This window comes from Peromyscus californicus, unplaced genomic scaffold, assembly GCF_007827085.1.
Source record: "Peromyscus californicus insignis strain IS unplaced genomic scaffold, ASM782708v3 Scaffold_1__1_contigs__length_55948999, whole genome shotgun sequence".
Classification (NCBI taxonomy): Eukaryota; Metazoa; Chordata; class Mammalia; order Rodentia; family Cricetidae; genus Peromyscus; species Peromyscus californicus.
Window position 1 is genome coordinate 37723 of NW_026294492.1, and position 144179 is coordinate 181901.

General features: G+C 39.1%; 3 protein-coding genes across 4 annotated transcripts; 1 reads left to right on the top strand and 2 right to left on the bottom strand.

Moving 5' to 3' along the window:
- Window positions 1-40848: 40848 nt before the first annotated feature.
- Sh3yl1 (SH3 and SYLF domain containing 1) lies at window positions 40849-85325 on the bottom strand. The gene is made up of 10 exons (XM_052745711.1): window positions 84893-85325; window positions 72626-72736; window positions 71571-71684; window positions 67036-67100; window positions 60394-60506; window positions 59504-59632; window positions 57770-57932; window positions 56474-56552; window positions 43100-43156; window positions 40849-42187 (listed from the first exon to the last, which is right to left on the bottom strand). Coding segments are annotated over exons 1-10 (1023 nt in total). The 5' UTR covers window positions 84894-85325; the 3' UTR covers window positions 40849-41996.
- Window positions 85326-85521: 196 nt separating this feature from the next.
- Acp1 (acid phosphatase 1) lies at window positions 85522-100407 on the top strand. Of its 2 annotated transcripts, none has more exons than XM_052745712.1 (6): window positions 85522-85650; window positions 92267-92340; window positions 92426-92539; window positions 98032-98093; window positions 99283-99388; window positions 99527-100407. In XM_052745712.1, exons 1-6 carry the CDS (start codon window positions 85608-85610, stop codon window positions 99602-99604), a joined length of 477 nt encoding a protein of 158 aa, XP_052601672.1. In that variant the 5' UTR covers window positions 85522-85607; the 3' UTR covers window positions 99605-100407. The 2 variants fall into 2 exon arrangements, with proteins under 2 accessions (XP_052601672.1, XP_052601673.1); XM_052745713.1 differs by lacking the exon at window positions 92426-92539 and adding an exon at window positions 92578-92691.
- Window positions 100408-101509: 1102 nt separating this feature from the next.
- Alkal2 (ALK and LTK ligand 2) lies at window positions 101510-111392 on the bottom strand. Its single transcript, XM_052745714.1, has 5 exons — window positions 110570-111392; window positions 108551-108604; window positions 108390-108470; window positions 105424-105489; window positions 101510-102090 (listed from the first exon to the last, which is right to left on the bottom strand). Exons 1-4 carry the CDS (start codon window positions 110820-110822, stop codon window positions 105425-105427), a joined length of 453 nt encoding a protein of 150 aa, XP_052601674.1. The 5' UTR covers window positions 110823-111392; the 3' UTR covers window positions 101510-102090; window position 105424.
- Between the last annotated feature and the right edge of the window lie 32787 nt (window positions 111393-144179).

Consider the following 144179-nt stretch of genomic DNA (forward strand, 5'->3'; position numbering starts at 1 on the left):
TATGTTGGCTTTTCATTGCTTTCCCCCTGCTTTACTGGGACCCTGTGAGAAAGGAGTTTTATTTTCTAAAGTCTTTGTTCTTTGTAAATAAAATAAAATAAAAAAACTTGTTGTCTTCCCTCCCCACCTTCCTTAAAGCCCCTAGTGACCACTTTTACCATTTCCCACTTTAAGAACTCTTCCTTTTAAATTGAAATGTTTAGACAGATATTTTCTATTAAATTTAGATTATATGGGAATGGATTGCTGGATTTCTCTCCTGCTCTGACTCCATTTATACTGGAATCATTGATCCACTTTAACAGAGAGCTTGGATGCTCTAAAACTAACCCTATGGACTGCAACTTTATAGATGCCAATGACACCACTTTAATCCTTCGCTTGAAAAGAGCTAAACAAAGAAAATTTAGTCCCCCAAAGAAGCAAGCATTACTTTGTCCACACACAGATCTGGAGTGTTTATGGCTCATGTTTGGTCTTCTGGCATTAGGCAAGTGCTCCTGAGTTCCAGTTCTGCCATTTGATCTTCAGCCCTCTCCTCAGTTTCTTTTTCTTTCTCCTTCCCCCTCCCTCCATTTTCCTTTTTCTTTCTTTCTCTCTTTCTCTCTCTCTCTCTCTTTCTTTCTTTCTTTCTTTCTTTCTTTCTTTCTTTCTTTCTTTCTTTCTTTTGAGACAGAGTATCTCAAACTGCTCTCAAATTCACTATGTAGGCAAAGATGAACATCTGATCCTCCTGCCTCCACACAGTTTATTTAATGCCAGGGATGGAACCTAGGGCTATTTGTATGATAGGCAAGCATCCTATCAATGTAGATAGATCCCTAGCCCCTGTTCTTCCTCCTCAATTTTATGTTTGAGATACAAAGATAATACTATCACCCATGTAATGGGGTTTCCAAGAGGATGAGAATTCCTGGTTTTGTGTGTACCAGATGAGTTCTACCCATTGAATGAGCAATGCCTTTGTATTGATTTTGGTGTTTTGCCAAAAACCTTGGCGAGTAAACAAAAATAGGCAACTGAAAACTTACATACACTTACATACAATGTAAGATCATATCTCATTTAGTATTAAAAGTAAAGTGTCCCAAGAAATTAAACTATCAAATTCATGTTTGCCATGTAGGTTGTTCTTGCACACTGTAGGAAATATTAAAGAAAAACTGCTTATCTTGTTTAATCTGTGTTTGGGCCTATGGGTAGCTCTTGCTACTTCTCATCAATTATTAATGGTTCAAATAAATATTGGGCAATGAGACAAAAGAGAAATAAATTGATGAGCATAATTCTCCCATAGTCGTCATTTGTTTTCTGTTAGCACAGTTTGTAGTACAAACTGGAAATCTGTATACTCACCATAGCTGCTCTGTATACTCATCATAGCTGCATATTGTTTAATTTTCTTAGCAAGGCATTTGCCTTATGCTGACATTTTTATGGTCTTATATAGTCAGTGATCTTAACCATCTGGCTCTAATTTTGAGAACACCCCTGAGCTTTGTGCTTGGTTACATGATCGGTTATATGTCATTTTAAGTTTTGTTTTCTTTGCTTTTGATGAACACTCATAGAAGGATAGTATAAACTTTTCACAGTGAAGGTTACTTATGAGTTGACAAAAACCAAAGTCAGCTGTGCCAAGATAAAACACTGGCAGGAATTCTTATAATTCTGGAAAAGGGTAGAGGCAATGTTTTTTGAAAGTTGGTTCTACACAAATGTGAATAGCACACACTTTAAGGTAATGACCTACAGACTAATGTCTAACTTACCTAAATGTTAAGATTTCCCATTTTAATTCATCTTGACTTTAGGATTAGTTTGGAATTTTTAGGAAAGAAGCAAAATTTATCATTTTTATTATTCCCTGAAAGCAAATCTAATATGCTACAAAAACCCTCACCACCTAGTACACTGGGCCCAATCATTTTTCATTTCTATGTTAAACACCCAGCAGGGCTAAACATTAAAAATATAAAAATAAGAGACAATTAAAATCAATTTCTCGCAGGGCGGTGGTGGCGCACGCCTTTAATCCCAGCACTCGGGAGGCAGAGGCAAGCGGATCTCTGTGAGTTCGAGGCCAGCCTGGGCTACCAAGTGAGTCCCAGGAAAGGTGCAAAGCTACACAGAGAAACCTTGTCTCGAAAAACCAAAAAAAAAAAAAAAAATCAATTTCTCTAATTATAAACATTTTCAAATTGTTAACTGTTATAGTTTATAGGGATATAGGGATAAAACATCTATGTAATTTTAAAAGATTTTCAACTTGTGTTTAATAAATAGCATTTTGTTAAGCATAGGACTATGATGTATTTATGAGATAGTATTGTTCAAAGAGATATTGCCTTATAATTCAAGAATAAATATAAAATTTAGTTGATGCTAACATTTTGGAAAATTCTAGTTTTGTTTTAAAAACATGTCCATAGTATAGTGTTGAGTCAAATAAACATATATAAAACATCATGTCATTTCATTTTCAGCCTATTCACAAAATTTGGAACAAGTATTTTGGGATATGGGAGTGCATAGGCACATAATGGTACTTTGTGTATTTTTATATTTTATGAGATATTTTATTCTTAAAATAGGAGAATCAAATTCATTCCCAGTTTGGAAACCTCAAGTGCTGAGTATTTATAATTAAGGCCACTACACATCTGCTTTGTGCTCAACATGAATGTCCTCTGGATCCTCCAGTGCCGTGTTCACCTGCTTATTACTTTTTATAAATCAACACACAATCTTAATTCCCCTGAGTGAAATATCACATATTTTATATAAATTAATCTAATTTGGCCCAATAACTATTTTAAGCTAACCATCATATTTTCATCTTGATGAAGTGCAAGCAATTAGAGTTTATGTCTACTCCTGAGGTAGAAAGAACAAAATCAATCCAAGATGTTATTTTAGATAAATGAGATATCATGTACACTAAACAGAATAAAAATGTTAAAGTACACCACATCAATGGCAATTAATATTCTACTTACTGAATTATTACTGGATGCCAGATAGTTAAAGGACCTGAACAGATGATGTCTGAATAAAAATGGCTTACTTTTTGTTCTTAGCCAGTTTTAGCGAGATCTAACTGGATAGAAAAAGATTATGACTACTCAGTACTATCTGATCCAGAGTTTGCTTAACTAAGAACTTATAAGAAAGAAAGAAATAAACCAATACCTAATGTAAAGAGATTTATTCAACATAATAAATGCAATATACAGCAAGCTCAACTCCAGCATCTTGATACATGAAGAACATCTCAAAGCGTTTCCACTAATATCAGGAACATGACAAGGATGTCCACTCTCCCAACTTCTGTTCAATATAATATTTGAAATTTTAGCTAACATGGTAACACAAATGAAGGAGATAAAGGCGATACAAATAAGAAAGGAAGAAATCAAAGTGTGCTCATTTGCATCTGATATGATTTTATACATTAAAGACAGTTTTTAATTGAAAGAAAAATGTGTCTTGTTGTCTGTGATAGCTACTACCTGGAAGATATATCTATTTTCCTTTTATTCTTTATTCTTCATCCACTACAAAGTTTGCTTTTACTGATTTTTAGTTAATGACATTAATCACTTAGCACTAAAAATAAAGAGAAAAGGAGATTTTTGTTAAACAGTTGCTCAAATGTGCAACAATGGAATGAGAGAAAACTTCATGTGAGAGTTTCTTAGGCCATCCTCTCTGAACAGAGAGACTGGAATGTGGTTAAGTCACATGAATGGTCTAGAATTCCTTGAGTGAAGAGTTTTGGGGGAAGTATTTACTAAAACGTGAGATCAACTCAAAAGAATGTGTGGGTGTAAGTGGTACGAGGCTGACTTAGCTAACCACTAGCATCTCTGGATGGTACAACACTTTTCATGTTGGTGAGAAAAAAGTTTATTCCTGTATGGCCTTCTGATACCATAGAGTTCTTCAATAAATAATGAATTTCAATGTTGTGTAATTTTTAGTTAGCATTCATAGTCTTATGTTCTCCTTATTTTCAAAATATCTAATGTCAAGATTTTAATGTGGTCTCAGAGCAAGTCTTCCCTGAAGACAAACCTGTTAAAACTCACTGCTCAGCAAAGCTGACTTGGAACTACATATTTTTTTTTTCAATTAAAAATAGATGCTTTTTCATATACAGTATATTCTGATCATGGTTTCTCCTCCCTCATATCCTCCCAGGTCCTCCTTACCTCTCCACCCATCCAACTTCAAATATTCTTTTTATCCCTCTTTAGAAAATAGACAAAAAATTAAAAACAAAGAAAAAAGCATAAGAAACACACACACCTTAAAAACACAGATTTAGAAACCGTAATATAGAAGCAAAAGACCAGTAAGATAAAAAATGCCCAAACAAAACAATATGAGACAAAAACAATTTACAGAAATACTATTGTGTTTGTTTTGTGTTGGCCATCTATAGTTTGGCACGGGACCTACTCTTAAGTGTAGTTTATATATCTAGTGAGAAATATATTTATTGGAAACAAATACATTTTCCTTTTCAAGCAGTAGTCAATTAGAAATAGCTTTTTTGGTTAGGAATGGGAGATTGTGTTCACTTCCCCCTCTCAGCAATGGGACTCCATCTGGCTTGGACCTGTGCAGGCCCTGTGCATGCTGCCATAGTTTCTGTGAATTCATCTGTATGTCAGTCCTGTTGTGTTGTGATACCTTGTTATTATTCATCCCCTCTGGATCTTACAATCTTACTGCCTCCTCTTCTGCATAATTTCCTGGGCCCTGAGGAGAGGGGTTTGATGAAGACATTATGTTTGGGACTTAGAGTTCCAAAGTCTCTCACTCTCTGCACAGTGTCCTGTTGTGGGTCTATGTATTTGTTCTCTTCTACTGTGGGAGGATTGCTTCTCTGATGGCTGAATGAGACACTGGTCTATGGCTAGAAGTATATGTAATTATGAGTCATTTATTGCTATGTTTCTTTTTAGCAGAGCAATAGAATTTGGTTTTTCTTTAGGCCTGTGGCCTGTCTAATCTTCGATTCTTGGCCATCCGAGCAGTATCAGACATAGAACACCTGAGCTAACTTTAGGAAGAATGTGGAGACCAAAATCATGTGAGACCTGGAGGAAACTGCCATCGTATTGTTTGATGATAGTGTGTGACTTCTGGGTGGCCAGAGGTGCTCCTGATGGCTACAGTAAATGAGTGTTCTGTTCTAAATCTTAGTATCCAAAGTTTTGGAATTCCTGAATATCTAGGATCCAGTAAATGATATCACTTTTATTTCCTGGCAATCTAGGGGCTCTGAAAAACACAAAAGATATCTGGATCCTGCCATTTGTGGCCCCCTTCCCAGGCTCTGAAAAAAGGAAGCAGGGATAAACCATGAATGAGAAATTATTTTAGGAACTAACACCAGTGGCTTCCAATGGCCAAGATTGTTGCAATTGGTTCTAATAGAAACAGAATTACTACTAAAATAAGATTACTATTCTTGCACTTTATCCTTTGCAGTTCAATGCATGAAGTCCCAAGAATGCAGGGTTTCAGAACACAGAACTGATAGTAGGCCAAATAAACAGTACGATGATCTGGGTGGTTTCTTGGCCATATTCTGCCATCATGTGGCCAGATATGAAATTTTCTCTGAGTAACTACATTTTTTAACAAAAGTAGCATTCTAGTACCCCTACTCTAAGAAGATCTGGCTGTGTGCAGCGGGTGCCACATATCACCATTAACACTGAGAAAGGATCATAGCTTCTAACATGTATATCTGTGAAATGTACTTGTGACTGAGAGTACCTGAATACATTAAAACACTTGCCAAATTAGATAGACATATATGAAAGTGGAACCAATATCTTTTTGGACTCACCATAAGCACTTCACTAGAAAGAAGATGAAAACATACAGTCACAAAACTATGCCTTTATTCAAGGTTCTTCTCATTGAAGCATTTTGGCAAAATCTCTGGCTTCTTTCCCCACTGTTTTGAAGAGGGCTGTCACCTACATGCCAATTTCCCACTTGTCCCTCAGATCAATCCACAGCTGTGTGCCTTGTTCACTACCCTGGGCTTGACCTCTGACATGTAGCTGAAACTTGGGAGACTAAATAGGTGCCTAAGACAGAACCCTATAGCCATTCCCTACTCCTAATGAGGTGAGGTGTTAGACCCACACCAGGTAGTGAGGGTAAAGTCCTGACAACTCTACAGGTTTCTGCTGTTGTATTGACAGCTTATTGCTTCGTGATAACCACTTGAAACCACAGTTGAAGATATCCTGGTTGTTGCTGGAGAGCTTCTCTCCAGGTCCCACGAAGCCCCGCAGTCTCACAACCCATGTAAAAAATAATCACTCAGACGCTTATATTACTTATAAACTGTATGGCCGTGGCAGGCTTTTTGCTAACTGTTCTTATATCTTAAATTAACCCATTTCTATAAATCTATACCTTGCCACGTGGCTCGCCATTTTACATGCTGCTTGTCCTGGCAGTGGCTGGCAGTGTCTCTCCCTCCTTCTTCCTGTTCCCTCAATTCTCCTCTCTCCTTGTCCCGCCTATACTTCCTGCCTGGTCACTGGTCAATCAGTGTTTTATTTATATAGAGCGATATCCACAGCACTTCCCCTTTTCTTCTTTTTTTAAAAAGGAAGGTTTTAACTTTAACATAGTAAAATTACATATAACAAAACAATTATTGAGCAAGAATGACAGTTACAATATTAAAGAAGATATCCTATCTATCTTATATTTGTGAGTTTAAGGTTTTATATCTAACTTATTTTTTATTATAACTGAGGAAATTACAACTATCTAGTCTTCAACCACATCAAAGACCTCAGAAGGATATAATATTACCTGATAAATGGGAGAAGGATGTAAGCAACTTTCGAGAGTCTTGCAGGGTAGACAGAGACAGCTGACAGCCTGGACAGTCACTTAATGTTCCTTTGTAAAGTTGGGACATCTGTCTTCAGCTCACAGGGCTAGAGTCTCTCCATCATTTTTTTTTAGTGTCCTGTAGAATGTCTGGCAGTTTTCTCTGTGAAGCAGGAACCTGAAGGACCATCTTGTCAAGTAAAGTTCAGTGGTCATCCTTCCATGGGTCTTGCATGTCCAGTCGATCAAGCAGTCCAGGCAAGAACAGTTTCTTGCCCGAATGGCTATCTTTGCCAAGGTGAAGATAAACTCTATATGGAGTGTCTTCGATGCCCATCCTCCTCTCTGAAGTAAATACAGTGCTGCCAGGAGCAGACATGTCTCACTGTCCAGAACGTCTAAATTTTTAAAACATTTTAAATGCCATATTCTGTAGGTCTTTGAAGTGTTTGAAGACTACCTATCTAAAATATATCTATGTATACCTAGGAGACTTAACTAACATGGCTACAAATGTGATTATCACAGATGACTAATTATTAATCTATTTTTTAATTATCCATTACAATTTAAATGAGTTACATAAACATAATACCTCAAACAAGAATAGAAATATATATACAGTATAACAAAATTAAGTTTAAACTTGTATTGATAAACTAAAATCCATAGCAATATAAAACGCCAAATGTAGATGTAACCAACTGTCTTATTAAATAAGAAACACAGAACCAGTGCAAAGAAGAAAGCCAAGAGATCAGAGCTAAGAGCCTTACCGGTCTGCTGCAGCTAGCCTCTTCAGCCAAGAGAGACCTACTTCTTGAGTGTTTGTCTTTATATAGATTTTCTGTTCTGCCTTCTCATTGGTTGTAAACCCAACCACATGACCACCTCATCACTGCCTGTCTGTACAGACCTCCAGATCTTCTATGGTTGGTATTGAGATTAAAGGCGTGTGTCTCCAATGCTGGCTGTATCCTTGAACACACAGAGATCTACCTAGCTCTGCCTACGAAGTGCTGAGATTAAAGGCATGCACCACGAACACCTAGCTCTGCTATGGCTTGCTATTAGCTCTGACCCCCAGGCAACTTTATCTACTAACATACAAATAAAATCACATTTCAGTACAAATAAAATATCACCATACCTGGTTCCTAGAGAAAGCAGAGAGGTAGTTAGCCAACAATGTACTGAATGGCTGCTCAGACTTGCAACACCCACAGTCCCCTTCCCTTTGCAAAGCCCCTTTTAGACACCCCAAACAAAAAAACAAACAAAGGCAACAGAAACATATCCCTGGGACTCCTACTGATGGGTAGCTCTGGTGACTATTGATTCAATCATAGCACCTTCAAATCAATACTAAGACCTCCTGAGTCTGTTGACCAGACTCTACCACCCTCAATGAGAACATTTCAGTCTCCCTCCTACCACCTTTCTCAGAGTTCCCATTGCCTACCCTCTTCCTGGAGAGTCAGTGAGGCACATGGGCAATGGTCCACTTTACTTCAATTTCACCATTCCTGGTATCCTGGGTTATAAACTTGTGCCTATCTGGACTCTGATTGGTAGATATACACTCATTCTTGCTTTGTTTTGTTTTGTTTTTCAAGACAGGTATTTTTTTATTTGTTTGTTTGTTTTTTTTGTGTGTGTAGTCCTGGCTGGCTGTAGACCAGGCTTGAACTCACAGAGATCTAACTGCCTCTGCCTCTGAAGTGCTGGGACTATAGGTTCTATGTCACCACTGTCTTGGCTCACTCTTGCTTGTGAAGTTTCTGGGGATAGGATTCCACTGGTAACCAATCACTGTACACATTGTTAATGACTGCAAGCTATCACACTTTCTTATCCTGATGCAGTCCTCAACTTCTGCTGGAGAGGGTTTTGTCTACACTCCACCCTCCATGTCCCTTTTCCTGCTATTTTTCTCTCCTTCTTAGGCCTAGCACTAGTGATCATAAATCCCTATGCTAAGGACAAAAACCTGCAGTAGAGAGAGAAAGCAGGAAGCAATTTATTTTGATTAACACTACTAACTACATAATTTACTAATAGGTAAGTATGGGATATGGAAATTCTGGTAAAATAAAATCCCTATGGTCTATAAATCTGCTGTTGTCCTCAGTGTTTTGACTTTCCAAAAACATTTAACAAATAGGACTTGGGGATTGTAGGAAGTTCTTCCATTGCTGTAATGGGATTTAGTAGTCATAGTAATTGACTAACAAATGAAGTAAGTCCAATTTTGACTTGTACAAGGAAGGACATTGAACTGATTTTTCTCATGATATAGGCATAGAAAATTTATGCAATTGACTGTGTTTGCTGACTTGAAAATCCTCATCGTACCAACACAACCAAAAGGAATGATGAAATTTTCATGCATTTTAAAACAAGTGGTCTATTTTTAAATTTTAACATACTGTTCCCATAAATATGACCGATGATGTTGTACATCACAGTAAACATTTGAAAAGAGTTAAATATTGAGAGATTCAGGCCTCAGGAGAAGTACAACCACAGCAAAAAGGCCTGAGCAGGATGCCCCCCACTCCCAACTGCCTCTGACCTTTGCCCTAGTTACAAAGAGAGCCAGACACCTTCCCCCATAGTGAAGGGGCAATCAGAAGTGGACAGGCACCTCCAGGTGCTGAGACTAAAATGTTATAATTCCCTAGACCAAGAGAGCCCATCAGCTCAGTCTGAATACCACTAGCCAGGGCTTGAGCCAATCCCAGGTCTGTAACTTGACAGTCTTGGAATCCCCCAAGGTCCCCTTATCTAGCCACTATAAACACTCTCACCCATGCTGCTTGAGGTGTTTCCTGCTCTCTTTGTTCTTTGCGTTGAATTTGGTCTCTTGGTTGTTTTGGGGGTGTAGACTTTGGGCACAGCATTTGGGGGCTGGACCAGAATCCGCAAGCCCACCATGACCACCCTCCACTGAGTCTTCAGGCACTAGCAACAATGAACAGTGCAGAAGGCAAAAAGCTTAGGTTGGTGATCTCTAGCAAGATCTCAGGAAATTTTAGTTACATGTTACTAAGTATGTTCCATGTTTTGTGATGTAAAATGTAACAGTCTTATATTCCATCCCTGCTGATGTTGATATCATAAGGTATAGCTCTCAAGAAAAGTTTCCTAATGGTCCCAGTATCAGAAATCCTTCTGGAGTGCAACACCTCAAAATCTCAGAATGAAAATTTAGTTTTTAGTTCAGAGACCAAACAATGGAATGTTTTCCAGCTTTAATGTTTTGTGATGTACCAGCATAAATGTAGAAGTTGAAGATGCAATTGCAGCATGTCTAGGTCTCCTTAAGCAGTTTTCTGATACTAACAAAGCCTAAAATACAATACCATCAAGTTCTGCTGGGATCTATCCCCAGGAGTGAAAAGATCCCAGCAGAGGATATAAGGAGTTGGTGAGGGAAGGAAGTGGTTGGTAGAATCTTGCAGCCTGACTAACTAGCAGCCAGAGTGCTCCTTTATTTGTACAGAATTTAGTAAGCAGGGATACATTCGTGATGTTCCAAAACATAGATCATATCATTTTTGGTTTTGGACATGTGTTTCACTTTCCTTTTGCTCATCTTTTAGTCATCATTAATAAACTATGACAGAACTGAGTTATCATTTCCAATTATTTTCCCTCAAGTTTTGGCATCATTAATAAACAGAGTTATCATTCTTACTCATTAACCCAAAACCCAATTTTTAAGAATCTAGAGGCAAGTGACAGCCTGTTCTCAGGCTGCTAGCTCTGGTTGCTTCAAGGATGCTAGACCAAAACAAAATCTTCAAGCCACCCTGGGCATTTTGCCATGTCCCAATAATGTATTATTAACTCTTAATGGTCAGAGTGCCACAGAAAAATCCTCAGGCCAAAGCTGCTGCAGCTATTATTCAAATTCTGGCATAATACAATGTTCACATTTATATCTTTATAAAATTTATTTATAAGTCTAATCCTGGCACCCTGTTGTTCCTTGGTCATATGACATCACAGTGGCTCTGTATGTGCTAACTTTTCTAAGAAAGGGAGGTCCTAATATCTCATTCTTTTATCATCTTTCCATTCCATACTTTGCTTGTCAATATGTCTCTATGTAGGGCAGAGTTGTATACCACGTGATTGTCTGAGTGTATAGTGGGAAGAGGCTTGTAATCTTATCTGTGGCCAACTCCTCTAGTCCACTGAATCTTGTTGACCTTTTAAAGTTTACTTTGTTTTGATTATTTTGTTCCTGTGTAAGTACAGGGACAGACGTTTCAAGAATGTCTCATAGCCTTATGCAGAGACCTCTGGTTCCTTTATGTGTTACAACCTCCAAGGCATAAGGAAGACCTTCAAGTAGATAAGGATATCTCCCTAAAAGCAGGGGAATATTATGTTCAGGACTGTCCTAGGGAAGCTTAGAAGCAGCATTCCTGGGAGAAGGCATAAATGATTCAGAAGAAATTTTCTATCAATCTAATATTCCCAAATTGTACAAATATTAAAAGTGCCCCAAGTGTGCAGCAGGTAGAGATGAAAACCAAAGGTGGCATGGCATCCATCATGCGGCTCAGCTTTGCTGGATCTTTGTCGAGCAGCTGTGCTGGGTTTATGACTTCTGCCATTCTATTCAGATACGGCTGTGTCAAAATTCTGAGTGTGTCATGCAGGAGAACCCTCATGACCCTGGTGTGAAATGGTTGTTCAGTTGTAACACCAGAAGCATTATTCATGGTGGGGCGGGGAAGGTAAAATTGGAGTTTCTTAAAATTAGTAACTGTTTTTCAAAAGGTAGTAATAAGAGAATGAAAATAAGATATAGACTGTGAGAAAATATTTTGTAGGTATATCATATATGCTGTTCTAGACAGGGTTACTATTGCTATGACAAAACACCTTGACCAAAAGCAAGATGGGGAGGAAAGGGTTGATTTGGCTTACCCTGCCACATCACTGTCCGTCATTGAAGGAAGTTAGAACAGAAACACAAACAGGCCAGAAACCTGGAGGGAAGAGCTGATGTAGAGGCTATGGAGGGGTGCTCCTTACTGTCTTGCTCTTTATGGCTTGCTCAGCTTGCTTTCATACACAACCAGGACCACTATCCACAGTAGGCTGTGCCCTCCTATCAATCACTAATTAAGAAAATGCCCTACAGTATTGCCTACAGTCCAAACTTATGGAGGCATGACTTTAGCTTGTGTCAAGTTGACATAAAACTAGCCATCTCAAAGCCGGGCGGTGGTGGCGCACGCCTTTAATCCCAGCACTCGGGAGGCAGAGCCAGGCGGATCTCTGTGAGTTCGAGGCCAGCCTGGGCTACCAAGTGAGTCCCAGGAAAGGCGCAAAGCTACACAGAGAAACCCTGTCTCGAAAAAACAAAAAAAAAAAACAACAACAACAAAAAAAAACTAGCCATCTCAGATGCGTATAGAATAAAATAAAAATACAATGAATGAAAGAATTAATAAAATGTTTTAAATAGAGAAAGAAAAGGGAGACCATGTGCCACACAGCCACCTCCAATGTTCTGAGAGAGGAGCTTCTGTGACCTTCAGGACTTTTTCAGATCCAAATATGCCCAGTAATTATGACATTATTATCTATTAACATCATGGTACTATTGTGTCCACGTCTCGAGACTCCCAAGCAAGACCACCACAGAGCCGATATCTGATGCACAACACACTGGGGTTTATTGATAACAAGCAAGCTGGGGCTTGGTCCTCGTCCAACATCCAACATGCAGGTGGAGGAGGATGGCCCTGAGCTCTCAGGGTGAGAGGGTTTTAAAGGGAAAAACCACAGGCAGGGTGGTACAAGCATCATATGATTGGGTGAGAGTGTATAACCTTTGAATTTACTGGTTGGGGAGTACAGTTATCATTTTGGGCAGGCCTGGACAAGTCCCAGGCTTTGTCCTTGATCTGCCATGGAGGCTGGCTGGCCTTGAACATTCACATTAACCCATGCATGTAGTTCTAAGTTGGTGAGGGGTCCCAGACAGTAAACAACTGACAGAACAGTCAGAGTACGTGCAGAAAGGGAGCTACTGCAAAGACTATGTCTTTTCTTCACAGCCCTTCCAGAAACTACTTGCTTAAGTCTCAGGAAACTGAAATGGGGAGGCCTGATCTCTGAGAAAAGACTGAGCAGCCTGTTATGGCATCTGCTTCGTCCTTTCAGTATAACTGATGATTATAGACGCTATTAAAAACTCACCACTAACAAGCCAATACATTTTTAGAGATAAGAGGAAGTTCATTACATTAAGGGCTCAAAAAATATATTCAAGAGTGGAAAAAGACCACAGGCATCCATATGTAACATCTGTATGGAAACTGCCTCAAATCATTTTGTAAACTCCTAGCTCAATAACCTCAGAGGTGTGCAGCATGGCTAAATTATTAATTTTCTGATTTGAGTCTGAGTGCAAGCTTGCCCAAGAAGCAGCTTGGAATTCTGCCAGCAGAGGGTGCCAGGAGACTGTTGGGGAAACATGGGAATAGCAAGATATGTGGGATCTTGTGAACTCTAATTCTTCAGATAAAATATAGTAAATGATCTATACTTTTTTTAGTATGAAAAAATAACATAAAATAGCATAACATGTTTGGAACAAGCAGAAGCTAATTTTTCTTTCATCACTATAGAAAACCCAGAGTTCAGGTGCCTTAACATGCTTAGATGGGACTGCTTTGGCCCAGTCATTAGTGTTTACTTAGCAAGTTCAAGGTCCTAGCTCCATCCTCAGAACAGTAATAATAATGATGATTGTTGTGATAATGGTAATAGTATTGTGATAGTCAAATGATCCCAAAAGTTTGGAATACTATTTCTTTTTAAACTCTTAACCTTGTGACTCTACTTTTAGTTTTAAAGCAAACAAACCACCACCATCACAACAACATATTTGTGAATCTAAGGTTTTATATCTAACTTATCTTTTATCATAACTAAGGAAATTATAACTATCTAGTCTTCAACTACATCAAAGACCTTAGAAGGATATAATACTACCTGAGAAATGGGAGAAGGGTGTAAGCAACTTTCAGGAGTCTTGCAAGAGTAGACAGACACCTGACAGCCTGGACAGTCATCCAAAGTTCCTCTGTAAAGTTGGGGCATCTGTCTTCAGTCCACAGGCCTAGAGTCTCTCAGTCACTTCTCTCTGTGTCCTGTAGAATGTCTGGCAGTTTCATCTTTGAAGCAGGAACCTGAAGGACCATTTTGCCAAGCAAAGTTCAGTGGTCACCTTCCTATGGGTCCTGCATGTCCAGTCAATACATCATTTTGTCAAGTAGTCCAGGCAAGAACAGTTTCTTGCCCAAATGGCTATTTTTGCCAAGAAGAAGATAAACTTCATATAGAGTGTCTTTGATGCCCATCCTCCTCTCTGAAGTAAATTGGTGCTGCCAGGAGTAGACATGTCTCACTGTCCAGAAAGTCTAAATTTTTTTTTTTCGAGACAGGGTTTCTCTGTGTAGCTTTGTGCCTTTCCTGGGTCTCACTCTGTAGACCAGGCTGGCCTTGAACTCACAAAGATCCGCCTGCCTCTGCCTCCCAAGTGCTGGGATTAAAGGCGTGTGCCACCACCGCCCGTTGAAAGTCTAAATTTTTAAAACATTTTAAATGCCATATTCTGTAGATCTTTGAAGTGTTTGAAGATTACCTACCTAATTGAATTATATCTATGTATACCTAGAAAACTTAACATGACTATGTTTGACTATCATAGAAGACTAATTATTAATCTGTATTTTTTAACTATCCATTACATTCTAAATGAGTTACTTAAACATAATACCTCAAATGAGAGTAGAAATATATACAGTATAACAGAATTAAGTTTAAACTTGTATCAATAAACTAAAATCCATAGCAATATAAAACATTTCTAAACAGGTTGTTGTTCTTTAAAAGTAGGTTCATTAATCTACCCTTTTATCCTATCATATCTATACTACCTTTTCTTCTTTAGAAAGAGATTGCATTTATAATCAACCTGCTTTAAATACAAATATTGGTTTTCCTCTGTCCCACACCAGAGGGCTCTTCTGTTATGGGACAGAAGAATCTCTCAACCTTTTGTTTTAGCACGATGCTTGGGTTTAGAGAAGGAGTGAGCCAATTCCATCTCCAAAGCCAGCTTGGTATAATTGGGAATTCGGGCATAAGCTTCCCATACTACTTCCTGCTGGATGAGGGTGCTGTATTTTTTTTTTTTTTCTGAGACAAGGTTTCTCTGTGTAGCTTTGCGCCTTTCCTGGAACTTGCTTTGGAGACCAGGCTGGTCTCGAACTCACAGAGATCCACCTGCCTCTGCCTCCAGAGTGCCGAGATTAAAGGTGTGTGCCACCACCGCCCAGCTGAGGGTGCTGTATTCTTATGGGGACACAAAGAAAATTCAAGCCAGTTGCCTTGAAACCATTCTGGATGTTGGATCATCTGGGCCATGGTGTCATTGGAGACCTTTCAGGAGGTCTTGGCTGGTCAAACCTGATATATTTTAATCTGGAACAAACCCATGGTCTCTTGCTTTCTGGGGGAAACAAAAGCAGAGCCTCCTTTCCAAAGCAACATATCCTTAGATCCAAATTTTGAAGTCAAGGTACCTTTAAAATATACATATTGGTTTAACTGAGCAACCTTTACAATCAAATGTCTTTCTGCAGTTAAAAATCCCAAAGAAACACAATCCAGATTCTCTGTGTGATATCCATCTTTACATGGTTTATTTTTTATATTACTTTTACTCTCTCTTTAAAGACTTTACTTTTTAAAACTATTTCTTTATATAACTGTATATATTACTTTTTTCTCTCTTCCAAGCCTATGTACATTTTTCCACACATTGTAAACCATTTAGAGGTTTATCCCATCTGAATCTGTCTTATTGTGAATCTATTGCTTTAAACTGCAGCATTCTCTGCCCACCTCAGCTTCCCAGCATGGCAGTGGTATGTTTACTGCCAGCTCTGGGTCTGGAAGCCATGTGTACCATCAACTCTCAGAAGCAGTGTGTAGCAGGAATCTTAAAATGTCTTATTAATAAAAATCAAACCTGAGCCAGGTATTAGGGTGAACTGGAAGATCAGAGAACCAGAACAAGCCACAGAGAACCAGAACCTCACCTCGCCGGATCCTCAGCTGGTCTTGTTTCCTCAGACTGGAGGCCTCTGAGTCCTCATCCAGAATGGCTCTCAGCTGAACTACTGCTCAAAAGCCTGAATGCTTAACCAGGCCAAATGCTTTCTTGTAATACAATGGTCTTGGCAATTCTTCTCTGAACAAATAGCAGTAAATTCTTTGTCCCAGGTAGCAGCATCACTGCAGTCACCAACACGATGAGAAGTAGCCAGCAACTCGGAGCAGCTGCCGCTGCCTCCATGGTCCCACCACCGTTTGTGGCTAGGTCCCGGCTGAAGCTTGTCCTTAGTAAGCCTCCTAGGCTTCCCTCAAACTCAGGAACCTCCTGCCTCTGCCTCCTTCAGCAAATCCAACCAGTGTGCTTCACCACAACTGGCTGAGGGTAGCTCAGGTCTGAGCAGGGGCCCACAAGGCCATAGGCAAGCAGTTTTTTCATGAATTTGTACCACAAACATTGGGCACCAGATGTTGCATGAATCTTAGAGGGTCTTATTAATAAAACAAACCCAAGGTCTATGCTTCTATCAAAGCAGCATGTAGTCCAGAAACCTCTTTTTTTTTTTTTTTTTTTTTTTTTTTTTTTTTTTTTTTTAGTAGCAAAAGCTATATCCACCATGCACCATGTTGCACAACTTGCAGAAACCTCTGTGTAACTGGGCGGGAATGTGCCATGGTGTAGCTTCAGTCTGCATGACAAAAACCTGCCATAGAGTAGCTCAAGCCTGCATGTTGCAGCATCTCAGCACCCACATGATACATGAAGCAGGAACCTGTTTTTGGCTGCGTTTAGAATTGCTTATTAAGCATTCCCAGGTTTCAGGTGGAAACTTGTGCCATTGGGCGCCATTTGTAGCTGAAGTTTTCCTGTATCCCACCTGACCTATGGTCAGGACAAATCTTTCTCACCCGCCAATCCTGCAGCTGCTTGGACCCAAGTAAACTCATAAAGGCTTATATTAATTAATTAATTAATTAATTAATTAAAACTGCTCGGTCATTAGCTCAGGCTAACTATTGACTAGCTCTTACACTTAAATTAACCCATAATTCTTATCTATGTTTAGCCATGTGGTTTGGTACCTTTTCTCAGTTCTGCCTTCACATGTTGCTTCCTCTGTGTCTGTCTGGTGACTCCTTACTCTTCCCAGAATTCTCTTCTCTCTTTGTCCCGCCTATACTTCCTGCCTGGCTACTGGCCAATCAGCACTTTATTTATTAACCAATCAGAGCAATACATTCATGGCATACAGAGCAATATCCACAGCAACACTCAAACAAAAGACCAAAGTAGAGAAGCAGATAAAATTATATAATAAAAACTAACACACTAGACACATGAGAAACAAATAAGCATTATATCATTATTCACTTAGTAGTATTGTCTGAGGTTTCAACCTTACAAATATATCACTTTGATGTGTTTCTAATTATTAGGATGAACTATGTATATTTACATACTCAAATATCAGTTATTTGCATGTTCAACATATTATTTTAGTGAAAGTAAAACAGAGTTGATTCAAAACCTGGCCAGCAACCAAGGAAGAAGAAAGGAATGGAAGATTTTATAAGAACATAATAATGGAAGATACAACATTTTACTGAAGTTCGAAGTTTACAAAACACAATCATTAACTAAGAATCTGGAGATGGAGCTTTGGGAAAGACTCAAGACAGAGGCAATGGAAAAAGAGCAGAGCAAAAGATGATATATAAACAGAAATAAAAGAAGAACAAGTTAAATACAAAGCCACATGTTGATGGGGTTAGAAACTGCAAGAATTAATGGAATTATAGAATATCACGTGAAGAGACTCTAAAGCTGACCAAGGGAATGTCCATGACACCAATTCCAAGAAGGATAAACTTGAAATCTTCTAGATGTAAGCAATCAAACCCAGTCTTGGAAGCAGCAACCCAGGAATCTATACAAATGTCCATGCCAAGAGCCTGAAATTAATACACACATGAAGACATAGGTAGGAAAGAGTTTTTCTTTTGTTAAATGTTTCTGGGGACTAAATAAGTAATTTTTCACCTGAATGCACACATGGACACATGCTCATGTACACAGCCACACATTCACACATGCACATCATTGCACATGTATTCACACACACAAGTGATGGACAAACAGGCGACCTGCAGGCTGGAGGAATGTGGAATATGGGATGATCATGGGCTCTGGCACCTCTTCTCACCTGAGGTTGACCATGTGCTACTGAATCTGCTCAGTCACCTTAGAGTGAAATGACACTTTGGACACATGTACAAATGATTTATTTTTATTTTTATCTATTTATCTATCTATTTATTTATTTGTTTATTTATTTATTTTATCCTTCCAGGAAATAAGAGGACAACTGTTTGGCAAAAAGAATGTGCATGTTGTGCATAGATAGAGCAGGTGCCTGAAAGGAGCTCTCATGTATTCTGATTCCCACAACAAATGAACATACATGTGGGGATTAAGACCACTGAAAACCAGAAAATACAACTGAGGCATAGCTCCTCTTAATGTGCATTTACTGTGTCTGGAGAAGCCTAATATTAGAATCCTCCTTTGAAAAGATCAAGGAAACACAAATTACCTCCCCCAGCTGGTTTATGCAGCCTCATGTAAATTTCCATAAAGTCCTCACTCCCTCCTCCTTTCCTGTCTTCTTTGATGAAGCAGTAGTTTCCTCCTGCAGAGAGGCAGCATGGAGTTCTCTTGCAGTATCACTTTGTCTAACTCTGAGTAGGACTTTTCTTGATGGTCTCTTCTACCTCCCAAATATGTGGATTCTTCCTTCTCATGGCCAATACTAAAGCCTCAAGAGGCAAAGCTCTGGGCCAGAGGCTATCGGATAAAGCTCCTATTTTTGTAGGTCTCATGATTGCCAGTATGTTGTCCCATATGATGGCTACAAGAACTGTGATCTGACTTTTAGCCAGTTGCCTAATCACTCAAAATGTCAGGAGCTCTTCTGTCTTTCAAATTATCATTTTTGGAAATGTATAAAAATAAAAGAAGTTGAAACACTATGGCACCTGCTGAGAAAGAACTCTGCAGAATCCTTGTACATTGTGGTACATGGGGTCACTAATATTGATGCTTTAAATACAAACTCCTTTGTAGCTAATGCTTTCACAAGAATAGGAACATATGGTTGCAACCCTACCTGGAAAGACTGTCAATATAAACTCTTGTGTCCTCAGCTGTGTGTGTCCCTCTTTGGAGAAAGTATAAGTTACATGGGGGAAAGGTTTAAGCCCTTTCTGCATGGTCTGAATTTGGGGAGGGAGAAGGTTCCAAGGACAAATGAGAGACACACCAGTCAGTACCTGAAAGCTGTAGAAATCCCAGTACCAGGTATGGGGTTTGCTACTGTGAGATACCATGACCTTGACTTTATCAACACTTTACACTAAGCAGATCTCACCCAACACAGTTCATACTGTTTCTAAATTTCTGTTTCTGGAGTTCTTTGAGAAAACAAACAGGGACAAGGAACTTGCCTGCAGGCATGACCACCCAGAAGGCTAGTCCTACAAATCCCTGTGTCACCTCCACTCTCTTAAAACTGTGTTTAGATTTTATAGATTTTGTTATGTGAACATTATGTACTAAAAGGTTTTAATTAAAGATTTTTTTAATGTTGAGTGAAGTGTTCCCTAGCTTGATCTGTAACATATACACATACAAAATTAAATTTGTCATATAATTTATTTTCTTTAAAAACAAACCTCTTTTACAAATTGCCCATGCAACTTTTATTTAGAATTTAGGGTCATTTGTAGCTTAATGTCATGCAAATAAAATTCCCCAAAATGCTAAGGTCGTTGTTTGGAGTTTTGCACCCTGACAAGCTAAATCTTGTCAGCTAACTATTGGACAAACAAAGCCTCTGGCCTGAAAGCTTAGGGGCTTGCTGGAATACAGCTCACTGAGCCATAAGCTCCCAACAGCATAGCTAGGAACATAGACACCCCTTTCACCTTGGCATTATGTCTGACAAAAGCATAAATTTCTGTTGTAAAGAAAGTTGCAAAAAGATTGTCTTGGTGGAGTCTTTGAAACAGGAAGGAAACCTGTAGAGAACCGTATTCTCAGAACTGAAAGTTTCAAATGGATATGTATCCCAGGCTTGCTCTGGATATCAATCTTCAGATCCTCTTGTCTCAGCTTTCTGAATTATAGGTGTTGAAACCACACACATCCAGTTGTAAAAGAAACTATTGTGTCGTTTTTATCTGATTTCCCAAATAACCTGGATGGCAGCTCTTCTGAAGGGGATGAATGAACATTATAATTAAGTCATTCACCAATAGAAATGTGACTTGAGAGGCTAGAAAGATTGCTCAGTGCTTAAGAACAGATTCTGCTCTTGCAGAGGACCTACATTCAGTTTCCAGCACCACTTTGGGTGACTCACAATCACCTATAACTCCAGTACCAGCAGGTCTAATGCTCCCTTCTTCTGCATTCCACAGGTATCTGTACAGATGTGTGTGTATGTGTGTGTGTGTGTGTGTGTGTGTGTGTGTGTGTGTGTGTGTGTGTGTGTGTGTATGCACATTTAAAAATAAAAAGCTTAAAAAGAAATGTGTCTTGATCATAAATACTTGAAAGTGTTATCTGTTTTTTCTCTTTTTATAATCTAAAACTCACATTATCAGTTTTGAGAGGATGTCCTGTGCCATGTTTTGGGGTTTCTAATGCTGTAAAGAGACACCATGACCACTGTACCTCTTATAAAGGAAAAACATTTAGCTGGGGTGGCTTGCTTACAGTTCAGAGGTTTAGTCCATTGTTTTTATGGTGGAAAGCAAGGCAGCATGCAGGCAAACTTGGTCCTGGAGAACTAGCTGAGAGTTCTATGTCTTGACTTGCAGGCTACAGAAAGAGGTCTGAGACACTGGGCATGACTTGAGCATATATGAGACCTCAAAGCCCACCCCTACAGTGACACACTTCCTCCAACAAGACCACACCTACTCCAACAAGGCTACACCTCCTAATAGTGCCACTCCCTATGGGCCATTTTCTTTCAAACCACCACAGGCCCTAAAATGGTTCCTTAGTTACTTACTGGTTATTTAGAGTAACTATTATTATAAATAATATAATATAATAATATAATATAATAACTGAGCCTATAAGGTGCTAATGAGTTCCCACTCCTGAAAGGTCTTCTTTCTAGAGAGGAAGCTGTACTTGGGCTCACTTATAGTAAATGTAACACAGCAAGAGTGGTTGTCTTTCAAAGTGAGGTCGCAAACTGTCTGTTCTTGTTCCTGTCTGCTTATTTAATAGAGGCAGCTGTCTTGTTGCCCCCAGAGGAGCCTTTAAGGTGTCAATCTTCAGACACTGGGTCCTGCCTCCAGCCAGGTTATGGAGCCTTGAAAGTCTTTTCAGAAAAAAGCCCTGGAAACAGTTCAATAGCAGTTTTGTCTTGAGGTCAAAGCACCCAGCTGAGCTCTACTCAGGTTTCCAAAGTCAGAGACTTTGTTCCAACTGACTAAGCCTCAGAGTAATTTTCTGTCTCATTAGGAGAAAATACATACTATTCCTTGGGTTCTTATTTTTAAAGACTGTCCACTTAGTACCAAGGGGAGAAGTGACCTGTGTTTTCAATAGATTCATTAATGATTCATGGGGAAATAATATGCACACACATAAGGATATATAGAGACAATGAAAAGTTTAAACAACTGGTAGAAAGGAGGAGTTCTCTGAGCAAGTATTTAAATTTACATCTTGATTAAGGGTTATAAGGTCAAGGAAAAGGACAAATTTAAAGGGGAATGATTAAAGCTGGTAAAATTGAGATTACTAAATATACATAAACCAAGAAAAGGATAAAAACAAAGGAACTTTTTTTTTCTTGATTAAATGTGACCATGTGACCACATGTAGGGTTTGGAACAGGCCTAAGATGCAAGGTTGAAAAATGCTCTGCCGTCATTTATTCCTGTGTAGTAATATCCATCAAGGGATGTGCTTGACTTAAACAAAAAAGATAAATCATATAAGACTAAAGCAATGAACAAAATTCTTTTATTAAATACATCTAACAGTTTTAGTTTGAAAAAATCTGAAAGATCCCTCAGGCTTGATGGGATATGAGGGTGTGGCCAGTGCACTTACTTCCTCCTGTGAGCAAAATGTTGAGCAACCTCAGCCCTACACACTGCCACAGTGTCTTCCTTATCCATGGTCTCATCCTCAATTTCCACCATCTACAGATCTACAATGTTTGATATAAAAATGCACCGGTAGTGAACAGACATTTTCTTTGTTACCATTCCCTAAATGCACAGGAACTGTTTACATCATACTAGGTATAATAAAGAATACTGAGATTAAATTATTTGGGAAGATGTATACAGCTCTGTGTAAAGGCTTCTATATCCCACCAGGGACTGGTATACCTGAGGGCTTTGAAATCTATGGGATAGCTAGTACCCTGGAGGTGCTGGAGATGACTGCATTTCAAAAAGGAGTGCTATTCTGTGATTTTTTGGATACATGTCATGTGGCAAATTTTTATTCCTACTGTTGTTGAACAAATTTGCACATCTTGTTAAAGAAACAAGTTGGAAACATATGTGTAAAACTATTTATACAGCTTTGACTTAATGTCTCAGAAACTTCCTTTGTCAAACAGTGCTTTGAAGAAGACATAAGCACAGAGATGCAGATGACAATGACCCACATTAAAAAGGCAAGATGGCATACAGGTACAACCTGACATGATTTAGTCATGGAGAGGAATACTATTTGAAGCATGAAATAACACTGCAATTCAAAAAGGAATATATGTAGATGGTAAGACAGTGTGGCTTAGCAGGCTCTGGTCTACTGTTTCCAGAAAAGGGTATGTGAGCTAGAAGGTGGTTGGTCTAGCTGCAGACAGCACATCTGTGGTTAGCAAAGAAACCAGAGAACTGAGCTAAAGGCAATCCAAGTTTGGTTGTAATTGTAATGTAAGGCAAGTAAAAAGAATATGGCTTGTTTTGCATAGTAGTAACACTAAACTAGAAAGAAGGAACATTTATTGAATGCTTAGAATGTGGATTTTCCCACGCATCATTTTATTGTGTGTTTTATGTCTCATAATCTGCAATGGAACCTAAGCATTTGCTAAGTCAGACATATCGTGGTACCTGGTTGCTATCCTTGTGTAGGCAATTTAATTCTCAAATCCAAGATGAAGGTTTTTCCACTGGGCTACACCAAGGCCTCTAGCTATTTGAACACTCTCAGCCTTTCTCCATTCTTACCAAGCAGCATAAAACTTCATGTATAGAGTAGGAGGAGACTTGAGAAACATTTTCTAATTGTCAGTCATTATGCTGTCCCTTGACTCAGTGGGTTCCTCCTGCGCTCTAGTGAAGTTTGAGGTCTTCTTTTCTTGGTTCCTGGGAAGGTAGCTATAAAATTTGCCTTTCTGGGGAGTGGGCATAGACCCTGTTAACTGAGATATGCTTATGTGTATTTTCTTGAGCCAGTGTGTCCTGTGTGACCCTTGTGTATATCTTGTTCTCCACTATTTTGAGAACTGTGCTGAAGCACCCACCCCTCCTGGGGCTCTCTGCCCAATGTTTAGATTCCACAGAGCTCTGTGAAGAATTTGGATCCATGATGAGTACACTGATGCTCAAGACCGCCAGCCACTCCTTCAGCCTTCTCACCTTCCAAGCCTCAGGACAACTATATATAGGCCATATAACCAAGGCTCTGTAGCATGGATCTTAAAGGTACTTATTAATAAAATCAAACCTGAGGCCAGTTATTGGGGTGAATGCTGGAAGATCAGAGAAGCAGAACAGGCCACAGCTGTTAGACCCCAAAATCTTGGGTCTCAAGTGGGCGCCCCAAGAAACCAGACTCTGGTCCAGTTGATGCACTAGCAAGAGGTGTTTATTGATGCGGCTGTACAGTCGGGCAAACTCTGCTCCAAAGAGCAAAAGTCACATCTTACTGTAGCCACATGGGTGCTTTTAAAGGAAAAACCTACAAAAGCCATAAAATTACAATTCCCATACAATTTCGTTTTACAAGATCATGGTCTGATCACAGAGTGGGTTCTTCCTGAAACCTCAAGGGGGGTATCAGGGAGGCAGTGGAGTTTACACAAAGGTCACAGTGGTCCTTCCTGGAACACTTGCAACTATCCCAGTCACAGTTGAGCACATCTCTTAACAGAAATCTTTTTACATTGTTACATTGTTACAGGGGTGGTTGAATAATGATTGAGTCAGCTTGTCCTTGGAACTAGATTTTTAGTTTCTTATTTCCTGGGACTTGAGGGTGTAAGTCTGAAGGGTTAGGATCTTTCACAGCCACCTAACCTTGCCAGTTTCTCAGCTGATCCTGTTTCCTCAGACTGGAAGCCTCTGAGTCCTTATCCAAATGAATCTCAGCTGAACTGCTTCTCAAAAGCCTGAATGCTTAACCAGCCTAGTTCCTGGTTTTCATGCCTTATATACCTCTCCACTTTCTGCCCTCACTTCCTGGGATTAAAGGTTCACTTCTTGGGATTAAAGGCGTGAGTCACCATGCCTGGCTGTTTCCAATGTGGCCTTGAACTCACAAAGATCCAGATGGATTTCTGCCTCTGGAATACTAGGATTAAAGGCGTGAGTGCCACCATTTTCTAGCCTCTGTATCTAGTGGCTGTTCTGTTCTCTGACCCCAGATAAGTTTACTAGGGTGCACAATATTTTGGGGGACACACCACCACCACAAAGTTCTGTTATTCAGAATTATACATTCTTCTTGGAGACTATTTCTCTTCCCAGAACATCTGACTTCTAATGTTTTCTAGCTGTGGGAGATTCAAAGAAAGAGAGATGTTTATTTTAGATTTTTTTTAAACCCTCTAATTTTACATGGTCTTGGCCCTTCTCCTATATGTACAGACATTTTCTCCATAATACCCATGAGCTGAAGGGAAAAGTTGATTTGAAAAAAAAATCTGGAAGTCTGGAAGATACTTTGTTTCTTTCTAGCTGATAGCCTCTGTTACAGAAAGCAAGATAGAAATGATTTCTATTGACCATCCCAGTGGATGTTTGCATAGGCTGCATTGGTGTAGGGAGAGAAGGAAGGACTTAGTGGACAGCACATGTCAGAGCCTGTTCCTGTCATGTTATAGCATCAGGAGGTTACTCATGGGTAAGAAGATAAGCTAACAACAGGAGCAAATGGAAAGAGAAACCAAGTCCTATTGATAGGAACATGGTAAAGGCGTGAACAGCATCCATAACCTGTGTTTCCACTCCATGTACTAATACATGTTCCTATACTGAATGTACAGATATTGTATAGAACTTTAAAGATAATGTGGTGTAAAGATATTAATGTTAAAATAACTCAGAATAATTTTATTTATCTTATTAACATTCTCTGCCTTATGAAAACATTTCTATATATTCCCACATATCTCTTTATTCTGCATTCATATCTATGTTTTCCCTTATTTAATCAATATTTAGAAAAATATAACAAGATATTTATTTTACTTCTGTTTCATGTATTTTAGTACATTGCCATATAATTAGTATTTCATTTACTATTATGCAATATAATAAAGTGTGACTATACATGACTTAAATTCATATCTATTATTAGATATTTGACTTATTGTTGTTGTTACTGAAATAAACAGCTTTTATTGCTTTTCTTCTTAGGTTACTTTCTTGTGGTAAATTTCCATGGGTCCATGGCACAGTTTCTCCTAAGCCCTAGGCTGACCTGGCTGCCTTACAAGATTCTCTCTCATCATTGCAGAGCTACCTGGTGCCAGCGTGTGGTGTTGGACATCCTTCCCTGTGGAGTCCCCTTGGTTCTCTTATGATGACCCCTCTACTTTCACCTTACTCCGAGGGCTGTTGTCAGGACAGATTGGTATCTATACCATATTCTAGAGATCTCTGCCCTTGCATGATACCAGACACAAGGATATTTACCAGCTCTCATTTTATTATGTCCTGTTTTCCCACAACCCTCCTATTCAACTCATTGTACAACCAAGGCCAGGACCTGGGTCTTTCTTCTTATCTGTCTCAAAGCTATCAATTCTGTGTGTGTATCTTTTCAAAATCCACTTCCCTGGGCTATTTATCAAGGTCTTGGGACAAATATGACCATATCAGAACATTTCAGCAACTCCCCATTTAGGAAATGCATAGCACCAGAAGAGATTTCCATAGCTGAGGTCAAACATTCAGTCATCATTCCTTCTGTTCAGTGTTTTGTGACAGTGAATTTCCACAGTACTCAGTCTGATCTTTTCCCCACTGTCAATTTTCTTTATATATCCTCCTGCCTTCCCATCACAGGAGTGCATTGGATCTTCACTTTCCCATCAGAAATAGTGTAAGGGTTGAAATCTGGATTTTGGTCAATAAGATGGTACTCAACTCAGACCCATTGCCAAAATCATTCCCAAGGATGGTTTGCATCTGTTTCTGCCTTTGCATACTTAACACTGCTGACTAAGGGTTTGTTAGTCACAGAGATCTTGGGTTTAGGAAGACTCTAGGAATGATTTCCTAGTCTCTTTCCCCAGAATTCAGACAGATAGGTAGTCTGAAGAGACTTGCTTTCATCTCTGGTAAGGTCAATATCCTCTACTGGACTGGGTAGATGGTCTAGCAGGTAAGAATGCTTGTTGAATACATATGAGAACCTGAATTCAAATCACCACCATCCATGTAAAAATCTGAATATGGCTGCACAAGAGGACTTTAACCTCAACACTGGTGAGACACAAGTAGCTGGGGGCTTGCTGGCAATCAGCCTAGCTCCAGGTTCAGTGAAAGACCATACCTCAAGGGAATACAATAGAGAGTGAGGTAACTGTCACCTGATGTTCTTTCCTGGCCTACACATGTGCACAGGTGGGTACATCCCATACATGTATGCATATACTACACACATACACAAATCTTTCTGAGGGCACAGATTTATAAAAGCCATTTTATTTCCTGCCAGGAACCCTGAGGCCACAGAGAAGAGACAGTGCCCTCAGATAGTACAATGCCTTTTCTTTTCTCAATATCCTTCTACTTATATAGTTAACAAACTCTAAAATGCTTTTATTTTCATTATTTCTTTACCACCTCCCATTTCTGTTTGTTGGGGCTCAAGTCAAGGATCTCATATGCTAAGTGTAGCCCAGCCCTGTTTCTGGAATCTTGGTACACTCTGGGCAACAAGGCTGCATAGGCCACGGTGGACATACCCCAGAAGGAGCAGCCTGGTCATAATTATTGTTAAGGACACAGTTGTGATTCTTGACCAGCCTGTTGTCCAGACATGTAAAGGAAGACTTTTTTTTTTGAAAGATTTCTTTTGGTAAGGGGAGGGACATTGTGGCTTTCTAGTATCTTAATATCAGGCAAGAAATTGTGCTTCTGGTACCTGGAATGGCCCAGGCATAAAAACACAAGTAAGGTGTAGGTGAGTAGGAGACCAGCTAGATGGTAGACAGATAAAGAGTTATCTTGAGGGACCTAAGTGGGGACACTCTTAGAAAGTGAGTGAAGGCCCCACTCCAAGGCTGTGGGAACCAAACTGCAAGGACTGGAGGAGAGAAAGGAAGAGATGAGCTGACAGTTTCATAAGCTGAGTCAGTGGAGTCAAAGCAGGTCAGAGGCTCACAGTCCAAGGATGAGCACGGGAGTATCTAGTCATTGGTGTGACAGGACATTCATGAGCCTTAGGAACCAAGTGAGGAAGACGTTTCTTGTAACAGAGGAGATAGAGAGGGGCTTTGTGACTCTTCCAGGCTTGAGAGCTAGGACAAGTTCAGTTCTGCTAATGGCCAATATACCTTGCTTGCTTGCATATCTATCTATCTATCTATCTATCTATCTATCTATCTATCTATCTATCTATCTATCATCTATCTATGTATCTATCTATCTCTCTATCATCTATCTATCTATAGTATGTGCGTAAGTAAGTATGTGGTGTAAATATGTGCATGTGTTCACATGTGTGAGCATACATATATACCCATGTGTGTTTACACATACATGTGTACGTGTGTAGAGGTTCTTAGTTTATGCCAGGTGTCTTCCTTGATTGGTTCCCTCTCCCCACATCTTATACATCGAGACATGGTCTCTTGCTGAACCTGGAATTTGCCTATTCCAGCTTGTCTGCTCAGCCAGCTTGCTCAGGGGCTCCATGTCTCTGTCTCCTGGAATTATAAGCAGGCCATATTGCTCAGCTTCTTTCTTCCTTCCTTTCTTCCTTCCTTCTTTCTTTCTTTCTTTCTTTCTTTCTTTCTTTCTTTCTTTCTTTCTTTCTTTCTTTCTTTTTTTCCTTTCTTTCTTTCTTTTTTCTGAGACAGGGTTTCTCTGTGTAGCCCTGGCTGTCCTGGAGCTTGCTCTGTAGACCAGGCTGGCCTCAAACTAGAGATCCACCTGCCACTGCTACCCAAGTGCTGGGATTAAAGACATGCACCAACCTGCCTGACTCAGCTTATTATCTTAAACAACTCAGGTCTACTTGCCCAAGGATAACACAACCCAAGTAGTCTGTGCCCTCCCATATCAAGGATTAATTAAGAAAATGCCCCCACAGACATGCCCACAGGCCAATCTGATAGAGAAAATTCCTTAACTGAGGGTCCCTCATCCCAAGTGACTCCAGTTTGTGTCAAGTTGACAAAGTCTAATCATACATGATATCAGTATCAATAAAATAAAACATGGTATAAAATTTTGCATAAAGAAAACTCTTGCTGTACCAAGTACCAGGGATATGTCAAATATTTCACATGTATTTTCTCTGCTGCTCTCTATGCACACAATTTCACACAGTTTCTATCAGGTTGTAATAGAGTTCATGTGGTGCACTATGAGAGTTCTAAACATTTGTCATAAGTCGTTTCCTGTGTTGCTCTACCACTGCATATACCACTGCAGACAACCATAGTTTCTGTATATTTCAGAGTTTTTAAAACACTGCTAAACATGTTAACATGTGAAATAAAAGACTGTTGTACCTTGATGGGGGACAGAAATTCTGTGTGGTTAAGTGTAGCATGAATCTTAAAAGTTCTTACTAATAAAATCAAACCTGAGGCCAGGTATTGGGGTGAACACTGGAAGATCAGAGAGCTAGAACAAGCCACAGCTACCTCACCTCGCTGGATCCTCAGCTGGTCTTGCTTCCTCAGACTGGATGCCTCTGAGTCCTCATCCAGAATGGGTCTCAGTTGAATTGCTGCTCAAAAGCCTGAATGCTTAACCAGGCCAAATGCTTAAGCAGCCAAATGCTTAACCAGGCCAAATGCTTCTAGTTTCTGGTCCTCACGCCTTATATACCTTTCTGCTTTCTACCACCACTCCCTGGGATTAAAGGCTTGCTTTCTGGGATTAAAGACATGATGAGTCACCATGCCTGTCTGTATCCTTGAACACATGGATTTCTGCCTCTGGAATGCTAGGATTAAAGACGTGTGCTACCACTGCCTATCCTTTATGTTTAATATTGTGGCTGTTCTGTTTCTGACCCAAGATAAGTTTATTAGCATGCACAATATTTGGGGAAATACAATACCACAGTTAAGGGAGTTCATGCTGTCACCCTCGTGGGCAATAGTTGCTGATTTTTCTGTTTCATATACTTTGATATTAATTAAAAATATTAAAATCTATTCATCTTATCATGAGTCTTGAACTTCTTCTGTGGCCACAAACTCTTGATGTTCAAGTCAGCCCCATGAAGCAGTGCTCCTGAATTCACCCCAATCCCTGTATTTCCACGGTGTAAAGTTTACTTTGAACTTATTCTTTACCATATTGTGTTGCTTTCAGGTAACACATGCAATTAAGGATGTAAACTCAGGTGAACTCTGCTTTTTTGTAAGAATGAGTCACAGCAGAACACCCAGGGTCATTATGTGGGAGGAATATGACACAATCATTTTAGAATAACTGGGGGAAAGTATAAAGCACTGGGGCAATTTTATGTTGCCAACCAACCAATCATTTCTGAGTTCTCAAAAAGGCACCCAGATACATTTCTGTCATCTTGATGCACTAATTTGGCTCTCAACTTCTTTGCATGAATGCAAGCTAGAGACTTACTTCTCCTGGGTCGAGTAGTGTGAACTCATTTAGTGAATAGCGTGGCATCTCTAGGGAAGCAAGGTATACTTAGATACCCTTTTTATCGCTAAAATATCACATTCTTGCAGAGATAGAAAGGATGAGAGAATGTATTTCTGCAATGCCTCAGTGAAGGGCAGAAATAACAATGGAGAGACTTCAAGGAGCACTGACAGAAATCAGATGAAATTCAGTCGTATTTCTTAGTACATGACATCACAGAATTCCAAATGCTTCATCTCACATCATCTTTCTAAGCTCAGAAAAGGGACAACATGTGAGTAGCTTGTTTCACATCAATACTATCTGATACAGTTCCACTTGGTTCCTCAGTAATTCTTACACCTGCACAAGAACATGATGTTTGCCTTTTTCATATTCTGCAGTGTTTACAGAACCTTGAATGACATTTAACATATAGTAGCTACTCAACACTTTTTTGATTGAATGCATAGATAATAGAATAGTCATTTAACCTAATAAATTCTAGAATTAAACTCTTAAAGTTTAGTGGTCTCACTAAATATATGGATATAGCATTTTAGCACAGGTATTAAAAGACTTTCATTTGTCAACTTGGCATTTATTCAGTAAAATGGCACTTGGGTACTTATGACCTTTCAGTTAGCATGCCAAGCCCTGAGAATACAAGGACACAGCTTACCTCTCAGGAAGCTAGGCAGCCCCAGTTGCAAGTCAGCAGGCAAGACTCCTGCAGGCAGACCTGACCACACCCCCCATTGGACCCTGTAATCTACAAGCTCCACTCCATCCCCCAAACCCACCCATTCACCGAGACTGCAGCTGCTCCCCAAGACACAGACTCTGCCAGCTCTGACTGGACCAAGAGGTGAGTGACTGTTCTCTCAGCTGGTCACCCCAGCCTCTAGGCCCTAGGCCCAGAGGCACAACCCATGTCCCCTACCCTCACCCATTGCAGGCCCAGTTGCAGGCCAGCAGGTAGCTAGAGTTTTCCTGCCTGGCCCACAGTCAGGACAAATCTCTCTCACCTGCCAGTCCCACAGCCGCTCAGACCCAACCAAGTAAACACAGAGACTTATATTGGCTACAAACTGTATGGCCGTGGCAGGCTTCTTGCTAATTGTTCTTATATCTTAAACTAATCCATTTCTATAAATCTGTACCTTGCCACGTGGCTCGTGGCTTACCGGCATCTTCACATGCTGTTTGTCATGATGGCGGCTAGTAGTGTCTCTCTGACTCAGCCTTCCACTTCCCAGAATTCTCTTCTCTGCTTGTCCCACCTATCCTTCCTGCCTGGCTACTGGCCAATCAGTGTTTTATTTACTAACCAATCAGAGCAACATATTTGACATACAGAACACCCACAGCACTTCCCCTTTTCTTTTTTTTCAAAAAGGAAGGTTTTAATCTTAACCTAGTAAAATTACATATAATTTGGGAATTTGGGCATAGCTTCTCTTACTACTTCCTGCTGGAGGGGGGCGCTGTATCTTATGGGGACACAAAGAAAATTTTAGGATTATGGAATAGTCCATGAGGCTGTATTGTCTGAGCCAGTTGCCTTCAAACCATTTTGGATGTTGGATCATCTGGGCCATGGTGTCATCGGAGACCTTTCAGGGGGTCTTGGCTGGTCAAACCTGATGTATCTTAATCTGGAACAAATCCATAGCCTTTGGCTTTCTGTGGGAACAAAAGCAGAGTCTCCTTTCCAAAGCAAATTATCCTTATATCCAAATTTTGAAGTCAAGGTACCTTTAAAATATACATTTTGGCATAACTCAACAGCTTTTACAATCAAATGTTTTTCTGCAGTTAAAAATCCCAAAGACAACACAATCCAGATTCTCTGTGTAATATTCATCTTTACGTGGCTTATTTTTTATATTAATTTTACTGTCTCTTTAAAGACTTTATTTTTTAAAACTATGTGTTTGTTTATATAACTGTATATATCACCTTTTTTGTCTCTTTCAAGCCTACGTATATTTTACACACATTGTAAACGATTACATCTGAATCTGTCTTATTGTGAACCTACTGCTTTAAACTGCAGCAGCTGTGGCTGCTGGCTCTGCCCACCTCAGCTTCCCAACATGACAGTGATAGTTTACCGCCAGCTCTGGGAGCTATCGTTGGTATATGCTTTTATCCAAGCAGAAACCTCTTTTTTTGTTTTGTACTAGCAAAGGCTAAATCCACCATGCAGGTTAATGTGCTACTTGCAGAGGCCTCATTCCTGCCATACTGCAGGTCGAGCGCGCACCCACCAGTAGCTCAAACCGGCAGCTGCCGCTCATTTGAGAGAGACAATTAGGTAGCTGTTTTCAGCTCCGTTTTAGAATCTTTTCTCAGGTTTTTAGGTGGAAACTCTTGCCACCACGTTGGACGCTGGCAGTGTCTCTCTGACTCAGCCTTCCACTTCCCAGAATTCTCTTCTCTGCTTGTCCCACCTATCCTTCCTGCCTGGCTACTGGCCAATCAGTGTTTTATTTACTAACCAATCAGAGCAACATATTTGACATACAGAACACCCACAGCACCAGCAGGCAAGATTTCTGCAGGCAGGCCTGATTGACTCTCAGGAAGCTCATTGCTGCTGCTGCTGCTGCTGCTGCTGCTGCTGCTGCTGCTGGTGGTAAAACACACAGACAGGACTAGGAACAGAACATATGGTATTCATTTAGATAAAGGTCTACTGCAGCAGAGCAGCTCTAAAGGGCAAAGTTTGTGGTCAGAGACTGACATGAGAACCAAAGGTATCCAGAGATCACTGAGATGTCAGGCCCTAAACAAAGAGTCCGGTAGGATGCTCTGTGTCAAATGATGTAGACATCTAGCATTTCCACTCTAGAAAGTTATAAACATGGATAGTGTTGGCTTTGCTTTTAGTTGGAGCCTTAGCTATCAGCTATGTTTGGAAACAGGCAGTAAAGGCAGGAAGATGGCTTATTACCTACTGCAGCAGAGCAGCTCTAAAGGGCAAAGTTTGTGGTCAGAGACTGACATGAGAACCAAAGGTATCCAGAGATCACTGAGATGTCAGGCCCTAAACAAAGAGTCCTGTAGGATGCTCTGTGTCAAATGATGTAGACATCTAGCATTTCCACTCTAGAAAGTTATAAACATGGATAGTGTTGGCTTTGCTTTTAGTTGGAGCCTTAGCTATTAGCTATGTTTGGAAACAGGCAGTAAAGGCAGGAAGATGGCTTATTACCTACCTCCTCAGAGGTTTATAACTTTTCCAAATAGTGCCACCAGCTAGGCACCAAGTGTTTAAATGCAAAAGCCTATGGAGGGCATTTCATGTTCAAACCACAACACAGATGAATTCTGGGATCTAGGCTGTCAGAATTTCTGATCATGAAGTAGTGTGTACACACTATGGCTTTGTCCACCCAGAGAAAAAGGCCACTTAAGATGGATTTCTTTTTATTTATAGCTTGTATCAAAGTGTGGAGGGCTGTCCAGGGAGAAACATTCAACACTGACACACACAAGTATAAAAATTGCAAAGAACCCTCTAAGAGTGTAGCCAAATATACCTCCTTACAGTCTCCTTCCTTCCTTCCTTCCTTCCTTCCTTCCTTCCTTCCTTCCTTCCTTCCTTCCTTCCTTCCTTCCTCTTTCTACCCTGTTGAGCTTGTTGGTCCCCAATAGAATTTATGTTGAAGACAGCCTATTTTCACACTGTGGTATTTGGAACATTCTTACACAATATAAATAAACATATAAAAATATGTAGAAGAGTTACACACCACAATGGCAGTTGGCCTAGCCAACTAAAGATTAACCTGGCATTGGCATGAAACCCAGGGCCTCAAGATGCCAACTGGATGCAGGTTGGATACTGTTTAATGGTACTAGCTGAGTATCTTGAGAGGTCACCAGTGAAGGTCTTCAAGGAGTACAAGTGGGAATCCTGAGGGAGATACTGACTAGGAAACTTGGGAAAATACACTTGGCTGCCTTGGAGGGTATTATGAGTAGCTTGGGAGAGCACTAGTCAGTACCTCTGAAAGGTAATGGTCAGAATTCTTAAAAGAGTATTGGTCAGAGGTCTCAGGAAAGTACTATTGGATACCATGGAAGAGTACTGGCTAGAAACTTACCAGGGCATTACTGGTCAGTGGCTCTGATAGGATGCTAGTCAGGTAATTTTTGACTGCTTATCAATGCCAAATTGTTGACAAAATTGACTGATAGCCAGTCAGGCTAGCATTAAGGACTCTGTGGAAGTTTGAATTAGAATGCTCCACAAAGGCTCATATATTTGAATGCTTGGGTCTCAGCTAGTAGAACAGTTTTAGAAGAATTAGGAGGTGTGAACTTGATGAGGTAGGCATGGCCTTGTAGGAGGAGGAGTGCCATTAGGCGTGGGCTTTGAGGTCACCCCAGCCGTGTTTCAGTCTCTCTCTCTCTCTCTGTCTGAAGTCAGGATGTAAAGTTCTCAACTATTGTTCCAGCAGCATACCTGCCATGCTCCCTGCTATGATGATGATGATCTAGCTCTCTTAAACTGTAAGCAAGCCCTCAATTAAATGTTTTCTTTCATAAGAGTAGCCTTGGTCATACTGTCCCTTCACAGCAGTAGAACAGGCTATTTTTTCCTTATGAGATTCTTTTTTTTAATTAAAATATAATTATATTATATCCTTCCATTTTGTTTCCTTCCTCCTGTTCCTCCATGACCCCATCCCCCACCCCAAACTCCTCAAATTCCTGGCATCCTCGTCTTTGTTATATAGGTGTATATAAATACATAAACATAACCTGATGAATCCATTCAGTGTTGCTTGCATGTACACATTTTTTCAGGGATGATCACTTTGTATTGGATAATGGATTAAGGGGCTCCTCCCTGGAAGAAGACTACTCCTGCTCTTGGCATCTGTAGGGTGAAATTCTTCAATCTGTGTATTTAACTCATTTTCAGTTAAACTTCTGAAGACCTAGAGAATTTTACCTACAATGCTTATTTACTATTGTGCTGGTCTGTTGGTCTAACAGTGCTGTATTTGCCCGATTCTTTTTATACTAAACCAACTTGAACCCTCTCTTAGGAGGAGCTACCATGTGTTCTATTATTTATTTGTCATTGCGCAGCAATGGGCGTCTCTTCCATGTTACAATAGGGTATTTTCATTGTTTTCTCATACTGGCATGGTGAGTTCACTTTCTGTCTTTAAATATCTTTCATATTTATCATCTGTTTACTTGTACAAAATAATTTCTTCAGACCTCAGACTGACATGAAATTAAGGTAGACACCAAGTTTTAATCCTAGGTATCATAGCTTTCACTTATAAATGTCACATTTAGAAATGACCAATTTTAAACATGCTTTTCTTTTTTATGGTTTATGACATTTTTATCATAATCATTTTGCAAGTTATTCAACTTAAATTACCCTTATTCAACTCAACTAGAAGCATGAAAAAAATTGAAAAAAAATTAAGTGTAGAAGTAAGAAAGGGAATTTGGAGGGAGGATGGAAGAAAGGGAGGGAATTTGCTTTATCAGGGGAATGCTTGACATCTGGTAGAATTTTCATCATTTCAGAAGGATTTTCTTTCAAGAGTGTGTCTGGGAAGGTTATGAGTAATAACCCAGTGGTACAAAGACAATAGGATCAAAGATAGGCACCTCTTGAAGACTCCCTGAAAAGTGAGCCTGTGAGTAACACAGCAGGCTTCCCCTTATCTTTCCACTGCAAGTCCAATGTTGTTCAAATGTTGCATTTGGCATGAGATCCCTGGACAGAAAATAATGCTCATAGGGTGTCTTAGTTAGTGTTTCTATTGCTGTGAAGAGACATCACAACCATGGCAACACTTAAAAATGAGAAACATTTAATTGGGGTGGCTTACATTTTCAGAGGTTTTATATCATCTGGTAAGACATGGTGGCATGCAGGCAGACATGGTGCTGGAGAAGTAGCTGAGTGTCCTACATCTTGGCTTGCAGGCAACAGGAAGTGGCCTCTGTAGATGTAACCGTTTTATTAAATAAGAAACACAGAGCCTGTATACAGAGATGCTGTAGCTGGAGTTTTCCTGCCTGGCCCACAGTCAGGACAAATCTCTGTCACCCGCCAGTCCCACAGCCACTCAGATCCAACCAAGTAAACACAGAGACTTATATTGCTTACAAACTGTATGGCCATGGCAGGCTTCTTGCTAACTGTTCTTAACTTAAATTAATCCATTTCTATAAATCTATACCTTGCCACGTGGCTTGTGGTTTACCGGCATCTTCACATGCTGCTTGTCATGGCGGCGGCTGGCAGTGTCTCCTACTCAGCCTTCCACTTCCCAGAATTCTCCTCTCTGTTAGTCCTGCCTATACTTCCTGCCTGGCCACTGACCAATCAGTGTTTTATTTATACAGAACGATATCCACAGCAATAAAAGCCAAGAGGTCAGAGCAATAGCTAAGAGCTAAAAACCTTACCCTTCACTGTCGCTGTTGTCCTACCTCTCCGAAAGAGACCTATTTCCTGTGTGTTTGTGCTTTTTATTGACTTTCTATTCTGCCTTCTCATTGGTTGCAAACCCAACCACATGACCTCCTTGTCACTGCCCGTCTGTACAGACCTCCAAGTCTTCTATGGTTGGTATTGAGATTAAAGGCATTTGTCTCCATGCTGGCTGTATCCTTGAACACACAGAGATCTGCCTAGCTCTGCCTCCCAAGAGCTGGGATTAAAGGCGTGCGCCACCAACACCCAGCTCTGCTATGGCTTGCTATTAGCTCTGACCCCCAGGCAACTTTATTTATTAACATACAAATAAAATCACATTTCAGTACAAATAAAATATCACCATAGGCTTCAGTGTCACACAGAGGGAAGCTTGAACAAAAGAGACCTCAAAAACTGTCCCCACAGTGACACACTTCCTCCAATAAAGCCATACCTACTCCAACAAGGCCAAACTTCCTAATAGTGCTACTCGCTTTGGAGGTCATTTTCTTTCAAACAACCACATAGGGTGCCTTAGTTTCTTTTTTATTGCTATGATTAAGACATTATGACTGAAAGCAACTTGGGAAGAAAAGGGTTTATTTTAGCTTACAGCCTATATCATGAAGGGAAGTAGGGACAGGAACTCAAAGCAGGAACCTAGAAGCAGGAACTGAAGCAGAGATCATGAAAGAATGCTATTTACTGGCTTACTCCCCATTGCTGGCTCAGCCTACTTGCTTATACCATCTAAGACCACCTGCCCTGTGGTAACACAACACACAGTGGTAGGCTGGGTCCTCCCGCATCAATCATTAATCAAGAAAATACCTCTAGATTGTTGCCTACAGGCCAATCTGATGGGGGTATTTTCTCAGCTGAGGTTTCCTCTTTCCAAATGACTCTAGTTTGTGTCAAGTGGCCAAAAACTAAACCAAAACAAACTGCAAAATAAAACTAATCAGAACACAGGGTCTCCAACTCACCTTTTATCTTGTTCTTATTTTACTAACAGTTCTACTTTCTGTGTGCCATTTTGAGCATTACAGCTAACAATATGACCTCTTCTGAAGGGGAAACTCTAAGACATTTTCCAGACTACTAGGCTTTAGGGTCTGAAGCCAGGTCCTTTCCTTTAGAAACCCAAAGTCATCTTGTAGATCAGGCTCCATTCTAGTGACAGCTGTCCTGCCTGACACTTTTACATGAGACCACCAGTAGGTGTTTATGTTCTGCACTGAAAAGCAGTTATTTAGATAGGCCTCCATGGCAGGGCTGGCTCTGCATAGACCAAGAGGAATGCCTGTAGGATATGTAATTGATGACACACAGGTGACCATAGGAGCTCAGCCCTGGGTCCTGAGCCTGGTCTCTGCTTCTACTTGGGTCTTCTGTGAGAAGGGGCAGCATCTTAGAGGATAAGGTTAGTACCATTTCTACGGAGCTTTAACACCCTTCTAAACAGCAACAACCTTCTAAACAGCTTGCAGACCTAATAAAGGATCTCTGTGTCTCCTTAGTATGGCAGATTCATGGCCTGTAGGTTGACAGAGATATATTCAGCTGCTGTGGTTCTCTGGTTCTCTGGCCTTTGACAGCATGTATGCCCTCAGTAGTAAGGCAGTGGGCACCACACTGCCCACTACCAGTGCTCCTAGGACAGTGACTCTGCCTCCTTCCACCCCTCTCCCAGGATCACAGCAGTAAAAATAGAACTAGATTTGTTCACTAGGGCTTGACAAATAGATTTATAAGTTTAAATAACTTTTCTTCTTATTATTATATATTAACAAATATACATTTACAGCTAATATCTCCTGTACAGACTGGGCAGATGCAGCCCTGTTATCAGTTTGAATGTATGGTTTCCTTTTAAATATATACTTTTAAAGTGTAATTAAATGATATATTTACACTGTTTCACTCTCTGACTTTTTTATTTCAGTAATATAGAATATCTTTGCAAATTATTAATTCATCCCCAAATTTAACAGCTATGCTTTGGTGTGTATATCACTGAGCCAATGATTGTACCAATCTCACTGAGTTGATTTAATAACCAGGTTCCTAAGGGAGCTCCCAGAGCTACTGATCTGAGCTTAGGGGAGTCTGTCTGGATTGCATTCATCAGCTAATCCTTAGCAGAAATAGGTTTATTTCCAGACTGTCTAATCTAAAGTCAACAGTTTTCAAACATAATATAAGCTATTTTAAATTTTATTGTTGTAAACAGCTGGGAAATGAATACCTTTTGGCACTAAAATGAATAGTCTATACAATTCCTAATGTTTTAGACCAATTAGAGTTCTTTCAGACTTTTCAAGTACCAAGCACAAAAGCCAAACAAGTTTTCATGAGATTACAGCAAAAGCTTTCAAAATTGCATAGTTCCACTCACCGATTCTGCCAGCAGGATGTAGCCTAAGAATTTATTCCTTCCTATGAGTATAAGCATGGAAGTTGGCCCCAGACTCTACCTGCCTAAGAGCATCTGCCAGTGCTAACTCAGGTGATTGCCCACTGGCGCTCTGCTTGGGATGCTCATGGTGACTAAGGGAATTGCTGAGTACCCACATCAAGGCACTGTTCATTGCCTCATGTATTCAGAACTATGAGCCTACATGGACATCTTTTTCCCACATAAGAATTTTTTTCTTCTGTTCCTGTTTCTGACAGGAGCTGTGCACAGGTATAGCTCTGCTCCCTCATAACAAATCCTCTCTCTGTTTTTAATCATAAACTACATAGCAAATGTTTCCAGATTCTAGTATTGACTTCAGATCTTTCCACTTCATTACAGACCCACAACTCTACTTGGATGTGTCTGGTGGGATCCCTAAATTAATATGGTAAAAAAAGGATAACCACATCTTCCTTTTGCCTCTTTTCTATCTTTACTAAGCCTACCCCACTTCTCCCATGTGATTACTCTACTATGGAGCACACATCTTATTTGCTGGGCAAATCCTGCTTTCTCTACTTCCAACTGCTCATGATCACAGCCAGCTTATTGATGACCTTTCTTTACCCTGCAAACCATTCCATTAACAATACAAACCTCTAAAACATCTAACTGGGCCATGTTCACAGCCTTTGTTTCTCATTGCCCATCCACAGTTCTAGGACAACAAGGGTATTCCCCTGTCATAGATACACAGAATGAAAACCTCTTCCATGGGTCTCTGCAATCCTAGGTGCAACAAGCCTTCTTTTTGCCTTCACGACCTGTGAAGGTACAATACTCATTGTTTCTTCTGCTTATAAAATCTTTTTGTACATCCAATGCAATCTAATTTTACCTAAAGATTCTTTCTAAACATCTATTTTAGTTGAAAAGTAGAATTGATATCTTTATCATGTGTGAGAAATGTTTTGGACTATGTAAACATTGTGGAGTAATTAAATCTACTTAGAGTATATATTACTTCACCTCCCCATCATAGGGGAGAAAATATTTAAAATCTACTGTCTTAGCAATTTCAAGAACAGGACACATCATCACCAAATACAGTCATCACATTGTACAAGAAATCTGAATTATCTATGGAGTTTTCTCAGTCCTGTGTCTTTATGCCACATACTCCATGGATGGGTCTCCCTAGCCACCTTTGATGGAGCCAAATCCTGCTTCTATGTGCTACCAATAATATTCTTTATAGTATTTCATATATAAATATATATTTAATATATAAAAAGAATATAAACAATATTCTTTATAGTATTTATCAGTGTCTAAACTACTGCAGCTTCTTAGTTTTAATTTAGGAATTTATTGTTCTTCCTCTTCATTAGGTTAGCCTCATTCAATTTTTCTTCAACAAAACAGGTGTTCTGAAAATACCTGTGGACCAACCCTCAAGTTTATCTGTCCATATTTTCACTTGACCTGTTAGAGAGAGTACAAACATCCCTGTAGCTTTGAGACACTGCTCCCCAGACAACACAAAGCTTCTGGGATCTGAGTCTCCCAGATAGGGCTCAGCAGATGGGACAGTTGTCTGATACTCTACACTTTGAGGGGTTGAGCAGGTATCTGAAAGGAAAGCACTCAAGAGAATGAACTCTAGGAGGAAGATGGGTCTGGCAGAATTAGTGTTGGAAGGCATCCTGAACTGTGCTGTCTCTGTGCCACCTGAACACATAAGAAATGCAAAACAAGGCTTCTTCACATTTAATCTTAGTTATATGCAGTCCAAGTGGTAACTAGAAAAGGCACGGTTCTTTGTCATGTAAGGAAATGCAACACTAGTTGCTGGTGTTTAATGATTTATTTACATGATCAACACTGTTTTAAGCATTTTATGCAATCATCAGAGGTGGAGAAACTAAGGCATAGAGGTTGGATAAATTGTTTAAGATCAGTCATTAAAGTTGGTCTGAGGTTTACAAATTAACCAAAAAATGTAAGTTCTGGTACAGGGCAAGTGTTTCCTGTATTATGCAAAATGATTTGATTGTGCTTACTTTAGAGGAGAAAAGGAAGTGATCCATTTTCTGCCAGCCATACAATGTCATGATGATACTCATTCTCAAAAGACAAGTTAACAAGGGAGAAATAAAGGAAATATATTTGATTATCATCTTATGGGACATCTTTTAAGGGAGCTCCAGACTGATTTACACTTGGGTTCCATGGTGGAGGCCACTACCTGATATTCCCTGCCTGATGCCTAGTGTGGATCTTAGGACTCACCAGGCAAAGCACATCATAGAATTTCTTCATGGTTAGTTCCAAGATGGAAAGGTGGAGGCATAGGGGAAGACTCCTATTTCTAGGCATGGAGATTTGCTTTAAGAAAAAGAGGTTCTAGATTCTAAGATTTATTGGGAACAGAAATTCTATTTTCTATGGTTTGTCTTGGGAGAGAATGGATAGCAAAACACAGCAGGGTGGGAGACAAACAGAGCCTTTTTTCCTGAAGGCTCTGAGGCCCCTCTACTCTGTGGGAACCTTCTATTCTTTATGTTCACGAGCTCATTTAATCACCTAAACTTTGTTAAATGAAAAGAACAAAACTCTACCCTACCCAGATGTTCAGAGGTTGACCCATGTTCATATAAAAGTGAGCAGTGCTCCCCGGACATGCTTTGTTTACACTAAAACTGTGGTAATAAGCAGTCAGATTATTCAAGGGTCAGTGGGGTCTGATAAGCACAAAAGAAACATGACCATAAAAATTGTTGATGACAACTGTAGAATAGTTTATGAGATTAAGTTAATACAAAGTGTTTAGTAACATGTTAATTTAACCATTTATTTATATGCAGAGAAAAATCTTTTCCAACTGGATAAAATACTTGCAGAGCAAGGATGTGTTTAAATAGATTAATGTAAATAAATGAATCCTGTCTGTGCAGAAATATTTTTGTGTAATTATCAAATAACAAACTAGCATGAACTTTAATTCATAGTTACATAGTTGGCTGGAAAAATTCCAGTTTGCCCTCGAAGTTTTCCTTCCCACCAATCAAAATGTGAATCCGTCTTTGATATAACTGTGATTCTGTCTCCGGCTTGAAAATTCAAATCACCTGGCTGTTGCCCTTCAAAAGAGTACAGTGCTGTCACTTCTATTGGCTGATTCAAACTACCTAAAACAAGAAAATATAATTGGATTGTAAATTATTTTAGGAAAGAAGTTGAAGTATGGGTTGTTAAGATAGAAACTGATTGATTAGCTTTTAATTTTTGGTTTCCTAAAGGGTGTCAGAACCCACACTGCTCAATCCCTGCAATGTTCACATCATTAAACTTAGAATTTTCTCCTTTCAAAAGATGAAAGACTAAGACAGATTCCCAGGATCCATATGGTAGAAGGAGAGAACTGACTCCTAGAAGTTGGCTTTTGGCCTCCACAAATGCCTTGTGTGTGGATACTGCCTTACAACAGGACCAGTGCCATAGGATCACAGTGGGAAGCATGGAAACCCAGAACAGCAGAAATCTAGTTTCTAGAAAACCTAGAAAGACATTTAAAATATTTTTATCTATATGACAATATTTAAAATTTTGATTACCCGATTTTTTGACAATATTCTTTAAACTTACACAAAATGGCTAATTTTTCAATAGTTTATAAATCCAGTAACACATAATTTGAAGACTTTAATTGTAAAAGTTTAGGACATTAAATTAATGGCGCTTTAATCTTTGGCCTTAATGTGTGTTCAATTCACTTTTTAAAGTGCTTAATTCTTTCAAGAAAAATTTCTAAGGAATATTTAAGTAAAATAAGTTGAGAAATATTTTTACTAGAAAACCATGGGCTGGCAATGGTAATGCTTGCTCCTGCATAGTATCCATTGGTCTCTCAAAGCCTATCAGAGAACAAAAGCATACCATTTGTCACTAAAGAATATTTACAATTAAACTTACTTTTTAAAAATCCCATGAATAGAGTCCTGAACACTTTCCTAGATATTTTCATAACCTATAAATTACCTGGAAATTTTGTGATTGTAGGGTGGTTATAAATCATTTTTAAACAATAGCTTGTTACTTACCAGTTTTCTCATGATAGCTAGAAAGCTCAGGATATAGCTTATATTCATTTCCATTACCTGTTAAAATAAAAATAAAATAGGGGAAGATTTAAAAGCTTATTACAGTATATAAAACACACAAAACATCAAATCCTCACCCTGCTAAAGGTTTACACTATTGGGCCAGGCTATAAACTGAGAGATGCCTAAATACCCTACAAAGACTATGTACAAGGCAAAAGTAGCTGAAGTGCCTGATACTGCTCCATGCACAGTTCCAGAAGCAACCACAGAACAATTTAGCAAGCAAGGTTGCAGCCCCACATAGGGATCTCTAAACATTCATTCTTGTTTAACCCTTAAGATAATTTCAGACATCATGTAGATGAGCCACTGTATAGCTTCTCATAGATATCTGAAGTTCAGGATGAATTTAAATAGTCATACGGGACATGCTTATAACACATTATAAATACCAATTATTTAAATTAAATAATCTGCTTTTGAATTAGAGACTATAAACCACACTGATCTGAATCCTACTATGGCCAATTAAAGAAAATCAACAGGCCTTTCCTAGTAGAAAGACTGTACAGCACCCACTTTCAACCTTTAAACAATATTTCCATGCTCTCAGCTGGGCTGGCCCTGAGGAATCCCTCCATAAACAGAGATCAGGAAATGCTGTCTCAAAATCACTTCTCTCCACATGAATATAAAGATATAGAAAAGGAAGGTGATATAGATATCCCAGGAGACCCTACTTGAAGAAACTGAATAGAAATAATTGTGGGTAGATTACCATATATTAGATAAACATATGCCAACTAAGATTTCCTCAACTCTGAAATGGAAATGGGAACCATAACTCTACTGTACCAGGAAAGAAATCTAAATGAAAAGACAAAAGAAACTAAAAATTTTACTGACATGAAATAACATCTCTATAAATAGAAAGCACAGCAAGGAGAGATTATGAAACAGTGAAAATTAATATACAGATAAGACAATAGGTGAAAATCCAAATGTTATAGAGTGAATAAAGGTATTTAACATTGTTTTGACTTACATATTGATAAAGGAAGAGAGAATCAATAATCAAAAATGATCTCAAAGTATTTGAAAAACAGTATCCCTAAATTAGACATTAACACTATCACAAGAAACTTCAAGGAACTGAATACAGTATTTCAACACAAGGTAGGAAGACCTTCTTGGTCATGATTTAAAAAATATGAATCTATAAAAAGTAGGGGGCTGTGGTGATATTTTGCTTGTGCTCTAACAAATAAAGCTTGCCTGGAGATCAGAGTGAGGGCAGAGCTAGCCACTAGTTAACGATATAGGCCAGGCAGTAATGGCACACATCTTTAATCCCAGCACTTGTGAGGAGGAAACAGGAGGTGATATGGCTCGGTGGAGAGAGGAAGTGATAAGGTGAGGCGGAGACTGGAGCTAAGCCCCTTTCAGCTGAGTAGTTGGTGAGGTAAGAAGTGACTTTGGCTGCTCTGCTTCTCTGACCTATCAGCTTTCATCCTAACATCTGACTCCAGGTTTGTATTATTAAGACCAATTAGAATTTGTACTACAGATGACAAACATATTTCACATAACAATTAAAACTTTTATGTGGTAAGTAAAATACATGAACATATACCCAGGATAAATGTTGAATATACCAAACCCAAATGACAAAGCATTTAGAATACAAATATTTTCACAATTTAAGCAATAAATACACCATAGAAAAAACCCTGACCAATAAAATGAATTTTTCATTAAAAAAGTAAATCTAAAACTCCAAAAAATATATGAAGAAATTTAAATTCACTAACATATAGGGTTGAACATGATCCTGTTAACAAGGAAAGACAATTATCCTTGCCTGAGAAACACTTCAAAATGTTCTAACACAAACACAAGTGAGGTATGCAAGAGCTGTGACAGACAGTGGGAGAATGTTAGGGGGTGTATTATATGCTTGGGAACATATGTGGTTGAAGGTATTCATTGTGGAGAACTTTTGAGGTGGTAAATGAAGATGATAATGTTTGTGATAAGGAATGTCAGGAAGCAATATGAGTGACGAACCCGAGCTAAAAATAAAAGAAAATGGAATTGGAACATAAAAGTGGGACTAGGGACAAGCCTGCTGTGCTCATGAAAACATGGCTATTTATTCTATTCCTTCTTCTACTGATAGTAGTTGCATTTTAACATGTAATATTGGTTTTCCAAAACTGAAAATTCTTGAAGGGCAAAATTCAAGGTACAGACACCTTTTTGTTCCATTCTATGAAATATTACCCATTGTAGTATACATTTAATATAATCCATTTGCTAATAAACTATATACATGAAAAATACAATTCTAATATTTAAGTGTCATTAAAAAGTGATGACAGAGCCGGGCATTGGTGGTGCACACCTTTAATTCCAGCACTCAGGAGGTGGAGGCAGGCGGATTTCTGTGAGTTCTAGGCCAGCCTGGTCTACAGAGAAACCCTGTCTTGAAAAAAACCAAAAAACCAAAAAAAAAAAAAAAAAAACCAAAAACCAGTGATGACAGACTGTCCTAGTTCACCTTCTACTACTGTGATAAACAATATTACCAAATGAAACTTAGGAAGGAAAGGTGTATTTGGCTTACATGTCCTGGTCACACTCAATCATTAAGGGAAAGTCAGGTCAGGAAGTAGACGGAAACGTCAACAGGAACTATGGAGGAAAACTGCTAACTTGCTTGCTTGCTCTTAGGAACATGTTCAACGGCCAACTACCTTTCTTATACCTCCCAGGATGACCTTTCCAGGAGTGAGACTGCCCATAATGGTCTGGGTTCTACCACATCAATCATCAATCAAGAACAAAACAAAACAAACAAACTAAAAACCCTCATAGTCATGCCTCAGGCCAATTCCTCAATTAAGATTCCCTCTTCCCAGATATGTCTAGGTTTATGTCAAATTGACCAAACCTAACCAACATAAAGACCCTGTCTGCTGGCACTATTTCCAGCCCTACCTCCTGCCATATAGTTCCTGAACAACCTTTCTCTGGTGAATTTCCTCAGTTCTAAAAGCCCACCACACCATTTGTATATTTTCAGGCCTAGCTCTGGTCTCCCAGTTCCTGTACCAGTCCAGCCTGAGGTAGGCTGGAATGGCACATCAGACATACAACCAATGAAAGAAGTCCACATGACCAGGTCACAATGTAAAAAACCCTCAATTAATATAAAAGGCCAGTACAGTATCCTATGCCCCGCTAAACCCACTAGTCCCATAGAAATGTTCTCTAATAAGAACTACTTAGATGAATGGGAATAGGAAGAGGCAGGGTGCTGGGGAGGCTCTCAGGAATCCACAAGGTTGACCCCACCTTGGTCTGCTGGCAGTGGTCCAGAGGGTGCCTGGACCGGTCTACTCTGGTGACCAGCCTAGCAAATAACCTAACTGTCATCATAGAGCCTCTGTCCAGTGACAGATGGCGTCAGATACAGAGATCCATGGCTAGGCACCAGGCTGAGTTCTGGGAATCCAATTGATGAGAGAGAGGAGAGATACTGCAGGCAAGGGACATCGAGATCATGATGGGAGGATGTGCAGAGATGACAGACCACACTAGTGGAAACCCATGAACTATGGACTGGTGGCTGTGGAGCCCCCATGGGACTGGACTAGGCCTTCTGGACATGGAAGATGGTTGTTTGGCTTAAACTGTTTGGGGGGTACCCAGGCAGAGGGATCGGGATCTGTCCCTGGCGCATGGGCAGGCTTCTGGGAACCCAATGCCTGTGGTGTGACACCTTGCACAGCCTTGGTGCAGTGGGAAGGGGCTTGGACCTGCCTAGGCTCCGTGAGCTAGGCTCTGCTGACTCCCCTTGGGAGACCTCGATTTGGGGGATGTAGGGATGCGGGGTGGCTTGGGAAAGAGGGCTGGGGGGGGTGGGAGGATGGAGCAGGGTGGTCTGTGTATAGCATGAGGAGTGAGTAGAAAATTTCTTAATAAAGAAAAAAAAAAGAAAAATAAATAAATTGCTGTGGGATGGTCTGTATGTCAAATGTGTTGCTGATTGGTCAATAAATAAATCACTGATTGGCCCGTGGCCAGGCAGGAAGTATAGGCGGGACAAGGAGGAGAATAGAGCTGGGAAGTGGAAGGCTGAGGCAGGGAGACACTGCCAGCCACCATCAGGACAAGGAAGATGTAAAGTACCGGTAAGCCACAAGCCACGTGGCAAGGTATAGATTAATAGAAATGGATTAATTTAAGCTGTAAGAACAGTTAGCAAAAAGCCTGCCACGGCCATACAGTTTGAAACCAATATAAGTCTCTGTGTTTATTTGGTAGGGTCTGAGTGGTTGTGGGACTGGCGGGTGGCAGAGATTTATCCTGACTGTGGGCCAGACAGGAAAACTCTAACAACAATAAATAAATAGGAAAAAAAAAGAACTACTTAGATGAACCATAGGACACACAAATTTGCCTGCTTCCTTATAGAACTAAGGACCAACAGCCCAGGGATAGCACCACCCACCATAGGCTGGGCCCTCCCCTCCACTGGTCAATAATTGAGAAAATGTCTTACAGCTGGATCTTATCAAAGCATTTCCTCAACTGAGGCTCCTTCTTATGATGATTCCAGCTTGCTCTAAGTTGACACACAAAACCAGCCAGTACACACCAGGAACATTAAGTAGACAGGGCCAGAAAAGAAATGTCCCACAGTGTATTATAGCTAAACACGTATACAGAGCAAAAAAAGGGTACTGAAAGCTGCAAGAGACCAACCTGAGTCATATAAACAGGAAAACCCATCAGAGTAACAGCCAATTTTTCAACGGAAACTTTAAAAGTCAGAACTTAGAGCAATATACTTTAGGATCTAAAAGACAATGGATCCCTATCTAGACTATTATACCCAGGAAAACTATCTACCACACTTCAAAGGAGAAAGAAAATCATTCCATGATATAAACAGACTAAAAGAATTAATGTCCACCAAACCAGTGTGACAGGGAATATTGGAAGCAATATTTTGTAGTGAAGAGAAGAATAAGTATAGCCATGACACTATAGAAAGAAAACAAATGAAACTAAAATTACTGAAATACAAAATAGAACTCAGAACACACACAAGGAAAATCAGAAACAATAAAATGACAGCAATCAATACACACCTTTCAACAGTAACTTTAAACACTAATGGCCTCAACTTCCCAATCAAAAGACATAGGTTAGTTGAACAGATTAAGAAAGAAAACCCATTAGTCTCTTGTGTATAAGAAACTCATCTCACCTTCAAGGATAGGCACTATCTTAAAGGGAAAGGATGAAAAAAGAATGCCAATCAAATGGGGCCAGGAAGCAAGTAGGGGTCACTATCTTAATATCTGACAAAACAGACCCCAAACAAATGAATCAGAAGAAATAAAGAAGGACACTTCATTCTAATCTGGGCATAATTAACTCAGAAGACATTACCAACTATATATATATATATATATATATATATCTGACATATCCAGTTTCATAAAGATTAACTTCAACTCATTAATAGTAGGTGATTTTAATACTCATCTTCATAAAAAAAAAAAACAGGCCATCTGGACAAATGATACACAGAGTAACATCAGAACTAAATGACATCATTTATCAAATGGACTTAACAGAGATCTACAGAATATTCAATCCAAACACCAAAGAATATACTTTCTATTTAGCAGCATATGAAAGCTTCTCTAAAGTAGACAGTTATTGGGACATAAAACAAATCTTAAATTCAAAAAAATGGAAATAACTCCCTGTATCCTATCTGATCACAAGGCAGTACACAAACTCATGAAAATTAAACTACACATTACTGATAAATGCAGTCAAAAAAGAAAACAAAGAAGTTTTAAAAATCCTAGAACTAAATAAAAATGAAAATATGACACAACAAAGCCTCCAGGACTTAAAAGCTGTCCTAAGCTTATGAACTGCAACAATGATTAGCGTGGCAAGATACACGTCTTGGTGGTAACTAGCAGCTGTTAATTGGACTTAAGACCTACTAAAAAAGAGGGGATTCATGCCTGGTGTTGTAAACCCAGTGGCTTGAATACCTGCGGCTTGTGAGGTTATAGATCTCAGAGGAGAACCTACTACTGTCACTTTAGTATATGAGTATAATCCCTAACTGTATTCTAAATACTTCTCTTTATACCCACAGATAAGTGTACTTCTCACCCACTTTGGAAGACCATAATAGATATCCATAATTTGTCAAAATTCAGAGAAAAACTAACTATGGAATGCTTAGAGCTTATTGATATATTTACAACACATCTCCTACACCTAAGGCTCAGAGAGCACTGTGGAAGGAGTGGAAAGAGTGTAAGGGCCAGAAGACCATGATATCTGCTGCAAGATTGTGTTTTCTAGATATGACAGGGAAGCCATATACACACAATCTCAATTAATATGGCTGTTTAAGCAAGACTAGAAAAATGATAATCCCAGTAGAAATGCCAATATGGATGGGGGTAAATAACATGGGGCCCCACCTCTATCTGAATGAAGAGCTACAGACAATTAGTGAATGCTGAAGGAGAATTAATATTCCACAGAGATAAAAGCCTAAGTCAGACACAGCAGCTTGTATTTCCATATTTATTTGTATATATAACAATAATAATGGAAGATTACGAGCTCATCAATTTGAAAGGTAGTGGAGGACAGGAGGAAATGAAGAGGGGGTAATTATGTGATTATATTTTAATTAACATTTTAAGACAATAAATAATAAAGATAATAAAAAATAAAAGCAGTCCTAAGAGTAAGATTTATAGCTCTAAGCACCTACATTAAAGTGTCAGGAAAAATACAAATAGACGACTTAAATGATTCAACTCAAGAATTTGGAAAAGCGAGAATAAATCAAACCCAAACACAACAGAGGACAAGGAATATTAAAAGCTAGAGCATAAGCCAGATGGTGGTGGCTCACTTCTTTAATCCCAGCACTTGGAGGGCAGAGGCAGGTAGATCTCTGAGTACAAGATCAGCTTGGTCTACAAAGTGAGTTCCAGGACAGATGGGGCTACACAGAGAAACCCTGTCTCAAAAAACCAAACCAAACCAAATAAACAAACAAAAAGTAAAACCAGAGCATAAATTAATGAAACAGAAACAAATAATATAATACAAAGAATCAATAAATCTAAGATCTGGTTTCTTGAGAAGATAAATATGATTAACAAATCCTAGGCCCAATTAATCAAAAGAAAGAGATAACCCAAATTAATAGAATCAGAGATGTACAGTGAAATACTACCATATAGACATCAGAGAAATTCAGATTATAAGGAAATAGTTTAAAAATCCATAGTCCATTAAGTTAGAAAAATTTAAAAATGGACAAATTTCTAGGTTCATCCAAACCACTTAAATTAAACCAAGAAGAGATCAACAGCCTAAACAAACACATAGCCAAAAGAGGAGATCAAAAAATTAATGAAAAGTCTTTTGGCTTTAAAAAAAAAAAAAAAATTCCAGGACAGATGGAGTCACAGCAGAAGTCTATCAGACTTTCAAAGAAGATCTACAACCAATACTCTTTAAATTGTTCAAAACAATAGAAACAGAGGAGTACTTCCAAACTCCTTCTACAAATCAAGAATTACTATAATGCTCAAACTAAATAAAAATACAGCACCAAAGAAGATGATAGACCAATATCCCTGATGAACATAGACACAAAAATCCTCAACAAAATAATTACAAAACAATTACAGGATTATATAAAACAAGATCATCCATAATAATTAAGTTGGCTTTACCTCTGAGATGCAGGAATAGTTCAATATATTTAAGTTAATAAAAGTAATAAATCACACAAATGAACTTAAAGACAAAAATCACACTATCATTTCAAAAATAGGACCTTGACAAAAAAACAACATGCCTTCATAATGAAAATCCTAAATATAGTAGGCCAGGAGGGTACACACCTGAACCTAATCAAGGTTATATATGAAAAACCCATATCCAACATCATCCAAATGTAGAAAAACTTGAAGTAACCTCATTAAAATTAGGAATGAGACAGGTCTGTCCACTATCCCCACACCTTTTCAAAATAGCAATCGGAACCTAGCTAGAGCAGTAAGACAACAGAAGGAAATTAAAGGGATTCCAATGGAAAAATAAGTCAAATTATCCACATTTATAGATGATTTGATACTATACATTAGGAGATTCCCAAAATTCCATCAGAAAATTTCTAGAAATGATCAACACTTTTCAACAAACTGACAAGATAAAAAAATCAACTAACAAAAATCAGTATTCTTTTTAGATACTAGTAACAAACATCCTGAGGAGATAATTTAAACGCTCCTATTCACAATAGCCTCAAAAAACACACACACACACACACACACACACACACACACACACACACACACACACACCAAAAAAGAAGGAAAGAAAAGAAAAAGAGTGTAGAGAGATGGCTCAGTGGTTAAGAAAACTGCCAGCTATTCCAGAGGACCTAAATTTGATTCCCAGTATCCATAAGGCAGCTCACAACTGCCTGTTAACTCTAGGCCCAGGGATCTAACACTCTCTTCTGGCCTCCATGTGTACCTACACATATTGTACACACACATACATGCAAACAAAACACCAATACATAAGAAAAGATGAAAATAATTAAAATAGCTAAGAATAAACCTAACCAAGAAGGTAAAAGACCTCCTACAACAAAAACTTTAAGTCTCTAAGGAAAGAGATAGATGAAAACATTAAGAGCTGGGAAGACCTCTGCACTTATGGATTGGTAGAATTAATACTGATTTTAAAAAAAGACCACTCTATCAAAAGCAAATTAGAGATTCAATGCAATCAAAATCCCCATTACATTCTTCACAGAAATAGAAAAAAAAGTCCTCAAGTTCATACAGAGCAACAAAAGATCCTAGATAGTCAAAGTAATCTTGATCAAAAGAATGGAGGAATAACCACACCAGATTTCAAGCTATATTACAGAGATATAGTGATAAAAACAGCATGGCACCAGTGTAAAAACCAACATCTAAATAGAAGACCCAAATGTGTGTGTACATGATTATGGTTATCTAATATTTGACAAAGATGCCAAAAATACACACTGGAAAAAAAGACACTTTCTTCTACAAATACTGTGGTGAAAACTGAATGTCCACATGTAGAAGAATGCAATTAGGCTAGTATCTATCATACTGCACAAAAATGAGCTTCAGATGCATCAAAGACCTCAATGTGAAACTTGAAATGCTGAAACCGATAGAAGAAAACATAAGCAGAATGTATAAGATATATGAGTAAGAAAGGATTTCTTGACTAGTACTACTTTTTACCCAGAAATTAAGGTCATCAACTGAAAAATAGGACCTCATGAAACTATTCGAGTATCTGTACGGCAAAGGAAACGATCATGAGACAGTCTACAGAGCAGAGAGAACCTTTATTAGCTAAACATCCTATAGATGATTAATATCCAGAATATGTAAAGACTCAAAAAACAAAGAATAAAAGTAACAAACCACCAAATTAAAACATGGACTAAGGATCAGAGCAAAAAGTTCTCAAAAGAAGAAAAAAATGGCCAAGAAATATCTTTAAGTGTTCAACATACTTAATAATTACAAAAATGCAAATTAAAACTATTTTTGATATTTCATCTTACCCAGGACAGAATGGCCAAGATCAAGAAAACAATTGACAACAAAGGCTAGAGAAGGTGTGGAAAAGGGAAACCCGTTCACTGTTGTAGAACTGCAAACTGATAGAGCCACTATGGAAATCAGTGTGGAGACTTCTTAAAAGCTAAAGTAGATCTAGCATACAACCCAGCTATACTACTCTTTGGCATATGTCCAGAAAGAAGTGAAATCACGAAATTTGCAAACAGATGGAACTAGAAAATATTACACTGAATGAGGCAACCCATACCTAGAAAGACAACATGGTTCTCCTTATTTGTGAATCCTGGAGAGACCTGCCTTTAAACCAGGAGAGTAAAAAAGGAACTATGGGGTGCAGGAGAGCGCTCTACAGAGTGAGATAGTAGGACATGGGTATTATGAAGGGGGACATGGGAAAATGGGGTTGGGGAGAGAAGGGAATACAGAGAAAGGACAGGAGGGAGGTTACATAAAACTAAGGATATTTGACTAAGCCATAGGGAAACACTATTTTACGTTTGCATACATCTACACATAAATATTTTATACACACATAAATACATATTTACAGTTTAAATGAAGTTATGACACTTGGGGTGAAAATGATCTCTCCAAGAACCATCCACAGACTTGTTAATGACATCCCAATGCTGGGTATGGGAATCCTCACTTCCAAGGGCCTCCAATAACATTATGTTACAGGCTATTTGCCCTTTGCTGTCTCCTAGAACTTAAAAGTAAGACCTTACTGCTGAAAACACCACACTTTGGACACAGGACTTGGAGGAACTGAGCTGGAATCGACTTGGTAACTTCTTCCCTGAGGAATACCTGAGGAATATTGGCCAAAGGAGAAAAGCAAGCCCTACCTATCTGTAAAGTCTATGGCCTAAAACAATGACCACCCTGGTAAGATATTCCCTGTGGCGCAACAGTGGCACTTATTGCTACTGGTAACTAACAGTCATCAAATCGGACTTAAGCCTTGCTTAAGGGAATTCATGCCTGATACTAGAAACTGAGTCAACAACCCATAGCTAATGAGGTCATAGACCTTACAGAAGAACCTACTATGGCCATTTTCCTAAGCCAGTATAATTTTGAACTGCATTCTAAATACTTATATCCATAGATAAGTATAGTTCTTGTTACTCATCAAGGCTTCTTTTTGCAGATGGAAACCATTACAGAGATAGTCACTACTGGTCAAAATGCAGACAACTGACTGTTGGGTACTCAATCCTAGTTGATATATCTACAATGCACAGGGAACATCATAGAATAAGGGCTAGAAAGATTCTATAATCTCTCTATTATAGAATTCATATATATTCATTATGGGAAGGATGGAAGGGATGCAAACACTGTACATATACACAAACAAAACTAATAAAAATGAAAGAGGAAGAAAGATTATAAATTTGAAAAGGAGTTGGAAAAACACAGGAGGAATTAGAGGTGAGAAAAAGGGGTGGAATGATGTAAAGACAGTATTTGTATGTGAAAGCCTTAAAAAACTTTTTAAATTAAAAGAGCCGGGCGGTGGTGGCGCACGCCTTTAATCCCAGCACTCGGGAGGCAGAGCCAGGCGGATCTCTGTGAGTTCGAGGCCAGCCTGGGCTACCAAGTGAGTTCCAGGAAAGGCGCAAAGCTACACAGAGAAACCCTGTCTCGAAAAACCAAAAAAAAAAAAAAAAAAAAAAAACAAAAACAAAAAAAAAAACAACAAAACTTTTTAAATTAAAAGATATTATGACAAGAGGAAACCTGAGTGTTTATAAAACTTAATTTCATGCTGCAAGAAAAATATAAAATAGCAATTCAGCTGATTATGACAAAGCTATACCTGGAAGAGTTAAGAACCCTTCCAGAGGATGAAGCCAAGTCTTAAGGAGTCATGGTGATATTAGCTTTTGAATATTAGCTGTTTCTTGCTATGAATTTCTCGTATGCTATGGTAGCTTTTCTATCATTCATTGGGCACAATTTCCCCTACACAATTAAAGTATTTGTATAACTTTCTGCAACTGTGCTACAATAGACACAGTTAAAATCCCTAATTTCAGGCCTTTCTGTAATTATTGTAATTAGCAGAATCTGGCCAGGACCATCCCTGGAAGGATGGATGAAAGTATCTTATCTGAGATATCTCACAGACTCTCTAAGAACACACTTAAGCATCCAAGCTATCTGTTTGAGATGGCCTGGCAGATGCGTTAATTAACTAATTAAGCTTAACCTTCACCTTTCCAAAGTCTTATCTCTAGTTTTAGATCTACCTTTAACAATTAACTCAGAACTAAAGGGTTTCTACTTATGGGTACATTCAGGCTATGACTAGGCTATTCAGGGTACCTAGCCACCGAGTGCACTCCCCCGCCCTGCCAGAAAACAACAGGAGCTGAGATAGCTTGGACAGATAAAGGGACCGAAGGAAAAAAGAGGGCAGTTTTATTTTTCACCCATGACTTATAGGTTCTATAGGTTCTTAACATTTCAACTAACCACTTCTAAGAATATAGTTTGAGCACATAAATTCCCTTTGCTTAGATATTAACCAAATTTAGCCCCCATTAGTCACTTCCCTTTTGGGTTACAAATGATAGCTGACAATTACTGCTCTTTTGTGTGGGTCGTATTGCCCCTCCTTTTGACACGGAGGGAATTCAAGTCTGGTGACTTTGCCTTAGCCAGAGCGTTGCTATTGCATGGATATATAACTGTAAACCTCAGAGATTTAACTAGACCGGAGGAATAGAAGAGAAAACTAGAAGAACGAGATGGGAGGTGAGGAAGAACAAGATGAGAAAGAAGGAGATGGGAGAGGAGCTAAGATTACGGTAAAGAACTAGATGGATGGGAACCTAGATGGGGCAGAACAAAGAGGAAGGAATTAAGATAGCACATAAAGATAACAGCAAAAATTGTAGAGAGAAACCAGGCAAGAAAGGATCTAAATAATAGAGCAGAATAGAAGCTGTGTAGAGAGAGAATGGACTCAAAGAATAAAGTGAATGGACTGAAGAGTTTCATGTACATAGATTTATTAGAGTATCCCTCAGATTAATCTGCTGCTGGTAGCGTCTCTTCTGGAATTCTGGAAGAAGGCTATGGAGAGGCTGGACCCCAATTGCTTTTGTTAATTCCACCTTGTTTAAAAAACACTTCTTGGAGACCTGTGTGCCTAGGAAAATACAGCAAAATAATTTGAATTTTTAAAGATTATTTTTATTTTATCTATATGAATGTTTTGCCTGTGTGTATGTGAACTACACATGTGCATTGTCCACAAAGACCTGAAGAGGGTGTCCAATCCCATTGAACTAGAGGTACAGACGTTTTTGAGCTGCTTTGTGGTTGCTAGGAATGGAAACGGGGTCTGCTGCAAGAGCACTGAGTGTTATTGACTGCTGAGTTATTTCTCAAGCCCTATATGACATATAAATCTCATTGTAGATTTAAAAAAAGTCTTATGAATGAGAGAAGTCTTCACAAATTACAACAGTGGAAAATTATATATGAAAGCCTATATTATGGCTTAGAAAAAGCTGAACATTTATTTTTCTCTTAAATGCTCATAGTTCTTCTATTTGATATTGAAATATAACAATATTATCTGTTTTCTTAATATTTAATGAGTACTTAAATATTGTTACATTTACATTGCAGTAGAAGCACTTACTCTGGGAGCTAGCACTCAGCTGGCCAGGTGCTCGGGATTGCTGTGGTCTTGATGATGGTTTTGGAGGTAATTCTTTAGCCTGTGAGATACAAGAATAAATATACAAAAATTTTAAAAAATCTTCTTTTACTTATGAGACTAGGATGATTTTACCTCTAATTTTTTTTTTTTTTTGGTTTTTCGAGACAGGGTTTCTCTGTGTAGTTTTGGTGCCTGTCCTGGATCTCGCTCTGTAGACCAGGCTGGCCTCGAACTCACAGAGATCTGCCTGGCTCTGCCTCCCTAGGGCTGGGATTAAAGGCGTGTGCCACCACTGCCCAGCTGTTTTTGTTTTTGTTTTTTTAATATAATTTTTTTTTATTAAAAAAAAGATTTTCTTTCCTTTTACATTCTAACCTGTTTATTGAACAGGTTTCATCCTCTGCATTTATTATCTAGGCTCCCAGAAACTGGTATGTATGGTGCAGGACTGGATGTGAGACTATGCTGTGGGTTGATCTAGTACACTCTTGCACTTAGACCCTCCCCTGACATCTGTGTGTGATCTAGTACACTCCTGCACTTAGCCCCTCCCCTCTGACATCTGTGTGTGATCTAGTACACTCCTGCACTTAGCCCCTCCCCTGACATCTGTGTGTGATCTAGTACACTCCTGCACTTAGCCCCTCTTCTCTGACATCTGTGTGTGATCTAGTACACTCCTGCACCTACCCTCTCCCCTCTGACATCTGTGTGTGGTCTAGTACACTCCTGCAATTAGCCCCTCCCCTCTGACATCTGTGTGTGATCTAGTACACTCCTGCACTTACCCCCTCCCCTCTGACATCTGTGTGTGATCTAGTACATTCCTGCACTTAGCCCCTCCCCTCTGACATCTGTGTGTGATCTAGTACACTCCTGCACTTACCCCCTCCCCTCTGACATCTACGTGTGGTCTGCAGGGGGCTGCAAGTCCAGTGATATGGTCACAGGGAACAGTCAGCAGAGAAAAGCAGTGATAACTTAAACTCTACTTCAATTTCACTCTGTACAACAGAGTTCAATTAGAGACCAAAGGAAGAAAGGCACAGCTAGTATTGATTCTCTAACATTACCAGATTTCATCTTATGAGACATAAAATTATAGAAGGCAAACTATTCTTAAAATATGTACAATGTCAAAACTGTAGGACATTTTTGAGGACTTTACATAAATGAATCATAAAAGAAGCTCAGTATATCAACGGGAACTTGCTATCAGAGATAGTATGTCCTAAGACAGTTCACTGAGAAAAACAGGAAGTCTTTCCATAGTACCTTCCTCTGCTCCCGTGCTACTTTCCTCAAATTGATGCGCTGTCCTTCACTTTCATACTTTTCAGTAAAGGAATCAAGAATTTCATAAAGATCTTCTGCTTGGGCAGGTCGTGGAACATCTCCAAATAAAATGTCATAAGCTCGAATGTCCTGACAGTAAAATCTAGTAAGCACAAAATTAGGAACACTTCAATAACATATACAGATGTACTTTGGAGGTAAATATAGCACATTCACATATATGTGTAACCACTCTTATGAAATACATCAGATACCACAAGACTTAACCTCATGTCTATTCTTAGATTCACCCCAAGTTCACTTTCTAAATCAATGAACATAAATATTGATATGTACTTTTCTTCATACAAAAAGCATGTCAATATACACACAGACACATTTATATAGAAATACATAAACATACAAAGTACACATATTTTTTGTAAGTGTTACCTTTATGTTTTTTCTACAAAATAATTACTATATATGGCTATGTGATTTAAAATGTTTATCAAAATTAAAATTTATCTTTCAAGTTTGAAAGACTTGCAGTTCTTTAAGGGACTATTTATTGTAGATTACCTAAGATTTAGCTGAGCTTTAGGGAGAAGACTGCCAAACACCTAAAATTATGAGTTTCTAAAAGCATTCTCAAATTCATGAAACCATAAATGGACAGACACATCACTCTTGCTTCTTTGGATGAAGACTTTTGAAAACCTTAATTTTCTTCATTCAGACTAGTTCTGTTATATGCAAGATAGCAGCATAATATTATACTCTTGGAAAAATTGGTGTAAACATTCACTCCCTTCAGTGGAATGTCTGTCCTACTGGTAGGGCCCTGTGGGTCACCAAGACATTGGCTCCCTTGGGCTAGTGATTCTGATATCTGTCGGTTTGATTTCTAAGACCCACTTGAGAAAAAAACAAAACTATCCAGACACAAAATTAAAGAAGCTCTGAGATAGCAACAAATATTTTAAAGATCAAATTGGGTTTTGAATCAAAATTGGTATCTATTTTATATGGAAGAATACAAATCCAGTGTGGTGACAGGAAATCTTCCACTGTGAGGCACTTCTAATTAATCCACAGATTATTTGCTGTGCTCACTACAATGTACGATAATGTCATATTGTCACCTAGTTGAATGTTGTCTGGTCATCAACTTATGGTTGTGCTTATTATAATGCTAAGCAAAAAAAAATTTACAATTAATACATGTCATATTATAATCTTATTTAGCAAAAGAAGATTAAGGAAGAAGAGGGGGTAGTTGAAAGTATTAGTAAGAAAACTGTAACATGTTTTATTTTTTTCTAAGTTTTATTTTCACAAGCATATACTACTTTTTAACTTATTTTATTATATTTTATGTCTTTTGTCTGTGTGTATCTATGTGCACCACATGATTACCTGGTGCTCTAAAGGTAAGAAGAAGGAGTTTTATCCCTTGGAACTGGAATTACGGTTGGTGGTTATGAATCAGCATGTGGGTGCTGGGAACAAACCTAGGTCCTCTGTAAGAGCAACGAGTGCCCTTAACTGCTGTGACATCTCCCCAGTTCCAAGCAATACCAATTTCATCTTAAAAGTTTTAAATATAGATCCTGCTGCATTTAAATGATTATATGTGTACTTGTAAACTCCTAAATGATGACAAATTTTGAAGTATTATCTTCTCATCACACATTTTAAAAAATCAATCAAAGTCACACTGCATGAACTTACTTCCGATTAGTTTCTTTCCTTTCAATCAAACAGCTTCCTTCCAGGGAAATGCCAGCAAAGAGGCCCCTGGATTTGCAGTAAGTGAAGACAGCTGCAGAGCTCCTCAGGGACACGTTTCCTTCCAGGTTCCTACAAAAGATGGCAGAACCAGAATGACTGCTCATCACTTGGCCACAAGGCCTGTCTTCCTAGGCCATGTTTTTCTTTGGCTAAGCTAGAGTTTTAATGTGGCTTGAAGAGAAGGCAGCTGTCGGGAGAAGATATCGCATGGAACTGCTGTAGAAGGGCTGGTGGGCCTGGTGGGAATGCACTAGAGAGAGACTTGAGAGCTAGCCCTCTCAACCAGAGGAACATATCCCAAGAGTGCTAAGAGTATGGATTCTTCTTACACAGAACATTTTCAGATGGTTTACTGTTTAATTTATATAAATAAGCATTTCTAATTCTCTAGCATGATTACTAACCCAAGAATAGTTTCATTAACAGGTGAGGAAAATAAAATTACACTGTTATAAACACTCCTCAAAAGATCCAACCATTTCACATTCTAATTATTGAATTTGAGAAAAACCTTTTTTAAAAAATTCTAGAACACCGATGCCCTTTATCAGTTAATAAAAACTGACTACACTTAGCTTCATCAAAACTAGTGTAAATTTTATGTCAATTCAATGTGCATATGAAAAACTTTATTTTTTTCTCATGTGTTCTGGGCTCAGAGTTTATTTTACTCACTGTTTTCTTTTTCTTCTTTCTTTTTATAATTTCTTGTTTAAGAGACCTTTAATCATATGGCAATTGTAGAAATTACATTTGTTCATTTCAATTCACATTTCTTCATAATACAAAAAACTTTTTAAGTCTTTATAGTTTGGTATGTGTTTACTCACCTGCCAAGGGGCCCAACTGCTACAGTAAAATTCCCTCCAAGTGTCAAGTTTCCGCCCTTTGCAAAGGCTTCTACTGCTCTGTCATAATTCAGAATTATCACCAAATCCGATACCTGAAATGTAGAAACCCACTCATTTATAAACAGCCATACTGCCTGATGTAGTGGTGTATATCTTTAATCCTTGCACTTGGGAGGAATAGGCAGGTCTATCTCTGTGTGTTCAAGGCCATCCTGGTCTACATATCAAATTCCAGGCTGCTAGCAAGTCTACTGTCTCAACAAACAAACAAGAGTACCCCCCCACCAATAAAACAGCCACACCTAAATATTGCATAAAATACATGTTGATTTAAATTCAGCTATACCACATATAATGCAAACTTTCAATGTAGATAGCCAGATATGGACGGTGATACCATTATTTTGAATAGATAAGGCCAGCAGCCAGCCTTATACAGATAATTATCTCAAATATTTGTGCGCCATTCAGCCCCTTTATACCTCCTGACAACAGGTAATACAGCTGGTACATCATCAGCTGTACTACCTGCAAACTGTCACATTGATAACCAGAAAAGATCAAATAGGTGAGGACAAAATGTGCTCTGATCTCAAAATAAACTACAAAATATAGTCTCATAGAATGTAGAGCTGGGACGTCACGTCAGGCTTCATCTTGAGATGACTTCTATCCTAACTCCGTGAATGGCTGTACACTTACCACTCAAACACTGCACATTGAGTATTTGCAATGTGTTAGTTGGCTTCCATTAGCAATGTCTAAGGCAGTGACTTATTACTTTCTAAATAATAATAAAAACTAGAATAATATTTAAGTGACTGGTTAGGCCAATACAACATAAAGTTTGTTTTTCAAATTCATAAAGGCCATAGGAAGTCCAAAGTTAGACAAGAAAAAGAGCAGCACCTATCATGTGAGAAGCATCATTGGCGACCACAGTGCTGACCCCCACTTTTCCCTCCTCCTTAGGGGAGGCATATTGATTTGTTACCCTGAAGTCTTAGGACAGAACCCACCTCGCTCAACTGTCATGAGGATCAGATACACACATCATCTGTATCTGTAAAATTGAAGACATAATGACAGGTGCTAAGAAATTGGTCTCAAAGTGGAGACTATTTGGGTATGAACTCCACTAATTCTCAAACGTTGTGTGACCTTGGGGAAATGATGTTGATAGATGCTCAAGCCATCCTCTACTGTCTGAGGAAAAGGAATTATTTGTAAGGCCTATATAGCCACATAATAGTGAAACACAAAGGTCAAGCAGATCCTAAAAGATGCCTTAATTTGGATAGTTCTTTATATTTTTTAAATGTTTTCTAATTAATGTTTCATTTGATATACAGAAAAATCTTGTCATCAAAAACATCCATGATATAAGCAGGTTCTTGATATATGCAGAAAAATCTTCTCAACTCTTGCCAACTGTTAGGTCCAAAATTCCCCACCCCACCCCCAAATAAGGGGAACATTGTACTAAACAGGAGGACTTTGGCCAAGTAAACAGAATGACTATAGCCTAAAGGTGGGGTTTGGTCAAGAAATATCATAAAATCACACTGTGCAACAAACCTCACACAAGAGATTCATTGGGAAAGACACAAGAGAAAAAAGCAGCAGGGGACTGAGCAGAAGACAGGCTTATATAGAGTTTCTTGGGGGAAGGGTTTTCCAGGGTGGAGATGTCCAGAATGGAGTTGGTGGGATTTCAAGTCCTTATTTTGGGGCAAGCTGAGGGATTGGTAGGTTTTCAAAGTCAGGGATTGGTGAATTTTCAAGGTCAGGGATTGTGGATTTTCAAGGTCAGGGATTGGTGAGTTTTGGTGGCTTTTCAAACAGAGAAGTAAGTGTGGACTTTTTACCCTACACTTACAACAGCTCAGAATAGTTAAGTAAGGCAAAGAAGCTCTGAGAGGCCACTTAGGAACAAGGTCAATCTTCTAATTTTCCATCTGCTCTGTATTTGGTTTCTTTGAAGTAAGATGATGCTGTGTTCTTTTTGTGATGCCACTGGTGAAACAGTCAATAACCTGTTTCTATATTTCTATAGCTGAAAATGAAAAGCAGAAAAGTCTTCCTGATGAAGGCTGGGCAGTGAAGCAACACTGAGACAATATAAGATAGCACTGAGAATCTGATATAAGTTTGAATGTTTTGTATAAAAATTTAATTTAAAAAGTACAAGTTTTTCAATTAAATAAATCATTAAACATAAGAGCTAAAAAAATTGATAGTCCCAACAGTAAAATTTGAGGGAAATATTCTGAGATGTCCTTTCTCTGAGCTATTATGGAGAAATCACTTGGGATCTGTGTCACTTCCTGTGGTTGCTAAGGAGGTCTTCCCATAATCTCAAGTCTGACTTGGGGTAACACTTGACAGTTGGCAGCTAACAATCAGTCCCACCTCTCAGCACTGATAAGAAGCCTGGGGTACCCCCCTTTTGGCTCCTGTGGATCATTGAAACATTCCTTCCTGCAGGAAGCTCCTTAAGCAGAAGGTAAACAACTCAAAATAGCTTCAGAAAGTCCCTGAAACTGACTAGATTCATTAGGTTCCTTCCTGACAGAGTAAGTAATAAAAGCTTAAAGTCCATCTCAGATGGAAAGAGGCTTGGCATCAAAGAAGATGCTTGGAGGAGAAAAGCTGCTTTGATGGCTAAAGTTATGTTTTAAGTTTTAATTATGGTGCATAAGAGATCTATAAATAAAAAAAAATGCCTCTAACCTATAAACCCCACTTGCCCAAAAACAGATAACTTCCTGGAATGCTGGGAGTTGTTCATGTAAGAAAACAAGCCATTGTATCACTTTACTGCACAGGATGTGCTTGATCACATGTGGGCGGGAGGTACACAGACAGGAAGAGAAAGGTGGGAGGTACATAGCCTTGTGGGTTTTGCCTTTATATGCCTCTGTTTAATGTAATTTGGGGCCATTCTCTGGGAATTTCAGGTATGGACCTGGCTAGTGTCTACCTTCCTAGCCAGTATTTAATAAAGCCTGCTTCAAATTTGGCTCAAAAAAAAAAATTGTGGTAGTGGTCATATTCTCAACTGGTGGGATTAACACTGCAAAGAAGACACTGAGATCAGCTTCCTAGAAAAAGCTAAAATCAGAAGAGCTGTCTTAAAGAAGTTTAGACCAACTGAGGCACTTGGAAAGGGAACCCTCCAATCTGTTGAGCTGTCTACAGGCTGCAGTGTGCTGCAGGTTTGCAGCTTTGTGAGCTGGCATCCATGCTGGGGTGGACTTTGGTGATATGGCTGTTTTTGAGTCATTTCTACTCCTGTAATAACCCCTTACCCATATTCCTGTAAGTAACCCCAATAAAACTCCATTGGTTCACCAAGTTGGACTTTGGTGGTATCTGTACTTTGGTCTGTTGTGGGTTCCCTATCTGGAGTGAGTAGATGTATATTTCATCTTCCCAGGAAAAGTTGTCACACAATACTCCATATTCATACTTCACATAAGCCAGGCTATCTTTTCTCTCCATTCTCCCTCACCCCGAACCCCTGCTCCCTTGGCTCTGTCTGGAAGTTATGTAACTTCCCTGTTGGTCTTGTTATTATAGGGGTTCATATATCTCTCATACCTAATTCTGAGGCATGGCTCCTCTCACCACACAAATCAGATATAGGGATTATTTCACATCTTCCAGTCCCCACTCAGAAGCTCTGTTTGAGGGTTTGAAGACTAAACTCTCATCTCTGACAATAAAGGCTCAGTAATACTCCCTCTGTAAGAGTCTGAGTTGGTTGGTGCCCCCTCACCTACCAAATTCTAGGGATAGAAATTCAGTAGTCCACTGTGAGCTCTGTCAGATTATTCTAAGATAGGCTAAAAGCAGTGTCATTTTCAGTGCTTTGCACTTTGCTGTAATTTTCCTATAAAGATAATGTTGAATGTATTTAACACAATTCATGGCGTTATTATCTCCTTACACTACTGACTTTCAAAGCTGTACTTCTTAGAACAGTCAGAATGCCCATTAGGAAAACAGTGGGCGGGAATGTTGTCATCTTTGAATAAATGTATGAATGAATGAGCTGTTTTTTTTTTTTTTTTTTCCCTGATCTTTCCATGGACATTTCCAAGACTGCTTCTTCTGAGATAAGGTATTTTCCCTTCTTGAGAGTCTTTTGCCCTATGCCTGTGGTCTGCCTTTGTTACTGCCCTACCTGGATAATCTTATCGTTTCAATTATAAAGACACATCAAACTAAGGAAAAAGAACAACCTGATGACACTATTCCTAAATTCCTTCAGATGTCTGGGTTTCATGGTTTTCTATTTAATGTTTTAACAGGTACTGTAAGTTTTAAAAGGGCCAAAGGAAAAAATATATTAGAGGTTTGACTGGCAAAGGAACCACTATCCCCAAGCCTCATAGAATCATTCATTATATTATCCTGAAACTTGAAGTCTTTGTAAATGGGAGAATACTTACTAAGGTTTCAGGTTGTCTGTCCCCATCTGCAGACAAACACAAACTGGTTATGGATATGTATGTAAATGGGTTCAGTCTTATAAAGAAATAAATGTCTTTTGGGTATGAATAATACTGACAAATTGTCATATGCTGTTTTAGCTCACTGAAAAGCTGGTTCTGGAGATAGATTTGGCTCACTCACTTCAGACCCAAGCATGTTTGCCTCAAAATTTCCTCCAAAGACTTTGTTCTGGATCAGGTTGGCCCCTTGACTCTTTGACAGGGAGAACAGAACAGCCCAAGAAAAAGACATTGTGTACTCGAGAATAGCTAAGAGATAAACTATTTGTAGATTGAGGTTACTATAATTTATCTCAAGGCATAAAGGTGCCTATGATAATGGGATGCTCATACATGGAAAGGATAAAAGGAACTCTCTTCTAAAATCTTTCAAAAATAACTTCAGCATCACAGTCAGCTAAATTCTCTTGCATGCTATAAAATTAATTTAACCTACATGCTGTATAAATCATAAAAATCATCTTACATTTTTGCTAAGGTTTACTTGGAAACTTAAAAGGCCTAATGGTTTATCAGTATGTACACAGGCAATATTAATTTATTACATTATTCTTGTAATAAATAAATCTATAATGCCTCAATCTTCTTTTATTAAAACGATATTGTGTAATGTCTTCTGAGCTGAACAACTGCCTGCTTAAAATAATCACAGCTAGGCTTTTTTAAATGTTCATATTGCTTCAGGAAAGGAGAAGATAGACGTCACTGGACCCTCACATTAGTATCACATTAGGTTAATCCTGCTAGTTGATTGGTATAGAGTCTGCATCCCAGTTCAACTGGCCATGCCTTTTACCCTGGACTTCAATTCTCCTCCTAACAAAGCTAACTGCAAGAAGGACTTCCCCACTCACAGCAAGAGGAATCAGGCTTTCCATTTCCCAGCTTAGAATTCCTGGGGAACCTTTAATTATTTTGTTGTCTATATTTTAGGGCCTCTGTTTCAAAATTATTTTAAAAAAAGCACTAAAAATACTAAAAATAGTACTTAACATGAAATAAGTAACTAGATAATAATTCAAAACCACATTTAAAAAATTAATAATTATCTTTCCTGCATATTAATAAAATAAATTCCAAAACTAATTTTATACCACCATGAATATAAGCTTTATGATCCAAACTTCATAAATGGTAAAAATTTTAAAAGAAAAAAATTATAGCTTATATCATTCCAAGAGCTTTTTATGCATACATCAGTCTTTTTGATCATCAATATGAGCTCAAGGGAAGGCCATTTCATCCCTATGTTATAGATGAAGAAAACAGCATCCATAAAGGAAAAGTGGCCTTAAACATCACACAGCAAGAGGGTACTCTAGCCAGAATGTGAGCCAGCACCACCCTCCCCAATAGTGTAGTCCAACCACTAACCCATGTTGCTTTTGAAAATATACAGTAAAGTATTTTAATAAAATGTTTGTTTAATATCTTTATGTTTCATTACATTTTTTCAAGACCATTAAAATGGAAAAAAAATCCCCAATCTCCAAAGTATGATCTTGGAACTCTCCTTTTTGGTCTTAGTCTTTTGAAATTTAAGCTACTTGTTATTACTTAATCTCTCAATATGTTCAAAACAAATGGCACTTGACCTGATGCTCAAAGAAGGCTCATATGGAGTTGTAGTGATAAGAGGGCATAGGGTCTATAGAAAGGTTAAGAGACTGTAAAAAAGCATTGGGAGTTGTGGAAAGAGAAGGGAATTGTTGAAATGAGCAGATAGAGCTAAAGGAAGAGGGCTGGGGACATTGGACTAGAAGTCTAGGTAGCATATCTACAGAAAGGAAACTACCAGAAGGCACTGAAGGCCAGAGCTGCTGGGAATACCACTTCCAAGATTCCAAAATGGATTCTACTGTACACAACGCAGATGAAATATTGAGGAACATTACTGAAATGCTTTGTGTTTATGTTGTCTTGAAATTAGACAACAGTTAATATATAAGGCTGAGAGAAGAGACAAGGAGAGGAGAGAGAGAAGGAAACAATTCTCACAGGTATAAGAAAGCAAAGCAAGGGCACTAAGAAGTCTTAGTTCTATCATGCCAGTTTGGGGTAACTTTAGGGACTGTGGCAATGGCATAGGCAGTCCACTTACCTCTATTCCTATTTCAAATCCTCCACCAAGCCCAGCTATCCCAATGGCTGAAGGTGCAGACCATTCTGATAAAAACAAACAAAAACATTGTAACCTATAAAATGTCTTTCATATGAAGAAAATAATATTTTTTTCAAAAGACTCATGTATCTTATACTTTAAAATATTTTAAAAGTTAAAGGTTTTTTTTAAAGACATTAAATATTAACCAAGAGTGTCATACTCACAAATTCATGTGACCCATGCTCTCCCTAATAGCTCATATAAACTAAACTATGATCTTATTATCCACTTAATATATACAATATCTGATAATTTCAACTATCTATCTATCTATCTATCTATCTATCTATCTATCTATCTATCTACCTACCTACCTACCTATCTATCTACATATATATATATATTGGTTTTCCAAGGCAAGGTTTTTCTGTGTAGCTTTGTGCCTTTCCTAGAATTCACTCTAGCCCAGGCTGGCCTCGAACTCACAGAGATCCGCCTGCCTCTGCCTCCTGAGTGCTGGGATTAAAGGCGTGCACCACCATTGTCCAGCTAACTATCAATATTTTTAAAACTTAGCTGCCTAGGTTTGGGCTGATAGACCCCAGACTCAGGGCACTACCCTCTCAGGTGGGTGCCCCAGAAACCCAGATTCCAGACCAGTTGATGCAATCAGCAAGAGGCTTTATTTGATCGTTTGTGCAAATGGGCCCTCTGCACTATTCAGTGAGAGGAGCCCCAAACAATAATTGCAGGCATCTTTTAAAGGCAAAAACCACAAAATTAGCATAGCATTTGGGGCAATACATAATTGGCTAGTTTAAAGATCAGCACCGGGGAGGGGGAGTACAGCTATGGGGACTTTCCATGGGGGCTGCTTTTCTTCCTAGAATAGCCACAGGATGTTCTGCTAGACCCAGATAATGTCACAAGATTATTCTGCTGAGGCTACAGGATATCACAAGAATATTTCTGCTGAGGCTAACAGTTTGGGGGCCTGGGACTGGTATTCATTCCTCTTCCTAATGTTCTGCTGAGGCTAAGGGTTTGGGGGCCTGGGACTGGTACTCATTCCTCTTTCTCATGTTTAACTCTTTCTGGGCCACAATTGTATCACAGACATAATAGATCAAGATTCAAGCCGGGTGGTGGTGGTGGCGGTGGCGGCGGCGGCGGGCGGCGGCGGCGGCGGCGGCGCACGCCTTTAATCCCAGCACTCGGGAGGCAGAGCCAGGTGGATCTCTGTGAGTTCGAGGCCAGCCTGGGCTACCAAGTGAGTTCCAGGAAAAGGCGCAAAGCTACACAGAGAAACCCTGTCTCGAAAAACCAAAAAAAAAAAAAAAAAAAAAAGATTCAAGAGTCTGTTTCAATCACTAACAGAGATGGGTAACATAATTCTAATTTGTTGCCATCACAAATAGTTTTGGCTCTTTTGTGCAAAAGAAGTTTCCTTTATAATTGTAAACTAAGCACAATAATTCTATTTGGAATTTTAGGATTGATGTGTACTTACTTTTTCTGCATAGAAACAAATCTAGAAAAACTATTTTTAGCTTGGTATTGAGAGTCTTTATCTATAAATGATACTTCTATGCTGACCTTCCTTTGCTAGGGAACACATGCTAGACAACTGTTACTGATGGATACATCTAGAATTAACCTGCCAGTCTTGGAAGAGTTTTGATTACAGGATTCAGTGCCTGAAACTCCCAAAGCTGCTTTTCACTCCTATGCTAAGAAATGCCTACTTGCTGGCAGCCAGTAGACATGTCAGAGGAACAGCAGATGGCAATTGAAGTTCGAGATGTCAGTCCACCAAGAAGAAAAGCTCTGAGGGATCAATCTCATTTAGGCAGATCCAGGAGACTACAGACTCTCAAAATATCTTTTGCTTCTGTTGTATCTGTACATGCTTTTCTCTGGTATCTGATATGATGTACATATATGTGGGGGAGTCCCCTACTACCGGTATTGTAGTGTGTTTATGTCATGAAAACACCCCAATCTACTGGGCATTTATATCTGTGGATTGTCAAGAAAGATGATTCCTCCTTAAGCTGTATAATTTTAATAAATAAAAATGAATATACGGATATGCTACACAGTTGGTCTATGAGTTCCCCCTAGAAGCTGATTCTGATCACAGCTTAAATTAATGATTAACTGGGAACCAGAATGACTCAAATTCCTTTAATTTTATGGTTGAGTACCACTAGCTGATACAAAGCTTCAAAATAGCTTTAGATTAGATCAGATGCCTTGCTCATGGTTTTTAGGATAAACATTCCCAATCTTTAGTTCACAAGGACACACAGCTGTACTGCCTGGCAAGGTTGTAAATACAAAAACAGCCCAATTATTGCTATCTGGCAAATGATTAATTCCTTGCACCCATTCCTAACCTCAATTTGTGAAAATAAAGTCTGACTAGTCAAGGCTACAGAAAATAATTTGACTCTTTAGCCCCAAATGAAGGCTGCAGATATTCTTGGATAATCAAAAGTTACACAAAGGGCAGAAAATACACTTTGAGTTTTAGGCGTTTTGGTCATAGTATCTGGAAAGTGCCAACTGAGCTCATATTAAAAGATATATATGGTAACCTAGCTTGAATCAGATAAGCTGCTACACCCTTAGCTCTCTTTGTCTGAAAACCCAGCTCTCACCAGGAATCTCAGAGACCTAAAGAGAATTGACATTTATGATTCCTGATTACAGAGTATTAGCTAAAAATGTCTATATAGTCATGAGTTAGTTGAACTGCCTTTCCATTGCCTGGAAATAACTAAGGCATCAGGGCAAAAGTGGCCATTACACTCCAAGCATAGGTTATAAACACACAATCTTCTCATTCTCCGGGCTTTTCAATAGTTTAGGTTTATGATTCCTTTGAAATTCCTTATACGATTACCTCTCAAGATAGATAATAAAGTAAATGATTCTTTATAATTACAATTTACAGCCTGTCAATTAAAAGAGTTGGCTGAGAAAATATGCTCCTTATTTGCTCATGACAGGCTACTTTGATATATTTATATTGCATGAGAGTTGTCAGGATGTCTGTTTTTAGTCATGTCTTTATCTAGGAATGCAACTTTTTATGACTCTTAATATTGCCTGAAAGATTTTGTTGGGGTATATATATCAATGTGAAAGAGAGAATGAGAGAAAGAATAAAGAATGAAATGATCAAGAGACTGAGTGTCTTTTTTTCCCTAACCTCTCAGATAAAAAGTTGTAGTTTACACCAACCCCGGGGATTTCTTCCAAAACCTGTGCTGCCTTAGGGCTTCAATTCCTACCCTCCATGCCTGTTCTCTGGGATCAGGAACTTCCCTTGCCTTATTTGGGAAGCCTTTTTCCCCCCAGCAGGCTTATAGCTGCTGTTCTGGAAGATGGGGGAAAGAAACTTAAGTTTCTGAAAATAATAGAAAAATGTAGTGTGGTTGAGAACAGGGGTGGAGAGGTTGGTAGAGACAGACCCTCACCTTTAAGCTACAAGTTGTCAGCAGACAGCAGACAAATCTGCAGAGCATTCCTGTGGAGACTAGCCCTTCTCTAACAGGGATCCTCTCGGAAGATGCCAAATCTGTGTTTGGTGTCACTGCTGAGACTTCTACCCTTGAGCATTTGGGCAATATTTCAAAAAAAGCTTCATATTTTCCAATTTTTAAAGATTTAGGATTTTTATTATTTTAAAATGTGAAGTAGTTACATGTTAAGACTTTTTATTAAAGGACTAGGGAAGGAAAAGTGACTGGTGGATACAGTGCTGGAGTTATAATATACCCAATACCAAAGGCAACCTTGAACTATAAAAAGTAGAGCCACAACTGTAGGAAGAGAACTGTACTGTCTATGGAGAAACAATGAATCCAAACCAGGGACAAAGGACATGTTTATCAATACCTGTGTTTCTTATCTGAAAGTATAAATGATTTCTGTCCAAACAGTTACTGACAGAACACAATGTGTTCCCTCATAAGAAGAACAACACAGGTCAAACTGAAAAGGTACTTTAGTTCGTTCTGACATGTAACTACGTTTTAAATACTACTATAAGGATTCTTAGCAAATGCATTTTGAATTTGTCTCTGAAAAACCAAACAACAGCTTTTAGTACAGTAAAGTTATAATGCTCTCAACATGATTCTACTGGCAGGAAGAGGCAGGTCTTCAAATGTCACTATCTTCAAGAGAAACAAAGAAGTTTACAGATTACAACCATAAACAGAAGAAACTGGCTTTCCCACAGAACTGAGGAATAATAACTCACATTCAACAAGAGAAATGTGTGTAGTATGTTCAAGAAAGTGTTCCATAGAAGGCCTACAAAGTGTAATATAACATAGTCAGATATACCTTGAATCCTATCTAGTAATAATCTAAGGCTAGGTTTCCTGCTTGCTTCCTAAAACACACTACACGTTTCCAGAAGAAACACACAGCAGATTAGCAGGTCATACTCCCTATGAAGACATCAATGACAGATGCAGAACACAGAAGATTTAAGGTCTCTACAAGTATCAACTTACTTCCATCTGGAAGACGTGCCAGGACAATGCCACTGCCTCCCCTGGCTGTCACCAGAAATCCAGCTTTAATCACAGACAAAACTGCAAGTCCTTTTGCTTTTGCAATAACATGGGCTGCAAACAAACAAAATAGCAATGACTAAAAGGCAGCTTGTGATAGAGCTTTGATTTTAAAAATATATAGCTGAATTCATTATTAATATGAAATTTTGTATTTGACAACAAAATTAAGTGATTTGCCATTTCAAAAGGTTTTCTTTTTAAACTCATGGTCTGTTTGAACTACCACTTTATATTGAAATTCTAATTCTGTTTACAATACTAGTTTACTCACATTTCAGAGTTCATTACATAAAATGAGAGTTTTAAGTGCATATATCCACTAAAGGTACAACCTCACCACTATTCACTCTGTTTACTTGCAAGGGAAGATTTGAGTTTGATGAGCTACATTAGCATATTGTGAACACAGGAATTCAGCACTTGTTATGCATCATTTCAGGAGTTACTGCTATTGTTGATGAGAGCTTTGGACATAAAATAATAGTGTCATTTAGAAGAACAGGAAGGCAGTTAGGGAATTCATCAGAATTATGGACCAAATTCTCTTTGGTGCCTTTTGCTTATATGAAAAATATTGTTACTTATAAATACAATTTCCCTATTTGCAAGAAACATTGTGAAGTGCTTTAAAAAGCTTACATCATAAAAATTTATTTGAGAGGTTAGCTAGTGAGTTTTGAAAATCTGTTTGCAAATTCCCCCAATATTGATTTTAAAAGAACAGAGAGTTTAAAAAGCTGAAAGGAGCAGAGACTCAAGGGTTTAGGCTGGTACCTCTAAGTGGAGGGAAGCAAAGTGAGAGACAAATTTTTCTTCTGATTGGCTCTGGTCTTTGTCTATCTACTAGAAGATTGCCTACAAAGTGCTGCCCCTCTGAGGTCTGATACTAGGGTGGTCTAAATGCTTGCTTGTTTCCATAGGACATTTATGGAGAAATGCTAAGGAATGTAGAAAGCAATGTGGAAAACAAACGTATTTAGACATTTACCTACCAGGAATGATCTTATCAGGTCCATTTCTGGAAGTTATTTCTGTGAATTCTCTTAATATTTTGGCAGCCTTCTTTGCTTCTGATTTCAGATTGGAAGGTATAGGGTTATTCACTGAAAAATTAAAAACATACTGTAGTGGGAAAAGAAATCTAGTTTCAGAATCTATTTCAGTTTCATTCTTCTCTCATACAATTAAGCATTTAAAGTCAAATGTTAGCAAAGGGAATGACTTCCAGTCCTCATTTATTGATTACCTCATCTCTGTTTTCTTACGTTGTGAAATCTTGCAGATGGCTAACTCTGAACACTCAAACTCTCACCAATTATGAAAACATGGAATCTTGGGATCCTAGGTGAAAGCTGGTTGGCCTTCTCTCCTCACTAAGTATCTCCTCATTAGTTAAATCACCTTAGTTTTAATTAAAAAAAAACTGAATTTGAGGATTAACAAAAGATGCACTTCATAGCTGTCTTTAATGGATGTAAAATTTGATACAGTTGGCTTTTCTTGTCAGAAATTTTGGAGATGGCTGGCCGTCACAAGTAAAATTTTGGTATGCCCAGAAACTGAGTTAGTAAGTCCAGCAATATATGCTTGCTCTTACATAACATTTTATATTCCCAGTGTAAATATTTCTTTGTCATAATAGAATGCATGCAACTCTTGAACTCCACAGCATGTTGGAGAAGGTGGACCATTATCTTGCCTTTGGAGAAGCAAACATAAGAATGGACAAAGTCCAAGTGAGTTCACCGGCTATTGTACTCATCTGATTGATTGTCTGTAATCAAGTATTTCATCAAGTATTTCAGATGGAAAATGCTGATGATATCAATACCACCATTTCACCTGGTGATGCAAGTACACTAGAAATAGAAGGAATGACCAAGTAATACAGGAGGAAAGCCTTTTATTTAGCAAAGTACAGAGCTATCTAATAAAATAATACAGATGCACTTTGGCAGCTGGTGTTTGAAATATGTAATTTATTTTAATAGTAGAAACTGAACTAGAGTCATGGCAGAGCCTTGTTTGTTTTACTTAGAAGGTATCAGTTTGGTTCTCTGTGGCCCAGTACAGAAGCATTAGTAAGAATAAAGCTATGGGAAAGTCCATCCCACAAATCATCAGGTACATTTCCAGTTTATGAAAACAAAATGAAATGTATATACTGTATATTGTATTCCTTTTCCATCCGCATCCTAACAGTATGTATTTTTTTACTCAGTTTTATTTCAGAACATTTAAATATTCATTTTCCAAATTTACCTGTCTTGCTGATGCAGTTTGTACAACAGTCCCATCTCCTTTAAACATTTCTAGTTTGCCCATCTGCAACATCAAACTAATTTGTTACTCTCTATCAGTTTTGTCTGTGTTTGAATTTCACATAAGTGAAAGTAAAAAGAGCTCAACCTTTCCTAACTACCATACACCACAAAATAAGTGGGAATCATGTACGTTGGGCAGAGATCAGAAATTTATCTTTTTTTCTCCTGTCAGGCTGTATTTTTATATGTGAAAACACAATTTAGTCTTTTATCTTCTTTTTTGTTTTTTAAACAAACAGTTATGTTGTTTTCAGCTTGGGGTTATTCCAAACTAAACTGCTATAAATATTCCCATGATGGCTTCTTATGCAGAAATGTTTTAATTCCTTTGGATAAATATCAACAATAGAAATTGCTAGTTCATAATAATAAATGTATGGCTAATTATATGTTTCCAAAGAGTCATCTGAAGTGGCATTTTATACTTCCACTAGAAATTCCTGAGACTTTTTGCTACTTCATAACTTCAGCAAGCACACAGTATAGATAGTCTTTTAAATGTTATTTGAGTGGTTTTTCAAATTGATTTTTCACATTCCTGGCAAAGTTGCAAACTTTACTTTGTTTATTTCTGTTTCTCTCCCATGCCCTTTTATTGAAAATAGATTCTTTACTTACATAATATATCCTGATTGAGGTTTCCCCTCCTTCTACTCCTCCCAGTACCTCCCCACTCCCTTCCCATCCAGATCCATTCCCTTTCTTCCTCTCATTAGAAAGAAACGGGCTTCTAAGTAGTAATAAATTATAACAAAATGTAAGATAAAACTAAAACTATCACATTGGAGCTGGACAAGACAAACAAACAGAAGGAAAAGAGTCCAAGAGAAGACACAAGAATCAGAGACTCATTTGTTCATACACTCAGGAATCCCACAAAAATACTAAACTGGAAGCTATAATATATACACAGAGGACCTGGTGCAGAACCATGCAGGCCCTATGCATGCTGCCCCAGTCTCTATGAGTTTGTATGTGTTTTGATCATGTTGATTTATTTAGAGGGCCTTGTTTTCTTGGTGACCTCCATCCTCTCTGTCTCTTATAGTCTTTCCACCACCTCTTCCTTGAGATTTCCTGATGCCTGAGTAGAGTGGTTTGAAACATCCCATTTAGGGCTGAGTGTTCCAAGGTCTCTGACTATCTGCATAATGTCTGTCTTTAGGTTTCTATATTTGTTCCCATCTGCTACAGGAGAAAGTTTCTCTGATGACAACTGAGCAAGGCACTGATCTATGAGTACAGCAGAATGTCATTAGGAGTCATCTCCTTGCTACTTTCTAGGTTCTGGTTCTTAGTCACCCAGGCAGTGTTGGGTATGGGTTCAATCTCATGGAGTGGGCCTTAAGTCAAATCAGATATTGTTTGGTTAGTCTTACAAGCTTTGTGGCACCACACTGCCCTAGCACACTTGTAGGCAGGACATCATTGTAGATAAAAGGGTTTGTAGCTGGCTTGGAGTTTGTGTTTCTCTTTGGCAGTATGCAGAATACCTTCCTGTATTAAAGATGCTAGAACATAGGAGTGAAGGCTCTATGTAGGCACCAGCTCAATTACTCCAAGTTCAATGAGTTGCATAGGTATTGTCTTTAACAATGGGGTCTTGCTGTCAGTGTGGAGAGTAACCTATTGTCTTTGCAGCAGCCTGGGTATTTAGGGATTGCCATGAGACCTCTTTGGCCAACAACTCAATTAGATATAACTGAATATTAGTACTAGAAACCTCATTTAGTGACAAGAGATGATCAATTGTGATTCTGTCCCCCACCCCCATCATTTGTAGACTGCATTTAGATTGCCTTCATATAGGTATATATTTTAGGAAGCTTCATTGTATTAGGTTTCCATACTACCTCTCAAATAGCCCTCCCCATATTCCCTCCCTTGTCCCCTTTCCATCCTCAACTGATCCTCCTGTTCTAGCCCTGCCCCATCCACCCATAACTATTCTATTCTCCTTTCTTAATGAGATCTATCTGTACCCTTGAGACCCTTATTCTATACCTACCCTTGGTAGTGCTACAGATTGTAGCTTGGTTATCATTGACTTAAGAACTAATATCCACATGTTGAGATAACATACCATATTTGTTTTTCTGGGTCTGGGATACCTCACTCAGGATGATTTTTTTCTTGTTCCATCCATTTACCTGCAAATTTCACGATGTCATTTTTTTTTAAACAGCTGAGTAATACTTCATTGTGTACCACATTTTCTTTATTCGTTCTCTTGTTGAAGGACATCTAGGTTGTTTCAAATTTTTAGTTATTATAAATAGAACAGCAGTGAACATGGTTGAGCAAGTTTCTTTGTGATAGAATGAAGCATCCTTGGGGAGTATAGCTGAATCTTGAGGTAGACTGATTCCCATCTCCCTGAGGAACTGCCACAGTGATTTCCACAGTGGCTGTACAAGTTTGCACTCCCACCAGCAATGGATGATTGCTCCCCTTGCTCCACATCCTCATTGAATGAACTGTCACTGTTTTAATGATCTTAGCCATTCTGATAGGCTTAAAATAAAATCTCAAAGTAGTTTTGATTTACATTTCCCTGATGTCTAAAGATTTTGAACATTTCTTTAAGTGTTTCTCAGACATTTGAATTTTCTCCACTAAGAATTCTATTTAGATCTGTACCCCATTTTTAATTGGATTATTTGTTTTCTTAATATCTAGTTTTTGAGTTCTTTATGTATTTTGGATATTAGCCTTCTATAGGATGTGAAGTTAGTTAAAAACTTTTCCCATTCTGTATGCTGCTACTTTATATGAATGACAGTGGCCTTTGCCGTGCAGACGCTTCTCAGTTTCATGAGGTTTCATTTATTAATTGTTGATATTAGTGCCTGTGGTAAGAGTATTCTGTACAGAAAGTCATTTCCTGTGTCAATAAGTCCAAGGGAATTCCCTACTTTCTCTTCTACGAGGTACAGTGTATCTTGTTTTATGTTGAGTTTTGCATAAGGTGATAAGTATGGATCTGTTTGTATTCTACATTCAGACATCCAGTTTGACAAGCACCCTTTGTTGAAGATGCTGTCTTTTTTCTAGTACATATTTATGGCTTCTTTTTCAAAAATTAGGTGTCCATAGGTGTGAAGATTTATGTCTTGGTCTTCAGTTTGATTCCATTGATCAATGTGTATATTTTTGTGCCAATACCATGTTGTTTTTATTACTACTGCTTTGTAGGACAATTTGAAATTGGGAATAGTGATACTTTCTGCATTGCTTTTATTATTCAGGATTGTTTTAGCTATCCTGGGTTTTTGTTTTCTTCATATGAATTTTTTATTGTTCTAGCTAAGACGTCAAGTACTTTATTGAATAGGTATATAGAGAGTGGACAACCTTGTCTTGTACCTGAATTTCTCTCCACTTAAGTTGATAGTGGCTTTGTAAACTTTCTGTTGTTGATATCTAGCTTTAATCTGTGGTAGTCTAATAGGATGCAGGGAGTTATTTAAATTTTCTTGTATCCATTGAGACTTGCTTTGTGTCTGAGTATATGGTCAATTTTGGAGGAAGTTTGATGAGGTGTTGAGAAGATGGTATATTCTTTTGTGTTTGGGTAAAATGTTTTGTAAATATATGTTAGGTTCATTTGGTTTATAAGGTCTGTTAGATCTAGTATTTCTGTTTAGTTTTTGTCCAGATGACCTGTTTGTTGGTGAGACTGGGGCACTGAAGTCTCTCACTGTCTTAGGGTTTTTATTACTGTGAAGAAACCCATGATTATGCAACTCTTATGAATGAAAACACTTGGGTGATTTGCTTACAGTTTCAGAGGTTCAGTCCATTATCATCATGGCAGGAAGCATGATAGCATGCAGGCAGACATGGTACTGGAGAAGTAGCTGAGAGTCCCACATCTTGCAGGCAACAGGAAGTTAACTGAGACATTGGGCAGTATCCTAAGCACAGGAAACCTCAAAGCCCACCCCTACAGTGGCACACTTCTTCCAACAAGGCCATACCCACTCCAACAAAGCCACATCTCTTAGTAGTGGCACTCCCTATGAGATTATGCGGGCCAATTACATTCAAACTACCAAACCTACTATCAGTATGTGAAGGTCAATATGTGATTTAAGCTACACTAGCGCTCCTTTTACAAAAGTGTGTTTGGGCATAGATGTTTTAAGAACTGAAATGTTATCTTGGCGGATTTTACCTTTGTTGACTATGTAGTATCCTTTTCCTATCTCTTTTGATTAATTTTGGTTTGAAGTTCATTTTATCAGATATAAAAATGCCTATATGCTTGCTTCTTGGGTCCATTTGCTTAAAATAACTTTTCCATCTTTTAGGCCTGAAGTGATATCTATCCTTGATGTTAAGGTGTGTTTCTTGGACGCAGCAGAAGAATGGATCCTGTCTTAGCATCCACTTTGTTAGTTTGAGTCTTTTAATAGGACTGTTGATGTTGAGAGTTATCAATGACCAGATTAGTGACTCCTGTTATTTTGTTTTGTTTTTATGTGTGTGTGCTTCCCTCTTTTTATTTTGCTGTTCTGCGATTACTTATTTCCTGTATTTTCTTGGGTGTAATTAACCTATTTAGCACTTTTCTGTAGGGCTGGATTTGTAGATAAATATTGCTTAAATTTGGCTTTATCATGGAATATCTTATTTTCTCCATCTATGGTGATGGAAAGTTTTCTGATTATAGTAGTCTAGACTGGCATCTGTGGTTTCTTAGAATCTGCAGGACATCTGCCCGGGCCCATCTGGCTTTTAAAGTCTCCACTGAGAAGTCAAGTATAATTCTAATAGGTCTGCCTTTATATGTTACTTAGTCTTTTTCTTTTGCAGCTTTTAATATTCTTTCTTTGTCCTGTACATGTGCTGAGGGGACTTTCTTTTCTGGTCTATTTGGCGTTCTGTATGCTTTGTATATCTTTATAGGCATCTCCTACTTTAGGTTAGGAATATTTTCTTATATGATTTTGTTGAGAATATTTTCTGGGTCTTTGAGTTGTGTTTCTTCTCCTTCCTCTATTCCTATTATTCTTACATTTGGTCATTTCATAAAGTCCTAGATTTCTTGAATGTTTTGCTTCAGGAGGTTTTTTTTTTTTTTTTTTAGATTTAGCATTTTCTTTGACCCATGTATCCATTTCTTCTATCATGGCTTCAATGCTTGAGATTCTCTCTTCCATATCTTGTATTCTGTTGGTGAAGTCTGCCTCTGTGGTTCCTGTTCGAGTTTCTAAATTTTTCATTTCCAGACTTCCTCAGTTTTAGGTTTTCCTGATTGATTCTATTTCTATTTTCAGGTCTTGAACAGTTTTATTCATCTCCTTCAACTGTTTGTTTTCATAGACTTCATTAAGAGGTTTATTCATTTCCTCTCTGAGGATCTCTGTCATAGTCATAAAGGTTGTTTAAAGATCTTTTTCTTGTGCTTCAGCTATGTTGGAATACTCAGGGCTTGCTGTGGTAGGGTTGCTGGCCTCTAGTGGAGACATACTGTCCTGGCTGTTATTGATTGTGTTTTTACACTGGCAAATAAGCACCTGGGATTGGGAAGACTATAATTCAAGGTGTTGATATCTGTACTTTTCTTTGGTGGGTGGCAGCTTTGTTCCTTGGTTTTTGTTTCCTCTCTGGTTCTTAGGACAGTGTGGTGATTGTGCATTGCCTGGTATGAAATTTTTCTGGGGTCCTAATAGGTATGTCCACTGGAGGTTCTAGGTAAACTGAGTTTCTGAGTATTGGGAGCTGACACTTAGGAATGGGGATGGACTGGGTGGTTGGTTGGAGGGGTCCACAGGAAGGCAGAAAGCAGGGTATTCCACCAGGATCTGTTTGGTGGAATGGGGACAGAGTGAGGAGAGGCCACAGCAGAAGATCTGCTACAGGGCTGAGGATGAGACTGGGGATTGAACATGGAGGAATGGAGGGAGTGCTAAAGATTGGCTGTTAGCCAACTTACTTCCTTGGTCATAGTAGCCTGTAGGTTCCCAGATAAGGCCTTTTGAGGTTGGGAGCTGGGACAAAGCAATGGGTGGTGGGAAAGGAAGTTTGGAGGGGAAGACCTTGTGTGAGCCACTGGAGATGGGGACAGTAGGGAAGAGAGGCTGCAAGAGGTATTCTGCTGCAGAGCTTGGGATGAGAATGGGAGATTGTATTTGGAGGAGCAGAGGGAAAGGTGAAGATCTGTAGTTAGCCTGCCTGGGACCCTGGCCAGAGTGCTTATTTCTATTTGTTATGGTGTCTGTTAAAAAATTTTGTCCATTTAAAATGTGCATTGTCTTGTTTGTTTTGTAAATTATCCTTACATATAATGAATATCTAACACTCAAGTATAAATATATATTTGTGCATATACACACACATACACATCTTGAATATTTTTCAAAATGGTTCACCTGACCATTTTCTCAGTGGCATCTAAATCATGGGGTATCATTTCCTATAATACATTTAAAATTTCCTCCACTATTTTGGCTTCTCAAATTCTAGATCTATTTATTTACCTGTTTTTTTTTTCCCCCCAAATGTGTCACTGAGGGCTTGGTCCTTTTCTCTCAGCCCATACCACCCTTTGCCTCTTTCTGCATTTGGTGGATGTTTCTTCAAGTTCATGGTCTTATTTTTCTCTCAGATATGCTCTTTAGACAATAGTGAACTCTTTCCTCAAAATTTTATGCCTTCAGCTTAAATTATTCTGCTTGTTTCTCTCCTCTCCATTTCTGTCCTGGTGACATTCACACCTCCTTTTAAGTCCTTGAGTACATCTGACATCCCTGTCTATAACTGCATCATCAACTGTCATTTCCAGTCTGTCTCTGTCTTGACTGACTTCTCCAGGTCTCAGGTTACATTTTCTTGTTTAGCCATTTCTTGTAGTTTGATGAGTGCTAGACACCTTGACAGTGGCAATTTATGAAGATGAGGTTATATTGTATTCTAAGTTCCTCCATGTTGTGTGGAAGAATGGCTTCAGGCTCTGCCTTGTCCTAGTTTACTTCATTGTCAAGCAGTGTTTGATCCCATTTTTAATGCATAAGCCAGGATGACACTTCAGTATCACATTTGAACATGTAGAAACCATTACCTTTCCAGAACCAACTACAAGGCAGACTGGTAAACTATTCATGCAAAGTAAAAAGTACCATCTATGAGCTGACTGGCATACGCTGGGAACACGCAGATGAAACAAATAAAGGCAGAACAGAAAAAGCAGGTCTCTGACCTTAAGAATGCATCAGACCAATAAAGAATTCATCACCCTTATCTGGACAACATAAAAGCTGAGGCATCTAATAGCACCATGATGAAGCAGAATCCTTCTACTCATCATCTGACCATTTGGTGAACACACAACAGGAAGGACAGGCAAAAGTCTCCTAACTGTCTGCAGGGTTTCAGCTTAGCATATTCACTTATATGGGAATTCCAATCAAGCTTCCTTGTCATCAGTTTCCAACTTAAATTGATGTTCTTCCAGATCTGCACCTTGGAGACATGCCTTGGACTAACCTCTGCCTTGAACCTGCTAAGCTCTGTGTACCTCTAGCAGCTCTTCAAATATATGGATTAATGTGCTAGTTAGTTTTAACTTTCAACTTGACACAACCTAGAATCGCTTGGGAAGACATTCTTAAAGAGGAATTATCTAGATCAGGTTGCCTGTGGGCACGTCTGTGGGGAACTGTCTTGACTTAGTCATCATCGGGGCACCATTCCCCAGCAGGAGCTCCTGAACTGTAAGAGAAGCGAAAATTACTGAAAAACAAGTAAGCAAGATTTCATACATTTGTTTCACTCTGCTCTTGACTATAGATATGATGCAACCAGCTGCTTCAAGATGCTGCCACTGTGACTTCTCTCCTACAATGAATTGTAACCTGGAATTGTAAACTGAAATGAAACTTTTTCTCCTCTAAGGTGCTTTTTATCAGGGTGGGTTGGTTTAGGATAAATATTGTTCCAGGGAAGGCTTCAGCAAGTCATCTGAATTACAAAAATATAAGGGATTCTGTGAAACTTTCTGTAAGATCACATTACCTGATCAGTTACAGGCAGTAAATTTCAGTCAGAAACAACACATGTAAACAGAAAGTTTGGATATAGATCTTAGTTCCTGTACTCAGCTTCAAATCTTGAGCCTCTCACTTTTCCTCTATTTTGCTATAATGACAACAGAGCATGGATGTGGGTATCCTATTCAATGGTTCTGCTGAATGACCACAGTATCTCCTCAACCTCACATCACAATCAGGATCTGAATACTTATAAAAGCCTTAAACCACTGAATTCCAAAGCCAAGCAAACTATAAGGTTTTCTTTTCTGAAAAGTGACTATGAAATCTCAAGCCAAGAAAGTCCTTTTTTTTTCAGAAGCAACTAAAATATTTGAATATTTCTAAATTTTAAAATAATGTCATACTATTAATATATTAGGAAGAGTTTATAAAAGTTGAGAAGAAAAAACTTGCTTTGTAAACCTCATAGCTTCAGTGAACTTAAGATCTGGAAATCATTTTACATGTTGACAATTTGTTAATAACTCAGGCTAGGGGTCAAAGAGTGTCATTCACATCTTATTCTGAATAAATTTCCACTGAAGTAAGAAAGTTGATCACTACTTCTAAACTAGAACCAAGGTCAGGAACAAAAGCCCAGAGATCAGCCGGGCGGTGGTGGCGCACGCCTTTAATCCCAGCACTCGGGAGGCAGAGCCAGGTGGATCTCTGTGAGTTCGAGGCCAGCCTGGTCTCCAAAGCGAGTTCCAGGAAAGGCGCAAAGCTACACAGAGAAACCCTGTCTCGAAAAACCAAAAAAAAAAAAAAAAAAAGCCCAGAGATCAAAGGACCCCTCCCTCTTTTTCTATTAGAATATTAGATCATAAAATTAATGCCATCAACAACCAACTCTCAACAGACATTAAAGCTCTCAAACAAATAAAAACAAACCTCAACAGAAATATAAAAATGGTACATATGGGAAAAGTACATCTAGAAATGGCTTTCTAAATTTTCATTCTGTATTAATCCATGTCTCAAAATTTTAATTTACAAGGTTAATTTGCTAAATTGATAAAAATCCCATGAGAAGTCAAAGAAATAAGAACACAACTAGGTTTATATAGTATTTAGAACAGCTGATAAAAACTTAGTAAAAAAAAAAAGAGTTAAGTCTCTCAAGAGGCTCTGAAATGCTGCCTTTCTTGAGAAGCAAAACTTTAAACACTGACATTAACATCTTCCACCTTTGTTTTCAGATCAGTGTGATCTTTCTGGGGCTTGACTTTTAACTACTTACTTTGTCTTAAGGAAAACAAGTTTGTCGAATTAGTAAGTCAAAATCTATGTTCCTGGTCAGACAATTAACCTCCTTAAACAAATTTTACAATCAAATTATCCATGTGAACTCCACTGCTCCCTCCCCAGTACCTGTCTGTGGAGAGGGACAAAGAGCTCAGAGCAAAGGGCAGAAAAATCTTTGCCTTATACCTGCTTCTCAGAGAATTTCAGGGAGATATTGGCTTAAGACAGGATCATAGATACATGGCTTGTCTGTCATTTTAAAAAAAAGGAAAAAAAATAATTCAATATATTTAGACCTTAAATGGTAAAGAATCCTGTCATTTTACAACACCATTTGCAAATGAGTGAATAGACAAGGACCTGTGACTCTTAGTAGTTAGAATGTACAAATTTTACCTTTGACTACTATCAACTTTGTATTTTGGAACACTAAATATTTATTTTTTTAATAGGGAGAAAACTCCTGAGAATAAAAATAAAAAAGAATAAATGTAACAGAGTTTAAAAATTAAAAAAAAAAACTTTTATAAAGTTAAAAAAGTAGAAGAGTAGTATTGACTCATTTCACAGAAACTGAACATAGTGAGCCAATAGCCAATTCTCCTTAATGAAGATGCCATAAACTGGATGGAAGTTATTACTTATTCTTTTTAACCTCCAACATAGCAATTTCCAAATAACCAGATGCTGCTATGGTATTTCAATAACAGGCCACAGAGTAGAATAAAACAGCACCTTAAACCCAGCCCTATTATTCTCTAAACTTTGTGTGCAGGTTTACTAACTCATTATCAACCCAAACATTTCCTCATATCTCAAGGAAGTACCTTGGCCAAGCAGGAATACAGAACCTGTTCACTTGGTAAACACAGAACAGGGCAAGGCTTCTGCCCCAGGGCAGGGCATTCCTGTGGGTGAGGTAGTTTCTCAAGTCTTTGTTCCCTGCTCTGCCTTAACAGGAGATGGGTAACATTTATTGAAATGAAGTAAAAATGGCACTTTTTGACAGTAGAGAAAACTGCTTCCTATTGTTACCAGTCCATTCAGAGCTCTAAAAAGGAACATACAAGCACTATATCTAGAGGCGCAGCACTCAGGGCACTCTCCACCCCCACCCCTCTAAGTATGGTGTTGCAGAACCAGTGGCCCTATGTGAAAGACCTTACACCTCTTCTTCTGGAAGCCCCAAACCCATGTGAGGCCCTCCTCTAGGGGAATATCCCTTCCTAGAGACCCCATTCCCACAAAAGCCCTACACAATTCTCGGCTCTGGATCAAAGGTGCAGCTCTCCCCATCTGTGTCAAATACACAGGATGCCATTTCTCAAAGCGATTTAAAACTAGAAGATGGTAAAGTATCAGATATTAGAAAAATAACAAAATGCAAATCAGTCTTCAAAACTGGAAATGCAGGAGGAGTTTTTCTGTAATGAACTGAAACGACTGTGGTTTACAGTCAACCACAACCTTCATGACCAAGAGTGTAGAAACTAATCTTGAGTTCTGGGTCTGCAAATGGATCCATGGAGTATGAACTTGGTGGATGCGCACAGACAAACCCAGGGACTTGACTGATTCTCTTTCACAATGCCCTTTTCAAGAGGAAGAGTGGACACAGTACCGACTTGCCCCAGCCGCTCAGACCCGTACTCACTGATGCCCGCCGCTCCGCTCGGTGCCGGAGCTCCTCACACCAGCCCAGGAAGAGGAAGGCGTTCTCCTTGGCCAGCCTCTCCAACAGGACCCGCCCAACGGGCGCGCACCTGATCCAGGTGAGGGAATAGGTGTACGCCCTGCTTTCGCCAATGCAATCACCAGTCCTAGAACCTTGCTCAGAACATAGCTCAATTGCGTCCACCCGCCTCATTCCTCTGGAACCTTCTAAACCACCCCTCTTTTTAATCGGGAAAACCCACTGATTGGGCAGTAACGCGGCCTAGGGTCGGTGGTCCAACGGGGTACCCTGCCCACGAGGGCGGTACCTCAGAGCAGAGAAGCACCGCCCAGGGAGGGTCCGCGAGCCAGTGTCCCAGAGCTCATTGGCCGCCCTGGCACGTCCTAATCCGCCCTGCACAACACCGTGCCACCCTGACCTTATCTGCGCGTAGTCCCGCGTTCACTCCGCCCTCTGTCCCTAGGCGTGTGACCACAGCCTAGCCGAGAGGAGACTCCAGACGCTGTTTCCAGGCCCCGCCCTCCCGTCAGCCCCGCCCCACAGCCCAGCCCAGCCCTCCAGGCCACTTCTGGCCCCTCCTCTGGCGGCGTGCAAACGTGAGGCGCGGACTGCGCAGGTTTGCAAGCAGAACACTTGCGGTACGCATGCGCCGAGTCCTTACGCGGTCTCTGGGCGCCAGTGTCCGTACCGAAAGATGGCAGAGGTTGGGTCCAAGTCAGTGTTGTTCGTGTGTCTCGGTAAGGGCGCGCCGGCTTAACAGTTTTTCTCTTTGGGACCCTGAAGTACTGCTTGTGTTAAGCTTCTGAACAAGAACACTGGGCGGAGGGAAGCAGAGACAGGAGGCCTTGGCTGGTCCCGCGCCGAAGTACATATTTGCCTGGCTTTTTCATACCCATCCCCCATCTTCCGGTGCTGCTCTGAACCTAAGATCGCTACAGTTTTGCCCCAGATTATGCCTCTGCTCTCCTTCCTGCCTTTTCCAAGCCCATGCCACCCTCCCAACTGCCCTTCCTCCATAAATCTTTGTCCTACTCCTGTCTCTCCCAATTCTGTGGCCCTTCTCACTTGCTCCTCCTCCCCCACATCTGTGTCTCCCATCACCTGCTGTGTAAGTTACTTTCCTTATCTCTGTGATGAAATATCTAACCAAAACAATCTAAGAACAGATTTGTTTTGCCTCAGTTTTAGAGGTTTCGAGACTTTCTTGAGTGATTGTTGATTCTGGTCTTCAGGTGGGCAAAGCATGAGTCAGACTACTCCATGTGGACTGGAAGCACAGAAAGGGAGACATGGCGGTAGAAAGCAAGACCAACTTTAGCCCCAGGAACATGCACCCAGTCATGTGCTTTCTTGTGCAAGGCCCCACATTACTTTCCATCACTCTCCAGTAATTTTATCATACTGTGAATCTAATGGATTAAACCATTGACTAGGTCAGAGCCCTTATGATCAAATCCCCTCTGGATACGCCATCAACAACATACTGAGAGTTGTGTTTTTCTAATCAGTTATCATCCCTGCCCTTCCCTCATGCCCTCGTCCTTCACCTAACTTGTCTTTCGTCCTCCAAACCCTCCCACCTCTCACCTGCCAACTGGTTCAGGTGGCTTCATGTCTCTAAGTGTGACTCCCTAAGCTAGCCCCTTCTACTTTAATGGTTGGAGTTCTTGGTTCCCCTCCATTGTGCCAAGATGAACCAAGGCTGTGGGAAGAACATTCTGACAGTGTCCTAAGCAGGCTTGCTTGGTGTCATCTTTGGGTCACAGTTGCTGTGGTTCTCAGCAGTAGTCTGTCTCTTCTTTAGGTCTCTCAGAAACCTTGGTTTCCAGTTCCTGGGGCAATCACTCAGTTTTTAAAAAAGTTTTAAAAAGTTTTTTAAAAAGATGAATAATCTTTCAAATATCTTCCAACTCAGAATTTTCATTCTCAGAATTTCAACAATGATTTTCCTTTATAGAATATATGATTAATTTTTCTTTCAAAGTTCTTACCTCATTGCCTCCACCCTGAGGGGAAAGACCTAAATTGCCAACAGTCCAGTTATTGAGATCTTTTGCCTTCTGCATTTCCTACAGAGTAGCACTCCTTGTCTTTAGGACAGAAATAGGCCAAGACTTTTCCTGTCCACCTCTCTATCTTTCCACTCACCCGTAGAGACTACCTTTAAGAAATTGTTGCTGGCCTGCTCTGATGGTGGTCTCTGTGCATTGATGGTGTGGTTTTGCTTAGAAAGCCTTATGTGTTATGAAGTCAAAATCAAAGACTCCTGTCTTTTCTTCCCTAGACCATTAGTCACTTCCTTTTACCTTCTATAAGAGAAATTTTATTCTACAAATTTAATTTTTATTTGACAGCCTGTTGAGTTCCTAGTAAGAGTTATCTTTCTTGTGGGTAATAGCTTATTTTTCCACCTTCAGTACAATATAGTATGTGATATTTGCAAGGTGTCTGTACTAGGTAATTTCTCTGAAGAGAAAAGTACAAGTACAAGTTATTTCATGTTGATAGTGGACATTACGGTCTTTATTGAAGGCCATGGAAACAACATATTTGTTAAACATTGGTTTCTTTCAGTACCTATTAGTATGCTCTATTTCTGCTTATTATAGTTAACTATCCTGGCATATTGCACTAGTGTGACATTTAAAGAGAAGTATTTGATTGCATATATTTGTCTTCAATATAATTCAGTATTTTGTTTTTAACCACTGGAGATGCATATAGTGGTGAACACCGCAGATGAAGCCTTAGCCTTTCGGAAGCCTGTGTTCTGTCATTATCAGTCAAGTAATGCTAGTGGCCTCATTCAGTTGGTGTGAAGTGTTCAATAAAAGCAGAAACAGAGTGGGAACTGGAATTACCTGAAGGTGACCAGTAAGCAGAGACCTGAAGGTGGGCAGGGGGCATGTCTGTCCTGGCCCTGAAGACAGAGCATGTGGTTTTCAGGTGAGAGTTGTAACTAGGGCAGTCATGATACCTGAGTTTGGAGACCAGGCAGCCTTTCTCAGCCAAGCTTTCTTTGCCCATGGGTATCAAACATATATCATTCTAAATACATTAGGAGAAATTAGGTCCTTATGTACAGTGTATACTTTAGGTCAGGCATCTACATACTCTGTAAAGAGCTGGAGTGAATCCTTAAACTTTGTGTGGCGAGCAATAGTGTAATCATAGATGGCTAATAAGCAGTCAAGCTTGGTTATGTTCAGTAGAACTTGTTCATAGATACCAGCATTGGGACTTGAGATAATTTTCACATATCACAAGATTTTCTGCATTTGCATTTTTTAATGATTTAAAACTAAAAATTTTGTTAACCCTCTGGACTATATGTGAGTATGGTAGGCCATGAGTTGTCATTTCTGGACTCCTATTTGGAGTGCAGATCATGGGAGGCTGTGTGAGGACTTGGGTTTACTCTGAGTGAGATAAGCGATGGGAGGTTCAGAGCAGAAGTGGGGAGGGGTATAGTTTGTTCCATCTGCAGTGTGGAGATTAGGCTGCAAGAGGCCCTGGGAGAAGCAAGGATATCCTTCTTAGTCAGATGTGTGCTAGTCAGGTGGTAAGTTGCTAGTCCAGGAAAATTTGAGGGTAGTACAGATGCATTGTACCCATAGCCCATTTGGAGTACAGTAAAAGCTGTTGTGTTTGAAATGTAAAAGTTTTATTCCTTCAGAACATTTCGTCGGGCTCTTTTACGATGAAGTGTACATGTACAGAACCATCAGGAGTTTGTCAGTCATAGGGCTATTGGTTAAGAAGGGCATCTTGTTTTATTATGATTATGAGAGGAGCTTTTTAAAGCTGGTCAAGACTAGACAAAGGCAGGTGTGATCTCAGCTCCAGCCATTTTGGTTGGTAAGAAACCAATGTCATGTTTAAGTTCCAGAACTTGTAAAAGGTAAAATCTGAGGCTGAGGCTCCATGTTTTTCTTATGGCTAGTGTACTGACTTCTAATGTATATATATTTTTTTATTTGTTCATTTTTGATGGGGTCAGAAATCTAACCTAGGATCTTGTATATACTAGGCAACATCTCAACTGTGTATCTTTTAATAATATTAATTTTAATAACACAAATTGGGAAGCTAGAGGCTAGTTATTAGCACTGGTTATAGCTAGTTATTTATTGATCTTGTAGGTTGTGTGACTTGTAGTCTCTGTAGAAATAGGGTACTTTTAATCTACACTTACATATCTTTAAATACAGCTGTCTGGGCTGAAAGTATGAGTGAATATGCTAAAATGATGAAATGGCCCAGATTTTTGTATTGTAGAAAAACAAAACTTATTTCACAGTTAGTGATATGCATATTTTTATACAGAAGTGGAGACATTTTGCATTTTATCTTTATATGCTGAGATATTACATATCAATTATTTCTAAAGTTCCAAAATAATGACAGTTGTCCTAATTTGCCCATCATTATTGGCTATAAAAAGTATTACCTGGATAGGTGGTGATGTGCATGAAGTCTTTTGGTGGTGAAACTTTATGAGGAAAATCAGGGTTAGGGAGATCTTAGTTGGAGGGACCTAGGTTTTATCCCCAAAACCTAAGTTTAAATAAAAGAAAAAAAACTGTATATGGTAATATACTTTTTACAATCCCAGTACTGGGTAGGTAGAGTCTTTTGGGTCCCTGAGCCTCTTGGCCAGCAAGCCTGTCCTACTAAGGTTGCTCTAAACCAGTAAGAAACCTTGTCTCATGGAGGAGGAGTGGATGGGGAGGGGAGGTAGATGGGAAGTGTGGGGAGGGAAAGGGAGGAGAGGAGAGAGGGGAAACTGTAAAATAAATGAAAAAATGTTAATTAAATTAAAAAAAAAACCTGTCTCAGAAAACAAAGTGGACAACACCACCTGACATTACCCCCATCCTCTTTATGCACCTGACACCTGCCTGTGCACCCACACATATACAGAGAAAAATTAAACAAAAATTAAAATGTAAAAAAAAAAAATCACAACCAGGACTAGCATTATAGAGGACATTCGAAATAAATTCCTGTCTTAGCTTTAATGGTTAGTCAGTAAGACTTTTTATTGCTATTAAAAGCAAAAAAACACAGTATATAAGAAGCCAAATAATTAGTCTTGTAGCTATGGAAGGATGTACAATTATGGCAGGAACTGGTCCAGGGACCAGAGCATCTGTTTCATCACATGTCAGAATGTCTGATTGTATATAAGAAGCCAGGAGATTTTGACCTCTACAGTTTCTTTCTTGCTTGCTTAATTTTGTTCATAATGTTGGGTTTATGTCATACACCCAAATATGTTATTTTGTTTTGCTGTGTACCTGGAACAAAGTCTCTTACATCCTGCTTTCCTGCCTCTTGCCCCCTGTAGCAAAGCAGACTTCCTCTAAGATAGGACATAGACTCTGTAATTCCTGTAATTTCCTTTAAGAAACCTTAAACCCAGAAATATTATTTCCCATTCTCCCTTAAAGACCTGCATTCTAGAGTTGATCCCACACTAGGAGGAAAGATTGGGACACAGACAAACATCACTAGGCTCCTACCAGTCTCCCTGCATGTGTTTCATCAGGAAGAGGTGCTTTGTCCAGTCAACAACTATCCATTCTTATCAGACTTAGTCATAAAATTATATATGCTAACTCTTTAACAAATGGGAAGTGGGACAGTTCTTTCAAAACTCTTTGGCTCTTCAATCAGAAGGTTTCTGTGTCAAATAAAACTAAATAGGTCTGCATGTTTTTCTCTTATAAACCTGCCTTATTAGAGTTGTCTGGGCTGATTAAAGGGTGGGTGAGGAAAGGAGTCATACTTATATACCTAGTTTCCCATTGCCTTTTTCATGTAACCTCACAGAGTATCTCTGTCTTCCATTCTGAGCTCTTCTGAACTTTCCCACCTTGCAGGAAGATATTGTATCTTAAACAGCTTTCTGTCTGCAGGCCTACTATACTACTTGGCTCAAAAGTAGTAGGCATACAAAGTCAGTGTGTTTGGTAAGCTACATTGCCAGAACCTTCAAATTGTTCTCACTGGCCACACCAAGTACAGACTTGGCATGGGATTAGGGCTCCATGTCCCAGACCCCTCAATTCATGCTCTCTGATGGCAGTCCCTGCCTTCTGTGTCTGGACTAGTACAGATGCATCCCTGCATCCTGCACTTCCTACCTTCAGGTCCTTCCACAATGCCATTTAGACTTTTTATCCTCTGGACATCAGTTCAGTCTTAGGTTCCCTGGCATCTTATTTAGCTTTGTGGAGTCTTTGTTTCTCTAGTCTGGTACTATTGCAGCATTTATTTATCAGCATTTATTATTATTTTTATTATTATGTTGTATCTTTTCAGTATATGAGCATGCCTCATTGTTGATCTGCTTGCAGAGGTAAGGTGTCTTTTGACATTCTTGGTATAGTAAGGAATTTGGTTCTTGTTCAGATTGGCTCACCTTTGATTTCCTTGTACTTTCTTGGAATGATGGAGCATCTGTTAACACCTGGAAGCCCCATAGTTGTATGTTGTTGGGGGACTCGGGTAGGTCCTGATTCATCATCTCCTCACATTTAACTAGTAACTCTGAATATCAGTACTGTGGTTAGCTTCCTGGCTTGGCAGTAGTACTCTTAGCATATTGTCAGTCAATGACAAGAGGGTTAGGTGTCCCCCAAGGACAAGAAGACTTCTTATTTGGGACCTCCAAAATGAGTTTTCCCTCCCTCCATCTGTCTTCAATCTGTATCTTCTTTTGAGTCACAACCATGTCTCTTACCTGAATTCTAAGGAATCACTAAACCTGAGAAGCAGGGGGAGGGAAGGCAGTTTGTAGCCAGCTAGATTGGGGCTTCCAACCTAGCTATTGATGTCAGAAGTTGGGGACAGATGAGGCAGTCAGGAGAAACCTCTCCCTGTTTCTCTAGCTGGCTAACTCGTGGGACCACAGTCTTCTTGGGATAGGGCTTTGCATGATTACTCAGTAAAGCTTGTGTTGAATTGCCTTGTATTTTAATTTGAAATGTTACTAATCTTTATTATGTTTGGTATACTTAAAAATATATATTCCTGTTCTAATGTACTTATTTTAACTTAAACTAAGCTGATTGCAACCCACTTCACTGATTTCAGAACTTGGTTTTGGTTCATTGCTAGTGAAAGTTGATTTGGGTTTTATTTGCTTTCTTGAGCTTTAGTTACCTCAACTGTGAATGTGGTTTGATCAGTGGTTGTGCCAAGGAATTCTTCACCGCTTTCCCAGTCTTAAATGCAGTTACTGGGTATCCACTTTGAGAGTGGTCTACCCATTCTGTAAGCCAGGAGTTGATATCTACCTTTCTGCCACAACTAACAACCTGTATGTCTTCTCCCTTTTTTTTTAAGGTAACATTTGCCGGTCACCCATTGCAGAAGCAGTTTTCAGAAAATTGGTAACTGATGAAAATGTTTCAGATAATGTGAGTACTGTTCAATAGTGTAAAGAGTCCAGGCTAAGTACCTATGGGCAGAAAGGTGCCAGAACATTCTTTTTCTCTCCTGCAGTGGAGGATAGACAGTGCGGCTACATCCACCTATGAAGTGGGGAACCCCCCTGACTATCGTGGGCAGAGCTGCATGAGAAAACATGGCATCCCCATGAATCACATTGCACGGCAGGTACTGTACTGGAACTTGACGTATGTTTTGTGTTACAGTGGGCCATTGACAGCAGCGCTGTTTCCGACTGGAACGTGGGCCGGTCCCCAGACCCAAGAGCTGTCAGCTGCCTAAGAAATCATGGCATTAGCACAGCCCATAAGGCAAGACAGGTAGAAAAGATCTTGTTTAATTTCTACTACATAGAATCCCATAATTTGAAAGACTGACCACCCTATGTGTTACTGGATGTATTTGGTTGGGGTGAACTAACTTGCTACCTGTGTAGTTCTAAAGGTTTAGATGACCTTGGATAACTTGTTAGAGTACAAATAAAAGGCATAAAGTACAGTGAGACAGTCTTGACTCTGAGGCCTTGAAAAGCAAAGACAGAAGCTCCTTCCAGAGCAGTTTTAATGATTAGCTTTAGAAGTAGGATTTCCATGGAATCTTTTTGTTTTTTTCTTTTCCTTTTGTTTTTAAGAAAAAGTTCTCTTGTTTTTTTAGTTTGAAAACACTAGTAAAGAATATTCTGTAGGTCGATATCACATTTTTTGCTTATGTTTACAGGTTCTTTCTCTTTACTGATTTCTACCCTTTGTGTAAATAACTATTCTAGTATGGTTCTTAAAGTTTTATTTCCCTAGTCTGTCAACCTAGTTTTACTAGATGGCCTGTTGTTAGGATGCTAGTTCTTTTTTGACTCAGTAGTAATGTCTTGGGCTGTGAGCTTAGTGTGGTCAGCTGTGGAGAACAGCCCTTGTTGTTGAAGTGTTCCTTCGATCAGCTTGTCCATGAACTGAATATGACACTGAGGTTACGTGGATGCTTCTCCCTTTCATGGAGAGGTCACCCCCAAAATTCCCTTCTGCTTTTTAACCTGATATGAGTAGGATCATTTGCATTTTCTTTTGTTGAGTCAGGGTGATACTCTGTAACCCAGACTAGCCTCAGACTCAAGGCAGTCCTCCTGATTCAGCTTCCCCAATGCTACCCAGGGATTGTGGGTATGCACGGTATCCCTGGCACAGAGGTGGAGTCCATACATTCATAGTATCTTCTCAGTGTTTCTGCTAAGTGTAACAGCAGTTGTCCTGGTCAGTGTTAAGTGCTTTATTGTTCTACCTGCTCTTCCTCTGCTGGGCTTGTGGGCAGCTTCTAGTGTGAGATTTCTATGGGTAGCGCTCCGCTGCAGATGGAGTGAGCACGAATACAGGATTCTAACGGGTTTATACCTAGCGTCTGTGCCTGTACCTCATCAAATGCACTGGGGATGCTTTCTTATCTTTAGAAGTTTGTAAAAAGTTGACAGTATCTCTACTTTGGAAAAGTTGGTCTGATCAATTGTTTTTGCTGTTTCTTTGGTTTGAAATTACCCATCTTTTTTTCTGGATGCTTGTTTTTCTTCTGGTCTACAGTTAAGCAGCTTTGCTGTGAGAAACCAAAGTATGCTTTTTGAATTGTGACTTGATTTTTTTTTTTAAATCAATTTTGGGAAATGACAGACTGTTGTTTTGCCACATTTTCCTTTTTTTTGTAAAGACAACTTTTATGTATATTGAACATAAAATCTTTATGTTCTTTTCTCTTGTTTCCATCCTGTCACTCTTCTTATTATGAGATTTCCTGCTAACCAGTTGTCTGCTCTAAACATTTTGCTATTTCCAGAGTCCATAAGTGTATTTATGGAGTTATTGATGTCTGTTATTTTATTAACAGGTGTTTTAGGTTTTACTTGATCTTTTTGTAATTGTAGTTTTCTGGTGAAACTTAACCTCTTATAGTTTTTTGGACATCATACTGTTACTATTATTTCATAATTTATTCTTTGGCAATTTCATATGTGTGCATAATATATTTGCTCCTATTAACTTTTCTATTTTCCTCTTGTCTCCTTCTTACTCCTTTCGATTCCTTCTTCTCAACATATCTCCCTCCTACTTTCGTGAGTGTGTGCACACACTCATCCCACTGAGTTTAATTAGGGGTGTTGCATGCCTGTGGTATGGGGTTATTTACTGGATAGTGGGGAGCTTACCATTGGCTGCTCCACTTAAGAAAAATGACCTCCTCAGCTAGGGGTTAGGCCTCATGTGTCCCGTCCCCCCAGTTCTTGCCAGACTATTGATGGGCTCCATGTTGTGCAGTAATGAAAGCTGCTGTGAATTCACAAGTGAACATACTGTTAGTATTTTAAATAAGGTTTGTTAACATCTTTCTGTGTCATTTCTGAGCCTGCTCTCTTTTTACCTTTTTGGAGTACTGGGAATTAGAGTACCTTAGGTAGGGCCTAGTACATGATTTTATGCAAACGATCTGCCACTGAGCTGTATCCCCAGCATTATTTAGTTTTTATTTTGATAGTCTCACTCTGTAGCCTAGGTTGGCCTTGATCATGATCTTCCTGCTTCTCCTTCGCAAGGAGCTGAAATTACAGACCTATAATACTAGGCCTGGCGAGTCTGTTTTCTTCTCTTTGCCATGTGGTGTCCTTGCAGGTGGTGTGTAACAATCACAGTGCCTTTGAATGATCACATTCTTGCACCATTGTTGTCAGGATGCAGGTATATAAGAGTCTCAGTCAGATTGAGGGCTTATGGTAATCGAGTACCCTGCTCTTTCTGCTAGGCCTGAGGTATGGCATAGCCAGCACACCATTAGAGCAGGGGCAGTCCTGGCATCGAATGTTGGTCTTTTCTTTACTGAGTCGACACAACTTCTCATTGGCCTGTTGAGCTTTTTTTGCCCTGGTAGGAGAGAACTTGGTCAGGCCAAGAGGAAAAGGCTATACTAGCTCTCATTTTCTGGGCCTGTGTTCTTCCAAGGCTGGCTGCAGTTTCTTCTCCATTTTCCCAGACTGACAACAAGGCAGCTGGGGCCCTGTTTTTCTACCATGGCCTTTGCTTGGGTCTCTATTCTCAAGGAAGCTCCTGGGCACTTGACACCATTGAAATCTCAGTCCTGGTGGTTGTTTGTGCGTGCTTACTCAGTTGTGGTTTAGTATCAAACAGTAATATTCACAGTGATCCACAAGTCCTTTGGAAGCATTCCTAAATTGCACATAACTTTACCTTAGATGGTATAACCTAATAGAACCCAGTGCAGGAGCTTATAAGAAAATCTGCCTGACAGTACTATCCCCTGAACTGAAAATTAAAACGTCTGTGGGCTAGAGCAATGTCTCAGTGGTTGAGTTCTTCCTCAGCACCCATGTTAGGTAGATCATAACTCTAGCTCCAGGTGATCTGATGCCTTCTGGTTTCTTCTAGCACCCGCATACAGGTGCATACCTTCACACACACACACACACACACACACACACACACACACACACACACACACAAATAAATAAACAAACAAACAGACAAATAAGAACAAATCTTAAGAAAAAAAGCCCATGGTTCTGGGTTTTTGATGTTTTAAAAAATATTTGTTTATTTTTGTTTTATGTGTATGAATGTTTTGCCTGTAAGTATGTGTACCACATTCATGTAGTGCTTGTAGAGGCTAGAAGAGAGTGTCAGAATCATTGAAACTTGAATTACACAGTTTTGAGACACCATGTGGATGCTGGGAACTGAACCTGGACCCTGCAAGAGCAACAAGTGCTTTTCACCTCTGAGCTATTTCTCTAGTCCTGGATTTGTATTTTTTAATTAAGAAAAAAATAATTTTGTTTTAGTTTTAACAATGATAAAACCCCCATAAATGGGCTGTTTGGATATGGACTTGAATGCTTTGAGAGTTAAAAGAACTCTTGGACTATAATGACTTGAGAGTTAAAAAGCCCTTAGTGCTTAGTAAGATCAGCAGGTAAGGCTCATGCATAGGAACTCAACTGGAGATGATCTGTTATCTGTGGCTGTATCCCTGCCACACTGCTGTAATGAACCAGGTATTCTTAGGAATATGCTTATGACCTTGAAGAAGTATCTTGGTTTCTGTGTGGGTTTTCTAATTATATTTGGTAATGGGATTAATTTGTCACATGCCATATCCTGTGTAGCTGCATGCAAAAATGCTTTACTGTGCATTCTTCATGAGATGAAGTTCTAGCTGCTCTTCTTAGTTATTTTAAAATCCCAAAATCTCATGTGGTTTGACTGTGTAAGCTACTAAGTGTTAACCTTTTTTAAAGGATAAATCAATTATAATAGGCGAAAATTAATGCTAAGGTATTTCTTATAACTTGAAAAAGTAACATTGTATATAATAGTATTTGCTTAATATCTTTGAAATAAGTTATAAGTCTTGGGGATATTAAAAACAATACAATGTAGCTAGAGTTTTCCTGCCTGACCCACAGTCAGGACAAATCTCTCTCACCTGCCAGTCCCACAGCTGCTCAGACCCGACCAAGTAAACACAGAGACTTATATTGGTTACAAACTGTATGGCCGTGGCAGGCTTCTTGCTAACTGTTCTTACAGCTTAATTTAATCCATTTCCATTAATCTATACCTTGCCACATGGCTCGTGGCTTACCGGCATCTTCACATGCTGTTTGTCATGGTGGCGGCTGGCAGTGTCTCTCTGACTCAGCCTTCCACTTCCCAGCTTTATTCTCCTCCTTGTCCCGCCTATACTTCCTGCCTAGCCAATGGCTAATCAGTGATTTATTTATTGACCAATCAGAGCAACAGATTTGACATACAGACAATACAATCCTTTGTAATTATTTAAATGCTATACTAAAAGTTAATAGAAGTGTATACAAAAAGCTAAAATTGCCATTTTTAATAGAATAACAAGCAAGTGACCATTTTTATTATTGTTGGCTATAGTTGTTGTTCCTTTTACCCAAGTGCTTCCTGGGTAGTCAAAATCTAGAAGATAAATTTCTTTGACTACACTTAAGGGGGCTTACATGTCTTAAACTATATGGTGTCAAAAAAAAAATGTGCATCTGATGACGTCCTAGAAGAATCCCTTCCATGTTAAGTTATGGATTTGCAGTCATGGATTCCTGGTAGACCTTCTACCCTTTGAAAATGAGTTGCTCTCCCTTTTCTCAGGCCCTGTATCTCCTTTCTGCCTTGCTTTCTGTGAGAATATTTATTGTCCTTCATGAATAAATGGGTCCACTAGAAGATCTGTTCCTTGATTAATCTGGAGTATGTTACCAAGGCCTAAGACAGTCAGTGGAATGACAAATAGAGTAGTGGAGGTGATTGCATGAAAGTCATTTCAATGTGTCAACAGAATTATATTTCTTTACTGAGGGACCAAAACTGGCAATAAACTTTATGTCCATATTTCATATTTTCTAATTGTTGCAAAGAACCTTGTACAAAATGTCCACATTTTATATTTTTTGATTATTTCAAAGAACCTTGCACAAAATTATTTTGCAGTATAATTTTGAAAATACTTAAAAATACTCTAAATTGCTTATTTTGTTAAAATTTTACTTAATGACTGAACATGCAATTTAGTTAATGAATTAACGTGTTTTTTTTCCAACTGCTGTTTTGTATGTATATAATCACTGTGTTTTGACTCCTTAATTGTAGATTACAAAAGAAGACTTTGCCACATTCGATTATATACTATGTATGGATGAAAGCAATCTGAGGTAATCATTATATACAATTGGTTTTTTAAGACAGGGTTTCCCTGTGTGGCCCTATCTGTTCTGGAACTCACAACTGCCTCTGCCTCCTGAGTGCTGAGATTACAGGCAAGTGCCCCCATGCCTGCCTTATAAGGTAATTATAGTATCCCTGTCCTCTCAGTGTGTCATAGGCCTAGCAAGTGATTGTACAGAATGTCTTACAGTTTTTAATGTACAAGGTTGATTATAATTTACAGAATTATTCAGGATGGCAGGAATATCAGAGGGTGAGGTATGGTTGTCTCAGAGATCTGTTTGCAGAGATGTGTCTTCCAAAAGACAAAGTCCAGCTAGTGTAATGAATGGACATGGAGACCAGCTGGTTTGGGGCTATAGGTTTAGAGATGATGCATTGATTTGCATTGATTCTGTTAACTGCTGTAATACAGGAGAAGTATCTTGTATCTTATTTCCGTAGAAATGCAGCACTCTAGAGTAAGTCTGATAAGATAGAGACTTTACTGGGTTTACATTTTTGGTTAATTAACACTGATGGGCTAAGATGTTAAGTAGCAATGGTTGCTCTGTAATGCTAATGTGGTCTGCAGGTCCACACCACTCATTAGTAAATTCACTTTATTACCAAGGAAGAAATTGAGGAACTGTGGACTTAAGTTACTCCCCTAAGTTCATGAGACAGATAGTTGGATATAGAAGGGCCTAAAGCCATAGCTGCTTCCACCTTGGCCTTCATGCTTTCCATTGAACTCATTTGTCCCAACCACACTTGCTTCACTCACCTGTCCTTGCACTCAGTCCTACTTGCTTCATTCTTCACTTGACCTGAACGTTGTCCAAACTGTCCCTTTGTCTTGGGATGTGGTATACATGTTTTGTTTTTTTTTTTCCACTTCTCTCCTGACATTTTATGTGTCTGAAATGATATCATTTTTATTATATCAAAATCCATTTCAAAATCAAAAGAAAACCTAATAATTGTGTGACTTAAAGATGTACATTTGGGTATCAAAATCAGTGCACTGTGGCATACAGCTGCAGGAGTCCCACAGGTCTTCAGAGTATTCTGTTTCATTTCAAATCAGGTTGCATGGTTGTATTTTGATAGGACATTTCATAAACCCTGAGCAGATGTCCCTGTTTAACTTAAAACCTTAGATCAGAAATCTAAGTTCATGTTTTGATTTTACAGAGATTTGAATAGAAGAAGTAATCAAGTTAAAAACTGCAAAGCTAAAATTGAGTTACTTGGGAGCTATGATCCACAGAAACAACTCATTATTGAAGATCCCTATTATGTAAGTACATTTCAGGTTTGGGGCCACTGTTAAGATGGGCAGGAAATATTATTCTGTAGAATTAAATGACAGGAGTGGGTCTTCTGAGGACATTGTTATCATAAACCATTGTTGGGTTTTCTTTTTATGTCCTTGCAGGGCAATGATTCTGACTTCGAAGTGGTGTACCAGCAATGCCTCAGGTGCTGCAAGGCCTTCCTGGAGAAGACTCACTAGATGGTCCTGCCCACCACCATTGAGCAACTCACTCACCAGAGCCATGCCCAAGGGTGGTGGCAGCCCTTAGCCCCATGCCCCACCTGTCTTTTCAGCTGATTTACTACTGTATATCTTTAAAATAACTGTAGGTGGAAATTAGGAATATGTTCAGAAGGATAAAAATATTTGAATAAGACAGTTTGAGGTGTGGCTAAGCATTCTTAGACTAATTGAACCTCTCACCTTGTCCTAATTACAAAATAGTGGAACAAGCAAATATGGAACAAAATAGAACCCAATAAAGTAAAAATGACCTACAAGGTCCAGATCAGCCTCTGAGCTCAGCCAGCCTGAGCACTCTGGTCTAACTAGAGTGTGTGTATGGGGCCTTATACCTCTGTCCTAGACTCTTGTGACAATAACTCCATCCATATCAGCCTTCCACTTAACATTGGAAGAGTTTAAACTCAGACACTGAGGACATTTAAATATTTGAAAGAGGAGAAGCTGGCTGTGATAATGTAGGCCTGCAATTCCGGCAGGCCATCTTGGGCTATACAGTGGAGATGGGAGCAACAGATTGATAAAATGAGCACTTTTACTCTTACTTGGTTTTTCTCTGGTGTTTTTGAGCTTTGTTTTGCCTCAATAGTGGTATGTTTGTAGTGTTCTTTCATCAGCATTTTAAAAAGTTAACAGGCAAGCATAAGTAATTTTAGTGCATTTTCAGAAAAGTGACCTCAAATTCATATGGCTATATGTCAGAAAAGAATGTGAGTTAAACTGGGAAGTTAACAAATACAACTGAAATAGAAATCTGGTGTCTGCCTCCTTTTTTATTGACAAATAAAAAAAAAAATAGCTAAAACATTGCCTCCATGTGCCTTTTTATTTGGTCTGATGTTAAGTTTGTGTACTTATTCTCAATATTAGAAAGTAAAATGATGAAAAATATAAGCACATTGCTGTGACAAGTGGTGATGTATGCTTAATTAAGAGACTCCAGGAACTACCCTTCTCTGTGAGCCTTCTTCATGTAACTGGTGCTCCCCGCCAGCTTCCTAGCTGAGTAGCTGATAACTATTTTAGCCTGACTTAACTGGTCACAACTGGTGACCTCCAATCCTGGAGAACTTCTAGTTTGAAAAGGCATCCATCCATATTTGAAAGGAAGCACGGAGACCTGGGAATATGCAGTTACCTGCTTGGCCAGAGCCCACTCTCAAAGGAGGAAGATGAAACGGCTGACCCTCTGGAGGAAAGCAACCATCCCAATACCCTCTTCTCACAAAAAGGTCATGATGTCCTGACAGAGACAGACACTTCACCAGTTGACTTTTTCTGGCGCTTGTGGGGTTTTGGTCATAGTTTTCACAAAGTTAAAAACTAGGAAAGCAAAGGGCAAGTAGTCAACTACAATAAAGAAACAGATTGAGTCAAAAGCTCTCCGTTTTAGTTGAGTAGTTGCTTCAGGATCTCAAATATCTCTTTCACGTTATAAAATCCTATTGTTTGCTTGAATTTTTACATGTATATTTTAGATGCAGGTCCTTGGAATGTGGTATTCTGGTGGCAGTTTTGTTCTATGGCTGTCCCAAACAGCACCTTGTATTTATAAGAGCTCATGAACAGAAATTTACCTTTTTAAGTTCAATCCAGTTACATTTATTTAAAATACAGCCATTAAAATTTGGAATTGCTCATAGAGTTCTTAGCTTGGCATTCTCTTACAATCATGTAGGAAATGGTGAATATGAACTTATTTGGAGTATTGATGACTAAATGACACCAAGTAATCAGGAATTTGTGTCATTTAATACACCTATACACACACACACACACACACACACACACACACACACACACACACACACACTAAGCAATGACATTGTTATAGAAGAGTCACTCTGAAGACTGTTCATTATACCAAACACTTCATTTATTTCCTTGTACTTATTCACAGTATTTACATTGTACAATACCTGGATTGTACTTTTACAGAGGACAAATGGGACTGGCCTGGACATATCTGCAGATTGATATGTCACTGTCTTCAACACAAGTGAGGTTTTTTTGGTTTTCATTAAAATTTTTCATGCAGTTCCAAACTATACTTGGGGAGTTTAATTGTAGAAGTAGTACAAAATGTCAAATCATACTGTATACTATGAAAATACAATTTAATGTTCTGCCTATGTTTTTAAAGAAATACTCCCTTTTGGTTCCACCTAATCTTAAAAGCGAAATACCTCATTTTATAGCATTAAACATCAAATGTGGAGTGTTCTCAATTCTTACAATCTAAAGAGTGGCAAGTCTCACTGACAGAAACATTGATTTGCTGAATGTATATTTGTAAACTGTCAGCAACATAGAAAATGCAAAGGGATTACGGAAGAATGCAAAAATAAATCTCTGTCCACAGGAAATGGGCATGAAGATGGTTCTGTTCTCTGTTGGTTTCCAAGGCACTTTTCAAGGTTCCTGGTGTTGCTCCTTTGCAGCTGAAAACAATTACATTTGATTTTATATTGCCACTCACTTTTTATTACAAATTCTAGAGGACCAATGAGTTCAGCAATATAATAACACATTTATAAACAAGGAGTCTTTATCTATCTTATGTTCAAAGTCTAGGTCTTTCCCCCACTCCAACCTGGAAAACAACTTAATTCTTTCCTTACCATGTGCTTGCTGCCTAAGGGATGAAAGCCATCATGCACACCTGTGAATAAATACTTGCTACTGTTAACTTTAGTTCTTGGTCTTAATGTATGATGGGGATCTTTGGTTATTCAATCAATAGAGTTGCAGTTTGTGTCACTTCAGGGAAAGTGACACAAACTTGCCTTAAACTTCAGTGTTCACACAGTAAACTTACTATTTAATCAAAACCCTTTCTAGTACTTCTTGTTAAAATACCTGTCTACCTGTTAGTTTTAAAGGAAGGGTAACATCAAGGTTACTAGGCCATATTTAGGTTAAACCAGGTACTTGGATACTTAGTATTCAAGTTTATACTTAAAAAAAAAAAAAATCCCAGAGCTCAGGCTTTTCATTTAACTGACCTGTAGGTTCAATAATAAAGTGTATGTGTGACTCATAATATGCTTTCTCTGGTCTGAGGACAGTTACTGAGCTTCCCAAGGAAACCTCATGAATTTGCTCATTACTTGTCTCCTAGGACTTGTAAAACCTGACCCTTAGGCTGTGGGCAAGAGTTGGGACAGGAATCTAGTCCAGTTGTCTGGAAAAGAGACGATGAAAACTAAGCAGAAGACTGGTGTGGCCACTGTGAGCCAGCAGAACACATGCTCAGGGTTTTCTCCATTGTGGTGAGACGGGATGCTTGTTCTGGACCTGACTAGTACCCTGACTAATCTGCAAAGTACAGAGACACCTACCTAGGTTTATACTGGTGGCCACTAGATACAGGTTTGCTGTCAGTTTTAACCTTCTGACTTAAAAGAGTTTAATCTTTAAAAAATAAAAGTTTTAAACTAATAGCAGAGATACTAGTGTTTTAAACTGCACCCCCCCCCCCCATATTTTGGCCAAACTGAACCTATTTCATGTGGGACAAGTGACTGTTGAAGCAGGTGGCCTTTGGTGCAGAAGTTTGAGAACACAGATCTTAATGCCCCTGTACTGTGTTGCAATATCCTGTCTGGATAATGCAGGAGATGTAGCAGAAGCCACTGTGACTTACTGTGGCTGCCCCATGCCGTATCTCTTCAACATGCCTTTTCCTTGCTGTTTTCTATAATACACTATTATTAGGGCAAGCATAGATGTGCTGCTGATGCCTGGCAGACTGGCCAAGTAGAGCTGGTGCATGAATACAGTGTACTGCTGGTAGTTTGGCTCTTTGGGAAACTGAATCCTGTACAAGAGCAGCCAGCCCTCAGGAGGCTAGGTGGTACCAAAGGCAAGAAAGTTCTCAGTGGATAGGCTGGACATTCATGCCCTACTTCCCAAGGGACACCCAAAGGATATAATAGAGCTGACATTTTTATTTTCCCAGAACATTACCAGCACAACTACATGTATGTGTATGTATGTATGTATATGTGAAGAGAAAACACTTCAATGAGCTATAAATGCAGTGGTTGCAAAAAATGAAAATGTTGGAAAGAAGGGAAATGAGGGCACATACTTCTCAGCTTTGACTAGCATAAACACACCTGCTTCCTCCAGAAAGCCAGGATGCTTGTGCAGCCTTCGCTGCTTCACTTCACCATTAGTAGAGAGACTCTTATTTTTAGTGGCTTTTGGTCTTGATATAGCAATCCAGACTGTGAGGATGTTGTGTACTGGCCCTGCTGACCCAGCTAGGTCCAAGGTTTACCTCTGTGCACAGTGCTGCTGTTGTACTGGGCAGTCTACATAAAAGAGTGCTCCTCTCATCCATTTTTTATGAGACAAGCTAGAATAGCTATTAAAAAAATGCAACATTTTTTATTTGTATTTTCTGGAGAGCAGGCATGTTTTCTGGGAACAACCATTTGTATTCAGGAAGTAGGTCTTATTTGTGGTGTGAATCTCTACCTAATAATACCTGACACACTTAAGACATAGAAATACAGAACTGATTAAAGTCCTGTCAATCGATCTTAAACGAATTAGTACTGTGGAATCTGTGTTGGGAAGTAAAGCCATATTCCCCCTATACATTGGTAGCAGCACAGTTGAGAGCATCAAGAGAGCATCAGTGTACAGTTACAACTGATAGTGCATTTACATTTCTTCCACTAGGCATTAGGGGTGAGCACTCATAGAAACATTTATTAGCTATGTTAGGGTTTTTTTTTTTTTTTTTTTTTTTTTTTTTTTTTTTTTTTTTTTTTTGCTATAATGATAAGACTCCAAACCTTTACCAGATACATAAATTTTGCGTGGCTGTGGTTAGTAACAGACAGTATAGTCTAACTTAAAATTTTGTATTACTTTACCAAAGTGCAAAAGGAATGCACATTTGACAAGTATCATGTTTCAGGGTTTTGTGTGTGTGTGTGTGTGTGTGTGCGCGCGCGTGTTATATACATATGTGTATGCAGATGTGTGTGTGTTATATACATATGTGTATGCAGATGTGCGTGCCCATGTATGCATACAAAAGCCAGAGAAGGATGTTGAGTGTCCTGTTTTGTAGCACTCTACCTTAGTCCTTCAAGGCAGGGTCTCTCACTGAAACTGGTGTTAAAGTAAACCTCTTGTCTGGCCACTGCAGCTCTGGGGTTACAGGAATCTGTTGCCATGTCTGGCACTTTACATGGCTAATGGGGATTTGGAACTCAAAGCCTCTTGCTTACATAGCAAGCGCTCTTACCTTCTGAGCTATATCCCCACCCACATGCCTCAGTTTTTAAATTTGGTGTTTTTATGGATTGATATGCAGTGCAATGCTGGGCAGCAGGGAACCACAGTTCTAGCCTTCCACATTCTATATGTTGTTTATTAAATAAATTTTGAAGGACATCTGTGTTCATAAATGTCAGTGAATTAGTTCAGCCATGAAGCCAACAGCAATAGGTTAAAACATGTGCCCTGATGTAAACTGTCCGTGCTGAAATCAGCTATGTGCCATATGAAGCTCCAGTAACAATGTCCACTGTAGATAGCCAGCAGGGGGAGCTTTCTACTCATGGCCAGTATTTTGAGATAAGTTGGTTGTCTTTTGCTCAGAGAAAGGCTACTGTAGTGAAAGAATGCATGAGTCTAAATGCCCGTTGTTTTTTTTGTTTGTTTGTTGTTGTTGTTGGTTTGTTTGTTTTTTAATGACCTACATGGGATACTAACACTTTCTGTGTGTCCACCACAATTGTTTGGGAGCTTACCTTATCTCTCCATGCACATGGGACTGACAGCCAGCCGAGTAAGTAGCCTGGCACATCTTTTATAGTCTGCAGTGAAAACAAACCATGGAGCCTTGTCAGTTGCCTGCACAACATTAAAATTAAACATAGGCTGACTATTTTGCAAATATATAAAGTTATAACCACCATTTAGTTTTTAATATTCTGACTTCCTTAGAAGTAATATAATCTGTTATCTGAAATTATGAACTCTATATTGCTTACTTTCTTCAGGGGAAATTGGCATTACAAGTAGAAATTTGATAAGGGCTACAGAGGGGACAGACACAGCATCCTCTGAAGTGTGGCTGCCAGGTCCACAGAAATCCCACGATTGTTGCTTTTAGTAAGATAGGCTCCTAACATGCCTTTGTGTGAACTCTTTTTCAGATTATGTGCAGATTAAGTCCCCACCTGAGATGAGCCTTATAGACTTTTACAATGATGTCAGAAAGAAAGAGGGCCTAAAGGATCAGGGCAGACTGGATCTAGTTGGGAGGCTATGCAAGAAACAGAGGCAAGGGGATAAGAAGGTCAATGCTGGTCTGGGCTACAGAATGAATATGAGGCCACCTTGAGCAACTTAACAAGAATATGTCCCAAGAAGTGAAAATGAGAGATAGGGGTGGGTATAGCTCAGTGATAATGTGCTTGTGGAAAGCTCTAAACTCAATTATCAACAATGAAGAAGAAGAGGAAGATAAAAGTTTAAAAGCAAATTTTCAAGTGTAGACTGGAAAAAAAGGTAATATTTTTTGAGTGCAGCCTGATGTTCACTGCTGCTTCCTAGATTCCATACTTAATTCTTCTGCTCCATCAAAAAATGTATAGGAAGGTTCAGTTACTACAGCTATAGGAGAATTTCCCCAGGACAAAATTCTGTGAAAAGCTTCAGTAATTTATGATTTACTAAAGTGTATTTCTCAGGAGTAACAAAAATCATCAAAAGGGGAAGCATTCATCCTCAATGGAGAATCTGAATGAGTGACAATGATAAATATTTACACACTCCCAAAAAGTTAGCTTCTAAATGTTTATGACATATATCCCTTTGGTTCAAAGAGGAAAGAGAGCCTAACCTACTTATAATTGGTCACCTAGATTTGTTTTATTGCTCTTCTTCCTCAATTTTTGAAATGTAGTTTTCCTGAATAGATTCTGTACCAAGGTGGAGTAGATTGTGAGCTCAGGAGTCATCTAATTAACAAACTGTACATACTTCCATTTGTAATTTGCCTAGAGATTCTAGGTGTTCCTATCTCACTCAGTCCAAGTCTCAAACAATGCTCCTCAACCAGTGATGTGCATGTAGAGTAGAACAGATTCTGTTTGTCAGGAATAAGAGATTTGGTTCTTCATTCCACCAAGCACTTATGGCTATCTAGGAAGGCTGGACTCTATGGTCCATAGCAGTTCTAGCACCCCAGGATTTCAGTGAATTTCTGAACATCATAAAACATCACAGAAGGGCTATCATTCTGTTTTAATGAAAAAAGAGATGGAAATGGCTAATTGTCCCAATGCACAAATGTGTCAACCTTCCACCACTTGGGACTCAGTTTAAGCTGTGACCAGGAGTCTTTATATATTATTACCAAAGGATGCAACAATGTGGGGAATAGCAAGACACCCTGGGAGAAGCTTGAAGAAACTTTGCAGGGTGGAACATGAGCCTTGAGCCTGGTGCTTTGATGTTTCTATGACAAGCAATTTAAATTTTGTCTCCTAATCTCTAAAGGAATGGGTTTTAATGCTAGAAGGTCATGTTCAAATTTAGAATCATATTATTGTATCGTATGAGATATTTTTTATAAAATAGATGTTCACTTAAACAATAAAAAGGTTCTGTGGCCCCAAGAAACAAGTTAGTAATTCTCAAACAGAAGATATTTCATTGCACAAGAAAGTAGGGGAGATAATGATACAAGAGGTTCACATGGCAAGTTCAAATGAAAAATAAAACTCTACAGGAAGTATGTTTGCTTACCCTGGGCTTTAGACCTGACTAAGTCTGACACATGCTAGTGAGAAAACTTTGCTGGGCCAAGACCCACAGATGTGATGTCATGAACCTACCTAGCAGTGTCCATCATACAGAAGCAGTCTGTAAATGACAGGCATCAATATTCAGAGAAGCTATGCTGCCTAAACAGAAAAAAAATCCTACTCCATGTAACCAGTATATCTGTGTCAAGCAGGAAAGGCTACTTCAGTCTGCTGACTGGGCTGCTGTCCTCTTTATCATCTCTCAAAGCAGCCCGCCAGATCCTGGTGTGTCTGCATGGCTTTTCTCCTGTGAAAGTTGTCATCTCATTTTTAAAAAATGATTTTATGAAGAGTGCAAGGGGTCATTTGAGGGGAGTAAAATATACTTCAGTAGATAAGTAGATGAAGTGTGTTGAAAATGTAAAGAAATTTAAAGGAAAGACACATGAGAAATGGGCCAGTGTATAAGCCCTGTGTCTCTGAGCTGAAGAAGAACAGCCAGAAGAGCAGCATTTGGAATAGCAAATAAAATTCTTAGGTGATGAGAGTTTTTATTACTAATGGAAAGAAAATAGCACTGGTCAGAGCAATGGAGATGGCAAAAAAGTTTGATGGGAAAATTTCAGGCCGACCAGACTGTTTATACCCCAACACTTTGACCACCAGCAGACCCCTGAGCATCTCACTCCTAACCTGTGTGATCTCCAATAGACTAGAATATGGACTTTGTGCCAGAATTCATAAACAAAATGAGAATGTGAATGAAAGGAAGGGTTCAGGCCATTTCAAGATGGGTTACCATGAGGTAAATACTTTCCAGTGGTTTTGCAGAGTTTAAACCATCTGCTCCAATGTCTAGGCACCCTGCCCCAATCCAGACAGGTAGGGACCTGTCAAAAAGCAGACCTCCTGCACTGAGAAGGAAGAGTGGAGCGCCATTTGCCTATTGGGTGCTCACTTACATGCAGGGATGGTGCAGTCTCGCGTGTTGTGGTAAAGTCTGTGAAAGTGCTTGCTGCACTTCGGACTGAAATAAAGAGGACCTGGAACACAGAGGAAGAAAGTCACAAAGACTCAGGGCAAAAAGGAGCAGGGAGGGCAGAGGAGTGAAGGGAACACACACCTGTGAGATGTTTCAGAAACTTGTCCTTCATCCTTAGATCTCGAGGAACAATCTCTATGAGGGGTGAGAAATCGTATTACTTGAACAAAGCACCTATTAAGTGTGATCTTAAGTGAATGTGGAGGAAATTTTTGAGACTTGCATTATCCATACTACAATGCACTGGATAAAATAGGAGAACACTTGGTATTTGCATGTAATACAATGCGGACACTTAGATCAGGACATGATTTTTCTCAAACAGCATTAGCTACTCATAAAGCTCCAATATTATCAGTCTATTCTCTCTGGATATGATAAGAGTCACAGGCCATAAAGTTATAGGATTGAAAAAAAAAATGGTTTTGGATAGGTTCCAAGGGATGAATCACTTGTATCCACTTTAATTTAAAGAACTTTGAAATCAAATTCCACAGCATTTAAAAATTCTAGAAATAAACCTGAACCTTCAAAACAAAACAAAAAGATGTATTGAACACTATACTTTTGTAGGTAATTTTAAAGATCAAATTTCTTTACAGTTCTCTGATAGTGGGGCTGGTATGAACAGATGGGAATGTACATCACCTTGGTTTATAAGGCAAAGTAGAGTCCCTAAGGAAAGGTTTTTACACACCAACTCATAATCATGCTTTTTGTTGGCATCTGGTCCCCAGTGATGGCTTCCTGTTTGTTTTTTCCCCCGAGTTTGGATATTGTTTTTGCTTTATTTTCAGTCTCTGTAATCATTTTCTAAGTCTCTGACCCACATGAGGCCAATAACTTCTCTGTGATTGTGTAATGTCACATTTTATTCTTACCAGAAATATTATTCTCCTCTTTCCTAATAGCCAATGAGAGATACTGACATTGAGTCTTCCATGAGGGAGGTGGAGACTACTCCCTAAGGCCTTTCTTCATGTACTCCTTACTTGAGTCAGTTTACACAAAAGTGACCCTATCATATTTGACCTAATTGTGTCATGAAAGCATTAAAAGCTTGCATGCTTCCCTGAGAAATTCCCATGAGCCACTCTGGGAAAGGCTCCACCAGGGAAGCTGTGGCCATTTCTTCCTCTGCTGGAAATGGTGGGCTGGCAACCCTCCTCTGTAAGGAGCAGAGTGTTCTGAACTGGGCATCAGCATATCTTAGCAGTGGATTGGGATTGTTATTTTAGAAGCTCACACACAGTCTCCTGTTTCTGCCAGTTTCTTTTTCTTGAGAAATAATAAAAAACAAAAACAAAAAACCACAAAAAATTCTTAGTAAAAAATTTTTAAAATTGATTCGTCTTTAAAACTATGTTTCTAAAAAAAATTCTATTTAAGAAAATACTAATATAATGTGTCTTTCAGATATGCAAGGTAGCCCTTTCATCCACACTGCCAAAACCCACTTTTTGCTCCTCAGTACACACTGTGGCTAGAACTGTCTTTCAGGGCCCACACTGACAGTACCTCACTCATTCCTTTTCCTTCAGGTCTACACTGATGGACACTCGGGCATCCTTGGTTTCTCAGGTCACATTGCCGAGACTTTCACTCACTCTCTATCAGATCTACATCGCCAGGACCTCACCCACTCCAGTCCTCGTGGTCCACATTGTTGGACAATCATTCACTCTCTACCAAGTAGATTGGAACTGTCAGACAATCAGCAGTCACCCACTCTCTGCCCCCTCAGGTCTACACTGCTAAGATACTCACTGTCTGTTCCTTGTAGTCTACACTGCTTGGATCCTCATCCACTCTTCATCCTACTGGTCTATACTGCTACAGCTCAATCTCATTAACTTTCTGTACCTTGTGGTCTAAGCTGCTGGGCACTCACCCACACTGTTCCTCAGACTCACACTGCTTGGGCGCTCTCTTCCACATTCTATCCTCATATGTCTACACTGCCAGAACACTCACTACTTACTTCCTGCCTTTCAAATCTATGCTGCCAGAACCCTCCCTTACTCTATTTCATATTATGGTCTACACTGCTGAGCTCTTACCCACTCTAAGTCCTTCACGTCTACACTGAGGAACACTCACCCACTCTCTGCTCCTCTGGGTCTGCCCCATAATCCGTGGCCTCCCTACGGCCCAAGGCAAAGTCGGACTCGCCAAGGAGCTGCAGCCTCTTGTTGTCTCCATTGTGGAATTTCTTCAGCTCCTGAACCAGCTCAACTAGCAATCTCAGCAAGGTCTGCCGGTCTGCAGGCCCCCGGGGCTGCGCACGTCCCCGGTCCCCCACCATGCTCAGCAGCAGCAGCATAAGGAACAGTGGGCGCCCTGACACGCGCATGGCCCCGGTGGCCTGTGTCGCGGATCTTGGGACCCGCCGCCCCACCAGCCGGAGTCCAAGTTTCCCGCACGCGGAGTCCGCGCGGAGACCGCGCCGCACAACTTTCTTTCACCGCGGGAACCGCGCGCGGGGTCTTGGACACTTCTCAGAAATAGGAGGCCACAGGTGCAGCCCGGCCTCAGGTCCGGAGGTGCGGAGCAGTTGGGCCACCCTGGACTTGAGAGACAAGGGCACCTGCCAGCTGTGGGTACCGCACTGCCCTCAGGCACCTGCTCCCACGCCGTGGATCCCGCGTTGCCCTCGGGCACCTGAGCCCACGCCGTAGGTTCCGCGCCCGCCGCGCTCCTCCGTCTCCCAGTTCCGACACTACTTCATGAGCTCCAGCTTCACTTGTCCAGCGCAGGGACACAGGACGCACAGCTCCTACGGGGACAGCGCCGACCCTGCTGCTCTGAGCCCGGCTGTCCTCGGGCGCTTCTTATCCCCGCGGCCGCCGACGTCAGGCGGGTCCCCCGGGTTCCGAGCGCCGCTTTAATTAGAACCACCGAGCGCTGCTCTGGGGCGCGGATATTCGTCAGGCCCCTCCGCCTCTCGCTCTCTCATCCCCTCCCCCGTCCCCTCCAGGCCCAGTCTTCAGTCTCCGCCCCTCCCTCACGTCTCCACCCGCGTCTGGTCTCCCCCTCTCTCGTCCTTCCTCTGCCTCTCCTGTCTCCCTCTCCCGCAGTCTGTTTCCCTCCGTTCCTGTCACAAGTGACAGGATGAGCAGAAATGCCTTTACCGGGAATTGAGATCTGTTTTTGTCTAAATGTAGATCTTGGGCTATTTAAAAGGAGCGGCTTGATTGCCTCGATATTGACATCGAGTGTCATCTAGAGTCTGGACTTTTCCCGAGGAGGGATCTGCCTGACACAGGCAGGTTTCAGGGTCTGAAGAAGACGGTGGGAGCGCTTTGCACTTGGAGGGACCCAAGCAACCTGCGAAGGTCCTTGGAGTAGGGACAGTGCTGGACCACGGGCTCTTGCTGCTCAAGCTGCATCTTTAAGAAAGTTTGATCTTTTGAATCTAGCCAGGCACATTTACAAGGGCACAGCAATTTACTTGCTTAATTTTTTTTTCTTGTGATAAGTATTACCAACTGCACAGTTTCCCATTTCATTGGTGCTTTCTGGGCAGGAGCTGGACATCCTCCAAGTCAGCGATCACATCGGGAAAGGTGTTCTTAGTACAACATCAGAAGGAGAGAACGCAAGCATTAAAAGCCTTGATCTTTAACCTGCAGCTGCTCAGGCTGTTGCGAAGATGCAGTGCCTTGCAAGTGCTCACCTGCATTGGCCAGGGGTGAGGAGGGAATCATTGTGTGCCAAGCCCCTGCTCTACATGGATCCTGGAACTCTAATTCCATCTCCTCTCTCCATCACCTTCTCCTTCCCCTCACTGGATCTGTTGCTCTAGAAGATCAAGTACCTGATAGAGTGGGATGAGTAGCTACGGGAGAACCTAAAATGTGGCCCCTTGGGTGGTGTGTCTCTCTTTAAAAGTAAACAGTTTTATTTTCCAATTTGGGTTTCTTTTAGTTTTAGAGGTTTTTTTTTTAAGTTTATTTAATGTGTTGCATGCAATACAGTGGAAGTGCATAGGTTCCTACTGAAATTTATGCAAGACAAAGTAAAATTTCATGAGAAACAGATCTTAAGCAGATAAGATGGGGTACTTCTCCTTTCCTTTTTCTTTTCTTTTTTTTTTTTTAAGATTTATTTATTTATTATGTATACAGCATGTATGACTGCAGGCCAGAAGAGGGCACCAGATCTCATTACAGGTGGTTGTGAGCCACCATGTGGTTGCTGGGAATTGAACTCAGGACCTCTGGAAGAGCAGTCAGTGCTCTTAACCTCTGAGCCATCTCTCCAGCCCTCCTTTCCTTTTTCTTTTTTTTTTTTTCTTTTTTTTTCTTTTTTTTTTTTTTTTGTTTTTTCGAGACAGGGTTTCTCTGTGTAGCTTTGCGCCTTTCCTGGAACTCACTTGGTAATCCAGGCTGGCCTCGAACTCACAGAGATCCGCCTGGCTCTGCCTCCCAAGTGCTGGGATTAAAGGCGTGCGCCACCACCGCCCGGCTCCTTTCCTTTTTCTATCCAAGTATAAAGGGACAAAAAGTTCCTCTGGTAAGAGTGACTCCAACTGCCCAATAGCTTTCCTTCTCAGCAAGTTAGCATCCACCTAGTACTCTGGTATCTGCAGATCTAGGCACCACTAATCACAGTGCAGTGGAACTTACAAAGCTTCTGGGTTATTGTGATGATATCTTGCTTAATCACATACTATTTTAAACTTACATGGACCCATTTAAAACTGTTTCACAGAATCAAAAGCTTCAATTTTAAAGACAAACTAAACAAAACAACAATGTAACAGAATCCACCCCTTCAAATTCTACCAGCACAACAAGCCTTTCTAGTGGTGAATATTATCCTTTTGTCTTTTTTTTTGTTTTCCAGTGAGACAAACGGGTTCCTTGTGGGACTCCTTTCTGTCACCCAATTGTATTGTACTTAACTCAGAGCACAGCATAGATAGTTAAATGCATAAACAATAGAGAAAATGTGTTTGGTTGGTTCCTGGACAAGAAATATGACAATCAAAGATTATATATGCCATGTGTTTGTTCAATCTTGCAAAGCTCTATGCTAAAATGACTCCAAGTATACCTCATTTCACACAATATAAACATTTCCAGACTTTAAACACTTACTTTAAAGAATGTATTATTCATTATTATTGTTTGCTCAACTTTCACACAATAGTTTCAGGATGAATTCTGTGGAGTTCTCCACTTACCAGAATTCTGTATGTTTTAAGTTCCTTAGTAGTCAAGACTGATCACAGGACCATACATGCAAGCTCACAAGGACTTTGAAGGTAGAGTGGAATATTACTTGGTCACTCCAATTCTTTTTATATGAAGTGAGCCTTAGTGGTTGGACATTGTCCCTAATCTAAAACTATATAATTCTGTGATGTTTCAAAACTACAACAACAAAAACCCAACTTTCTGAAAAAAGCTGGAGGTAATTCACCTGAAGTAATTTCTATTAGCTTAACTAATATTGGGGGGGGGTAGTTATTAAATTCAGATAATTTCCTTTTTTACTAAATGACCAACTGTTTACTGTCGAGGATTTCATAAGCTAAAAAGAGAAAACTAGCAAGAAACTATATTCTAGGCTGTCTTAGTTTACTTTTCTATTGCTGTGATAAAGACCATGACCAAAAGCAACTTGGGAAGAAAGGGTTTATTTGACTTATATATGCCTATTCGCAGTCAATTGAGGGAAACTAAGGCAAGAATACAAGGCAGGAATCAGGAGGCAGGAAATATAGCAGAGGCCATGGAGGAATACTGCTTGTTGTCTTGCTCCCTATGGCTTGCTCAGCCTTGTAGGTGGAAGTTTCTTTACCGCCCACCAGTTCCCAAATAACTGACACAGAGACTCAATACTAATTATAAATGTTCAGCTAATAGCTCAGAGACTCAATATTAATTATAAATGTTCAGCCAATAGCTCAGGCTTGTTACTAACTCTTACATTTTCAATTAACTCATACTTATATCTATGATTTTCCACAAGGCTTGGTACCTTTTCCATCTTGCTCCTCTCTGCTTCTGCTCATGACTCCTGACTCTGTCCTTCTTCTTCCCTAGCATTCTTAGTTTGCTTCTTTTGCCTAACGTTATCCCATTCAGCTATTGACCAGTCAGCTGCTTAATTTAACCAATCATAGCAACATATATTCACACAGTGTAAAGGAATATTCCACACAGCCTGCTTTCTTATAATACTCATGATCACCTGCCCCTAGTGGACTGGGCCCTTCCATATTAATCATGAACCAAAAAAAATACCATACAGACTTACCTACAGGCAATATGATAAGGCATTTTCTCAACTGAGGTTCTCTTTTCTAGATAACTCTAACTTGTGTTAAGCTGACAAAAAAATCTAAACAACTCATAGGTTTATTGGGAGGATTATTTATTTTACTAGATTTTAGCTAATTTGCTTCTGAAGAAAATTTTATTATATGATAGAAAGAAAACAACAGAGAAGTGAAAGTTGTATATAATCTGCCTTCACTCATATCCATTTCAAGAGACAGGAAAATTATTTTCTACAATGATAAACAATGTAAATTAAGCACCAGCATTTTAAAAAGGACTTTGCCTTGTCTGTGAAAAGTGCGTATTTAATTTTAGATGAATATTAGCTTCCTTTAAATCAGTGATTCTCAAACTATAGGAAGAATGTCTCAAAATACCTTAGTGTCTTGCCCTTTGGAAGTTTCAACATCCTATCTTTCTATGGCAACAGTGGAAATAACTTTGTATGTGCATATTAATCTTCAACATAAAAAAACCTATCTGTGGCATATAAGAGAATTTGAACAGTCAAACTGGTCTATAGGAATATCTGAGCCAAATGACATTTTATGTGCTCAGAAGCAACACCAAACTCTTTACATTTCATATAAATTCTGCAGAAGGTAAAATATCTTGATTAAAAATAACACATACAATGATACATTGTAAGATAGAGACTGAAAAGTGCTGCATAGTCCCATATATTAAATCCTGAAGGTTTGTTTTTTTGATAATTAATTACTCTGACAGATCAATACATAGTAGCAACCTCATACATGCTGCCTATGTTTCTTATCCGCTCTTATTACGAGGAATATCAGGTATAGCTGCCCTTTTCTGGCAGACTATCTCTCTACTGGATCCTGGATTTGGGCCTGAGTGGAAGTGAAGAGGATAAGTTGAATTTTAGAAGAGTCAGGCCTGTTGTTGGTCTTTTAAGCAGAGAGATCTGGGGCGGTTCTTCCACCACAGGTGAATTAAATTCAATATGAATAAAACGAATTTTGTTAGGACCCCTCCCCCCACCTCCAAAATCTTAAGCAGCTCAGGAAGAAACCAACCCCTATCCTAGTTTAAAAACAGTACGCTTTGGAGACAACAGAGAGGAATGTAAAACATTAACAATACTCAGATTGGAGAACATGAGCTTTGCTTTTACTGCAGGAGCTGCCTTTCTTATTGCTGATATCAAGACACCTGTATTAAGGACAGAAAAGAGGTTCTTCACACTAACAATAAGCTTTGCCCTGTACTCCAGCCAATCTGAGAGTTTAGAAATTCATGGTCTCCTGTCTAGTGCGTTTTCTTTTAAAATATTTTTATTTAATTTTTATGTACATTAGTATTTTGCCTGTATGTATGTGTTGCACCATGTGCATTTTAGAATTCTATTTATTTTAATCTTTAAGATTTATTTATTTTTACACTTTCCTTTCTTTCCACTCCTTGCTTTTATTGACTGATATCCTAGTCTAACCTTGTCACTGATCTCTCACTGACCTCTGCAGGCCAGGTGGGGGCTCCCTTGCACTCTGTTTTTTACCTACCATAGTGCTCATCTCCTTTGCTCTGTTTGGTTTTCGTGACATGCTGAACAAATAATGGAGATAAAAACTTATAAAGAGAAAGTTTCAGAGTTCAAGCCATTGCTTTTGGATAGATAGTAAGAACACATCAGGGTAGGAACACAAAAAAGAAGCATGTGATGGAGCAAAATTACTCATCTCAGGGATAGGAAGCAGAACAGAGAGAGTAAATTCCTCTCAAGGACACAACTCTTGATGACCCAAGACCTCCCACTAGGTTTTATCTTTCAAAGATAAAACTCCCAATAGTGCCAAGCCAGGTACTCATTCTCCAACACGTGGCCTTTATGGAATGCTTAAGATCAAATTATAGCAAATCATGTGCACCCATGGTTCCCAAAGTTTCACAACCATCTCACAAATGGAAAATCTATTCAGTCTCTTAAGTCTCAGAAGTTGTAGCCTTGCTCAAAAGTAAAAATTCAAATTCTCCTTCAAGATTGAAGACAATTCCGCTATTAGCCCATGTAAAAGTGAAAAAGAAGCCATGCCCTCCCAATGCACAATGTTATAAAAGGCGCACCACTACCAAAAGGGAGGAATAAGGAGCAGAGTGGAACAAGCTCCAAACAAGACCAAAACCCAGAAAGCCAAACATTAAATCCCCAAACTCCATGTGGGTTCCCAAGAGTGGTGTGACCTGCTCAGGAGACTGTGATTGTTGCACTCCACTCTCAGTTCAACTCTACTTTCCCCTGTAGCTTGCTTTCACAGTTTTTCAACCTTCCTGGCACCTCTAACTTGCTGGGGTCTCTGTTATAAGTTATATTTCATTCTTACAGCTCCACAATTCACCCTGTGAGGAAGTCCACACACTGCCTGACCTCAGGCTTTCTTTTGAAATATCAGCAGAAACTATGACCATGACTCTTGCATTCTGTTTCCCTGAAAAATGTGTTATATAGATGACATCACCAAGGTTTGATGCCATATGAGCTGGACATGGGTTTTCTTCAACAACATTTAAATGGTTTCTACTGCCTGGACACAAGTGTCCAGACACTGTGGGCATGTAAGGTACCCTGATTCTCTTACCAAAAGTTCTATCTTGGAAAGTCTCCTAAACACTTTTGAATTTCTGTCTTTCCAAGTCTTTCCAGCAAGAGGTCTTGCTGATTTCTGAAATACACTCAGGGCTTCTTTCTTAGAATACAGGTGGAAAACATTTGTCTTAATTTTCTTTGGTGTTAGAAAGAAAACTCTTTTAAATGTGTCCCTTTTCTCATAAAACTGCAATGAGATCTGCTCTGTTTCGCATTGCTTCTGATTCTCACTATAAATCTGGCTAAGTGTCAGCTTCAGTGTCACAAGTGCTGAGATTGAGTTTTCTTCTAGAGATAACCTAGTCCATCACATTTAAGGCAACCCTTCCAAAGACCCTCAAGATATGGACAGAATTCAACCAAATTCTTTGCCAGAATATTATACAGATGACTTCCAACTGTCTTCATTGCCATGAGAACCCTCACAAGCCTAACCTTTCCTGTCCACATCTCTGTTATCATAATGGCCTTTTGATTCCTTGTATGCATTTAGAAATTCACTCATTTCTTTCAGATTTTTATTTGTAGCATATCCTTATTATTCATAATTTCCCTAAGTGTCTGTTGTAATGTCTCCCCTTTCATCTCTAATTCTATAATTTGGTACTTCTCTTTCTTTTGGTTATTTTTGGCTAAAGGCTGGTCAATCTTGTTAATCTTTCCAAAGAACAAAAAATCTTCATTGATTCTTTGTATTCGCCAAAAATTCTTACTAAGTTCTACTTACAGCATTCAACATCATCAGATAGAGCCAAGTACCAATTTTCTAGGCATCCCTCAATTCCATCAAGTTTACAACCAAAGTTAATTATCACAGATACATGTGCTATGAAAACCAGCATTGCCAAAAATATTAATGATAATTTGAAATAGGCCACTTCCTTTGAAGGCATGAAATCACATAGTAAAGACTCACAAACTACATTTTAATGAAAGTCCTGATGTTTTGTTTGAACTGCTTTGGAAATTCTTGTAGGAAAAGGGACATTCAATACGTCCTGTGATGGCAGGGAACTATTCATATTGGCGTGGAGGTCAGACAGAGGAAACTGCTTAATAAAGCTCCCAAGGTCAGGCCTGGAACCTCAGCGTTTAAGATAGAAACATGAACTGAAAAGAAGGAAAGTGAGTCAATAGGAGAGGAAACTTCACGATCCTCTCCCCATTCTCTCCAGAATTAAATGTGAAAAAGTGAAAACACTGCAAATACAACTTGAGTTCTTATTTCTCTCTTTGTAGATGAGTCATTATATATTTGATGCCTACTTCTTCACGCTTTACATGAAAAAGGCAAGTGTAGGGCTGGAGAGATGGCTCAGCAGTTAAGAGCACTGACTGTTCTTCCAGAGGTCCTGAGTTCAATTCCCAGCAACCACATGGTGGCTCACAACCATCTATAATGAGATCTGGTGCCCTCTTCTAGCCTGCAGACATACATGCAGGCAGGACACTGTATACATAATAAATAAATAGATCTTTAAAAAAAAGAAAAAGAAAAAGGCAAGTGTACATAACTACCTCCGAATGTTTGTGAACAATAACATATGTTAATTTCTTACTACAATTCTAATATTTAATAAAAATTAAAAGTAAACTATAATTATTAGTTCTTAATACTTGTTCTGTATGATCTGGAGAAGGATCTACAACTGCTGTACTTTGAGTTTCAGATGAGTAAGTTATTGTATCAAACAAAAGTGAAAGAACAAATAGTAAGTATAGGAGGAAGAAGCAGACAGATAGCAATATATCATTAAATCAGATACAAAATTCATCAGAGTTGACTAGAGTATCTTGATCGAGCAAACACAAGAAACACCATCAAATAGTGGGCTCACAAACATCCGGCAGAAATCAACTGGAGAAGCTGTGCTGAAACTGTTAGCAAGAGTTCCTGATAAAGCTTTTTCCTCTACAGATGGATTTTAAGCTTTACATTCCTATCACGGGCACTTTTATACTATGGGATAAACAATAGTAACCTCTGTTTTCAATGGTGTACCTTCTAGCTCTTCTCAAGGATACAACATGACCTAAGACTTTGGAGGACATTTGACATAAACATGATTGAATATGAGATAAGGGAAGGCTTTCTTGTGCCTAGTTCACTTTCAATAAGCTTAAAAAGCACATAGTGAGTTACCAGTTTAATGCATATTATAATAGTGTATATGTCTTAACCACCTACATTTTCCTTTCATTTCTTTTTCATCTTTTCTTTTTCTTTCATTCTTTTCTTTCTTTCTTTTTTTTTTTTTTTGAGACAGGATTTCTCTGAGTAGCTTTGGCTATTCTGGAATTCACTCTATAGACAAGGCTGGTCTCAAACTCACAGAGATTCACCTGTCTCTGTTTCCCAAATGCTAGGGAAGCAATCTGGGCACAACAGTCACAATCACTGTGAGTTTATTTGTGCAATTGCCCTATTGTGTCTGGAAAAGACTGTTTCCTTAAAGTCATCAAAAACCTCTGTGTCTTAAAATCTTTCCACATCCCTTCCTTGAAGGATCTTCCTTGAAGATACTTGATAATTGGAGGAGAGAGATGGTATGTTCCATTAAGGGCCAGACACTCCACCATCTTTGCATGTTGGCCAGTTGTGGATCTCTGTCTTAACTGCCACCTACTACAAGAAGGAAGTTTTCTGATAAGGGTTGAGAGATGTTATTTATCTATGGGTATAGCAATAAGTAATTAAGAGTAGTTTTAAAAGTGGCTACGGAGTCTTTTAAAGGGGCAACTGTACTTTGGGAGTTTCCTATCATATCCAGAAGACACTATCTTAGAGATTTATTTCCAGTCCTTAGGCTCTCACAGTCTTTCTGCTCCCTCTTCCACAATATTCTGTGAGCTGTATGTATAGGGGTTGTATTGTAGAAGTCCATTTGGAGATAGGCACTTGTTCTCTGCATTTGACCAGTTGTAGATCTCTGTAATAAGCCTCTGTCTGCTGAAAAAAGAAACTTCTTTGATGAGGGGTAAGAACTTATCTATAGTTATAACATTTACATATATTCTTATAGCTATTCTTATAACTAACTTATCTGTAGTTGTAAAAGTAAATATACTGACTTCACTGTCTCTGCTTTGATGTTGATTCTGGGTTTCTTCATTATTGAACATGTAAAGCTGATTATTAAAATGATGAATGTCATTAACATATTGTTACTTTTATTCAGATATATTAATACATATTTTATAAATTACACATCAGAAAATAATTGATTGTAAGAAGCAATGATGGATCATAACAGTGGTGTTCTTAGTCTGAACACTGTGTTGTGCAAGGAGAATTTTGGAGTGTGGCAATGGACAATGACTATTTCCCCAAGGGAGAATGTACTTAAGAAAGAATAGTGTTTTATTTTATTTTGTTTTTTTAAAAAAGAACACTATATTAGTTATTTTGATCATTGCTGGAAAAGACAAACAAAAAGCCTCACAAGACACAAAACCTTGGTAAAAGCAACTTAAAGAAAGAGAAATTTATTTTGGCTTACAGTTTGAGTGTATAGATCATCATGGCAGAGAGGTGTTGCATTTATATTATAAAACAATAGTAGGTTGATGAAGCAAAAAGTAAGTGCCCTGATATTATCCTGAAGATGTAAAGCCTGACTTTTCAGATACAAAATTAGATAGCTAAAATGTCTCAATGTTCATGCTGCTATGTGGCCAATACAACGAAGTCTGGAGAGAAGCAATACCTGATACTGATTGATGTAGTTTTATAGGTATTTCCTATTAAAACATGAAGACAAAACTGTTTTCAAGGGACCAATTTTGCTAAAATCAATCAATAGGTTCTACTTAAAAACAATCAACAGCTCCTCTTACTGCTAATGATTATGTTCTTACTCAATTTTGATGAATATTTCTAAAGACAAATTTCATGTAATTTTCATCTAATATTAAGAAATTCTGTTTTTTTCCCAGCAAGTTGAACTCAGAGAGTGATAGAAAATATTGAAAAAAGTTATAGCCACTCTAAAGCTATAACTTACATTAAGCCAGCATTAGAAGTGAAAGTTCTTTACATGTTTGACATTTATTTGAACTCTTATGATTCGTACATTTGTAAAAGAATGGTTCCTCATGTTGAGTGGGCAATTATAATTTCCTTCATCTTTTAAAATACACTACTGTTGAGAAACTGTTATATCAAATGTTGGTGTTAACTCTATCAAGTTTAGGGACATTTAGACACAGAGGAATGACAAAATAACCAGCCAGATGTCCAGATGTTTGGCACCTCTGAAATTCCCCTGCAGTAATGGCCAGCTCCTCACAAAGTCATTTTGCTGATCTGGCTTTGAGGGTGTGCCTGTAGTTACCACACATATCCCGGGGAATACTGGTGAATTTTAAGCTGGCATGAATCTTAAATGCACTAAAGATGTTTGTTATTTAAAGAACCCATGGGTAACTTTCTTTTTTAAAGGAAAGAAGCATTTCATTAGGAAAGTTGCTATCATCTCTTCCTTTTTTATAAGTCTATAGAAATTGTATGTCACTATGTAGAAATGGATTTTTAGGACAAGTTGTGGTTATTTTAGAATTATTTCTATTATATATTTTCATTTTGTGTCATCTTTTTTACAATGTAATAAATTTTCATATTTAGGATTTCTTGACTGACAAGAATATAGATGTTCTGTTTAGTGCCCTTGGGTTTGCTTTTCCAAATCTCCTCCAGGAAGAGCAAACTTCAACTGAGCTTAGGACTTTGAGAAGAGATGAGCATGCTGCCCTTTGGTTACACAGGCAGAATGCACTCTAATAATCACCATCGCTTCCTGTCCAATCTTTGGGGTCAAGAGCAGAGTTTTATTCTTTATATATTCTTTCTCATACAGGCATTTTTCAAAAGTATTAACATACTGGAAAGATCAAGTAAACGGGTTTCAAACAAAGCTCAACCAACACATGCCTGTAGATTTCTTTCATATTCAGAAGCTTCTCACTTCTCCAGAATGCTCTTGAAGTTTGGTGTCTCCTGATGATGAAGATGATGATGAGATTCTCAGGATCAGCAAGTTAGGAATGAAGTCTTAACTTTGCTTGGACTTCCTTAGTGAACTGAATCTTTGTTTCAGTAAGATGCTTAGGTGATCTTAGGTATGTTAAAGGCAGAAGACTTATTTAGGTCACTTAAAGTAAACTAGACTATTCTGAAAAAAGAAAATGATCACCACCTCTATTATCTGTGTAGTTATGGCCAAATGTAATATTTCTCTAATCCTTGGTTTTCTATTACCCTAGTGATGATTTCATAATAAATACACCTTAATCTTACATTTAATTGAGATAATATTAACTGTATGTACTCTTTCCTCCTCCCATCTGTATCTTGTTTTTATATTTTTATTCTTAATGTTGAAAATGGATGCATTCTGTTCAAGCCACCGAATCTGTGACTTAGGCTATAAATGATCTTATAGTTGGAAATAAATGATATAGCAATGGCTTTTGCGACAACCAATAGAAAACTCAAAAGTGGTTTATAATTACACATAAAATACATATACAGATTACATATCCTGGACAGAATATGTGTTTTTCCACCTTAATGTGGAAAGTCTTGATTCTTATTTAACAGATAGAGTCTGCAGCATGGTGCTTCTAGTTTTTTTAAATAAATGAGATGGATTCCAGACTTACTGTATAGAAAGAACAGGCCCTTGTGATCTGATTGGGTAAAATTGAGAGTTTCTCTCTCTGCTTTGCTTATATGAACAGGGGCATTGGCGGTTGAATGTCTAGGACATCAGTAGCCTGAAACAGATTCAACTTTGATTCTGCCAACTGATACTATGCAATGTAAATTTGCAATTCTGTGGTCAACAACATCAATGTTTTCTTAAATATATTTAATATTTTTTTCTTCTCTTTCTTCTTCTCTTTTTCCTTTCTTCCCCCTCTCCCTCCCTGCTCCCTGTTACAAAGGAAATTAAGATTCTCTTTTGAGTTCTGGCTTTGCTAATAAAAGAGTTTATAAACATACTCACAAGAATGGAAATAATAATTTTATTAGAGTTTGAGAAACAAACAAAAAAGGCACACATGCTGTAAATTTAGGCATATGCCAGGAGGAGGGAGAAGGAGAGAAAGCTATGGTTTTAAAATTTGGCATAGAAATCAGAGACACAGTGAGAAAACCCTGAATCTCAGGAAAAGCATGCTTAGGGTTTGACCAGTATCTGAAAAAGAGATGAATACGCTAAGTCCTAGTTGCAGATCTGAGTTCAAAGGGCACCCAGTTCTATCTAGGCTCTGGTGTCTCAAGACCAAGGCCATATGGTTAGAAATAGAAATAGTTAATTTAAGAATGGAAATGTACTTCTGAGAGTGGAAGAGAACTAGGGGCCAAGGAAAGTATAAAAAGCATCAGCACCTAAAGGTGCATTTTTTTCTATAAGACATTTACATAGCATCTGCCTGTTTTCTGTATTTCTTGGGCTTTTTCTGTTTCCTGTATAAAGCTTGGGTGAGGGAGAACTTCCATTCAGTCTCTGTAAACTATCTTCTTTCATAGGGAAATCTTGATGTTTCCATCTCCAGTTCTTACTCTCCTGTCTTGTGTGGTCCCCCCTTTTCCTTATTTCTTCCTTCTGATACAGGGTTTCTCTGTGTGTCTCAAGCTGGCCTTAAATTGCTGATCCTTTTATCTCTACCCACCTCTTGAATACCAGGGTAATAAGCATGTACCACACTGCTTGGTTCCTAGTCCCAAATGACCCAGTCTTTTAGAGTGACTGCTATTAGATAGGAGTTAAACAAATTTTCAATATACACTGATTCATTGGGCCATCAATTATGAGGTACCTGATACAATGTGTGAGATATTCTGCTTTCCCAAAGATGTTGCAATGATAATCTGTCAGCTTATGGCTTGTTAAATGAAACTAATTCACATTAGGTTTTTTCTTTTTGATAACCATGAGACTGCAATATGTGGATTTTGCAGCCAGTTCTTCCTCCATTGTGTTGTTTTTTCATTCTTTACATCCTCCCATCAGTATGTATAATTATTTATTGTGTTGTCAGTAGCTAGCAATAAAATATATTTAAGAAAAAACACAGTTAGATACAATTATTTCTCCTGCATTTTGACAAATAACATAAGTTAAGGGAAGAATATGGTTTAACTTTGGAGAAACACAGTTTGAATTATATAGAATAAGTCAAGTATCCCACCACTTGCCTCCTATATTTAGAAAGTATCTTCTGGGAGCCTGAGGCATACCTTGTCATTATCTTCTCTTTTCCTCTCTTTCTTGTTTGCCAAACATTAACTTCTTCTACATCTTTCATAACACTTTTAAGAGAACAAAACTTATCCATTCTACCAAAGGATTTCTTACTTATCTAAAGATAAGTATTTCTCTTTGGTAGGATGACTTACGACTGATTGGTAATCCACATTGGAGGAGAACAATCATTAATTGATAAGCATGTCAAAGATCCATCTTGAAGGTTAAATCCCCTCTGTCAGTGACTTCAGAGAGCATTCAAATTAATAAAATGGAAAGTGTGTAATCACTTGCAGTAATAATTGACTTAATGTAGCTCTTTGGGTTAAGCTGACTGAGTTCTTTGGAAATATGACTATAATGCTTTACTACTTAATTTTGTTTCAGATGGCCAATGGTCACCAAAGGCATTTTGTTCTCAACTGGAACTTACTCTCATGCAGATAGTGAGATCACTTGTTTTTGCTACATGTGGATTAGAAGCCACAAGTGCTAACATTAAGAATTGAGCAACTATGTGATATCAAAAGTATAAATATTAACTCAATCATAAGAAGTCTTAACATTTAAAATCTCAATGTAAATAACAGTGTCATGAATACATTTGACTACATATTTAAGACTAGTACTCCAATCTTCTAGGGTGACTCACTTTACTGAACTCACAGAACTCTAGTAGCACACAAGTTTGTCCAGCTTCATCTTAGAGAGCTACATTTTAATACACATCAGGCACAAAATACTGGATAGAAATGTAAAGTTGTGTGGGATGGAGAACAGCCAGGGCAGGCTCAGAGATTTTAGGCAGAGCTTTTGTAAATCCTTAAAGCCACAAAGAATCAGGATTGAATGACTTTCTAAGAATTCAGGAAACAAAAAGAAATGAATTAAAAAGATGTGAAATGAATTTTTGGGGAACATAGAATAAGAGATATATGTGACACAAGTGCTTAAACTATGTTCACTACTGTGTAAGGCACACTGAAGCACACACAGCTTTTATACAAGATAGTCTTATTTCATGGCCTGGCTTATGCTGCCTGGTTATGAATGTGCCTTAGTTCCCATCTGAATGGTTCATTGGGCTACATGGACAGCAGAACACAAACTTTGTGCTTAAAAACATTTACGATTTGATTTAAATAAAAAAGCAATAGGAATTGTGAATAGCAATATGCATTTAGGTTTATATTTAGCTGGGGAGTTTTCATGTCATGTAGGGGGTTCTGCATAATCTTTTAAATCTGGGGAAGCTACTATCAGAAAGTTAGCATTGATTATATCACGAACCAATAGTTGTTCTGCATATGGGAGAATCCAAAGAAAACAGAAAGATTAAAAAGTCAAGTAAGACAATGCATTTGTGTCCATGTAGAGGGGGTCTTTGAGGAATCACCCATTTCTACACTCTTCTCTCTAGGTTTCAGTCTGTGTTCTAGCTCTGAACAGAACCTGGGTACTGGTCAGCAATAGGTCCACCCCCCAATATCAACAGAGGCAGTAGGGAATTTCAAGGGATGCACAATAGATCTGTAACCCCATTGGTTGACTGTATTTCTCCCTGGAAAACTTCTTACTGCCTCTGCTGATACTGGGGTGGGGGATGGGTTCTTCTCTCAAACTGAAAACACATGGAGGCTTTTGCAGCCCAGGAACCCAGGAGGTTATCTGCTGCTGCCACCAGGCCTCCTTGTCCCCTTGTTCTTTCTAATGGAATGGACTTCATCTAGTGCCGGGGTGGGTTCCTCTGAACTGTATACCTGTGTCATGAGAAGTTGCTGTGTTTTCTCATTTGATCCTAAGTTTGCTTATTTAATATTTTTTTTGATGTTTTCCTCCATTGGCTCTGTGAAAAGTATGCCTGTGAAGTGAGAAGTGGAGAAAGAGGAAAAGTGAACTTTAAAATTTTTATATTTATTTATGTATTTATTTTTCTTTCTTTTTTTCCCCTGTAAAAGTATGGATGTCTAATGCTTTCTGTCATGAGTCTTATTATATTTTTCTGCAATACAATGTGACCTGTGTGGGACAAAATATGGCCAGATAATGCAGTTACCTGGTTAGTACCAGGAAGGAAGACAAAGGTCTCTTACACCCAGTCATTTCTGAGAAGAGCTTGGGTGCTGATCCACCACAGGCATGTTTCACAGGTCGAAGATGCACAGTGGATGTATAACCCTGTTGGAGGGTATGGCCACAGGATCCTGTGACTGTGAATGACATGGATGAAGTTCACAATCAGAAATCTCAGTTAGTTGTCTTTGTAGACTACAGGTATCAGAATAGCAATACTAGATCTGCTTTGCTTTTGACAGACTGTCTCATTTAGCTGGATGATTAAAATATAGTGACATTCAATAAGCATTTTGAATGTTTGATCAATACCTTTATTTTGTTTAATTAACTAAGAGTGAAAATTTTAGACAAATCATTAAGGAATATTTTCAATTAGTAAGTTTTAATTATCTTCAAATCAAAGCTGCTAACTTAGGTGATATTGAAGACTGTCTCCATAGAATGCTTTCCAAACAGACCTACAAGGTTATTCAAGAGATTATTTGGAAGGCCTAATGGATTAAAATGGATTCTAAAAGAGGGTCTTCTTTGATTGAGACCACCAGCAAATGGCAGCCAAAGACTAGCCTATATGCCCAGAGTTTACATTTGCAGTAGAGGCCCAGAAATGTCTCCTGCATGAATACTTTATAATGCTTAAAATCTAAATTATGGAATCTGCTTGTAATGTTATTTTTGACTCACTGGTAAAGAGATATAATAGGATAGAAATGGGGCCTGTGGAAGGAGTTAGCTGCTTTTACCATCCACTTTGGTCTGAGAGCATCAAAGGAAAATTACATATGGATTCATTGAAAAACTAATGGCTGTGCCTGCACCACCAGTCATGGGCCAGTTGAGCTAAAAAGACAGGGAGAACATTTAGTTTAAATCCCAGAGTAATGAAAAATAAACTAGCTCAGCTGAGTCATATCAGGTAAGAAGGAAGTAGGACCTGGAGCTCTGGGCAGAGTGGAGAAATATAGAGAACAAGATTTGAAGAGTTTGCCATGCAATATGAGCCACCTGCAATGGGATAGTTCCCACAGTGCTTTGAGTCATGTCTATCCCATGGCAGGAGCTTGACCTCTGGCTTTTGGCCTCATTGTGAAATTGAAGGGTCCCTTTGGTTATACTTGTTCCATGCATACTCTGTACATTTATCATGAGTCATCATTCACCCAAGTAAATGCTGTTTTTCATTGTTCAGCTAAATTACTTTGTTGTACAGACAGACCTGTCAACCCACACAAGAGGAGACTCTGATGTTTTAATTTAATTAATGTATTTATTGTGATATAATAAAAAACATCTGTTGCTATCAATCTTCTTGGGTCAGGGACTCTGGAGAATGTGTATGACTGTGCCACTGCGGTTACAGACTATACTTTCTGATTCTGGAAGCTCACCTGTCTTGGTTTGGCATCTCACTTCTGCATAAAGCATGCAAAATCAGGGAAGTTGGAGACATCTCACTAAGCAGGCCCTGACATTAGGTCTTGGAGATTGTTTCCAACTGACATAACCTGTAACACCAATCTTAAAAGGTCTTATAATAAAAAACTCAGAGTCAGATATTGGGGTGAAAGCTGAAAGATCAGAGAAACAGAACAAGCCAGTCATGATCTTACCTCTACAAAATTCTCAGTCTCAAGAGAGTGAGTTCCTGTTTCCTCATGCCTTATATACTTTTCTCCACCCTGACATCATTTCCTGGGATTAAAGGCATGAGTGCTTCCGTGTAAAGGCATGAGATCTCAAGTGTTGGGATTAAAGGTGTGTGCCACCATGTTTGGCTCTGTTGCCAGTGTGGCCTTGAAGTCACAGAGATCCAGATGGATCTCTGCCTCCCAAGTGATAGGATTAAGAGTGTGTGTCATCACTGTGTGGCATCTAGTGGCTGGCTCTGTCCTCTGATCCCCATATAATTTTTATTGGGGTACACAATGTATCATCACAATAACCCTCGTAGGGGCCTGCTTGCACCGGCTCCATCATAGGAAGTCTCTTTAATAGGAAGATTGCCTGTGAAAGGGTTATTGAGTCAAAGACAATGATTAGCACCTAAGTCCTTATCCATTTCAGAAGGCATGTCTGTCATTTTGGCAGAAGAGTTTTCCTATCTTTGTGGAAGAAAATTGTTTTTGGCTTGTTACCTTTTAGGAGTCAAGCTTCCCGTTGCCTCACAACTTATCAGCTTTGCTTTATAGAGATAAACTCTCACATTCAGTAACGTATAAATTTGAAATCCAAGTCATGGTTGTAGTCGTGATAATGTGAGAGGGGAAGGTTAAGAAACCCAATTTTTTAAATATTGTTTTCAGAGGAGAAAAACAACTAGATGCTTCCAGAATCTGATGTTGGGGAGGGGAAGTCCTGTTTCAAGAAGCAAAAGTAAGTAAAAAAATCATTTCTTGTCTTTGTAAAGTGAACTCCCCAGTCACAATGCAATACCAGGGCACACGTACTCCTCTCAATACTTCCGTGTGAATTGTCAAGTGTCTGTGGCCAGATAGAAAGGACAGGCTGGCCAGGATCTGGCTCCCTTATATGTACATGTTTAATGAACACTGATTAGATGAGCTTCATGCCATACAGCATTATGTCTATAATGCAAGACATCTGTTGAATGTGTGCATGAACAAGGAAGCTGGAGGCTCAGGATTTTTGCTCATTGGCACCAAACATAGGACAAACCAAACAAATCCTCATCAGAGGTGCTTGTAGCTTGCACTCTACTTGCTTGTGCCCTTTCTGGTTCCCAAATAAAGGCAGAATTCCATAATCATGTGGCATAGCAGCCCACTGGCCACCTCTCTGGACCTTGGCCAAATATCTTATGCACCAACAGCACTAGAATTTTTCATTCTCCTCTGGTGGCTTAGCAAGTGACAGGAAAAGCACCCAGATGTAAACAGCACACTGAGCCAGCAGGAAGACTGGAAGGGGGCCAGCCAGGCCCTCCCAGACAACACTGTGTGGTGTAAGGGACCTGGCACAATCCGGCCCCTTACCCTCTTGGCCAGCACAACTGATACTGTACGTGTTAATTATGAGAGGCCTGTTAAAATGTGAGATTTCACTTTAGATTGGACTTGACACTTCAAACACCCTGACATAGTTGTTTCTTAAGGGCATCAAGCAAGGGACTGAACTATTAATCAAAGGTAGGCCAGGCTGTCATACCTACTTTGCTTTGAAATTCTCATGCACATGAAGAAGCAGAAATGAGGGGGAAAACAGACATTTTAAAAGGGTTATTCCTCCTTGAATTGGGCAAGGTGGGGCATAGACCTTGGACATTTGTTGAAGTCCAGTCAGCAAGCACATGTTGGCTTACAAGAGGCTAAGACAATGGGAGATCTGCAATGGAATATGAATATGAATAACACATATGTGAAATTTTAATACATAGAAATATTAATGTATTATTACTTGTATGAATTTCTAAGCAATGTAAAATCAGAGAATTCTGAGTTTTATATTCATAGACCTGTACCTTCTTACCGTCTTTGCTTTAAAACAATTAAACAATAGCTATTTATTGAATTCAATATTTCTTACAATGTATTTTGATTATATTATCCTCTTATTCCTCCCATACCTACCCTCTCCAACCTTACCTCCCTACACTTGGAGTTTTCTCTGGCCCCACCAAGTACAGTTTGTGTTGCCCAAGTACTCTCCTCACTTGTGGGGAATCTGTTTCTGTGTGCTTTGCTGTGTGTGTGTGTGTGTGTGTGTGTGTGTGTGTGTGTGTGTGTGTGTGTGTTTCTGCTTTCCATAAAACTTGGCTGAGCACTGAGCACTGTTTTTCCTACCTTTTTATTCTTTAAGTTGGCGGATAAAAGGAACCCTTTTCTGAGGCCAGATGACCTCACCATGATATCATCTCGGGAGGGCTCTATCAGGATTTCAAGGAATCTCCTGCTGGAAGGGGAACTGGAGGAAGCCCTGGAGGCATCCAGAGTATGAACTTGTCTTTGCTGTTTTGACTGTGGTCTGAAGCTTTGAAGAGCTCCTTGGCATCTCCTCCCTTCCGTGGAGCTCTCACTTTTCAAACACAGCAGATTTGGTAAAGTGTTGGTAAGATTGAGTCTTGATTTGGTAAAGTGCTGGTAAGGTTGAGTCTTGATTACCATCCAGCTTTATGCCTTTTAAACCTATGCTTTTAAAACCCTGTCAAGGACATTTTAAAAAGTTTGTTATCTTTTGAGAAGAAGAAAAATGAATTTTCCAACCCTAGGAAAATATGAATATCATTAATTCTTTTCTGTAAGCTTGAGTTGTTCTCTCTCTTCCCACTTATAATCACATGAAATGAAGAAGTAGAAACAGAAATTCATTTTCTCAGTTCCTGGTTTCTGTGCTTTTTCTAGGTCTTTTTCTTAGCCTGACTGCATCACTCCAGCTGCACAGCTGTCTTAGAATGTCCCTAAGTTAGTGAATCAGAGCAGACCCTGCTATCCCTCCCTTGCCTCCAAGGCTTTTATGAGGCATGTTCTATACTGGAGTTCATGTTTTGGCCACAGCCAAACTTAGTCCAATGTTTCCATGATCATGAATTCTATCCGCTCATTAAAGACTCGAACTTATAGTGTTGGCTACTTGGATGTACCCTTCTCAGAGGAGAGGTGTTGAGAAAGCTGTCATTTTGGAAGGTCAAAGAGAGGTCAAATCACAACAGAAAACTGAGATGATGGCTTTGCTTTCACCTCCTTCTTTTAAACCAGGCACATTGGAAATCTTGCACGCTGCTGATAGAGTTATTGCCCAAACATGGGTTTGACAAATATACAAAGGGAGAATATGGAGATATCAATAAACTCACATTCTTATGATGCAAATGCCAGTAGATTAACACTTGTCTTGCAGTGGATATATGGATTATTCTCCATCCTCCACAACAAAGATAATGTCTGACACAGCTGCTGAGCTCTGGGCCCCTGATTGATGGTGGCTCTGGCTCATGTAATCTTGCATCTCTGGTGCTTGTCACAGGGTTGAAAAGCCCATTGTGTTGGACAGTTTACCCTGAAGCTCTGTGTGGAAGCTGAAAACCTTTGTGCCACACCTTATATAGCTTGGTCCTGGAAGCACAACTTTGGAGGTGAGAGAATGAAGAAAGGACAGACATGTACAGAAAAGCTGGGATCAGGTGGGATATTGTCTTAGTCAAGTGTTCTACTGCTGTGAAGAGACACCATTATCATGGTAACTCTTACAAAAGAAAGCACTTCATTGGAGCTTGCTTATACTTTCAGAGGTTTTACCCACTATCGTTATGATGGAGAGCATGGCAGCGCACCAACAGATATGGTGCTGGGGAAGTAGCTGAACGTTCTACATCCAGATCTGCAGAAGGAAAAGTGAGACACTGGGCCTGGCTTGGGCTTTTGAAATCTCAAAGCCTATTGCCAGTGAGACACTTCCCCCAATGAGGCGATACCTCCTAATCCTTCTCCAAGTAGTGCCACTCCCTGATGACCAAGCATTTAAGTATATGAGTCTATGGGGTCCATTCTTATTCAAACCATCACAATTTTGTTAGCTCTGATGGAGGGCACCAACAACTGTGCAATAACCTAGAACCTCAGCACTTTTATTATGTATAGCACAGCAGTAGGAGTAAGCTTGTCTTCGTAGGAGGTCTCTGTTGGGGAAAGTCTCAGGCTGTAAACAACCAGGAGGAAGAAGCAGCTTTGTGTTTTCTGTCCACTTTGTCAACATGCAGACACAAACCAGAGGAAGGCTTTGCCAGTTCCTTAGTCCTGACCTGAGGAAGGCTTAGTCCCATTGGTCTGAGATATAGAGGTTCTTGACACGATTATGCTCATGTCCATAACATACGTTTACTCAGGATTCCATTTATTTCTTACACGTGAACCCAGTGCTTCCTCTGTTCCTCACACTTGATAAAGCCACAGGCTCTCTGTAACCTGAGAACCTGCACTCATTGACTTTAGACAAGAATGTTAGTTATAAATGAATACCAACTTCTGGCAGAACATTTTCTTTTATTTTTACAAATTGTTTAAGCAAGGTAAAACAGTAAAAGTCTCATCCAAGTGATACATTCAATACTTTTCACATTTGAATGAAAAAAAGAAATAAAAAGGAAAGAAAAGGACATGACTACTCCTAGGTATGGTGGAGGAGAAAGTTTATTATATTTATGTGGGAGAGTATAGCCAGGTAGGGTAGGGACATCTGGGAGAGTACAAAGTAGACATGACCAGACTGAGCAGGGCCATGTAGGGAGAGGGAGAAGAAGGAAGAGGAGAGAGAAGAACAAGGTGCAGTCAGGTACTAAGGGGTAGGTAACCAAAATATTTGGATTATATAGGGAAGGGTCTCTGGGGGAAGAACAGCCCAGGCCCTGGGCTGGAGAGTTCAGGGTAGAGGGTGGGGTATGACAGCCATACCCTGTAACAGGTGGGGACTGAGGGATGCTGGGAGAACCTGCAGGCAGGTCTGCTTTGATATATTAAATAGGCATCTCAGCTGTGGGTTTGAAACTTAACAACATTGATCTTCAGGAACTCCATTCTACGTGAAGTACTTGACATTTCCTTGGGCTTGGGGGAGAAATTGGACTTGAGGATGGGCACAAGGGAGCTTGGCACAAGGCCAGAGAGAGTCTCAGCTTTGTACCTACTGACAAAGTAGCAAATCATTTGCTGTGTAGTTTTTTATTTTGGTGCATGTGAAGTGGAGGTAGGTTCAATCCTGCTAGCTTACTTACAGTCAATCCCAAAGAAACTCAGCTGCTGTGGTTGGGTTATTCTCATGACATCTATCTCTGAGGTTTTGGATTAGCATAGAGGAATATTTTTATGTCCTAAATAAAAGGATAGACTATCCTTCTGTGGGCAGTGGGTAAAGTACTTGGAAGGATATAGCATGAATGAGATTAGAGCTCTTTGGTCCAAGCCCTGAATTTTACTAGCCTGTGAGACCTGGGTATGCTTTACATTTCTAGTTCATCTGTCTAGCATACTGGGCAACAGGGAATGAAGCAACTAAGTAATGAAAAGTTTTTAACCAGTTGAGTCTCTTTCCAACTCAACTCAGAGCATCATAATCCTCACTCAGATCAAAATCTGCTATAAGGGGAAACTGAAAATTTATTAAGCATTTATATTTTACTAATATGACAGATCAAAATGTACTGGAATTTCAGAACTTACCACTTTGGATCTCTGGATGCCCACTTACTTATGCTTCATGTCCAGATTCTTTAGAATTTATTTTTATTTTTAGCTTATAGCAACAGACACTTCAAAATGAACTCCTATGCACTTCAGTCAGAATCCTCAGGTTGTTTTTTAGCAATCAATCCTCAGTGCCTCATGGATAATATCTGGGGAAAGTGTTTTTGGTTGAACATCTTGGTGACAACAGCGATGCTTAATTTTTACTTACCGAACTGTCCTACATTGTTTTACAATCAGGATCAGATCTGACATAAATAAGCATTATTGTTAACCCAGAACAGATTTTGAGAAACAGAACTTTAGAGAATGAAAGATCCTTTCAAGTGTCTAGTGATTGGTTTTTGGAGTCCCTGTGGGGAAAGGACTGGGTGAGCATGGGCCTCTGGCTTCTGGATGCCAGCATTATAGTAACATGGATGTGTGCTGCCTTGGTAGCTCCAGAATTGGCAGTGTCATGTGAATTGCTTGCTCCCAAGACTATGGGGATATGTATGGAAGGGAGTTTTTGTCTTTATCCTCCAAGTTTCCTAGAGTTCACATTTGTCCACAGATAGACTCTGTATTTTAAGAGGAAGTGACAGAAGATCAGGGTGTTCAGGAAAAAGAATCAGCATATCTTATAGGAGCATGTTGCTGGAATCACTTTTGCCTTAAGCTAAGCATTGGTTTTCCTGAACAGCATTTATTGTGGTTTTTGTGCTTTATAGAGGCTTTGCAACTTGGTACTTGTTACCTCATATAAGCTTCTAAAATTAGTATAAACTAACTCCAAGTGTCTAAGAAGACTTTGAATCCCATCAGACCTTGCCTCAGGACTCCAGAGTTTATAGAAACACCTAAGATCATCCCTCCTAGAACTGTTTTGGACGTTTGTGAACCCAAAAAGATAAAGATGGAACTCAGTCTCTGGCTGTTGACCTGGTGTAAGTTCTGAGATTGTGATGGTGGCAACAATGAGCAAGACTGGATAAAGACACAGCACTTCATGAAAGCAAGTTGGTGAGCAAGACCTTTCTGGATCCTCAGCTAACATCCCCTCTCTTTTCTTGCATCCAGATAAATAAACTTACATGGTTTGTAGATTCGGGATCTAGATGCCAGAAATTTTATTTTCAAGCTCTCCTGGAATGTCTTCTGTGGAACCCGAAACTCTCTATATATGTCAAGTCCAATAGAAATATTACATAACTTGAAAGAAGAGTGATGCCTTTTTCGTGTCTACCTGGTATTGCTTCTAAAGGTAAGGCTCAGAAACTCAGGCAGAGCTGGTAATTTCTGAGCTCTCATGACTCATAAGCAAACCATATCTGTTTGTTTTTATTTAATTTTTGCAAGTTTTATATAGAGTTCCCATAAATAAAACATTGTGCTTTGAGAATGTGAGGGCATGAAAACAAATGCAGCTTAGCCCAGTGCAGTGCCGAATACTCTAGATTTCAGAGATTCTTCTTAGGAACCGTAAGTTTTACATTAGAAAAAGATTATTTGGCTCAAAAATATTACCCAAATGCACATTTCCTTTCTTTTTTACTTATACTGAAAATTGCTTTTGTGCAGCTCTTTTTCTGTGCCATAGTCACAAAGGATTCAGTAACTCTGTCTGTCCAGTGCGGATAGCATGTGGCCACAATTGAAAGCCCTTCTGTCCAGTCATGGCAGAGCTCTGTCAATTACCACAAATGCATGGCACAAAAGAGAACTTGAGTTTTTGTTTTATCAGTGAAACATATTGATGACGTGCTTTTGAGATAGAACACAAAGTTGTTATATTTGCATATTTGTAGTTTATTTATTATTTTTATTTTTTTAAAGATTTATTTATTTATTATGTATACAGTGTTCTGCTTACATGCATGCTTGTGGGCCGGAAGACGGCACCAGATCTCATTATGGATGGTTGTGAGTCACCACGTGCTTGCTGGAAATTGAACTCAGGACCTCTGGAAGAACAGCCAGTGCTCTTAACTGCTGAGCCATCTCTCCAGCCCCCATATTTGTAGTTTAATAACCAGCACTTTTGTAAATGATTCCCATTCTTTTCCTGGGATATTTTCTGTCTTTTCTAAGAGCAACCTGAAGAAATCTGTAAATACATACCTATTTCTATAAAATTTTATTTTAGTATTGTAAAAGGGCCCCAAAATATCTTGACTACACAGCAGCCATGACAGGTTTAGGGGCCTAGACACAGCTTCTGTGACAGGCTTACTGGCAGACAACACCCAGATCCAGGAAAAGCCTTAAGCTGATACCACCCAGGGATGAGGAGAACCTGACATCCCCAACATTCCAACCATTAGATAAGGTGGCCAGATGTCCTTGAGTCTAGCACACACCTATTTTTGTTTTACAGATACCCCTAGACAATTGTCAGCCAATCAGGGTCCTGGACCCCGGAAATCGCCTCACCCCAACCTCTGCTATAATAAAAACTCTGCCCCACCTGAGCTCAGGGCTCTCTGCTCTCACCCCTGTGTCAGACAGACAGAGGAACCAAGCTGAGAGCTTGAAATAAAGGCTCTTTGCTTTTAAATGTGGGATTCGGTCTCTGTGGTGGTCTTTTGAGGGTCCCCACGATCTGAACATAACAGTATTATTAAGTTTTTACAGTAATATTGTAGATCCTATTTCTGCATTTATTCAATAACAGATATGGCAGATAGGGGTTAGAATCTTGGTTGTTTTGCAAAGGGGATATCAGAGTATTGGAAAACTGTCTGTATTTGAAAGAAGGGGAATAGTCAAGAACAGTCATAGAGGGTAGGGCAGAGGAGGTATGTGTATATGTATACATGAAGAATTTAATTATATTTGTCTTACACAGGGAACAGAGTTCTTCCGAGAACCCATAGGTTGCCAAGTAAGAACCCCAGTGTCAGGTGTGGTTTCCTTCCCATGGAGTTGTTGTCAGGGGTGTCTCAGGAACCCTCAGGAAATACAGGCCAATGCCGTTGCTCTTGGATGTCCACCAGAACCTGATAAGACACTATTGCTGAAAACACCACATATTTCCATTACAGGACATGGAAACATCAAGTGAATTATGACCAGGAAGTTTCTTCCCTGATGGCTTTCATAGGACTAGAAGGTACTTTTTAAGCTGTTGAGAGAGCTCATTTAGCTGTGAACCATGTGAGTTAAGAACAGGTCTTTACTGATAGTTTCTTGTTTTGTGGTTTTTTTTTTTTATGGGATTTGCATGTGTGAATGTCTGCGTCTCTGCATTTATATGTGTTTCTTGTGTTTTTTTTACTCCCTTTTTTGTTTGTTTGTTTTGTCCTATTCTGATTTGTTTATTTTATTTTATCTTATTGTTTATTTTTTGGATGCTTGTTTGTTTTCTAATTAGAATGAAAAAGAAAGGGTGTGGATTTGGTGGGTGGGAAGGTAGGGAGGATCTGGGAGGAGTTGAGGGAAGGGAGACCATAATCAGAATATATTGTATGGGAAAAAAAGCCTATTTTCAATAAAAAAGAAAGACCCCCCCCCCCCACACACCCAAAGATGCTCATGCTAGCAACAGTGGAATGAATATTAAGGTGACTAACTGTTTTTTGATAGGATTTAAGGCCTAGACCACAGGAAAAATAACATGCCTGGTATGACAAATTTCATAAGAATTTATGGTCCAGGATCTGGAAGGCCCTGAGGTAAACCTCCAATTACTATTTTGCTAAATATCTCCTTATCTGTAGATTAGTGCAGCTCTCAGATCTCATTAGAGAGGTTTCTTTGTGCAGTGAACTGCAGTTAACTCAAATTCACAACTGGCTTAAGTGCAGAGACTAAGTGGCTATGGAGTCTTAATCCACAAAGAGGACATGTATATTAAAGACCTCTAGAAGGCTTGGGTACCACTGTGGAAGAGGGGTGGAAAGATTATAGAGTTCAAGGTTAGGCAGTACCAGAGTAAAAGCACCTTTTGGACATGACAAGACCATTGCATTCATAATCTCATAGTAGCTGTGACTGCCTTCACAAGATCAAGCCAATCAACTCTCTAGTGTGGGAAGGGAGTGGCTCATGTGCTCTCACCCACAATTGAGGTGCTACCATTGATGGTTTCTGGGGGGAAACTGAGAGTTGATTCTCTTTAAGGGTTTAGTCCTCAGAAGGTGGACTACAATGCTCCAGAGGATGGTCTCACACCTGTGAGTATATGGGCATTACAAAGTAGACTTGGTGGTTTATAAAAAATAGAGGATAAAAAATTGGGAATGGCAAAGAGATAGAAAGTAGTTCTGCAAGAAATTAGGGAAAGAAGTGAGGGGAAGAATATGATCAAAATAAATGTACAAATTTACTTGAAATTATCAAATAATAAAATAGTATACTAAAAAGAATAAATAGATATAATCAAAGGAAAACAGAACTCTCAAGGAGCAATTAGGGTTGACCTGAGAAGGCATATCATCTCTTGAAGACTGGAAGATACCTGAGAAGTCAACAATCTCAAACAAAATTGAAGTGTGATCCTAATTAGTCTTATTAATAAAAACCTGGAGTCAGATATCAGGGTGAAAGCTGAAAGATCAGAGAAGCAGAGCAGCAGCTCTAGAGACTTCTTACCTCTGTGAATCCTCAGACCAAATGAAGTGGCAGATCCTGTCTCCACCCACCTTGTATTCCTGTCTCCATCTTCCTAGTGCTGAAATTAAAGGTGTGAGTCTCCCATGTGCTGGGATCAAAGGAATGATTCTCCTAAATGTTGGGATTAAAAGTGTGAGCCACTGGGGAAACCTGCAGAGATGACCAAACAAAACTAGTGGGAACTCATGAAAGTTGGATCAATGTCTGTGGAACCTGCATGGGACTGAACTAGGCCCTCTGCATGGCAAGACAATTGTGTAGCTTGATTCGATTGGGAACCCCCAGCACTAGAATCAGAATCCATCCCTAGTGTATGAGGGGGCTTTTTGGAGCCTACTACCTATGATGGGACACCTCGTGCAGCCTTGAGGCACAGGGAAGGGCTTGGATTTGCCTCTACTGGATGTGCCTCCCCATGGGAGGCTTTGCCTTCTTGTGATGGGGGAAGTGGAGGGTGAGTTGGGGAGGAGGCTGGAAGGGTGGGAGGAGGGAAGAGGGGGATCTCTGATTGGTGTGTAAAATGAATGAAAAACTTTTCTTAATAAAAACAAAAACAAAACAAAACAAAAAAGTGTGAGCCACCACTACCTAGCCTCTATGGTTAACTAGTGGCTAACTCTGCCCTCTGATCTCCAGGCAAATTCTATTTGCCAGAACACAAACAAAATATCATACAACACAAAATCATCTTCTAAATCATATTTAAAATTTAGTGAGAGGCTGGTTTAACAGATTATCAGTAAATACATAATGTGGGGAAAGTTTCAGTCAAAGAAACATTTGGACCAAATTAGAAGCGAGACAATTGGAGGAAGGCATATTGGTACAATCAATTAATTTAGCAGCAGCCAGTGACACAGCAAATCAATTAGTTTCAGATATGCAAGTGCATTAGTTACTTTTCTTTGCTTCACTGTGACAGAATGCCTTATAAAGGAAATGTAAGAGAGGAAATCATTACTTTTATCTCATGGTTTAAATAAATATCATAGCAGAGAAAGCATGGCATTGGAAGCTTGTGGCAAGGTGTGCTCACATCTCTTGGAATCAGGATGCAGACAACCAGAAGGGAAAAAGGCCAGCCTATGATCCTCAAATCCCACCCCATGGCTGTCAGACAGGTCTCAAATCTGTAAGGTTCTGTAGTCCAAAGGCAGCACTACCAGCTGCAGACTAAGTGTTCAGACACGTGGGTCTGTCAGGATATTGCACATTCAAACCATAACATTGTACTTAACACAAATTTGTAGTTCAGGTAGGTGGAACATCTGGCCTGGGCTAGGTTACCTAGTCTCTTGTTTATTTATGGAGGTCTGATGATGGCCACAGCTAGTTAAGGGTGATCTTTGGTAGACTTATGAGTCAAGTGGTAGCCAAGAACCAATAAGGTCCAATGGAGCTTCATTGGTTCCTCTGATCAGAAAAACTGAACAAGCAAAGCAGCCTTACAGCTCCAGATTTCAAACATAACCATAACAATATTGCATTAAATGTAAATATGCCAAGATGGGCTGGTTATTTTTACTTCAAAGCAGAGATAATCAGAGCAAGTAAAGTGGTAAGACTTAACTAGATGCTCTTTAAGAGACTTGACTTAAAAAGTACACAAGTTAGTTGAAAATAAAAGAGTGAGAAACAATATATCAAGAAATAAGTGTGTGTTGACACATCCAGTTGGCCAGATACTGTAGATTTAGGGCCAGAGTCCCTCATGGAAGATTAAAGAGGGGAGCTTAAAATAGCAAAAGGAAGATGCTATAATCACCAATAATAACAAATCTATATGCAGAGACTCAAAAAAAAGGGAAAACAAAAGGAAAGTAGACAAACCCAATATTACAATGGAGATTTTTAATGTTCTGTTCTCAGTAAGTAATAAGAATAAAAAAAATCTATGAAACTTCCACGTATTTGGACTTGAGCAGAATACTTGTAAATAACTCAAGGGGTAAATGACAAACACTAGGAAATTAGATAATACTTTAATTGTACCCCCCAAAATATACCAATACCAGTGTTTAGGCAGAAACACACAATTTTTCAGGTTCATAGTAAAATAAGGATGTGAAGTTAAAATTGTTCTATACTTCCAGCTAACAATTTAGAAAAAAAGTATCATTTTTTTGATAATAACAACTAAACCCAACTTAATAAAATATAGGGAATGATAAAGAACTAAGTAAGAGAATGATGAACAGAAAAGCTAACTAAAAAGGCCATTCTTTGGAAAATAATAAAATTTATAAATTCTTAACATGAAAATAAAATAACAGAAATTATAAATTTTTGAAATGACAGAAGAGATAGCACTACCATTTCCGTAAGATTCAGAAAGACTGTAAGGGAAAACTGTAAACACAGTTACTCAGTCAATTTGATAGCTAGGGCAAAGGAGAAATTATTTGATAGATAAGCTTCCCAGAGTTGACACAAAGGAAGCTGAAGAATCACATTGCTAATCACAACTGTCAACTTAATTGGACTAAGAAATGCATCCTAGCTTAGCTTAGCTTTGTGTATGTGTGTATGTGTGTGTGTGGTGTGTGTGTGTGTGTATGCTGGGGGTGTGTGCATTTCCAGAGGAGAGTACCTGAGGGAAGAATACCCTCCCTGAATGTGTGTGGCACCATGCTATAGTCTGCTTCCTGTCTACTATGCATTGATAAACTTCCACACATTTGTCTCCCCTTCCACATGCTCACCCACTCTAAATGCACAATCTTGTCCTCCTACTCAACCTCTCTCTACACACCTTCTTTGGCCACACACTCCAGGCACTATGATGTTCAGCTTCACCTTATTCTTAAAGAAGTGGATCTACTTGACGATGAGCAGATCAATAAAGCCAAGGTTTGTGAACCAAAGTAAATAATTCCTCTTTTAAGATGATTTTGTCAGGTATTTTTTCACAGCAATGGGAAAGCTACCATATCAAGTAGGCAATAAAGATTTTGAACTTTTGTGCTAGAACTAATTTAAGCTTATCAAAACACCTCGCTGCAAAGATACAATAGTAAACTATAAGAACAACAGAAGTTTCCGTAAGCTCTTTCTGAACATATAGCACAAAAAATCGTTTCTGAAATGTTATGTGTCCACACAATTCTAACACTAGAGCAGGACAAAACTATTCACTCCCTCAAAGAAATTTAGGGCAGAATAGCTTATTAGCATAGTCTCAAAAGTCTAAAGAGACTAAATGAAAAGAGAGTGAACATTATCAAGTGTGAAAGGTTCCAAGAATGCAAGATTGTCCAACATATGAAAAACCACCACTGTAAATAGCATGTTATCAGACTAAAAAAGAAAAGTTACATGAACATATTGACCAATCAGAACAATTTGACATACAGACCATCCCACAGCACTGTCCCATAGCATGAACATTTTAATAAATTCAAACAAATTAAAAACTCACCTGTGGTTTATAATCTTTCAGCAAGTTCAATGAAAGAATATCAGAGGACTTCCTGATTTGATCAGTGCCTAGTGAGAAACTCTCACCTCCCTTCACAGTGAGATAATGAGCTTTTCATCTGGAACCAGGAACAGGACAATATGCTCAATGTGACTTCAGGGCATTGTACTAGGTCTCCTGGTCAGTGTAATAAAACTTGATATAATAAACGCACATAGATTGGAAAGGTAGAAACAAATGTCTTTGTTCTCATTTTATAATTGTTACAAAAAAGGCAAGGAATTTACAAAATAAACATAAAAACAATAAATGAATGTAACAAGATCATAAAGTACAAAACAAAAAGTTAATTATATTTCTACATAGTTGATTGATAAAGTGAAAAGTGAAATGAACTTTTTATATAATACAATAAAAATTAATATAAAATATTCATGAGCATCTTATACAAAGGTTGTCCAGATATATAAGTAAAATCAAAGAAGGATTAACTCAATGGAAAGATGTCCCTCTTTTTAAATCACAGAGGTTCAAATTATTAAGAATTAAAATTATCAGGTATCCAAAAGTTGTTTTTCAGCATCAAAATAACCCTAACCCAAATCTCAATGAGCTTTTTCTGAAAAATTGTTTTTATAAGTCAGTTATAAAGCTTAGGTGAAAATATAAAGGACTCAGAATAACTCAAATATTTTTATAACAATTAATAAAATCAGAGACCACCCTGCCTAATTTGATGGCTTACCCCAAGGTTGGAGTAGCAGAGACATGTGTTCCCAACACATAAGATTCTATTGCTGCCTCAGAATGGACACCCACCTGTGATGACTTGAATTATGATAAAAATTCTAAAAAAGCTAAGTGGAGAGAGGAATATACTTGTAGTTGATGCTAGATTATCAAAATAAATTAGAAAACCTCAACTTCTACCCCTACCTTTCCCTGTACACACGAACAGATTATTCTTCGTATGCAAAACCCCCACAAACTTGTAGACAAAACCCTGGAGCATATTCTGGCCACCTCAGAGAAGCCAGGTGTTGACCTTATGAAGAAAAGATTAGAAAATTAAATCACATTACATTATTTAGAAAATATAAAAGCTAGTCAGAGACTAGCAGAAAACATTCATAATGCTTTTATTGTATACAAATTACATAAAGAACTCATTGAGTAGCTTATACAAACGTCCCCTGAAAGAACAGTGCATGTCCCACAAAGGTGTGAAAGGGTGCTTAGAAACATTAGATTTTAGGATGTTGTGACTTAAATTCACAGAATGGTAGCATTTGTTGGAATAAAAAAAAATCACCAAATGTTGAGGTGGTTCTAGAAGCCTTGAACTCTCACATATTATAAGACAGGTTTAATGACTTTAGAAACTGTTTGACAGTTTATAGCAAGTAAAATTACACCTGCTATATGATTATGATGCTACACTGATATTTACCCAAGTGATATAAACACGTCTGTCTATTAAAAGACTTTAAAACATTTTTAGTAACTTCACTTATAATCACCAAGCTCTAAACTGAGATACCCATTGGCAAGGTGTTTATGGTGCAACAGGCTATGACTGCTGGCATGCATGTGGCATAGAGAATTCTGAGAAACATCTGTTGATGAAAGAACTCAGGCATGAAAGACCACATGCTGCCTTTACTCCTTCAGTGAAGCTGAAGAACTGGCCATCTGTGTTAAGGGAAAGAAGAGTAGTGGGTGTGTCTGAATACAGGGTAATGGATGCTCTGGATGTAAATGGAGACACCCTAACTGCTATGGTCACCAGATCTGTGAAAATTCCCATGCTTTGTTCCTAGAGTTGTGAACTTCACATGGGAAAGACTCTACACTGTGATTCAGTTAGGATACAGAAGTTCATCTACCATGCCAGATGATCTGGGTGAGCTGTTAAGTGTAGGCACAAATGTCCAGACAAGAGGAGGAGTGAACAGAGACGAGGAAAAGACAAAACCACAATGTAGGGAAGGATGGCTGATGTTACTTAAGGAGCCTAGCACAGTCAGGATGGTGCAGATGAAACTGGCAGAGAAAGTAGCACCACCACCAGGGTCTAGGAACAAGGTCTTCCTTATCATGGCTTTGCCTGTGTGTCCACTGTGACATCAAGCTCCTATAACTGTAAGGCAATTGTGCTGTTTAAGCCATGGGCTCTGCAGTAATTTGTTACAGCTGCTTCAGGAAATGAGTAAGACTGGCATGATGTGTTCATGACTATCTTTACCAAAATATCAGAACATGTCTTCAAGGTCAGTACA

What these genes read in the sequence shown, in the direction of transcription:
- Sh3yl1 (XM_052745711.1), bottom strand. An exon ending in TAGCACGGGAGCAGAGGAAG is followed by an intron (nt 56,553 to 57,769) that starts GTACTATGGAAA and finishes TGTATCTCACAG; the next exon opens with GCTAAAGAATTACCTCCAAA. An exon ending in TAGCTATCATGAGAAAACTG is followed by an intron (nt 42,188 to 43,099) that starts GTAAGTAACAAG and finishes TTCTTGTTTTAG; the next exon opens with GTAGTTTGAATCAGCCAATA.
- Alkal2 (XM_052745714.1), bottom strand. Translation starts at nt 110,822, where the DNA reads ATGCGCGTGTCAGGGCGCCCACTGTTCCTTATGCTGCTGCTGCTGAGC. An exon ending in CCCAGAGGAGCAGAGAGTGG is followed by an intron (nt 108,605 to 110,569) that starts GTGAGTGTTCCT and finishes CACCCCTCATAG; the next exon opens with AGATTGTTCCTCGAGATCTA. An exon ending in AGACTGCACCATCCCTGCAT is followed by an intron (nt 105,490 to 108,389) that starts GTAAGTGAGCAC and finishes TTTTCACTGCAG; the next exon opens with ACTATAAAAGATGTGCCAGG.
- Acp1 (XM_052745712.1), top strand. Translation starts at nt 85,608, where the DNA reads ATGGCAGAGGTTGGGTCCAAGTCAGTGTTGTTCGTGTGTCTCG. An exon ending in ATGAAAATGTTTCAGATAAT is followed by an intron (nt 92,341 to 92,425) that starts GTGAGTACTGTT and finishes TCTCTCCTGCAG; the next exon opens with TGGAGGATAGACAGTGCGGC. An exon ending in TTATTGAAGATCCCTATTAT is followed by an intron (nt 99,389 to 99,526) that starts GTAAGTACATTT and finishes ATGTCCTTGCAG; the next exon opens with GGCAATGATTCTGACTTCGA.